At 50.5% G+C, this 139,875-nt stretch overlaps 9 protein-coding genes across 12 annotated transcripts in view; 3 read left to right on the top strand and 6 right to left on the bottom strand.

Moving 5' to 3' along the window:
• slc22a7a (solute carrier family 22 member 7a) overlaps window positions 1–2,339 on the bottom strand; it is an 11,023-nt gene extending 8,684 nt beyond the window's left edge. The window contains exons 1-3 of the mRNA XM_042333727.1: window positions 1,874–2,339; window positions 1,194–1,297; window positions 162–316 (exon numbers count right to left, since the gene is read on the bottom strand). Of these exons, the coding sequence (XP_042189661.1) occupies window positions 162–316; window positions 1,194–1,297; window positions 1,874–2,245 (631 nt within the window). The 5' untranslated portion in view covers window positions 2,246–2,339. The remainder of the gene's footprint in view (window positions 1–161; window positions 317–1,193; window positions 1,298–1,873) is intronic.
• Window positions 2,340–7,746: 5,407 nt separating this feature from the next.
• On the bottom strand, window positions 7,747–48,949 carry ttbk1b (tau tubulin kinase 1b). Its single transcript, XM_007892316.2, has 15 exons — window positions 48,747–48,949; window positions 42,669–42,826; window positions 41,125–41,272; window positions 36,784–36,857; window positions 36,503–36,643; window positions 33,705–33,809; window positions 30,022–30,087; window positions 28,853–28,945; window positions 28,342–28,467; window positions 28,048–28,199; window positions 27,533–27,752; window positions 26,725–26,873; window positions 24,094–24,643; window positions 12,063–13,567; window positions 7,747–10,579 (listed from the first exon to the last, which is right to left on the bottom strand). The coding sequence occupies exons 2-15, from the start codon at window positions 42,774–42,776 to the stop codon at window positions 10,219–10,221; spliced, it is 3,798 nt and encodes a 1,265-aa protein (XP_007890507.2). The 5' UTR covers window positions 42,777–42,826; window positions 48,747–48,949; the 3' UTR covers window positions 7,747–10,218.
• Window positions 48,950–55,873: 6,924 nt separating this feature from the next.
• Window positions 55,874–71,374, bottom strand: LOC103177926 (calpain-1 catalytic subunit). Of its 2 annotated transcripts, XM_042332861.1 has the most exons (22): window positions 71,324–71,374; window positions 67,336–67,583; window positions 65,826–65,895; window positions 63,110–63,228; window positions 62,377–62,510; window positions 61,893–62,061; window positions 61,586–61,669; window positions 61,289–61,374; window positions 61,084–61,155; window positions 60,797–60,957; window positions 60,287–60,456; window positions 60,159–60,170; window positions 59,584–59,795; window positions 59,364–59,403; window positions 59,168–59,233; window positions 58,984–59,041; window positions 58,698–58,762; window positions 58,443–58,511; window positions 58,271–58,349; window positions 57,935–58,048; window positions 57,024–57,079; window positions 55,874–56,489 (listed from the first exon to the last, which is right to left on the bottom strand). In XM_042332861.1, the coding sequence occupies exons 2-22, from the start codon at window positions 67,573–67,575 to the stop codon at window positions 56,463–56,465; spliced, it is 2,103 nt and encodes a 700-aa protein (XP_042188795.1). In that variant the 5' UTR covers window positions 67,576–67,583; window positions 71,324–71,374; the 3' UTR covers window positions 55,874–56,462. The 2 variants fall into 2 exon arrangements, with proteins under 2 accessions (XP_042188795.1, XP_042188793.1); XM_042332859.1 differs by having other exon boundaries at window positions 58,271–58,511.
• A 4,823-nt stretch (window positions 71,375–76,197) lies between these two features.
• Window positions 76,198–94,855, top strand: LOC103177931 (calpain-2 catalytic subunit). The gene is made up of 21 exons (XM_007892326.2): window positions 76,198–76,510; window positions 77,531–77,600; window positions 78,832–78,950; window positions 84,664–84,797; window positions 86,396–86,564; window positions 86,893–86,976; window positions 87,908–87,993; window positions 88,115–88,189; window positions 89,531–89,691; window positions 89,898–90,064; window positions 90,356–90,367; window positions 91,281–91,492; window positions 91,792–91,834; window positions 91,990–92,055; window positions 92,442–92,499; window positions 92,930–92,994; window positions 93,123–93,191; window positions 93,477–93,555; window positions 93,822–93,941; window positions 94,271–94,329; window positions 94,471–94,855. The coding sequence occupies exons 1-21, from the start codon at window positions 76,274–76,276 to the stop codon at window positions 94,492–94,494; spliced, it is 2,109 nt and encodes a 702-aa protein (XP_007890517.1). The 5' UTR covers window positions 76,198–76,273; the 3' UTR covers window positions 94,495–94,855.
• Window positions 94,856–95,004: 149 nt separating this feature from the next.
• On the bottom strand, window positions 95,005–99,823 carry rnf8 (ring finger protein 8, E3 ubiquitin protein ligase). The gene is made up of 7 exons (XM_007892324.2): window positions 99,457–99,823; window positions 98,944–99,072; window positions 97,294–98,415; window positions 96,771–96,854; window positions 96,225–96,326; window positions 95,743–95,947; window positions 95,005–95,633 (listed from the first exon to the last, which is right to left on the bottom strand). The coding sequence occupies exons 1-7, from the start codon at window positions 99,607–99,609 to the stop codon at window positions 95,608–95,610; spliced, it is 1,821 nt and encodes a 606-aa protein (XP_007890515.1). The 5' UTR covers window positions 99,610–99,823; the 3' UTR covers window positions 95,005–95,607.
• A 1,956-nt stretch (window positions 99,824–101,779) lies between these two features.
• Window positions 101,780–104,054, top strand: LOC103177928 (alpha-1,6-mannosyl-glycoprotein 2-beta-N-acetylglucosaminyltransferase-like). Of its 2 annotated transcripts, none has more exons than XM_007892322.2 (2): window positions 101,780–102,116; window positions 102,313–104,054. In XM_007892322.2, exon 2 carries the CDS (start codon window positions 102,436–102,438, stop codon window positions 103,696–103,698), a length of 1,263 nt encoding a protein of 420 aa, XP_007890513.2. In that variant the 5' UTR covers window positions 101,780–102,116; window positions 102,313–102,435; the 3' UTR covers window positions 103,699–104,054. The 2 variants fall into 2 exon arrangements, with proteins under 2 accessions (XP_007890513.2, XP_007890514.2); XM_007892323.2 differs by having other exon boundaries at window positions 101,780–102,096.
• A 2,815-nt stretch (window positions 104,055–106,869) lies between these two features.
• cmtr1 (cap methyltransferase 1) lies at window positions 106,870–127,230 on the top strand. 2 transcript variants are annotated; one of them, XM_007892319.2, is made up of 23 exons: window positions 106,870–107,132; window positions 109,005–109,189; window positions 110,361–110,558; window positions 110,904–110,996; window positions 111,104–111,175; window positions 111,841–111,935; window positions 112,277–112,349; window positions 112,889–113,087; window positions 114,279–114,397; window positions 115,467–115,563; window positions 116,136–116,268; window positions 119,052–119,231; window positions 119,513–119,569; window positions 119,787–119,844; window positions 120,648–120,716; window positions 121,640–121,771; window positions 122,619–122,744; window positions 123,266–123,357; window positions 123,627–123,695; window positions 123,792–123,839; window positions 124,026–124,138; window positions 125,275–125,383; window positions 126,389–127,230. In XM_007892319.2, the coding sequence occupies exons 1-23, from the start codon at window positions 106,988–106,990 to the stop codon at window positions 126,522–126,524; spliced, it is 2,598 nt and encodes an 865-aa protein (XP_007890510.1). In that variant the 5' UTR covers window positions 106,870–106,987; the 3' UTR covers window positions 126,525–127,230. The 2 variants fall into 2 exon arrangements, with proteins under 2 accessions (XP_007890510.1, XP_007890511.1); XM_007892320.2 differs by having other exon boundaries at window positions 109,008–109,189.
• Window positions 127,231–127,639: 409 nt separating this feature from the next.
• ccdc167 (coiled-coil domain containing 167) lies at window positions 127,640–130,722 on the bottom strand. The gene is made up of 4 exons (XM_007892328.2): window positions 130,608–130,722; window positions 128,536–128,630; window positions 128,350–128,402; window positions 127,640–128,269 (listed from the first exon to the last, which is right to left on the bottom strand). The coding sequence occupies exons 1-4, from the start codon at window positions 130,644–130,646 to the stop codon at window positions 128,166–128,168; spliced, it is 291 nt and encodes a 96-aa protein (XP_007890519.2). The 5' UTR covers window positions 130,647–130,722; the 3' UTR covers window positions 127,640–128,165.
• A 2,853-nt stretch (window positions 130,723–133,575) lies between these two features.
• LOC103177933 (MAM domain-containing glycosylphosphatidylinositol anchor protein 1) overlaps window positions 133,576–139,875 on the bottom strand; it is a 22,152-nt gene continuing 15,852 nt past the window's right edge. The window contains exons 14-17 of the mRNA XM_042333149.1: window positions 139,370–139,534; window positions 139,114–139,244; window positions 137,898–138,000; window positions 133,576–134,632 (exon numbers count right to left, since the gene is read on the bottom strand). Coding sequence (XP_042189083.1) covers window positions 134,589–134,632; window positions 137,898–138,000; window positions 139,114–139,244; window positions 139,370–139,534 — 443 coding nt within the window. The 3' untranslated portion in view covers window positions 133,576–134,588. The remainder of the gene's footprint in view (window positions 134,633–137,897; window positions 138,001–139,113; window positions 139,245–139,369; window positions 139,535–139,875) is intronic.

Here is a 139,875-nt window from a genome sequence, read left to right on the forward strand (position 1 = left end):
GTAAGGACGTGGAGGGCTTTGACAGTGAGGACCAGGACCTTAAGCTTACCCCCCTCACCCGCGCACTCCCCCTCCCCCATTCAACGAGCATGCTCTTACACAGGGTGAAGGAGCCGATGGATATCTCACACACACACACACACACATTGAACCACCCTTACACAGGGTGATGGAGATGATGGCGATGCCAGTTAAGGCCACTCCGCAGAGACTCCTCATCACTGCAAACATGAGGAAGGAGGTGGAGAACGCGGTGACCATGCCGAGCACTGATGACGACACCAGAGACACCACCAGCATCGGCAGCCGGCCAAACCTGCCACAGACACATACAGTCCAGCAATCACTGGGGAGACAGGCAGAGACACGCACAGAGAGACAGAGAGCTACACACAGAAAAGCAGACACCATCCAGCATTCACTGGGGAGACAACCAAAGGGAGATTGAGGGAGAGAGATGGAGAGATGGAGACTGCAATTCACCGAGAGAGAAACAGCAGAAAACAAGCACTGTCAGGTAGAAACACCAAAAGAAAGAGAGACTTACATACATAATCACACATAAACACACACAAGGACAGGGAGAGAAAGAGAAAGGGAGAAAGAGACAGAGACAGAGACAGGGAAAGAGAAACAGTGAGAGGGTAAACCATGGTTATAGGGTGATTATGGGGTAGGTACGAGCTAGTTATGGGGTGGTTATAATAATAAGGATCTTTGCATTGGACACAGAGCCTTAACAATTCGTTGAGACGTCTCAATGCGCTTCCCGAACATACTATAAAGTGGATTGACTATATTTTGTGGGTGAAACGTGGCCAAATGATTTTTTTGAACCCCTGGAAATGTGATCCGCCAATCGACTAACAATCAGCTTCCTACTTACTGCTAAGTAAACAGACGTGTGGAGCAAGGAAAGTTGCCCAAGATTTCACTCTGCCCAGAAATCAAACCCAGGTCCTTTCGCTTGCGAGTCGAGTACTCTAACCACTAAGCTACAGGACTCCTCCAATCTACCCCCAATATTACTCCCTATCCCCAAGGGATCCGCCAATCAACTAACAACTGAGTTCCTATTTACTGCTAGGTACAGGGGTGTGGAGTAAGGAAACTTGCCTAAGGTTTCGCCCTGCCTGGGAAATCGGTTTATGGAGTGGTTACAGGGTGGTTTATGGAGTGGTTTATGGGGTTACTTGTCTGATAAGTAGCCAAAGATGATGGATCCGAACATGACTCCAACGTAGAATAAAGCAGAGCTCGCCTGGTTCAGACTCCTCCACTCGCACACCAGATCCCACTGATACAGAGAGAGAGGTGTGAGTGACCCCAAACTGAAACCCCCCTCACACTGACCCCCACTCACACTGACTCACACTCACACTGACCCCCACTCACACTGACCCCCACTCACACTGACCCCCACTCACACTGGCCCCAGCCCCACTCACACTGACCCCCAGTCACTCCCTCACTGACTCCCCTCACACTGACCCCACAGACACAATTACATCTACACTGACACCCCCCGACACACAATGAGAGCCCAACAAAAACAAAATAACATTTACTTCCACAGCAAAAGGACATACCAAGGCGATGGGCAGTTAACGGTTTGCACCTAAGCAACTTTCCCATGCACACGCCTGTCAGGCTGAACAGGCAAATGGGGCCTCGGTTTAACATCTCATCCAAAAGATGGCAGCTCTGACAATGCAGCAAGCGCCGCCCTAGTGCTGCACTGGAGCGCCAACCAAGATTGAGTTTCACTAAGTCCCAAATGTGACACCTGAACCTTCTGGCTCGGAGGTGAGAGGGTGAGCAACTGAGTCAGGCTGGCGCTCCCTATCTATGATTGTGTTCAAACGTTACTAACCTCAGTCACTATGGTGGACGTGAATTGACTGTAGTCATACTCCCAGCCTCTGGGGCAGGGGACGTCTGCAGAACTGTTAGCCTGGAAGGTGCTGTTGCTGAGGAGGTGGAGTTGGGGTTGAATATAGATGCGGCAGGAGCTGCGAGCCCCCTCGCTGTCCTGTGGGATGTGCTGCAATAGCCTGTCTCTCTGGCTCAGATTCTGATGCCCGGGATCCGGTAGCTGGCAGTGGTGGGCAGGTACCGCAGCCAGGAAGTTGTGGAGCAGAAAGTGCATGGGGAGGATCAGGCGGGGGAAACACAGAAGCAACAACATCAGCAGCTGGAAGCGTCCGAAGCCCCCCACTTCCTCGAACAGATCCTCAAACCGCATGTTGCTCCCACACTGCTACCATGGACTCTGGTAGCAGAAAGTGGGAGCAGAAAGTCTGGGAGAGTCTGGGAGCAGAGAGTCTGGGAGTAGAGAGTCTGGGAGAGGAGAGTCTGGGCGCAGAGAGTCTGGGAGCAGAGAGTCTGGGAGAGGAGAGTCTGGGAGAGGACAGTCTGGGAGAGGAGAGTCCGGGAGCGGAGAGACCAGGAAAAGAGAGTTTGGGAGCAGAGAGCCTAGGAGTGTGGAGTGAGAGAGGAGAGACCGGGCGTGGAGACCACTCTACAGTGAAGTTTTCCGAAGCAGATGGAGTCTGGGCAAATAATCCAGGAGCAACGTCTGTGAATAAAGGATCTAAGAGCCGAGAATCATGCAGCAGAGAGTCTGGAAGCAAAGACCAGGAACAGAGAATGGAGAAGTGCAGGGTTTTTGTTTGCAACGCTGAAGTCAGCTGGAGTCATATGAGTGAGCTTTAACTTAAAACAAGTAGCTCATTCTGTGAAGGAGTTTTCCATTAACTCCACAAATCTCTGGTCATCCTTAATCTCAATTATTTTTACAGCACATTAGAGATTGGGCGTGTCTGCATTGACTCTCTCTGGTACACACAGCACACTGCACACACAACACTGTACACACGCACACAGCACAGTGCACACAACTTGCATTTATATAGTGCCTCACACGCAGTGCAGGGGCCCAGAGAAGAGTTCAATTCTTGGGCTGAGCGAAAGCTTAGGCAAGTTTCCTCACTCCACGTGCCTGTTTACCATGACTTGTGGAGTCCTGTAGCTCAGTGGTTAGAGCACTCGCCTCACAAGCGAGAGACCTGGGTTTGATTCCCGACAGGGCGAAACCCTGGGCAAGTTTCCTTACTACACACGCCTGATAATAATCCCTCAGGAAAAAAACAATAATAATTTGGTCACTTCAACCTACGACTGTTTGTGGGACACTGCTGTGTGCAATTGGCTGCCACGAATGTACAGTCAATTCACTTTACAGTATATTCTGTGAAGCGCTTTTGAGACATCTAGAAGACGTATAAAGCGCTATATCAAATGCAAGGATTATTATTATTACCTAGCAATAAGTAGGATTCCTACTTACTAGTTGATTGGCAGATTGTTCTAAGTGGGTAATAATCCTTTCTAAAAAAGAATTTGGTCACTCAATTCACGACTACTTGTGGGATACCGCTGTCCATAGAATCATACAGCACAGAAAGAGGCCATTCAGCCCATCATGTCTTCGCCGGCTCCTAAAAGAGCAATCCAACTCAATCCCACTGGCCCTCTTTCTCTCCTGCAATCCCGTCCTCCCCAAATACCCATCTACTTCTCTCTTAAAAGTTGTTTCAGGTAATGCATTCCAGATCCAAATAACTTCCTGGGTGAAATAATTTTTCCTGATCTCCCCTCTGTTTCTTTTAACAACTGTCTTAAATCGGTGTCCTTGGGTTACTGACCCACATGCCAGTGGAAACAGCTTTACCTGGTTCAACCTATCAAATTCTTTCATGATCTTGAAAACCTCTATTAAATCCCCGCTAGGGAGAATAATCCTAGTTTCGCTAACCTCTCCTCATAACTAAGGTCCTTCATTTCTGTACCATCCTGGTACCAGGAATGAAGGACCCTTTGCACCCTCTACAATGCCCTAACATCTTTCCTAAAGTGCGGTGCCCAGAACTCAACGCAATACTCCAACTGAAGTCTAACCAGCATTTTATAAATATTCAACATAACCTCCTGACTTTTGAATTTTATGTCCCTATTTATAAAACCTAGTACCCCGTATGTTTTTTTAACAGCTTTATCTACCTGTTCTGCTACCTTCAGAGATTTGCTTATGTGGACCCCCAGGTCTCTCTGTTCATTTGCCCCCTTTAAAATTGCACCATCAGCTTATGCTGCCTCTCCTCATTCTTCCTACCAAAATGCAACATTTCACATTTCTCCACATTAAACCTCATCTGTCACATTTCTGCCCATTTTACCAATCTGTCTAAGTTCTCTTAGAGTCTGTGCTATCCTCTTCACCATTAACTACTTTTCCTAGCTTAGTATTGTTTGCAAATTTGGAAATTGTGCTCCCTATATCCAAGTCCAGATCATTAATATAAATCAGAAAGAGCAGTGGTCCCAATACCGACCCCTGAGGAACACCACCACACACCTCCCTCCAGTCAGAAAAGCAACCATTTACAACTACTCTCTGCTTTTTGTCTCCTCTCAACCACTCTCTGCAGTTCTGGATCCATATTGCGACAGTGCCTTTAATACCATGGGCTTCGATTTTGTTTATAAGTCTCTTATGTGGCACTTTGTCAAATGCCTTTTGAAAATCTAGATAAGCTATGTCTACTGCACTACCTTCATCCATCCTCTCAGTCATTTCATCAAAAAATTCTATTAGGTTTGTCAGACACCATCTGCCTTTAACAAATCCGTGTTGACTGTCTTTTATTAAAGCATATTTTTCTGAGTGAGAATTTATATTGTCCCGGATTATAATCTCCAGAAGCTTCCCTACTACTGATGTTAGGCTGATTGGTCTGCAGTTCTCAGGTTTATCCTTCTGCCCCTTTTTGTACAGGGGAGTAATATTTGCAACCTTCCAATCCTCTGGCACCACTCCAGTGTCCAAAGAGGATTGAAAAATTGTGGCCAGAGCTTCCCCTATTTCCACCTTTGCTTCCCTCAGTAACCTAGGATGCATCCCATCCGGACCAGGTGAGCACTGACAGCCTTTTTAGTATCTCCTCTCTCTTGATTTTTATCATATCCAATTTCTGTTCACACGCCTGCAATATTGTGGCATTGTCTTCTTTTGTGAAGACAGTTGCAAAGTAGTTATTTAGTACATCAGCCTCTGCCTCAGCAAGAAGATTTCCATTTGGGTCCCTAATTGGACCCACCCTACCTTTGACTAACCTTTTACTCTTGATATGCTTATAAAATACCTTAGGATTCCCTTTTACGTTTCCTGCTAATCTTCTCTCGTACAATCTCTTCGCCCCTCTTATTTCCCTTTTCACTTCTCCTCTGTACTTCCTATATTCTATTTGATTGTTCTCTGTCAGCTTCACGTCACGTGGTGTAGACTCCGCGCATGCTTTCTGGGGTGTACACTCTCTCTCCCTCTCTCACCATACACACACATGCATCCTGGCCAGGTGGCAAACCTACGCTACACACACAAAGTGCACAAGGAACATCACTGCACATACAGGCACATAATGCTATACACACATTGTGTTGTTTACACACACACACACACACACAGGGAGTTGCGGATTGTTTTCCAGGAGTTAGGAATAGTTTTCCAGGAGTTGAGGGTTGTTTCCGGGAGTTTGGGATAAAGTTTTGTGGTAAAACCTGGAAAATGTGGGGGAAATAATTCTTCTTTTATTACACCAGTAATTCCAGTAAAACCTTGGACTTTAACTTTCTCTTCTTTTTCCTCTATCACTAACCATAACTTTAGAGTGATGGATAATCCCTCGTTGGTTAACATTTGCAGCGATAATCAAGAATGATTACAAGCAGGAATGTTTGAATTCGAAAGCTGATGCTCTTGATTGTTGTTTGGGGTTGGGAACTGCACTCCATTATCAGGAGGCAAGAATATATTATTTGACCAGCTGGATGCCTAACGTTTGCTTAAGTCTATCCACACTTTGAGAGTTTCACTTTGTTATTCAATGGGATTTTAAAAAATCAACCCAGAACAATACTTTCAGATGCAACATGACAGTAGAACAAGAGGATACAGATTTAGAGTTGTGAAGGGCAATTTCAGAACAGTCACTGGGGCGTTTTTCTTTACTCAGGAAATAATCAATGACTGGAACAGTTTTGAACAGTAAAGGTGGCTGACGCCAGGACACTGGGACCTTTCCTGAATTCTCCATTGAATTTTACTTCCGAATCCAGAGGAAAAGTGAGACTCAGAAACATAAACTGAGGCTGACACTATTGCAATATCCAGTGCATCCACTGAAAAGATTTTAAAAATACTCAATACATGTTAGTTCCCCATCTCCTTCAGTTTGAGCAGGGACCGGGCTGTACTGGCAATATGGGAAATTTGTGAGTGACCCCGGACTTTACTGTGAAGTGCAACGATCATGTATTTGTGGGTGAAGGCAGCAGTCAATTTGTGCACAACAGTGTTCCACAAACTGAATTTTACCAATTATCTTTCCGTTTGGAGTCGTTCCCTTCTGTGCAGTCACTTGTACTGAGGACAGTTGGAGGCTGTTCAGCCTTTTGAGCCTGTTCACCATTAGATCATGAATGATCTGTACCTCAACTAATCCTTTCAATTCCAATTTCCCACTTTCTCCCCATTACTCCTTAATATCCTGACCTACCAAAAATCTATCAACCTCACTCATAAAGGTGTGGATGGATCCAGCATCTCCGGCCTTTTGGGGGAGAGAATTCCAGATTTCTACCACCCTTTGAGTGAAAAATATGTGGTATCTCATGGTATTCAGTGTGAAGGTGGCCCAATTCTGTCATCACATATACACCTTCTGCATAAGCAGGAAACTTAACTAAGCCGATGGCTGAGACAACAGCAACTTGCATTTATATAGCTCCCTTCACATAGCGTCTCAGAATTCTTAAAATTGGCGGAGCATGCTGCCGAGCCGGGGGGTGGGAGGAGGTGCCTGTAAGCACAGTCGAAGTGTCAGGGAGTCAAAGGATTTGTAGATGAGTGTGAGGATCTTGAAGTCGATCTATTTTGTGATAGATGGTGTTGTTGATCCTGTTGTGAAATGTTTTGCACCGCAAAAGTCTGGAACTCAGTAATGTTACATCACACACATTTCAAACAGATTAAAAAAAGACAGCGAGGGTATTCGAGAAGATGGATCCAGTCTCTGCATTTCACTGCAGGGGGGCGAAGGCTGACCCCTCCCAGATTCCTCCCAAACCTCATGGCTCACGTAGTGCCATCTCTGAGACTAGACAGGAGGACTGGGTCCCAGGTCTGCTTGGGGATCTGGTGCTAGAAGAGAGACATACAACTTGCCAGACATTCTTGCTCCCAATGTGTAAATTATGTGTAAATAATAATAATCCTTATATTTGATATAGCACTTTATCACGTTGTTGAGACATCTCAAAGCGCTTCAGAGAATATATTGTAAAATTAATTGACTGTATATTTTGTGGGCGAAACGCAGCAGTCAATTGCGCAGAGCAGTGTCCCACAAACAATCATGGATTGTGTTTGTTCTGGAGGGATTATGTCCGTAAAACAATGCACCAATCGACTAACAACCGGGTTACTACTTACTGCTAGGTAGAGGGTGTGAGTAAGGGAACTTGCCTCAAGTTTCGCCCTGCCCAAGAATTTAACCCGGTTCCTCTCATTTGAGAGGTGAGTGCACTAACCACTACACTACGGGAATTCACAATGTCGTGTACGTGGGTGGGCGTAAGAAGAGGGTTACTGAGTATACTCAATACAAACAGACAACAGACAACGAATTCTGTTCAGACAATCTATTAAATAGTGTGCGTGTGTATGTATATGTATGTGTCAGTGTTTTACAAAGAGGTCAGCGCTGGATTAAGACTTGATCCCAAGATCAAGGAGACAGAATGGCTGATGATTCCATCCTTGCTTGCAATAGTAAAAGGATGCATGCCGCTCGCCTCGGCACTACTGTCGCCATGCAGTTCTGCAGTTATAACGTTGTACGCTGCTGTACATTCTACTTGCGGTGTAAACATAGAATAGCTGCTTTGTAAAGTCTGAGAGATTCAGATACATTGGATTATAAGATGCCCACCCCATGTCCCAATGGAAGGAACTCCCCCCCCCTTCCCAGGCATCAGACCGTAGAAAGCTTAATGAGTGGGACACATCTCGAAGCTCCCAAGTGTACAAATCACCATCTGTGGCACAGTCATCAGTCAGAGCAGTTAGACCCTCCCCCTGTGCATGGTTGCCCTGGTGCCACTTCCTGACCTGGTGCCAGTCCTGCTCAGGTGCCATACAATAATGGGCGGAAGAGGGGGGGGGGCTGGGTTAGCCAGGCTAGTGGAGCGAACCCGATTACATCTGGATGACCCTGATTCTGGGCTGGGGTGAGGGTGAAGATGGATAGATGCTCACTCTACTGTAGCTAATGAGTGCTGTTTCCTGAGTGCGCATGGAGCAGGAGAGAGAGTAGGTGGTGGACAGGAGATAGTTGTTTGTTGCAATGGGGTTTGAGGTGTGTCTGACAGGTAGGCTCACACCTATCTGTGCAGTAATTTTCCTGATATTCCCTGGATCCCTCTATCCCTCTCACTGCGACAGCCCCCGAGTTTCCCCTCCGCCAGTGGTGCAATTTCATGCGTATAAACATACACTTACCCAGGAATGTCAGGGTGTGTCAGTGTCACACTCACCCATCATTGTGACTACACACTTCAGTTACACACTCACCAATATTGAGGGCAAGTGTGTCACAGATACTCTTTAACCAGCATTGTGAGAAAATATGTCACTGTTGCACATTAACAGCATTGTGAGCATTGGGAGTGAGACCAGATGGTTTACTCTGTAGCCACGTCAGTTACGCACTCATCTGGCATTGTGAGCGATGGTGTCACACTTACACACTCACCCAACATTGTGAGTGATAGTGTCAGTTACACACTCACCTGGAGTTGTGAGTAATCATGTCAGTTATTCATTCACTGTCATTGTGAGCAAGCATATTTAATGAGTTACATAGTAAACTGCCTGGTTGCACTCCCTGTGCCAGCAAACCTCTGAATAGATCAAATGCTCCAGTTGTTTTGATGGTTCAGGAGCCAACTAAAACAGAGACAAAGACCAGAGCCCACCCAGCACCATGGCAACTACTTCACTGGGAAGGTGGGCTTCAATTGTGCGGCTACAATTGGCTTATGGAGGTGGAAATCAGTCGCGTGAGCATAGAGCAGGTCTGGGTGGTCTCAGTGATTGGTGGTCTCAGTGACTATGGACTGTCAGTCTCTGCTCCTGCTCTGACCTGTTTCTCCCTGGCCTGACCTCTCTGCTCCTGCGCTGATCTGCCTACTCCTGGTGTAACCTCTCTACTCCAGCTCTGACTTGTCTACTCCTGGCCTGACCTCTCTGCTCCTGGTGTAACCTCAGTGCTCCTAGTCTGACCTCTCTGCTCCCACTCTGACCTCTAAACCTGGTGTAACCTCTCTACTCCTCCTCTGACCTCTCTGCTTCTGGTGTAACCTCTCTGCTCCTGTAACTGTAGAGGGTGTCAGAGCGAAGCTTGACGTCTCTCCACCCCCCTCCGCCAACACACACATAACCAAAACAGTATGCTGGAGAGGGACTAGGAGCAGGAACCCTGGCTAGTTTTCCCCTCCCTAACGCTGTAATGGCCAGGCCAATATAGCCTCCCATTGTAGTCCAGGCTGAGACTAGCACACTGCACCAATGAGGCTGACCCACGGCAAAACTGAGTTAGCAAAAATACCTTCACACACAGTGTAGTGGCAATGTGAAATTATCTGCCACAAACGAGTGGGTACAGAGTCGGTCAGTTCTTTTGGAAGGGAATGAGATAGATTTTAAAAGGGAATATGATAGAAGCTTGAAGAGGAGTATTACAGAGTGTACGTGTTGTATGTTAGGGGGAGGGCGAATGAGCAAGAGAGTGGTAGTGGGTTGGGTGGCTCGTGTGGAGACAGACACCAGCAAGGCTGGAAGGGCGGGTTTCTTTGCTGTAACTTGCTGTGAAAGTTGAACATAGCCGGGTGTCAGCACATGGTTTGCTGGGGCTATGATGGGGAGGTGGGTGCTGGTTGGAGCCGGTGTTACGGGTGCGGGGGAGGGGCACTGGTGCTGAGTGAGATGCTGGTTTCTACGCTGGCTGAACACGGAGACACTCTGCTTCCTGTTGGGTGTCCTGGGCCAGCTCATGCTGTGCACGAGACTGCAGCCACCGCTGGCCGGCAGCGAGGGGATTATGTGTGGCCTGATGGGGGCTGATCGTTCTTCCCCGGGCCAGGGGCGAGAGGCCTCCTCCTGGTCCCCGAGGTCCGGCAGGCGAGCTCTCCGGCCACAGAGTCCTGGGGAGCCGGGGCTGGGAGACTAGGCTGGCGGCCGGCACCTTGCTGGCTCGGGAGAAAGCCTGATCGGCGATGCCGGGACGGTGAGGGGCTGTCAGTCCGGGAGACGGGTTTGATCCTCGGAGATGCGCTCAGGCTGCGAGGAGCCGCCCGGGGGCTCAGGGTCCGGAGGCCACCCCGGGCCAGAGCGGGACTCCAGGGGGCTTGCTTATAGCTGGGAATACGGGCAGCCCCGGGACCATTACACAGCGGCAGCCTGGAGCGAGAGAGAGAGAGAGAGAGAGAGAGAGAGGTCACATATAGCACTTGTTAACATTGTACAGAGAGAGAGAGAGGGAGCAGAGGTCACAGACAGTACTCGTTCATGTAAAGCACCGGGTCATGTATAGAGCAGACACAGCACAGGGTTACACACAGCACAGGGTTACACACAGCAGACAAAGCTGCTGTGTCCTCATGTCTTGTGCCCCCATCCCAATCAGGGATCGAGCTGACAGCCACTGTCGGTTTAATGTCTCATCCAAAGGACGGCATCTCCGACAATACAGTGCTTTCAAACCCACAATTGCACTGGAGCCTCAGCCTTGACTGAGAATTCAAATTGCTATCAGGGACTTGGACCCACAACTTTCTGATTCGAAGGTGAAAGTATGACTTACTGAGCTAGGCTGGTGAAAAAAGCACCAGCCACCAGGGCTAAGAGGTCTGATTCTGTGGATCAACTTTCTGTTCTTCTCTGGCACATTTGATGAACTTGTTCACTCTGTCCATCTGACACGTCACTTATTATTATTATCACTTCATTATTTTTGTGTTCTGTGTTTTCTGCACTGTAGTAAGGGATCGGACAAAGCAGGGCCTGTCCCTCAGCATATGTGCTGCATGTGATGGCAAAGGTATTTCAGTAATTATGTACCAGCTGCAGTGGGTCTCTCTCCAGTGGGTCTCTATGAACTGTAATCGGATCTAATATGCTTTTCATAGCTCTCAAATTGCATTGGCAGTGAATACAAATACTGTTTAGACAGCTCTCTCTCCCTCGCTTTCCCAGGCTGAGCAGCAATCATTCCCGGTCACACAGCCAGCAGGAGGCTGGGTGAATGAGGCTATTGTGTGGAGAGTCATGTGTCTGGTGCAAAGTGGAAAGCATTGGGTTTCAATCATTGGCTCACGTGGGGCCATGATATCAGATTAGGAGCAGGGCTACAGCAAAAAATAATCTGACCACTGTCCTTTCCTGATCCGTCAGGCTGGCTCAGTACAGCCACCTGTGCAGTCAGGGCAGAGATGGACAGAATAGAGAGAGCTTTACTCTGTGTCTAACCTTTGCTATCACTGACCTGGGAATGTCAATGGACAGTGAAGAGGAAGCTTTACTCTGTATCTAACCTGTGCTGTCGCTGACCTAAGAGCGCTTGATAGTGTAGCTTTATTCTATGTCCAACCTTTGCAGTCATTGACCTGGGAATGTGGACGAACAGGTTTGAGGTAGCTTTACTCTAACCCGTGCTGTCGCTGACAGGGAACGTGGATGGGCAGTGTAGAGGGAACTTAACCCTTGTTGTCGCTGACCTGGGAGTGGTGGACAGACGGTGAAGAGCAAGCTTTACTCTGTATCTAATCTGGTACACAGAAACATTGGCACTGGCACCACACACACACTGACACACAGCTCTCTTTGCTGCTGTGCGGTTGACGCTCTCTGTGGGTTGAGTGATCTGATGGGTTGAGTCACTGACCTGTGTATAGACGCCGGCTTTCTGTCTGTCATGCTTGGAGTAGGGCCTGGAGTTGAGCTCCCAGGAACAAGGCTGGGCTGCTCCACCTTCCCTGCAGTAACGGGTCTGGGAATCCTGCTCTTCCCGCTCCGGGCTCTTGGCGACTCCAGATCCTGCTCCTTCCGTACCCTTCTATAGATGGACGCCTCGGAGCCCGTGTCCTCCTCGGAACCTGTGGCTGACAGGCTCTCGGACACCCGTCTCTCGTCACCGGAGGATGCGGAGGAGGAGGTGAGGGAGGGGAGGCGGAGACGCTGGCTCTGTCTCCTCTCCATGGCTAGTCGAGCCAGGGCGGGATGCCTAGTCCTCTTACACACACGGCGTTCTCGGAGCGAGAGAGACGGCGAGTGTTCCGATCCAGTCTCCTCCGGGATCCGGCTCTTCAACCGGGAAGCTGGGGGCGACTCCCTGTCTGGTTCCTCGGGTGGTTCCTGAGCCGGGTGGGGGGCAGCCTCCTCCCCGCGGTCTTCAAGCTCTCCATTGCCAATCTCGTGAGAGGGCCGGCGTTCGAGCCCCGAGGTGGAGGCGCTGGGCTGGGTGGTGGTGAGTGCAGCCGTCTCGGGCTCGGCTTCCTCGGTGGAGGTGAAGCTACTGTTTTCCTTGGGGAGGAGATCACCAGCCGGAGCCTGGGCCTCGGAATCGGCCTCGGGCTGAGGACAGGGGAGGAGCTGCTCCTGGTGGAAGAACTCGTAGCTGTCATGTTGCAGGAGCTGCCCGCTGGAGGACATGACGTTCAGGTGGGACTTCTCCGCAATGTGGATGAAGGTCCGTTCGATCTTGGTGAATGGTGAAGAGGCTGCGGCGGCGACAGTTGTGGCACACGGTGGGGGTTTGAGCTCTGACTTCAGCACCGAGGACAGTGTCCCAGGCTCAGACACGTCCAGCTGGCTGCCTAGTGGCTGTGGTCTCTCGCTCTGGGGGGTCAGGGCAGCCAAGGTGCCCAGGTCGGGGTCGGGGGCCAGATCATTGGCCAGCGGGGACTTCCTGATGTCGCCGGGCGAAAACAGCACCAGGGTCTTGGAGCCCTCCTCTAGCTCCACGTCCCCGTCAGCCGCCGGCTGTCCCTGGTCCTCCCGCTGGTCATCGGCGAGGAGAGTGGAAGGAGCGGCCTCCTGGCTCAGCTCGATGCTCCTCTGGCTCAGGTTGCTGCTGGAATCGCTCTGCCCATTCTCTTCCTCCTTGGCCTCGTTCTCGTTCTCTTCATCCCCCTCCTCCTCCTCCTCCTCCTGCTCCTCCTCGCTATCTTCTACTTTTGAAGCCAGAGGAAGCTCCGGTAAAGAGAAGGTGGCAGTTATAACCACGCTGGCAAAGTCCACCCTGGGGGCCCGAGATTGGGCTTCCGATCCCCTGGCCTCTATCTCCCTTCCCGCTGCACTACCAGCCCCTCGTCCCCGGCTGTAGTACGGCAGCTCCCCGACCACCACCGCTGGGATCAGTGGCAGCTCCTCCGGTTTGGATGGTGCCACCTGAAAGGAAACAACAATAAATGTAGTGTAGCGTTATGGAGCACTCACCTTGTAAGCCGGGTCCGATTCCCATGCAGGACAAAACCTTAGGCAAGTTTCCTTACTCCACATGCCTCTGTTTACCTAGCAGTAAGTAGGAACCTGGTTGTTAGTAGATTGGCAGGTCGCTTTCTGAGGGTAATAATCCCTTAAAAAAAAAAAATTTTTTTTGGTCATTCAATCCACAAATTTTTGTGGGATACTGCTGTGCACAATTGGCTGCCGTGTTTCGCCCATAAATATACAGTCAATTCAGTTTACAGTATATTCTGTGAAGAGCTTTGAAACTTCTCAACAATGTGATAAAGCGCTATATCAAGTTATATTTATACAGCACCTTTCACTTTGTAAAACTGGACGATCAATTTGCACACAGCACTGTCCTACAAACAGGCAGACTGGACTTCGGTTTAACGTCTCACCTGAAGGATGGTATCTCTAACAATGCAACTCTTCCGCCAGCATTGTATTGCAGTGTGTGACTAGACTGCGAGCTCAAACTACCTGATGGTGGGCTTGAACGTACAACCTTCTGACTCGGGAGGCGAGCATGCTACCGACTGAGCCTAGCTGTCAGGACTATTTGGTGATAACCCTTTATTGGTTTCATTTTAACTGCAAAAGAAACATCTGATGTTTTACATTAAATAACATTGTAACTCAACTACACGAACATTCTACTTCACATAATTTACAGAGTGAAGCTCCCTCTATGCTTCCCATCCAGCACTCCCAGGTCAGAGATAGCACCGGTTAGATATAAAGTTCCCTCTGCACCGTCCATTTGCCCAGGTCAGTGGCAGTACGAGTTAAGATATTATCCTATAAAAGATTAAAGATTACCTGAAAAATAATCTAATAAATGATAGCCAGTCCGCTTCCACAACTAATAGATCAATGGAAAGTGCACTAGCTCTGTTTCTCTCTCTGCAGGGACACACAATGCTTATCGAATTCCGGAAAGTATTAGGCGCAGGTTGGCAAGAGGCACAATTTAGGGACCCCAGAGTATCCGTTGGGGTACTGCTGGAGTCTGGGGGCTCACAAAGCAGGCCAATGCTCATTGAGCAAAGGAAGTGGCTGGAGTAGTTGAAGGAGGTTGCAGAGGTAGGCTGGGGCGAGACAATGGAGGGATTTAAAGGTTGGGTAGAGGCCTTGAACTCGATCCGCTGGGGGACGTGGAGTGAGTGGAGCCAAGCGAGGATAGTGGTTATAGGAACCTCATGCAGGAAAAGCCACGGGCTACAGTTCTGGATTGTCTGCAGCTTGTGTATGGAAGTGCTGGGTGTTTTGGTGAGCAGAGAGCTGGTGTAGTCCAGGCTGGACGTGATAAAGGTATGAATGAGGGTCTCGGCTGTCCAAGGGAAAGGTAGTAGCAGATGTGGGCAAAGTTTCAGAGGTGAGGCAACGTTGAGCGGGTCAGTGAGGTTTGAAAGACGGTTGGCAGTCGAACAAGACACTGAGGTTCTGCTCTGGCCCCAGGAGGTGGAGTGTGCATCCACACAGGTTGATGCTGTCAGCGCCTGAGGTTAGAAGGTGCTGACAGGAGCCAAACAGGAGAGCCTGCCTTGTCAACATTCAACTGAAGAAAGTTAGAATTCATCCAGGAATTGATGTCTGACAGGCAATCAATCAGAACAGCAGTGGTCCTGGAATTGAAGGTGGAAGCAGAAAGATAGAATGGGTGTTATCCACGTACATGTGGAAGTGCACAATGAGAACACATAGATAATGAAAAGGAGAGGACCAATGATGGGACCTTGAAGGATACTGCGCATGACTGTGAAGGGGCAGGAGGAGAAGCCATTTGAAGAGACAAAATGGAAATGGTGAAATAGCTAAGAGTGAATATTGGAGTAATAATAATAATCCCTACAATTGATACAGTGCCTTTCACAGCCAGAGGGTGAACCAAAGCACTTCCCAGGAGATACTGTAAAGTACAATGACTGTGTTTAGTGGATGGATGCAGCAGCCCAATTTGCACATGGTGATTTCCCACAAACTGCCATTAAGTGAGTGACCAATTTTATTTGGAGGATTGTTGACCAGGATACCAAGTGAAACTCCCTTCTCTAATGTCATGGGATCTTCAACATTCACCTGAACAGGCAGACGGGATATCAGTTTAACATCTCATCCGAAAGATGGTACCTCTGACAATTTAGCATACCCCCAGCCCTACATTGGAATATCAGCTTAGACTAAGTGAGTCCCAATGTGGGGTTTGACTCACAATCTTCTGATTCAGAGGTGAGAGTGCTAGCAACTGAGCCATTGTGGTGTAGAATATAAGAGAAATGTGGAATTTTAACCTCCTGGAAACTGAAGATTGAAGGAAAGAGACAGATACACGGAAATAATTTTGGAATCAAGTTGCCCTCTGTGACAGTCTCGATAGCCTAGTTACTGTTCCTTGAGGGAATTGAATGGGCAGCAGGATGGGGGATGATTGACTCCAGCATAAAACTCATAATAAACTTGAAGAGGAAGGTTGTGGGTTCTGCAAATAAAAGGGGTGAGGAGCTTTCTTCATCCCAACCTCTCACATGGCTGATTTCAACATTCTATCCCAAACATGTCACTTGAGCCAGCGCAGTCCCAAGGAGACTTTTCTTACCTTTCCCTCCCTCGGGATGAGTCTTCAATTGGACATTTGACACATAACAGGCGCAGGTTTGAACCCACACTAGGTGGATGACAGGTATCAGGAATTCCCTGCGATCTTCCTGATGAGACCATTGCCACCACAGCCCTGCCCACAACTCAGACACACATCCCTTCACATTGAACAACTGTTCCACCAATTAAGGAGGTGCAGAGTTTGATCAGCAGCTGCTTACCTCTCTGCGTACCAATCAAGTTGGATTACAAACCCTGGATACATGAACATTTGTTCACAAACCCGGACACTAGGCAACACCTTCCAGCAGCTGTCGTCCTAGGCCTCCTGGTTTCTTCATCTGCTACCTGACAGACATCTGTCTCAGCGTGATGGGAGGACCTTTACAGAACTGCTTAGAACCTGCCAGCCACCTTGATGGTCTCGAGATCGAAGTCCTATGTTGTGTACCAGGCTTGCTCAACACCAGCTGCTTAATCCAACTGGAGCCACACGAGAGAGCCCCAGTACTTCCACTGAAAAGTACTGCAGCATTCCAGCACACCTGTAACTTACACAGTGTCTGAACATAATTTTTCCTTAGGTTGAACGTCTCAAAGCGCCTCACATATATAATCGAAAGAACTGAGCAGGGAAATTCAACGAGAATTGCCAAAATCCCAGTCAAAGTTAAGAGGATTTTGAAGAGAGGGATGGAGCTAAGGAGCAAGGATTTTGGAAGAGTTAATAATTCTTGCATTCAATATCGCAAGTGAGGGTTGGGTAGTGGATATTGGGGAGCCTGGTAAGGGTGGGGTTGTGGGTACTGGGAGGCTGGTAAGGTGTGCTCAGCTCACTGACCAGTGTCCGAGAGCCCTCTGCTGATGGGTGCACATCCTTGACTGTCCAATACTTTGGAGTGTCCTCCTGCTCTGAAAGGCGCTATACAAATGTAATTTGTTGCTGAGATCAGTGAATCATATTTTCTGCTTGCAAGACATGAATTTCCGGCCGCCACGCACTCAGTGTCAAAGCGGAATTTAACATGTTATTGGACAGGTTCCGAGTGATCTCGCTCTCTCCATAAGCTGATCTCTCCCCAGAGATTCACTCCTCGTCTCTGCGAGCAAATCTCACCCCAGACGTCACTCACCCCGGCTCGTGAGCACATCTCTCAGCAGAGATCACTCACTTTTTTCTCCCATAAGCAGCTTTCAACCCAGAGATCACTCACTGTCACCATTAGCAGATCTCTCCTCAGAGATCTCTCATGTTCTCTCTCCCTCTTCTGAGTATGGATCTCTTTGAGGTTGGATTGGGAGGTGGTGCCCTGATCACACTCAAACCTTCCATTCGCTCACCCAAAGACTTCACCTCACAACCTGTCCAAAAACATGGAAACTGTAAAAGTGAATTTGTGCCTTTGAATCTCGGCCAGTGGCCCAGTGCTACTGGAATAGGACATGCACACGCAAACATATTCCCTCCCTCCCTCGCCAAGGGCTCAAGCTCTGGGATACGCCAGAACAAGGACTCACAGCTTTGTAGCACTTTTTAATTTTGATCCCAGATATAGAATTTAAAGGAACATATCGCGTGAGCAAAGAAGGGTAAATAGACAATTGGTGAAACGACGGGAGTAGAGCTGGGGGGGGGGGGGGAAGAGAGGAAAGAGAAGAGATATGGACCTTTTAATCCAATGGGCGAGAATGAGAAAACAGGGCAGGAAATAACTAAATAAATTAGTGAATAAATCACAAACAGTAGGAAAAGAAAACCAAAGCCAAGTTCAGAATGTCCCGTCTGAAAAGCTTTAATAGTATTTGGGGAATATACAAGCTTTCTGTCAGATTGTCTACATTTACATACAAAGGAAAAAAGGCACAAATTCAATTTTACAGCTTTTTTTAAATGGCGTCCGCTGTCTGGTAAACAAGCGTAGCGGTATTTACAGCACATGCACCTTGCGTTTGTACAGTGAATTATAATACAGCAGCTAAGGCAGAGATACAGGTCAGAGGTCAGTGGCATGCTCCGCGTCGGTCACTTAGTAACTGTACATGGACCTGTGCATGTGTGAACGGTGCCTTCACGGCATTGCATTGAGAATGTGGCTAACTGGACAGACATCGATCGCTCTGTGTATAAATCCCCCCCTCCCTCCCCCCCCAGGCAGCCATGGAAGCCCCTCCCCTACAATCCCTAGGCAATGGGCTCTCAGGCCCTTATTGCAGTGCGCAACATAATACCTATAACAGCTAACAACTACATCCTATTCCAATAATTGACAGGTCCAGAAACAGAGGGAGGGTGAGGGTTTGGTAATGGGGAGGGAGTAGATAGGTGGTGCATGGACTCCAGATTGGAGATGGTGGGTGGGGGGGGGCTGAGGTTGTGTTGCCTCTGGTTGGAACCCAACCATCATGGGAAAAGTAACTCCTAAATTCAGTAATAACGTGTTCTCATTAATAAACAGACCCAGTTACCAGCCATATCTAACCCACCTACACTTCTTTGAATTTTACAGACCTGAATCACACACCTTGGATTCTGACCTGGCTCACGTCCCTCTCATTCAGACCCAGATCACTTGCCCCCATCATTCAGACCTGGATTCTCAACAATAACTTGCATTTACATATTACTGTTCACATAAGTTAACATGTCAGAGGGCTTTACAAGGACTGGGTTGGATGCTGAGCAAAGGAGGGAGCAGGGGGAGGTAGCCATAGGCGTGTTCAAAGAGGTAGGTCTTGAGGCAGGATCTAGAGTAGGGGTAAAATGGAGGGATAGACTGAGAGAGATCCAGGGGTTAGGGGTGTAGGAATTGAAGGACTGGAGAGTGTTGGTGAAGTTAAGCCTGGATGTGAAAAAAGCGTGGATGAGGGTTCCAACAGCTTAAAGGGAGAGGTAGTGGCAGCCGCAGGCAATGTTTTTGGGGGGGGGGGGGGGGGGAAGCTGAGAGGGTCAGAACCCAGATGTGGGATTTATAGGACAGTTGGGAGTCAAACAAGACACTGAGGTTCTGCACTGGCCCCATGAGGTGGAGTGTGCATCTGTGCAGATTGATGCTGTAAGCACCTGAAGCGAGAAGGTACTGATGGAAGCCAAGCAGGAGAGCCTCTGTATTGTCAACATTCAGAGTTTATCCAAGTTCTGGATGAGCTATGAGAGGCAACTGGTCAGAACAGCAGTCGACCTTGAGTCAAGGGTGGAGACAGATAGAATGGGCGTCATCTGCATACATGTGGAAGCTTAACATCATGTCTGCAGAAGATGTCACCAAGTCAGAAGGTATAGATAGTGAAAAAGTGAGGATGGCGGATGGAGACCCGAAGAATAAAATACGTGACATTGTAGGGGCAGGAGGTCAAAGGGTTCACTGTGATAGGTTGGTGTGAAACCAGGAAATGACCAACCATGAGGTTGAAGTTCAGAGGAGGTGGAAAAGGATAGAGTGGTTGACAGGATCAAAAGTGGCAGAGAGATTAAGGAGAACAAGGAGGCAGAGAGCATTGCTCACAGATGGAGAGAATGTCATTGGTAACTTTGACCAGGGCAGTCTGTGGGCAGCAAGGAAATTGGATTGGAGAGGTTCATACAGGGAGTGCCAGGAAAGGAAAGAGTAAAGCAATGACTTACTTCAGTACCTTCGACAGGAAAGGCAGGGTGGAGATGGGACAGTATTTAGGGAACAAAGGTGGGTTGAGGGCGGTTTTTTTTGATACAGGGGATGATAACAGTAGTTTTGAAGGAGGTGAGAACTGTACCAGTGGGCTGGTAGACATTGATGTCCATTAGCAGTAAGCCAAGGTGGAACTAGCAGGTCAGAGAGGGATTTGAGGGAGCATGTGGTGGATATGACGCAGGAGATGGGGGAAGAGAGAGATGCAGAAGAGACAGGATCGAAGGTGTTGGGGGAGTGGGGGTGGGCTAGAGAGCGGATCCTCTCGATTTCTCAACCTGAGGAAGTCCATCTTTCCTTACATTTGGAATTGGAGATAATGGGCAGGCATCAGGCGGGTGAAGCACGTGATTGGTGGCGGAAAAAAGGAGCCTGGGGTTGTCCTTGGCCTCCAGGATGATAATGGAGTAGAATAACGATTTGGCTGAAGTGAGGGTCAAGATAGTTTTTTGTGTGATCTAACCAAATCGCAGGTGATTTAACATAGCAGAGGTGGTTATTGTACCTTGGGGTCTTGTGGAAATAGGAAACGGAAGGTGATGGCAAACAGGCGTGGCAAACATATTAAAGAAGGAGTTGTGAAAGAGATTGACCAAAGAGGTAAGGACATTGTGAAGCTGAGTGAGCCTTGGTCTAGAGAGAGAGAGAATGTGATTGGTGACTTCGACGAGGGCTATCTTAGTGTCGTGGGCAGAGCGGAAAGTAGACTGAAAGGGCTCGAGCAGGGAGTGGAAGGAAAGATGGGAGCAGAGCTGAGAGGTATCAACACATTCCAGGATTTTGGATAGGTAAGTACCACACCTCAATGAGTCCTTACATTACTCAGTGTCCAGTCCCAACAGGACTCTGGAAAAGTGGGTCTCCCCCCAGGCACGCGCAAAGAGGTAGCACTACACCCCCACCACCCCCACCCCAAAACTGTGACCCCTCTGCACAGTGCGGACCATGGGGAGTGAGACTCCCTTTGGTGGTGGTATGGCCCCATTTCCATTCCCCTTCATTCCATTCCCTTCTGAGCAATTATTTTGTGAGGACAAGTTAATGTCTGAATTCATGCCCTCAGTAGATTCCTCAGTCTGAGGCTGCATTTGCACTCAGGACCTGGCGGTGAAGGGGCAGCTGAAAGGCTAATCTGATCCATGCACAGCCCAGAGAGAGAGACTGACACACACGTATACACACACACAGGTATGTTGTGAATCGATACACAGGTATAGATGGGTTTGGGAATAAGGACAGAATAGTAGGTTTGAGAGTGGCTCAAACTTGGGGACAAGGGTCAAAATAAAATAATTGAGTGAGTGGGATTAGGAGTGAGGGTAGAGTGATGGATTGAGGTTGAACGGGCAGGAATGGGAGCAAGGTTTTGGGAGCGAGCTTTTGGGAGTAAGGATGGAGCCATGGGATTGAGGATGGAAAAAACGAGATTGGGAGTGGGGGCAGAGTCTCTGCTGCTACGACTACAGTAATGTGGCAAACTGCTCCAGGATGAAATAACTCTTGCTCCATTTTAAAATAGCTAGTGCACTTCTTATATACTCTAGAATATGTACATTGCATAAACACCCCACCTCCCGGACATCTCCTAGTTTCCCTCACAGAAACATGCAGTGATGATGAGAAAGGATAGGGTGAGTCCAAATCGTTCACATTGCCTCGGGACTGAGATATTTCAGATACAGCGTGCCTGTCGCTGCACGAACAGCTCGACACACAAAGCTGAGGCTAGGCTCTAAATCCTACTCTTAAGTCTGTAAGACTAGTTTGTCTTAAAATGCGAGTCAGCGCAGAATTGTGATAAATTCCTAAATTCAGACTTAATTTGGAAGTCGGGGCTTTTTAAGAACTGCTAGAAATGGCTTTCAAACGGAGACTGAATTCAAAGTAGATCTTGCAGTCTCTTGTGCACGGAGCCACATGACTTATTGCCTGCGTGAAGATGGTTAAAGCATTCAATGTCCCCCCCACTATCCCGCACCGGGAGGGTCAGGTCTTGGATACAAAGCGAGACCAGACCTGCTGGAGCTGTGTCCGGGAGATGCGGAGGACAGATGGCACGAGTCTGTGGTTGCCCGTCACCAGGGGCATGTGCCTCCGTGAGGGTGCACGAGCGGGACTGCTCTCTGCCGAGCGGCTTCGCTGTAACAAAGTGTTGCCAGGGTGCGGGTATTGCTCGGTCTCCAGAGAGGATGAGGAAAAGACAGACGACGCCAAGCGGCGGAGAGGACTGTACCTCGGGAGCGAGTGCAGGGGCACCCGGTGCTCCTCGTCCAACTGAAAGAGACCAATATATGTGGGAACGGGCCAGAGACTGTGAGCGCATCCTGCACACCAATAGTGAGACTGCAAGCACCCCCACCCACCTCCAGCACATCCACAAGACGTTTCAACAAAGCCCTACCCTCTTCTTCCACAATACTTGCCTATTAAAACACTAGGCTGTTTCTTATCCGAGTCCAGGTTTCTAGCCTCTAACATCTGTCCTGATAGTCTGTTCCTGCTGTCAATTTCCCCTCTGTGGAAAGGAATATTTACTGGTGACTGCCCTAAACTTTGCCCTTCGAACCCCTTGTCATCTGTCTTGGTGTATCTGAAGTATTGTTCTGGCTTTACTTTCATTGTTGCTCTCTTCTACATTGCCTCCAATACCTGGGCAACTCTGCAATTTGGGGGCAAATGAAACTGAACACAGCGCTGCGGGTATGGTCTGACCAGAGCTGACTTATCAATGTTTGCCTTGATAATTGCTGTCTTACATTGTTTCAACAATGTGAGCAGCAAGTCAACTAAAACTTCTTGCTCTCCTTCAACTTGAATTTACTGACACAATTTGCCCCCACTATCTAACAGGTTTGCCTTTACTATGGACTGTCTGTTCAGAGTTAGCGCTTTCTTATTGTACAGTCTCTGCCTGTGTTAAACATCACGAGGGTTCACTTCTTCTGCATATTTCTATATCGTATGTATGCACCTGTTCCTGATGCAATCTCACCCCGCCCACCACCACCTCTCATTCTCTCCCGACTGTGTGACGGTGTGTGTCTCTCCCTTTCTCTGTGTGACGGAGTGTGTCTCTCCCTCTCTTTCTCTGTGTGACTGTGGGTGTCTCTCCCTCTCTCTGTGTGATAGTGTGCATCTCTCCCCTCTCTCTCTCTCTCTCCCTGTGTGTGATGGTGTGTGTCTCTCCCTCTCTCTCGCTCTATGACAGTGTGTGTCTCTCTCTCTCTCTGTGTGACGGTGTGTGTCTCTCCCTCTGTCTGTGTGTGACGGTGTGCGTCTTTCCCTCTCTTTCTCTGTGTGACGGTGTGTGTCTTTCCCTCTCTTTCTCTGTGTGACAGTGTGTGTCTTTCCCTCTCTTTCTCTGTGTGACGGTGTGTGTCTTTCCCTCTCTTTCTCTGTGTGACGGTGTGTGTCTTTCCCTCTCTTTCTCTGTGTGACGGTGTGTGTCTTTCCCTCTCTTTCTCTGTGTGACGGTGTGTGTCTTTCCCTCTCTCTCTCTGTGTGACGGAGTGCGTCTTTCCCTCTCTTTCTCTGTGTGACGGTGTGTGTCTTTCCCTCTTTCTCTGTGTGACGGTGTGTGTCTTTCCCTCTCTTTCTCTGTGTGATGGTGGGTGTCTCTCCCCCTCTCTCTGTATGATGGTGTGCGTCTCTCCCTCTCTCTCTGCTTGATGTTGTGTGTCTCTCCCTCTCTCTCTCTGTGTGAGTCTCTCCTCGCTCTGTGCAGCTGTGTGTGCAACTCATAAGAAATGATAGCCGAAAAAAGACCAAGGTCCATCTAGTTCGGCTTCCACCTTCCTGGTGGTCGCACGCACATATGTCCCAAGCTACCTATGTACTATTTCCCATAATGTTATTCCCTAAAGGAAAACCATGTTTGAAAGAATCAACACTTTCTGCTTCAACCATCTCCATAGGGAGCATGTTTCACAGGTTCATTATTCGCTCACTGAAATAGTGTTTGCGTAGAATCATTCTGAATTTACACCACTTTCGTCCTCTCTTTTTCTGACTCTCCCCCTCCCTTAGATGTCTCTTCTGCTCCCTCATTCCCTCTCTCCAAGTGTCTCTCTCTCCCTCTCTGCATCTCCTCTTCTCTCTCTCTCCCCATTATGCTCTTGCTCTCTGGGGCTCTCCCTTCCTCTCTCTCACCCTCTATCACTGCTGGTGTCATGTTGTGTGTAGTCTTTTGCTGTTACTTACCGGTCTGTGCGGGCCTGTGGGATCTGACTCCCGTCTCCTGCTGCGGGGTGCGGGCTGTGACAGCTGGGAGTGAGAGTGGCCGGGGCTGGTAGGTTGAAGCTCCCTCCTGCTCTCCGACACGGACGGACATCGTCCCAGAACATCCTCCTCCTCCTCGGCTGCCTGCAGCACCCTGGTCCAGCCTTCGTGAGTCTTGGGCCTGACAGCCGCCTCAGCCCCCAGCCTGCTGCTGTCCCTACGGCCCGCCTCCTCCTCTAGGGGCCGCAGCTCCTCGGGCTCCTCGTCGGTGGTCCCAGATGTGCTGGCTTCAGCCCCGGGGTGAAAGTCCTTGAGCTCCGTCTCCTTGTCGATAATGACCCATTCCTTGCTGTCAAAGTCCTCCTCCTCGGCCAGCGGCACCGATCGGAAAGCCGCGCTCAGAGCCTCATGCTCCACCGAGGCCTCCATGGGCCGCTCTCCCTGCCTCTGCCCCGTCTGGACAGACAGCATCTGTGCCTGCTGTGAAGAGCAGGCCTGTCTGGACGGGGATCCCATATAGTCCATCCGCGATCTGCAAGAAAAAAAACAAAAGATCATATACCATTAACTGGGTATAATAAATAATAATACTTGCATTTGATATAGTGCCTTATCCCGTCATTGAAATGTCTCAAAGCGCTTCACAGAATATACTGTAAAGTGAAGTGACTGGATATTTTATGGACGAAACTCGGCAGCCAATTGCACACAGCAGCGTCCCATAAATAGTCGTGGATCGAGTGACTTTATTATTATTTTTCTTCTTCTTACTTTGCTAGTCAGTTCTTGAGCCACACTTTTTGGGGACAGGGATTCTTCCCACTCAGCTCTTGTTAATCCTGCAAGCCAAAGCCCTAACGGGTACAGTGGTCCTAGCTGGGAAGCTTGTCAGACAGTAATCTCAATGGCGGGTTTGTATGTCAGCTAGGCTGAGTTGGTAGCACTTTTGCCTCTGAGTCAGAAGATTGTGTGTTTAAGTCCCATGTCAGGACATGGAACTCATATAGTCTATATGCTGACAGTACTGAGGTGTGCTGCATTGCCTAAGGTGCCGTCCTTCAGATGAGATGCTAAACCAAGGTACCTTCTGCCTGTTCAGGTTAAAGATCCTATGGCACTATTTGAAAAGAGAAAGAGTTTCTCCCATTGTCCTGGTTCAAAATCTTGGTCATACACTTCACGGCTTCTTGTGGGACATTGGGACATTGCTGTTCGCAAACTGACAGTCTGTTCTCTCAAAAGTGCAGTCAACATGAGAGGTGCTATATTAAGTGCATTATTATTAAGCTATGTAGTTTTAGTTGAACACCAGCAGTTCCCAATCACACTCTGGTCTTTTGTCAACTCGCACTTAATACTTTCCAAAATTAGGTAAGCAAGGTGTGTCCCTCCTGGAAGAGAGTGCGTATTCCATTCCAGACCCTCAGTGTGTTGATGCTGACTGGGGACAAGGATTCTTCCCACTCAGTTAATTCTGCATGAAGGGATCTATATAAATGCAAATTCTTGTTGGTGTTGAATTTCCACGCGTAGGTGGCATACAGGCAACTCTGTCTGGTTTGGATACTCAAGAGCATGGTGATGAGTTTCTGCGTGTACCAAACACCCAGCTGACCAAAAGAAAATCATGTGGGAATGTCTGAACATGCTTTACAGGAATTAGGCATGTGTAGTGACAGTTTGTTTTTGTAGACATGCTGCAGGCATTCTACATATTGCAAGATCCTACAAAATGGCTAGGAGATGAAAGACTAATTTTATCCAGGGATTGATGGCCAGGACACCGGGAGAGAAACTCCCTTCTCTTCGAGTTGTACTATGGAATCGTTAACATTCACTATGGTTTTAAGCTACTAAATTACATTTGCATAGCGCCTATCACTTCAAGATGTCCAAAGGCCCTAGAAAGTCAGGGATTTGGACCCAAGATGGTGGTTAGGATCCAGAGGGGTGAAAGGCGGGGAGGGGAGGATAGGAGTGCGACCGAAGGCACGGTCGAAGAGGAGTGGGGGCAGAGAGGCTGAAGGCCAGTCCGCCAATGGTGCGGCGGGCAAGACGGGGACATGAACCAGGCCAGAGTCCACGGAGTGGAGAGCTTGGTAGGGGGTTAAGAGGTTATAGAGGTAGGGAGGAGCATGGCCATGGAGGGCTTTGAAGGTGAGGATCAAGGTCTTGAACTGTATCCTCTTGAGTGATGGGGAGCCAGGCGATGCATAGGATAGAACCTGGTGCGGGAAAGGACACGGGTTGCAGAGTTCCAGATGATCTGCAGCCTGTGGAGGTATGAATTGGTGAGGCCGACAAGCAGAGTTTGAGTAGTCGAGCCTGGATGTTATGAATGCATGGATGTGGGTGCCGGAACAAAGCAGGTCATAGCAACGCAGCGCTCCTCCCAGCACTGAGATACGGCTTCAGTATAGAATATAAAATCAAAGTCCCATGTGGAGCCTAAGCCTTCTGACCCAGAGAAGAGATTGCATCCAAACGAATCAGGTTGAGGTTGAGAAATGCAAGAGGGAGAGAGCAGGCCATTGCTTACTTGTGCAACACAGCGATTACTCTGACAACCTACACGTCAAGGATTTAACTCTCTCGGCTGCCGCAAACGCTCACCGTTTCTCCTGGCCCTCGGCCTGGACATCTGCTGTCGACAGCCTGTCTGACTCGGGGCTGGTGACCCGACGGAACCTGAGTGATGGCTGGCGATCTCGTCCCGGTGAGCTTGGACACCCCCCCCGACTGGGCTCCTCCTCCAGCACACACTGTGTGTTCAAACACCGAGATCAGTCCGTGCTGCTTACCCACTCCCCACCCAACCAGTAATACCCCGCAAACCCTCCACCCAGACCCCACCCCGCTCAGCCCGCCCCAGACCCCAACCCGCTCAGCCCCCCCCCTAGACCCCACCCCATTCAGCCACACCCAGACCCGACCCCGCTCAGCCCCCACCCCAGACCCCACCCCCCAGACCCCACCCAGCTCAGCCCCACCCCAGACCCCACCCAGCACCCCCAGACCCCACCCCGCTCAGCACCCCCCAGACCCCACCCGCTCAGCACCCCCCAGACCCCACCCCGCTCAGGCCTCCCCAGATCTCACCCCACTCAGTGCCCCCCCAGATCCCACCCCACTCAGGGCTCCCCCAGATTCCACCCCGCTCAGCTACACCCCACCCTGCTCAGCCCCCCAGATCCCACTCCGCTCAGCCACACCCAGACCCACCCCGCTCAGCCCCCCAGACCCCACCCCACTCTGCCACACCCCACTCCGCTCACCCCCACCCATTCCAACCAAGCCCACCGCATCCTGCTTACCCCACCCAGATCCCACCCCGCTACCCCCCCAACCGACCCCCCACTAACAACCACTCCCCCAATAACTCTTGCTCAGCCTCTTCCCCGCTGCTCTCTGCTGCACTGACCTTGCTGATGCTGATGCGCAATTTGTTCCGGTTGATGTCCGTCTCATCCCAGGCATCAGTCTCCAGGGTGAAGCCAGTGGGGGGGGCTCCCGGAGTGTCCAGTCCCCGGCCCAGCAGCAGGGGCGGCGCGTTCTCCTGGTCACTCAGGTGCTCGTCCTGCAGCACATCATCCGTGTTTTCCCGGAGCTGCTCCCCTGGCACTGGCGTCACGTTAATCACCCTGCAACACAGCCGACAGTGAGGGAACACCAGGAGTGGAGCGCAGCCAAGAGCGAGCACCAAGGTGGGCGGAAAGCGAGAACCAGGCGTGCCAAAGTGGGCAGACAGTGGATCGGGCTGACAGTGGGGCACAAGCGAACTCCGGAGCAGGCTGGCCGTGGGCAGGTGGATGTTTGAGTGCATCCTGACAGGCAAGCGAGGAGTCATGAGAAGGGGAGCGTGAGAACGAGGAGCAAGCCCGTCACCAGGGTTGGGGAGGAGGGCTGCAATGAGTGGGATCAGACATGTGCACTCACCCGAACATGGCTGCGGTCTGCTTGGTGTGGAGCTGTGGGGTGCAGGTGCTTGTGGACAGCAAGATGTCGGTTCCGCCTTTCTCCCAGTCAAAGGGTTCATTCTCAGTGACTGCTCGCTCCTTCATGCTGTTCTCGAAGATGGACATTATTAGCTGCAAGGAGCAAAGGATAGACATCAGCCCTGCTACAGGGGGAAGACATGCACCCAACCCTGACCGGGGAGGGAAAAATAGGTTGGGGGATGCAGGCAGATCTGAGGGGGAGGAATCAGCATTGAACTGGGCAACTGCATACCTGATAGTCAGGTTTTGTGAAATAATCTAATGTGGAGACGTGGTCCAGGAATATGTGGAACTCGGATGGCATGTGTTTCAACAGCATCCGGTGATCGTACTTCTCCTTAATCAAACCCACTTGCTCCTAAGAGACAGCAAGACAGAGACAAAGGATGAGAGACAGCGTGAGAGAGGGGCACAGAGAGGAGTAGAGCGGGGGAGGGGGCGGGCAGAGAGGGGGGCGGGCAGAGAGGGGTTGGGCGGGCAGAGAGGGGGGTGGGCGGGCAGAGAGGGGGGTGGGCGGGCAGAGAGGGGGGTGGGCGGGCAGAGAGGGGGGAGGGCGGGCAGAGAGGAGGGGGCGGGCAGAGAGGAGGGGGCGGGCAGAGAGGAGGGGGCGGGCAGAGAAACAGACAAGAGAGAGAGCGAGTGAGGGGCCTACGCTCTCACTCACCTGCACCCTCGCTTACCGATACCTACACACTCGCTCACTGACAGCCACATGCACTCACATCATTCACACACGGACAGACCTTGTCTTTAATTTTTCTCCAAGGAAGTTGACCAACTGCAAACTCCACTAACATATAGAACAGCGACCACAGGTCATCGTGCCGGCCCATCTCCTGCAATCACACACATAATAATAATCCTTGCATTTGATGTAGCACATTATCACGTCTTCGAGAAGTCTCAAAGCGCTTCACAGAATACGTATATAATATATATCTGTATATTTTGTGGGCGAAATGGGGCAGACAATTGCACACATCTGTGTCCCACAAACAGTCATGGATTGAGTGACCAAATTATTATTATTTTTTAAGGAATTATTACCCCCAGAAAAGCGATCCGCCAATCGACTAACAACTGGAATCCTACTTACAATAACAACAACAAAATTACATTTATAGAGCGCCTTTTACGTTGGGAGGACGTCCCAAAGCGCTGAACAGTCAGGTGTCGGGGCCCGAGCATGGGGGAGGGGTAGTGTAGGGTGAGGGAAGGCGAAGAGGGGTGAGGGAAGGCGAAGAGGTGGGAGGGAGACTAAAGGCACGATCGAAGAGAAGGGTCTTGAGACCGACCTTGAAGGAGGCGAGGGAGGAAGTGAGGCGAAGGGACCGTGGAATGGAGTTCCAGAGTGTGGGGACAGAGAGGCTGAAAGCCCGGCCACCGATGGTAGGGTTGGTCGGGCGGGAGACATGGAGCAGGCTGGAGCCCGCTGAACAGAGGAAGGGGGCAGGATGGTAGGGAGTCAGCAGGTCAGAGGTAGATGGGGACAAGGCCATGGATGGCCTTGAAAGTGAGAACGAGGATCTTGAACTCAATCCTCTGGGGAATGGGAAGCCAGTGGAGTCAGGCGAGGGTGGGAGTGATGGGGTCGTGGAGCCTGGTGTGTGAGAGTACATGAGCTGTAGAGTTTTGGATGATCTACAGCTTGTGAAGGGAAGAGTTGGTAAACAGAGGTGTGGGGAGTAAGAAAACTTGCCCAACATTTCGTCCTGCTGGGAATCGAACCCAGGTCTCTCGCTCGCAAGGTGAGTGCTCTAACCACTGAGCTTCAGGACTCCATATAGCAGTACCAGCTGCAATCTTCAATGCTATGTTCACACCCAGAACCTGATGAGTTCCAGCTACTATGTAGACAATGGCCCCACCACCCCCATCCCAAGCACGAATGACAGAGTCAGCGGGTGCTTACCCGGTTTTTGTGTGCATTGACAGATGCATATCGAACAGTCCCTCGAAAACCAGCAACTGCCCGAGGCTGGAATACAGAACAGAACACATTACAGACCGACCAGAGGAAAGGCTACGGGAGGGAGGGAGGATAAGGGCTACAGGGAGAGAAGGATATTATAGGAGGGGAAGGAGGGAAGGGAGGGCCTCATCCATCACCATCATTGCAGGTTCTTCTCTGGAGGCTGAGACACAAACTCAGTGCAGACTCTCTCCTGTACACACACAGCTCCCAACACAGAGAGGAAATGAGAGGTCTAGCCAGGGATCTTCCCACATGTCCTCTCCATCACCCTCCCCCCACCCCCAACTGACTGTCCCACTTTTAACCTAAGGGCACAGAGGCCAATTGTATCTCCAGCTGAGATCATTTTGCTCTGAAGTCTGTGGAAGGTGAAGTGGGCAGACCAGCAAACAGGGGGGCAGAGGACAAGCAGCACTGTGGCAAAAGCAAATCTGGAGGTGGTAAAAACAGAGTCAAGGATTTGGGCTGTGTTGGGGGTGAAGTAGAGGTGATGTAAAAGAGGCAGTTAAAAGTGGAATTGGTCAGAGCCCACATGAAAGGTTTAGAAGGAGATGAAGGTCAAACAAAATGCTGAGTTTCCTGAGTAGGAGTGAGCAACTGGAGAGGCTGAAACAGCCACTGCCTGAGGTGAGGAGATGCTGATAGGATCCAAGCAGGATAGCCTCAGTTTTGTTAACATTGAAGAAAATTAAGGCTCATACAAGACTTGATGTCTGACATGCATCTATCAGAACAGTGGTCCTGGAGTCGATGGTAGATGCAGAAAGGTAGAGCAACACACAAATAGAAGTGGACCCCATCAGTGAATGATGCCACTGTGGAGCATGTAGATGAAGAAAAGGAGGACTCAAGAGTGAGCCCAGAGGTACACCACACATTCCCATGCGGAAGCAAAAGAAACCACAATGACATTGTGAGGATGCTTGGACATGTACAAGTTAAAATAACAAAGTGCAGAGTCACCAAGATGCACCAGGGAAGAGAGACAGTAGAGGAGAATAGAGTAGTTAGTGTGTTGAAAGTAGTGTAGAGATTGAAGAGGAGAATAAGGCACAGGTAGCCCTGGTCATAGACAGAGAGGATGTTGTTTGTGACTTTGACCAGGGCTGTCTTGGTTCTTGAGTGGGTGGGGTGGAAGAGAGATTAGAGAAACTCATACAGAAACTCATGGGAGAAAAAAGAACAGAGCTGGGAAGCAATGTGTTCCAGCACTTTGGATAGGAATTTTTGTTTTGTCAGCCAGGTGCTTGACATGCCAGGAAAACCAATGCCAGACTAAAGCTTGTCTAAACCAGACTGAGAATTCGATGCATGCCATACACTACACATGGGTGTTCCAATGTCTGGAATGGGACGTGCACTCTCTCCATAGAGGGATGAAGAACCCTGCTTACCTAATTTTGACAGCATTAGGCACAGGTTGGCAAGAGCCAAAGCTTAGGAACCTCAGAGTGTGTTTGGCGTACTGCTTAACCAGCTAAAACCCGCTATTGAGATCACTGTTTTGCAAGCTTCCTGCTGCTTGTCCAGCTAGGTAGGGTTTTGGCTTGCAGGAGCCGAGTGGGAAGAAACCTTGCCCCAATGACTGGTCCGGCCATCCAAGTCCTGCCAATGAGCCAGGCTGGCTGGTTATCAGCAGTGTCCTAGAATACCCACCTGCCTCAGGAACTGGTCTACTGAAACCACAACAGAGGACTGGCATTCCTTTGCCAAGGATGTCACCTTGGAGCCCCCTCGGCTCCAAGGACATCCTGCTTACCTCCCTTTCTGCCCCCCCCAGGAAGATAGTTGCTGATTTGTCAACCAACAAGGATAGGTTTGAGCCCTCTTGGTGACAAGTTCCAAGAACTCTCTGCGAACTTCCGGATGAGCAGCACAGCTCAGCATGAAACACATGAGAGCTTTGCTACTTACTATCTTCCTGCCCCAGCTCGGACACACATACCCACCCATTTGAGTTACACTAGATGGAGGTGTGGATCTCTGCAAACCAATCAAAGTGGATTCCAAGCCCTGGCTATACGAAAATGTGTTCACAAACCCAAACTCCAGGTAACATCTTCCAGCGGCTGATGTCCCAAGCCTCAGTTTCCTCATCAGCTATCTGATGGACATATACCTTCAACATGGATGGGGGGGGAGAAACCTTTACAGGACTACTTGTGATGTGCCAGCCACCGTGATGTTCTTAAGGTCCAAGCCCAGGCTTACTCAGCACCAGCTGCTTAATTCAGGCTCTCATGTGAGGGGCTTTGGCAATTAGACATACCCTCTGTGAAGTTGACTGTCTCCAGGGTGCAACAGGGAAGTGTAGACCTGAGAGCTCCATTATTGCAACCACTTCCCCTGTCCATCATAAACCCACCTTACTGATTGGTCAGGGCTTCACAAATTGATTCGAGGAAACTCCTTTGCAGAAAGCTTAATCTGCAATGGAACAATGAAGAGAGGGGGGACAGTGGCTAGAGAAAAAGCTGGTTGGGTAAGCAAAAGAAAATGAATGTAGGAGAGAAGAGATAAGGCAGCCAAGTACGCCCACAAAGCGCAGAAGCTTAATGGGCCTGGAAGAATGGGGAGTGAGGGGGATAAAGAGCAGGGAGGTCTGAGATGGAGATGCTAGAGTAGGAGTAGATTACGTGGCTCATGTGGAGAATACAGCATAGACTAGATGGGTTGAACAGTCTGTTTCGGTGCTCTAACATTCTGTGATTCTATGGGCAAACCCACTAATACCCAGGGACCTGATATCTGCAATCCCTCTGCTAGGAGATTCCCGGCTAGTCCCACACTGAGATGAAGGAGCTGGAGAGCTGGGTGGAGACACACTCACAATGTTCCGCTTAGCTCTGCGCAGTGCTGGCAACATGCAGGAGATGGAAAACCAAGGGGCCAGGCCCGGGCTGGGCTGTGCCGTGAGCAGAACAAGGAGCAACAACTCAAAAGAAACTGCAAAACAAAAAGGAAAAAACAGAAATACAAAATGGCTAAATCATAGAGAAAACTGTCCAACACAAAGCTTCCACCATACATCGAGGGCAGCAGCAGAATGAGCAGATTGCCAGCTCGCACACACCTGGGGAGCCCAACCTCGGATTTAACCAACCACATTACATACACTCTCACCCCGCTCTATTCATTCCCACGGTACACACTCCCCCTAGAGAAAGACTGTCCCGGTCACCCACTCCACAATGGTCGCCTTAACTGCAGCCCTGGCCTAAGGAGTCCCTTCCCCTGTCTACAGCCCAGAAAGTCCCCATTTCTCCTCCCCACACACACACCGCTCCCCAGCCGAGTCCCTCGCCCCAGAAAGTTTTCCCATTCCCCCATAGCCCAGCGACCCCAGAAAGTCCCACCACCCCCAGCCCAGAAAGTCCCCACCACCCCCAGCCCAGAAAGTCCCCACCACCCCCAGCCCAAAGAGTTCCCCTTCCTGCCCCAGGCCTCATTTCTCCTCCCCCTCTCCCTCGAGACTCCCCTCCCCGAGTCCCCTCTCCCCCATTCGAGTCCCCTCTCCTGCTGTCCTCGAGTCTCCCCTCCCACCCAACCACTGCTCAAAGGAGTCCCTCCCCTCCCCAGAGCTTGCCGCTCTCTGGGGGAAAGGGGGAAAAAGGACTCACAGGCCTGACGTCTCCGCTGGTGTTGGTGTATTGCCGTGCCAGTCCAAAGTCTAGCATGTAGCACTTGCGGTAGGTGGAAGGAAGACGTCCCATTGCAAAGTTGGACTGTGGAGACAGAGAAAGTGAGGACAGGACATGTGCTGCTCTTCTCCTTTACCTACACATTCCAACTTGGTTTCCCTTTGATCCCTTTGAGAGACGTTAAACACCTGTTCAGGTGGATGTTAAAGATCCCACGACACTATTTGAAAAGAGAAGGGAGTTTCTCTCGATGTCCTGGCCAACAATATCCCCAAACACCCTCCCAAAGTTTGTGTGACTTTACTGTGTGCAAATTGGCTATCGAGTTTGCATACAAAACACAGTCACGACACTTTACAGTAAATCTTGTGAAATGCTTTGAGATATTTCGATGATTTGATCAGGCGCTATGTCAAATGCAAAGATTGTTATTATTGATAGTATTATTAGGAACATTGTCAATAGGTTTAGTGACCTGTCTACCAAACCCCATAATCTCGCACCTGTTCTGATGCCTCAAGTTTATCGACCACATATTCCACACCTCTCCCTTAATCTCCCTTCCTTATGTTCCCCCACCACCATCCTCCTCTTTCGTTCTCCACCATCAACAGGAGACTCAACTCTATATGATAAATAATATTGATCCCAGCCCTGTTGACTGGAGTCACTAAGCTCCCAACCACAAACCTCCCTATGTACCAATAGCTATTAGCTGAGCCAGTTTAACACATTGTAAAACAAAACTACATTTGTAAAGCGCCTTTCACGCTGGGAGGACGTCCCAAGTTGCTGAACAGTCAGGGATTAGGACCATAGCGTGTGGGGGGTGGGAGATTGGGTTCAGGGAGGGTGGAGGGCAGCGAGGCTAGCAAAAGGCACAGTCGAAAAAGAGGGTCTTGAGGCGTGCCTTCAAGGAGGCAAGGGAGGGAGTGAGGCGAAGGGAACGTGGGATGGAGTTCAAGAGGGTGGGGGCAGAGAGGCTGAAGGCCTGACAAGTGTGGGGCAGGCCTAGCAGGGGTCATGGAGCAGGCTGGAGCCTGTTGAGCGGAGGACATGGACAGGTTGATAAGGGGTTAGCAGGTCGGAGAGGTAGGAGGGATCAAGGCCATGGAGGGTCTTGAAAGTCTCTGAGGGATGGGGAAGCAGTGGAGCCGGGCGAAGGTGGGTGTGATCGGGTCATGGAGCCTGGTGCAGGAGAAGACACAAACTGCAGAATTCTGGATGATCTGCAGTTTGTGGAGGGAAGAGGTGGTAAGACCGACAAGCAGGGCTTTGGCATAATCGACCCTGGATGTAATGAAGGCATGAATGAGGGTTTCGGCAACCTGAGGGGTGAAGCAGTGGCGGAGTTGGGGGAAGTCAGGGCGGGCTATGGCATGGATGTGGGGGAGAAAAGACAGTTGTGGATTGGCAAGACACCTAGATTCCTGACTGGCTTGGTGAGGTGGAGTGTGCATCCGTGAATGCTAATGCTGCCAGTGCCTGAGGCTTGCAGGAGAGCCAATCAGGAGAACCTCGGGTTTGCTGATGTTCAACTATAGAAAGTTAGCTCTTATCCATTACTCTCAGGACATCAGTGTTCCTGGGGTCGAGGGTAAAGGCAGAGAGGTAGAGTTGGGTGTCATCCGAGTACATGTGGAAGTTGACCCCATGTCTGCAGATGATGACACCAAGAGGGAGCACGTTACAGGTTGAAGAGGTGAGGACTGAGGACAGAGCCCTGAGGTACACCGCATGAGATGGTGCGGGGACTGGAGGAGAAGCCATTTATGGAGACAAAGTGGAGCCAGTGTGAGAGATTGCTCAGAATTAATGTCTTTCTAAATTCCAGGGACCAACATCCGGTGCCTGACGCCATCCACAGGCTCTGTAGATCTGTACTTCAGACAGAAATCCAAGAGCTGTGTTTAGCACGGACTCCCCCTCCTCAATCTACTGCGACCCATCTCAGGACTGACTCATGGTTGGCTCAAATGTTTCCCACAAGCTAGCTTTCCTGCTGCTTGTCCAATTAGGAACACCTTACCCGTCAGGGCTTTGGCTTGCAGGGTTACCAGGAGCTAAGCAGAGGATTCCCTACCCCCAGTGGCCCTTCCAAATCCTGTAATGAGCCAAGCTGGGCTGCGCTGTCAACAGCAGTGCCCTGGAATATGGAGGACCTGCCTCACTCAAGAACCTGATTAGAGACTGCCACAGAGAGCTGACTCAATTCCGACATTCCATTGCCAGGCATGTCACCTCAGCTCCAGGGAGACACCGTTTACCTCCCTACCCTATCCCCCCACCCCATAAGGAGGATTTTCCCATGGTTGGCCTGAGGCCAGTCTGTAATGTGAGGGTTTAGCCCAAGCCCCATCTCTTAAGACAGAAGATACATCTGCTCTTCTCGAATGGACCCACTTGAATGAGCTCTGAAAACGATACGTTAGAAGTTCTCAGTTCTTAATTGTTCTCCCGAGATGAAAGGCACTATATGTGTATAATCTATATTGTATCTTGTATATTGTTGGTCATTTGTCGGATCGCTTTTGAGGGCAATAATCCCTCCCCCCCAAAAAAAATTGTTTTTAAAATGTGGTCACTCAATCCACGACCCTGCTGTGCACCCTTGCCTGCCACTTTCACCCACAAATAATAGTCAATTCTCTTTACAATATATACGGTGAAGCGCTTTGGAGACATCGCAATGACGTGATAAGGCGCTGTATCAAATGCAAGGATTATTATTATTAATGCCATACAATTCTTTTCAAATGCTTTTCCGGGACACGTACCGGTTTGATGTCGCGGTGTAAAAAGCCGACAGAGTGTATGGCTTCGATGGACTCGAGGATCTGCTGACCGAGCCGCAGGGTGGTGCTCATGGTGAAGGTTCCCCGGGGCTGGCTCCGGCGAAGGTCCGCCAGGTTTCTACCCTGAGAGCGAGCAGAGGGGAGAGAGAGAGCAGTCAGTGTGCTCACATACATACAGATCGGAATGTGAATTCTATCCTCCCCCAATCCCCACCCCTCCCTCCACCACCAATACAAGCTCAGATTCAAGTTTCACTCCTCACCTGCAGTTGCATCACCACGTAGTTAAACTTTTCATTCCTCCCACAACCAATGAACCTACAGACATGGTCCTTCCCTACAGCGAGACACAAACAGGGGAAAAAACACGTGAGCGAGTAAGAACGACGTTAAGAGTGAGCGAGAACATGCGCGAGCGTGTATGAGACAGTGAAAGATAAAAAGCAAGAATGTGTGCGTCTGAGAGAGAATATGTCAGAGAGAGGGAATATGAAGAGAGAGAAGTAGAGAGCCAGCAGAGTGAGGAGGTAACTGAGTGAGGTGGAACAGAGTGAAAATTCTGTTAAGGAATTTGGTGAGAGTTGGAATTCGCGCAGAGGGGAAGGAGGTGCAGGTGAGAAAGCGTATTTTGTTTTTTTTCCCCCTCATATACCGTATATAACAATGGAATACTTTGTGCTTTGCAGAAGTGGCGAAATGTTTGCCTTCCAGGCCCAGGTTTTGAAGGGATTCATTTGCATTAACTGTAAGCTGATACATTCACTCAAGGCTGAAGTGGTCAGCCTTAGTGAGCGACTGGCCACGCACCAAAGTATTAGGGAGGGAGAAATCTTTATAAATGACGTACTAGAGCAGACCTTGCTAGGGGCACAGTAGGAGAGGAGTTCCTGGTAGCTAGAGGAGGGGATTGGATCTCTGTTAGAAAAGCAGCCAGAAGTCATGGTCGGTAATGGAGCATCCCTGGTACTCTCCAACAGTTTCTCTCCTCTGGAGAGATGATATAGAAACCCAAGAGATGGCTGAGACAGACAATGTAGTGCTGTGATCTGAGGCAATCCAGCAGCCTGCCAGGGAAGGAGGGAAGAAGAGAAAGAGTAGCAGACAAGTTGTGATATTAGGGGATTCGACTATTCGGTTCACAGATTGCATTCTGTGCAAACTAAACCCAGAAAATAGAATGGTAAGTTACCTACTGGGTGCACGGGTTGAGGATCTGACGCCCTGGATTGACCAAATGTTCTACAGGGAGCAGGTGAGGAACCAATTGTCGTTGTTCATGTAGGAAGAAATAACATAGATAGAAGTAGACCAGAGGTCCTTCGTGCTAAATTTAGAGCATTAGTAAGGAAGCTAAAGGGAAAGACTTCAAGTGTAGCATTTTCCAAAATACTACTCAGACCAAGTGCTAGTGAGGAAAGACGGAGGGTAATTAGCAGATCAACGAGTGGCTAAGGCATTGGTGCAGGGAATCAGGAGGGGTGGAGGTGTTGGCAGGTTAGATAGTTTAGTTACGGGGTGTTTAAACTAGGCACATGGGTGATTATGGTAGGTTAAGAGAGCACCCGATCCTATTAAGGAAAACCTTAAGGGGTACTAGTATAATGGGTCTAACTCCAAAATTTGGTGAAAATGAATCAAAAAATGCTTATGAAGTAAATGGGAAAGACAAAAAACAATGGAGCTGTACTTGCATTAGTGCAAGAAGTCTTGACAAACATGATGCATGATCTGGAAGGGGTGATAGATTGGACTTCATTAGCATAACAGAGACATGGTGGAATGAATCCAATCAATGGGATAAGCATCTGGAAGGTTATAAACTGTTCAGGTGGGACCCTATCGGGAGAAGAGGAGGTGGTGTGGCGCTATATATAAGTTCCATTATTGAGACACAAGTGAGAAAGGATATAAAAAAGGAAAGAATCACTTTGGGTAGAATTAAATGATGGTAACAGAGGTAAGACATTACTGGGGGTCTGCTATAGACCCCCATGCCAGGGTGAAAGCCTTGATCTGGAACTGTGGGATGAAATAAGGAAAGCCACTAGTAAGGGACCAACCACAATAGTTGGAGATTTTAAACTTATCCAAAATTGATTGGGATAATAATGTGACTGCATTGTGATCGCTATTGCTTAATGCTTCTCCCTCTACTGTAAGATAGGGAAGGGGTTTCTAGAGTTAAAGGAATACTGTTTTATGACTCAGTTTATAAAAGAGTCAACAAGGAGAGATAACATCTTGAATTTGATAATGAGCAACAGGGATGACCAAATCTCCAACACAAAGGTGGGAGAAGCATTAAGCAACGGCGATCACAATGCAGTCACATTTGACATCACAAGAATTGGTGAGGTTATAAAAACCCAACAAAACTGCCAAATTTATGGAAGACTGACTTGGTGCGCTTGAGAAGTCAGTCGGAGTGGGCCTGGCAGACTTAAATATGCGAATGGGAGTGGAGGACCTATGGAGTTCCTTCAAGAAGGTGATTATGAAGGCAATGGAAAAATGTGTACCCATACAAAGCAAAGGTACCAAGCTTAAAGGCACTTCTGCCTGGTTGGACGGGGCTACAAAGCAAATCATAAAGAGAGAAAAAAANGGCATTTAAGACCATGAAGGAAAATAGTACAGAATTAAGTTGGATTCAATACCAGAAGGCATACCAGGACTGCAAAAAGGCATCAGAATGGCAAAGAAAAGCTTTGAATTGAACATGGCAAGAGATGTGAAGAATAAATAACAAAATATTTTAGTTACTTCAAGAGTAAAAGAAAAACAAGCAATGGAATAGGGACATTGAAGGTGGGTTCAGGAGAGAACATGACAAATAATGCTGCACAGGCTGCAAGAGTGTTAAATAAGATTTTTGCCTCAGTCTTTACCAAGGAAGAGACGGGTAACCTATCTAATCTGGAAAGAGAACTCAAGGATATCGCAGAGAAAAGTTGAGACACTATTCGTACCACTACCAGCGTGGTTGCCAAATAGCTATGTAAACTTAAGGTAAAAACATCTTTGGGGCCAGGTAACGTGGATCCAAGAATCCTTAAGAAACTCAGGGAGGAAACTGCAGAAACGCTGGCACAAATGTCTCAAACATTACTGAATACTGGAGAGGTGCCAGGGGACTGGAGAAAGGCAGATGTTACTCCTATTTTTAAGAAAGGTAACAAAAGTGACCCAGGAAACTACAGACCAGTAAGTTTGATGTCCATTATGGGTAAAATTATGGAGAACTCCTTTTAAGGAAAAAATCATGGAGCATTTGGATCGAAATAAAATCATAAATGATAGCCAATATAGGTTCATGAAGGGGAGGTCTTGCCAATCTAATTTGCTGTGACAAGGGAGCTTGATAATGCTAAGGCTATGGATGTTGTCTATCTGGATTTCAGTAACACCTTTGATACAGTTCCTCTTGAGAGGCTGGTGCTAAAAGTAAAGAAAGTGGGAATCAGTGGAGGTATATTATAATGGATATGGAACTGATTGACCGTAAGAACCAAGAGGGTTGTGTTACAGGGAATGTCATCATACTGGGAAAATGTTACCAGTGGAGTTCCACAAGGGTCTGTTTTGGGACCTCTTTTGTTTAATATTTTTATAAATGATCTGGAGCTAGAAGTCGCAAGCACAGTGGCTAAGCTTGCAGATGACATCAAGCTAATGAAGGTGGTAGATTGCGAAGGTGGACAAGATAGGTTACAGGAGGATCTGAACATATTTGAGAATTGGGCAGATCAGTGACAGATGAAATTCAATGTGGAGAAATGTAAAGTACTTCATATGGTGACAAAAATTCTTGGAAGGGACTATTATTTGAATGGAAAGAAAATAATATGTATGGAAAATGTAAAGGACCTGAGGGTCCTGATTGACAATAAATTGAAGCTCTCACAACAATGCTCTGTGGCAGATGTTGGGATGTATCAAAAGATCAATAACAAGCCAAAATAGTGGGGTAATCCTGCCACTGTATAAATCATTGGTGAGATCATACTTAAGAGTACTGTGTACATTTTTGGTCGCTGCAGTAGAAAAAGGATATTGGAGAAATCGAGAAGATTGAGAGGCAACATGATTGCTGTCGTTAAGATTCTAAAGGGGCAAGACAGTATAGATCATGAACAGGCTGTTTCAACTTGTCCAGAATAGTAAAACCAGAGGACAAGGCCTGAGATTGAAGGGGAGAAAAATCAGAACAAATCTAATCAAATACTATTTCAGTGAGCAAATAGTGAACCTGTGGAACAGGCTACCAAGAGAAACGGTTGAACCAGTGATGATTCTTTCAAACACACATTAGATAGTTTTCTTTTAGGAAATAAAATTATGGGATACAGTACATAAGTAGTTCGGGACATATGTGCATGTGATCATCAGGAAGGTGGAAAGCAAACTAGATGGACCGACCTTGGTCTTTTTTCGTCCAGCATTTATGATGTTCTTATGAATGTCTGTGTGAGAGAAAGAGAGCACGAGCGCAAACATGTGCGTCTGTGAGAGAGTAAGTATAAACATATGCGTCTGCATGTGTATGAGAGAGAGAGAGACAGACAGAGAATGTGTGTCTTCGAGTGAGAAATGGGAATGGTTACCTTGCAGCTTCTTGAGCACAGCCACTTCCATTTTGAGCACCTGCTTTGGCTGCTGAGCCGATTCTACCTTCAGTGCCACATTATCCCGAATCAGCAGGTCCGTAGCCTCATAGATCTCACCAAACCCACCTCCACCGATCTTCTTCAGCTGCAAACAGAGTGGGACAACTGCTCACAGCCATGGAGAGAGAGAGCCCGATGGAGAGAGTTAGAGCCCAACGCAGAGTGAGAGCGTGAAAGAGAGAATGTGGTTTGGCAGTAAATGGATCAGGTGGGTTTATGTAGGGAGTGCTGGGAGCAGAAGGAGTGAAGCTAGGAGGCAACAACTTGTTCCATCAAGTTGGAGAGGAAGGGTAGGTCGGAGATGGAGAACATAAAGGTTGAGTGACGGTTTGAGGAAGGATATGTTAGTCGGTTTTGAAAGAGAGAGGGTGCTGCATCAGTGGAGCGATCAGGAGAGATTGATGACATCCGTCATTGTGCTTTGGGGTACTGCTGAATCTAACCATCTAAAACCGCATAGCTTGCATTGATATCGCTGTCTGGCAAGCTTTCCTGCTGCTTGACCAGTTTGCACCACCCTATCTGTTAGGAATTGTCTTGCAGGGTTGACAGGAGGTGAGTGGGAAAAATCCCTGCCTCTAGTGACTGGTCTTCCCTTCCAAGTCCTGCCGATGAGCCAACCTGGCTGTGTTGTCATCAGCTTATGCACAGCAAGACACCATAAACAGCCATTAAGTGAAAGACCACATTTTCTGGAGGATTGCTGGCCAGGACACTAGGAGAAACTCCCTTCTCTTTTCCAATTGTGTCACAGGATCTTTAACGTCCCACTGAACAGGCAGATGGACCTCGGTTTAATGTCTCATCTCTTCAACACTCCACTGATGTAACAGTCTGCCTGTGAGCTGAAAGTCCCAACGTGGGGCTTGAACCCACAACCTTCCAACCCAGAGGAGAGAGTGGGAAAACTAAGCCAGGCTGTCACTTGAATATTGTACAGAGTCCTAGTCATTTGGAGTATTGTTCTCAGTTTTATCATCGTCACAGGATATACTGACCTTGGAGGGCATCCAGTGATGAATTACTGGATTAATATCTGGAATTAAGGGGTTCTGCTACAATAGCCTGAGTAGACTTGGGTTCTATTCTTTCAAGCTAAGGAGATTAAGAAGCAATCTGACTGAGGTTTTTAAAATACTAATACTTTTCATTTGAAGTAGTGCCTTATCAAGTCATGCCAGAGTGCTTCACAAGATATACTGTAAAGTGCAGTAACCCTGTACTTTGTGACAGAACACAGCAGCCAATAGGCACACAGCAATGGCCCACACACAGCCATGGAGTAAATGACCAATTTTATTTGGGGGCTTGTTGGCCAGAACGCTGGGAAAGACTCCCTTCTCTTTTTGAATAGTGCCAATCCTGCTTATCCCTCATGGCACACCTCACCCTATCAATATCCCTCTGTCCCATGTGGCATACCCACCTCACCCCCAGGCAGCTCAGCCATCCCACGTGACATGCTCATCCTGTTCACTCACCACTTTCCAGCGGTCTTTAACCGTAAAGGCGACAGGGAGGATGTCGACCTGCTCCCCTCCCCCACTCATGTTTGCCTCGTCCCGCGTGGCTGCCACTAGGCACTGCATCGGCTGGAGCGCGAGCACTCACTCACCACGGAGTTAGTGAGTCCATGTATCTGCGGGAGAAGGAGAGGGCAAGTCTGTGAGTGACAATTCACAGCATCAGAGAAAATCCACAAGGGTGAGCAAATAGGTGGAGGAGATAGCTAGTGGTACACAAGAGGAGTCTGGGGTTGTATTTGTCCTTCAGGGTAACCATGGAGTATGAAGAGGTTTTGACCTCAGAGAAGGCGAGACATAATAACCCTTGCACTTGATATAGCGCCTTATCATGTAGTTGAGACATCTCAAAGAGTTTCACAGGATATGCTGTAATCAGACTGGTCCAACTGCCGGCTTACAGGACGATTTTATTCACGTGTTCCCCCCACTTCAATTCATGTGGCCCACCCTCTCCGTCCATAAACGTTATGTTATGTTTCTGGAAGGGAAACACAAAAATATTGCTTATGTAGCCCGCAGACATTTCTCAAATAGGGCATCTGGCCTCAGCAGCCAAAAGGTTCGACCACCATGCTGTAAAATGTAGTGACTATGTATTTTGTGGGTGAAATCAGCATCAAGGTAGCACAGCAATGTCCCACAAACAGCCATGGAGTGATTGACCAATTTTATTTGGGGGGATTGTTGGCCAAGGCACTGGGAGAAGCTTCCTTTTCTTTCCAATTAATGCCATCTTTAACATTCACCTGGACAAGCAAATGACACCTTGGCTTTAACATCTCATCCAAAGGACGGTATCTCCAAAAATACACCACCACAGTGCTGATTTGGTGTGTCAACTGAGACTATGTGAGTTCAAGTCTCAACCTGGAATTTGAACCCACAACCTCTGAGCCAAGCTAACACAACTCCCACCCCCATCAATCTCCTCGATTAGATTCCAGCTTGCAACTTACTCATGGGATCTGTTATCCTAGATATACACCCCTCAATTAGAATCCAGACAGTAGCTCACGCCTACGACCTGTTATTCTATATATGTACCCCCCAATCAATAAAGTGCTCGCAAGCAATCTCGATTGACCAGCCAGCTTCCCGGGCACAGCTCGTAGGCACCATGAAGTCAGTGAATCCCCAGACATTCTGACCAATGACTGCATTATGACCTAACAACGACAAAAATTATATTTGTATAGCGCCTTTCCTGTCGGGAGGACCTGTGACCATCTATAACAGAGAACGTATCTTGTACGCATCCCAATCATCATGTTAGGATGGGGGGGCAGATTTTGTACCCTCCCTGCCGAACTCCTTAATTAGATTCTAGCCTGTTAACTCACTTCTAGAATCCTCTATTCTATAAATAACCCCACCCCCTTAACCCCCTGAAATATTACAGGTTTTAACATACCCTAGGAATCCATTCTTCTATATGTACTCCGCCTCAAAGTCTCACTTGGATTCCAGCCTGGAGCTCTATGTACAGACCAGAGTGGGCAAAGTGAGGCAGATGCAGTTTAGTGTACAGAAATTAAACGTAGTGTATTTTGGGAGGAAGAACAAAAACTTGTACAGTAAAATGTTAACTAATTTTAATGAAACTACAAATGCACAGGTCATACATTAATACCAGGGATGAGAGGTGATAACTTGTATGGAGAGACAAATCACATAAGAGTTAGCACACGTTATGTGGAGAGACGTGTTACATTGAGAATTAGAACAACTTTTGCCGGAGAGAGGTTAAGCAGAGAAGGTTACGCAGAGGTTACAGAGGAATCTAAGAGGATTTCAAAATTGGAAATGGCTTTCACAGAGTAACAAGAGAGGCTATTTCCACTGATCAGCAAATTAATAACAAGAGGGAATTAAATGAAGATTATCACCAAAGAAACAGATTAGAAGAAATGTTTTTACATAGAGGGATCTCCTTAAGAGTGAAACTTTTCAAGGAAAATAATTACTGAAGCATAGAAGATAATCTTAAGAGGGATTGAATAAATACTTGAGGAAAAGTATTAAAAACAACAGGAAGCATTTATATAGCGCCCTTCACCCAGAGCCCTTGACAGTGGCGGAGCACAACACAGAGCCTCTGGGAGGTGCCCGTAGGCACAGTCAAAGAAGAAGGTCTTCGGGTGCGGATCTGAAGGTACCGTATAAGGAAAAGCAGGGGAATGGGACTATATTACATATATTATATGTATTGTATTATACTACATCTAAACTACCCAAACATCTGGATTAGATTATAGTCTAACCTATTTCCAGGGTCCATTATTCTACAATATAAACTACCTGAACCCCTAAATTAGGTTCCAGTCTGTACCTCACGGTGGTGTGTTATTTTACATATAATGCCCCTATCCCCTTGATTATTTTTCACCCTGTAGCTCACTCCCAGAATCAGTTATTCTATATTATAACCACACACACCCACCACCCCCCCGCCACACACACAAAAAAAACACCTAGATTAGATTCCAGCCTGAAGCTCACTCCTGGGATCAGTTATATAGAAATGTATATAGAAATGCCCCAAAATGATAGATTTTACATTCCAGCCTGTACAACAACTTGCTGCATCCCATAGCGCTTGACTGTTAGCTCGCTCTCAGGACATCTAACTAACTAACTTAGGCCTGCTGTGCATCACCCGCCCCTTTCCATCATCAGGAGCCAAGCCTGCTCCGAATCTATCAAATTCCCTTCCTTCTCTGTCTTGTTCCCCCTCTGTCTTTAAATTCCACCTTCAATCCTACCTCTTCGACATCCCCACTTTGCCTAGGTCCCATCCCAGCATGCTGAAGTACTCCGAGACATTATTCTATGTGACGGGCGCTATGTACATGCAGGTTAGTGTTATTGTTAATATTTGCATTTGATATAGTGCCTTATCACGTCTTCGAGACATCTTAAAGAATTTCACAGAATATACTGTAGTGAACTGACTATATTTTGTGGGCAAAATGCAGCAGACAATTTTTTTTTAAAAAAATCAAGGATTATTACCCCCAGAAAAGCAATCCGCCAATCGAATGTTCCTACTTACTGTTAGGCAAACAGAGGCTTGTGAAGTAAGGAAACTTGCCTAACGTTTCGCCCTGGGTGGGAATCAAACCCAGGTCCTCGCGCTTGCGAGGTGAGGGCTCTTAACCACTAAGCTTCAGGACTCCACATCAAGAGGAGTCCTGTAGCTCCAGTATGAGAGTTAGCATCAGTACAAAGACAATGGGAAAACACGACTGACTCCAGTGGGTGAGGTGGCACTTACAGAAACACATCGGGCCGAATGGCCTCTTTCTGTACTGTAAACATTCTATTCTGTGAACCATCTGAACCTCCTGATTAGATTCCAGCCTTTAATTCATTCCCAAGACACATTATTCTATATTTAAAACCCTTCATCCCTAACCTGCGACTCAGAGTGTATTCCAGATATAAACTATCTGAACCCCTGGATTGAATTGTATCCTACAACTCACTCCCAGGCTCACTTCGTTCAGCCGCTCCCTTCATTCAGTGAACAATGACCTGCTTTGTGTCTCCCACATATCAGCCGGAGGGCTTTCAACCATTCTGCCCCCACTCACTGAATTCCATCACAGAGTCCCTCCAACCTGCTCCTTCTCCTCTTTCGAGGCACATCTCAAAATGTTCCTCTTTGACTGTGCTTTTGATCAATCATCTTTCCTCTCCCCATCTTTTCTGGCTCCCACCCTCAGCTTGGATGCCCAGTCAGCAGTGTTAAATCCTGATGTGAAAAGTGCTATATAAATGTATATTGTATTATACTACATCTAAACTACCCAAACATCTGGATTACATTATAGTTTATAACACACTTCCAGGGTGCATGATTCTATATATAAACTACCTGAACCCTAAATTAGATTCCAGTCTGTACCTCACGGTGTGTTATTTTACATATAATGCCCCTATCCCCTTGATTATTTTTCACCCTGTAGCTCACACCCAGAATCAGTTATTCTATATTATAACCCCCCCATTAAATGCACACACAAAAAAAACCTAGATTAGATTCCAGCCTGAAGCTCACTCCTGGGATCAGATATTCTATGTACAAACACCCCAAAACGATAGATTTTAGATTCCAGTCTGTACAACAACTTTCTGCATCTCACAGCGCTTGACAGCGGCAGAGGCTGTAGCTCACTCTCAGGATCAGTTATTCTATATTTAAATTCCCCAATCCCCTCGACTAGATTTCAGTCTGTAATTCACTCCTGCAATCAATTATTTCATTATAACTGACAATTCATTCCCCTATGAGGTGCATTATTCCATATATAACCCCCTGAACCCCTGGATTAGATTCCCATCGGTAACTCACTCCCAGGGTGTATTATTCTATATACAAAAAACATTCCCGTGGATTAGATTCCCATTGGTAACTCATTCCCAGAATTCCAAGCTCCAATTTAATAATCGGCTTCCACCAATGCTTCCTCTCTTCCGGCTGTTCTTCTCAATCTCTGGCCCTTCTCTCAAATTCTCTAAACTAGTTCTAGCCTCAGTTCTCTCTCCCTCACATCTGGTCCCTCACCAAGACCGCCTTCATTCAGCTCCACCCCCATCTCACACCCAATGCCACTGAAAAACATTTATTCACACCTTTGTCACATCCTGTTTTGATTATTCCAGTCCTCTCCTCACTGCTCTCCCTCGCTCTAGCATTCACAAGCGCTCTGAGACTCTACCCTGTATGGAGGGTGCTATATAAGTGCAAGTTATTGTTGTTGTACAGACTGGAATCCAAAATCTATCATTTTGGGGCGTTTGTATATAGCATAACTGATCCTAAGAGTGAGCGTCACGCTGGAATCTTATGTAGGTTTTTTTGTGTGTGTGTGGTGGGGGGAGGGTTATATATATACAATAACTGATCCTGGGAGCGAGCTACACGGTGAAACACTAATCCCAAACTCTCTTGACACCTGCATCCTCACCTGCACCAAACTCTGTGCGCCCATCACCCAGGTTCTCACCAGTGTCCACTGGCTCCCAGCAGAACAATTTCAAGGTCCTTACCTACAAATCCTTCCACTCCTGGTAACCCCTTTCCTCTCCAATCTCTTCCTGCCCTATTCCTTTGCCCACCCTTCCACTCAGCTAACTCGGCCTTACTGCAATTCATACCCCACTAATCTCTGAAACTCTCTCCCACTACCAGGCCGTTTCATCCCCGCCACCACTCCATCTCACCCCCTTTGTTACCTTAAATACTACCTTTTCGAACATGCCTATGCCTACCCCCCTCTTCCCCTCTCTCTCTCCCCTGCTCTCCATCCCCATCTCTGAAGCATTTCAAGACATTATCCTATGCAAACGGTACTATATAAATGCAAGTTGCTGTTGTTGATATTGCATTATTCTACACATAAACTACCCAAACCCCTCATCCTACAATTTGCAGAAACATGAAAGGCAGAAGCTTGTCCTTCAAGCTTCCACGGCTTGCCCAACACGCTCCGCTCCTCACGTTATAGAATCAGCCACCCAGCCACGCTGATCCAGCATTCCAGCGGACCCGGTTCGCACAAGGATGGAGAGGCACCGGTTGGAGCTTTGGGAGGAGTCTGAACACAGCCTGGAACTGCAGTATGATCATCTCCCAGCGAGTGCAGATACAAACATAGGCTAAGCATGCATGGAACTGTGTGTGAGGGGTCAAACACTGCAACTTTCAACCTATGGATCCCACAATGTATCTTATCCTCAAACCCCATCAGTGCAGCATCCATCCTCCAGTGCAGCCTGACTCCACCAATGCAGCGCCCATCGTCTAGTTCAAGCTGACCCCAACAATGCAGTGTCTATACCCCTGGTGCAGGCTGACCCCCAACAATGCAGTAACCATACCGAGTGCAGTCCAATGCAGTTCCTCTAATGCAGAATCCAGACCCGACCAATAAAGCAGCCCCAGTGCAGTGCCCCTCCCCCAGACCTTGCCCCAGTGCAGGTGTCCACATCCCAGGCAGCAGCCATTCACTCACTCACTCACTCACTCACCACAGGAGCTGGGATCCAGCCTGGGCTGCTGGTGTCAATGGCCGGGCTGCTGAGGGCAGAAACCCCTCCCCAGGCCCGAGGGGGGGGAGGGGAGGGGGGAGAGAGAAGCTATGGCCCGCGTTGCGGGGCACCTCTCCCTCTTGTCCCTCGCCCACCAGCCGATCGCCGTTTCTCCGCAGTGCAGAGCGCTGCAGCGCCGCACCGCCACCACCAGGGGGCGCCCCACCGCCGCTGCCGCCCGCCCGCCCGGAACCAGCGCAGTCGCGCCCGACCATTGGCTGAGCTCCCGAGTCCCGACCTCGCCATAGAGGTCCATTGGCCGGCGGCGCCGTCACTCCACCTTAACCAGGGCCCCGCAGGGCCCGCTGGGAGTTGTAGTCTGAGCCCCATAACCCGGGCCGCGAGGTAATCGGCAGCAACAACTACAACTCCCGCCACACACCGCGCAGCTCAGCACTGTGGCCCGAGCTGTGCTCACGCCACCAAACCCGGGCTCCCGCTCACACCAACACTCCCGGCCTCCCCATCTCTCACGAGTTGTCGCCCACTCCCCTCCCGGATACCGGCTCCTACCGGTGCCGGGGATTCCTTTCGCCGCTGCATAACGGGCCGCCATGGCAGCTTCTGGTCCCTCAGCAACGGGAACACTTCCCACATCACCCGGCGGGCACACTTCCCATGAAGCACTGGGGGCAGATTGGACACTTCCCATGAAGCACTGGGAAAAACAATGCTGGGGGTGGTCCCGCCCCTCCACCGCGATCGCGCGCGTCACACCGCGTGCGGCACATACATCGCGTAGTGAATATTGATGAGCGATTCACCCACATCCCCACCTCCACCTCCACCTCCACCCTCACCCTCACCCCCACCCTCACCCCCACCCCCACCCTCACCCCCACCCCCACCCTCACCCCCACCCTCACCCCCACCCTCACCCCACCCTCACCCTCACCCCCACCCACATCCCCACCTCCACCTCCACCCTCACCCCCACCCTCACCCCCACCCTCACCCCCACCCCCACCCTCACCCCCACCCCCACCCTCACCCTCACCCCACCCTCACCCCCACCCTCACCCCCACCCTCACCCTCACCCCCACCCACATCCCCACCTCCACCTCCACCCTCACCCCACCCTCACCCCCACCCCCACCCCACCCTCACCCTCACCCCCACCCCCACCCTCACCCCATCCGCACCCTCACCCCCACCCTCACCCTCACCCTCACCCCCACTCTCACCCTCACCCCCACCCTCACCCCCACCCTCACCCCCACCCTCACCCCCACCCCCACCCTCACCCTCACCCCCACCCCCACCCTCACCCTCACCCTCACCCTCACCCCCACCCCCACCCTCACCCCCACCCCCACCCTCACCCCCACCCCACCCTCACCCCCACCCTCACCCTCACCCCCACCCTCACCCCCACCCTCACCCCCACCCTCACCCTCACCCTCACCCTCACCCTCACCCCCACCCTCACCCTCACCCTCACCCCCACCCTCACCCCCACCCTCACCCCCACCCTCACCCTCACCCTCACCCTCACCCCCACCCTCACCCCCACCCTCACCCTCACCCCCACCCTCACCCTCACCCTCACACCCACCCTCACCCCCACCTCCATCCCCACCCTCACCCCCACCTCCACCCTCACCTCCACCCTCACCCCCACCCCCACCCTCACCCCCACCCTCACCCCAACCCCACCCTCACCCCCACTCTCACCCCCACCCTCACCCCCACGCTCACCTCCACCCCCACCCCCACCCTCACCCTCACCCCCACCCTCACCCCCACCCTCACCTCCACCCCCACCCTCACCCCAACCCACACGTCCACCTCCACCCTCACCCCCACCGTCAACTCCACCCTCACCCCTACCTCCATCCCCACCTCCACCCTCACCCCCACCCCCACCCTCACCCCACCCTCACCCCCACCCTCACCCCCACTCTCACCCCCACCCTCACACCCACCCTCACCCCCACCCCCACCCCCACCCTCACCCCCACCCTCACCCCACCCTCACCCTCACCCCATCACCCCCACCCTCACCCACCCCCACCCCCACCCTCACCCCCACCTGTCTGTCACCCTCACCCTCACCTGTCTGTCACCCTCACCCCCACCTGTCTGTCACCCTCACCTGTCTGTCACCCTCACCTGTCTGTCACCCTCACCCTCACCTGTCTGTCACCCTCACCCTCACCTGTCTGTCACCCTCACCTGTCTGTCACCCTCATCCCGACCTGTCTGTCACCCTCACCTGTCTGTCACCCTCACCCTCACCTGTCTGTCACCCCCACCTGTCTGTCACCCTCACCTGTCTGTCACCCTCACCCTCACCTGTCTGTCACCCCCACCCTCACCTCCACCCCCACCCTCACCCCAACCCACACGTCCACCTCCACCCTCACCCCACCGTCAACTCCACCCTCACCCCTACCTCCATCCCCACCTCCACCCTCACCCCCACCCCCACCCTCACCCCCACCCTCACCCCACCCTCACCCCCACTCTCACCCCCACCCTCACCCCCACCCTCACCTCCACCCCCACCCCCACCCTCACCCTCACCCCCACCCTCACCCCCACCCTCACCCCCACCCCCACCCTCACCCTCACCCCCACCCTCACCCCCACCCTCACCCTCACCCCCACCCCCACCCTCACCTCCACCCCCAACCCCACCCTCACCCCCACCTGTCTGTCACCCTCACCCTCACCTGTCTGTCACCCTCACCCCCACCTGTCTCTCACCCTCACCCTCACCTGTCTGTCACCCTCACCCCCACCTGTCTGTCACCCTCACCCTCACCTGTCTGTCATCCTCACCATCACCTGTCTGTCACCCTCACCTGTCTGTCACCCTCACCTGTCTGTCACCCTCACCTGTCTGTCACCCTCACCTGTCTGTCACGCTCACCTCCACCTGTCTGTCACCCTCACCCCCACCTGTCTGTCACCCTCACCTGTCTGTCACCCTCACCTGTCTGTCACCCTCACCTGTCTGTCACCCTCACCCTCACCTGTCTGCCACCCTCACCCTCACCTGTCTCTCACCCTCACCCTCACCTGTCTGTCACCATCACCTGTCTGTCACCCTCACCCCCACCTGTCTGTCACCCTCACCCCCACCTGTCTGTCATCCTCACCCTCACCTGTCTGTCACCCTCACCCTCACCTGTCTGTCACCCTCACCTGTCTGTCACCCTCACCTGTCTGTCACCCTCACCCTCACCTGTCTGTCACCCTCACCCTCACCTGTCTGTCACCCTCACCTGTCTGTCACCCTCATCCCGACCTGTCTGTCACCCTCACCTGTCTGTCACCCTCACCCTCACCTGTCTGTCACCCCCACCTGTCTGTCACCCTCACCTGTCTGTCACCCTCACCCTCACCTGTCTGTCACCCTCACCTCACCTGTCTGTCACCCTCACCTGTCTGTCACCCTCACCTGTCTGTCACCCTCACCTGTCTGTCACCCTCACCCCCACCTGTCTGTCACCCTCACCTATCTGTCACCCTCACCTTCACCTGTCTGTCACCCTCACCCCCACCTGTCTGTCACCCTCACCTATCTGTCACCCTCACCTTCACCTGTCTGTCACCCTCACCCTCACCTGTCTGTCACCCTCACCTTCACCTGTCTGTCACCCTCACCTGTCTGCCACCCTCACCTGTCTGTCACCCTCACCCTCACCTGTCTGTCACCCTCACCCTCACCTGTCTGTCACCCTCACCTGTCTGTCACCCTCACCTGTCTGTCAATCTCACCTGTCTGTCACCCTCACCCCGACCTGTCTGTCACCCTCACCCCCACCTGTCTGTCACCCTCACCTGTCTGTCACCCTCACCCTCACCTGTCTGTCACCCCACCCGTCTGTCACCCTCACCTGTCTGTCACCCTCACCCTCACCTGTCTGTCACCCTCACCTGTCTGTCACCCTCACCTGTCTGTCACCCTCACCCCCACCTGTCTGTCACCCTCACCCTCACCTGTCTGTCACCCTCACCTGTCTGTCACCCTCACCTCTCTGTCACCCTCACCTGTCTGTCACCCTCACCTGTCTGTCACCTCACCCTCACCTGTCTCTCACCCTCACCCTCACCTGTCTGTCACCCTCACCTGTCTGTCACCCTCACCCTCACCTGTCTCTCACCCTCACCCTCACCTGTCTGTCACCCTCACCTTCACCTGTCTGTCACCCTCACCTGTCTGTCACCCTCACCTGTCTGTCACCCTCACCCTCACCTGTCTGTCACCCTCACCCTCACCTGTCTGTCACCCTCACCTGTCTGTCACCCTCACCTGTCTGTCAACCTCACCTGTCTGTCACCCTCACCCCGACCTGTCTGTCACCCTCACCCCCACCTGTCTGTCACCCTCACCTGTCTGTCCCCCTCACCCTCACCTGTCTGTCACCCCCACCCGTCTGTCACCCTCACCTGTCTGTCACCCTCACCCTCACCTGTCTGTCACCCTCACCTGTCTGTCACCCTCACCTGTCTGTCACCCTCACCCCCACCTGTCTGTCACCCTCACCCTTCACCTGTCTGTCACCCTCACCTGTCTGTCACCCTCACCTCTCTGTCACCCTCACCTGTCTGTCACCCTCACCTGTCTGTCACCCTCACCCTCACCTGTCTCTCACCCTCACCCTCACCTGTCTGTCACCCTCACCTGTCTGTCACCCTCACCTGTCTGTCACCCTCACCCCCACCTGTCTGTCACCCTCACCCCCACCTGTCTCTCACCCTCACCCTCACCTGTCTGTCACCCCCACCTGTCTGTCACCCTCACCCCCACCTGTCTGTCACCCTCACCCGCACCTGTCTGTCATCCTCACCCCCACCTGTCTCTCACCCTCACCCTCACCTGTCTGTCACCCTCACCATGTCTGTCACCCTCACCCTCACCTGTCTGTCACTCTCACCCCCACCTGTCTGTCACCCTCACCTATCTGTCACCCTCACCTTCACCTGTCTGTCACCCTCACCCCCACCTGTCTGTCACCCTCACCTGTCTGTCACCCTCACCTGTCTGTCACCCTCACCTCTCTGTCACCCTCACCTGTCTGTCACCCTCACCTGTCTGTCACCCTCACCCTCACCTGTCTGTCACCCTCACCTGTCTGTCACCCTCACCTGTCTGTCACCCTCACCCCCACCTGTCTGCCACCCTCACCCGCACCTGTCTCTCACCCTCACCCTCACCTGTCTGTCACCCCCACCTGTTTGTCACCCTCACCCCCACCTGTCTGTCACCCTCACCCGCACCTGTCTGTCATCCTCACCCCCACCTGTCTCTCACCCTCACCCTCACCTGTCTGTCACCCTCACCATGTCTGTCACCCTCACCCTCACCTGTCTGTCACTCTCACCCCCACCTGTCTGTCACCCTCACCTATCTGTCACCCTCACCTTCACCTGTCTGTCACCCTCACCCTCACCTGTCTGTCACCCTCACCTTCACCTGTCTGTCACCCTCACCCTGTCTGTCACCCTCACCCTGTCTGTCACCCTGACACTCACCTGTCTGTCACCCTCACCTGTCTGTCACCCTCACCCCCACCTGTCTGACACCCTCACCCTGTCTGTCACCCCCACCCTCACCCTGTCTGTCACCCTTACTCTGGCTGTCACCCTCTCCCTCACCTGTTTGTCACTCTCACTCTGCCTGGCCTCTTTAGATGTCCACCTGGCTCAGATGGTAGCCCTCTCAGCTCTTGAGTTTTAGACTACTCACATAGCCTGACACCGCTGTCGCCTCATTTTGGCCTCTAACTCCCTTAACCTCACCAGCCTCTCCCTCAAATAATTGGTGGTCAGTTTGATCCTCATCTTTACTCTCTTCCTCAGATCCGGCCTCAACAACAACAACATTTCATTTATCCCTCCCTTCCCTCCCCTCACCCTGACCATTTCCCCCCTGCTCGGGTCATGACCCAACTATGCAGCGCCTTGGGACGTCCTCCTGACGTGAAAGGCGCTTTATAAATGGAATCTTGTTGTTGTTGTATGTACATCTCGTCAGCCATACCCACCGCTCTAAAACTCTTCGAGTCATTAATCAATATGAAGAGCATTCTATATATGCAAGTTGTTACTGGAGGAGCACTGGAGATGCCATCCTTTGGATGAGACATTAAACCGAGATCCCATCTGCCTGTTCAGGTATACATTAAAGATCCCATGATACTATTCGAAAAGAGAAGGGTGCTTCTGGCCAACAATCCCCTAAATAAAACTGGTCGCTTACTCTAAAAGCTGTTTGTGGGACACTCTGTGTGCACACTGGCTGTCACATATCGCCCACACAATAAACAGTCAATCCAATTTACAGTGTTACTTGTGAAGCATTTGAGACGCCTCAATGTGATAAAAGTTCTGTATCAAATGCAGAAGAAGAAGTTTCCTGGCCAACAATCCCCAAATAAAATGGGTCATTTGCTTCTTGGCTGTTTGTGGGACATTGTGCTGCATAAATTGGCTGCCGAATTCGCGTACAAACAACAACAACTTGGATTTATATAGCGCCCTCCACACTGGACGGTGTCTCAGAGCGCTTCACAGTAACGGACGGATCCTGGGACCGAGCCAGGGGGAGGGGGAGTAAGGTAACCAAAGGCGCGGTCAAAAAGAAAGGTTTTCAGCAGAGACCTGAAAGTGGGAAGGGAGGGAGCGAGACGAAGAGGGTGAGGAAGGCAGTTCCAGAGCCTCGGGGCATAGTGGCTGAAGGCACTGCCGCCGAGGGTGGAGCGGAGGACTCGGGGGACGAGGAGGCCAGACCCGGAGGAATGAAGGCAACGGGTGCTGTGCTGAGGAGAGAGGTCAGAGAGGTAGGGGGGTGCAGAGGAGTGCAGGAACTTGAATATGAAGGTGAGGATCTTGAAATCGAAAACTCAGTCACTACACTTTACAGTAACTCCTGTGAATTACTTTGAGATGCCCCCCCATGTGAAAGATGTGATATCAAATATAAAGATTTTTATTATTAATAATGCTGCCACCATTTTGTACTGTTTTGCTGTTCCTGCCCCCACCAACCCACCTTCACTGCTTCCGACAATGATCGAGACAGACAGAGGCTGAACGTTTAATTCTCAGGAGGATGCATTGTTTATAAAGTTTATTGCATCTTATGCCAGCGAAGCCATTCATCGTACATGCTAAAAACAGGCTGTGGTCATCATGGTTACTATTGGAGCAGGAGAGAGGTCAAAATGAAGGGGGGTTAAGTCCAAAATAGTAGGGGGAAGAGATGAAAAATAGGGGAAAAGATCAATTATGGGGTGGGGGGGTGGTGAGGTCATATACAGGAGAGAGAAGAGAGGCCATATACACAAGAGGCCATATACAGGAGGAGTGGCTAGAGGGCATTTACAGGAGGAGTGAGAGTCCCATTCCTGTGGTTAGAGGCCATATACAATGGGGGAGAGGCTACATACAGGAGGAAGAGGCCATATACAGGAGGGAAAGGCCGTATACAGGTGGGGGAGGCCGTATACCGGAGGGGGAGGCCGTATACCGGAGGGGGAGGCTGTATACCGGAGGGGAAAGCTTGTATACAGGAGAGAGAGATTGTATACAGGAGGAAGGTAGTGGTTGGATATCAAGGGGGAGCGGCTGTATAGAGTACAGAGTGAGGATCACACTGGAGTCAGAGGCACTTGCTCGCTGTGTCTGGTTGTTGAAGCTGTTTTCTAGCTGGACATGGTCAGCGTAAGCCACTGTGAAGAGAGAGGAGCCACGAATTAGATTTACAGCGACCAAGAGAGACACAGGTCTGGCCTGAGTGCATTGGGGTACTGCTGGAGTTTAAGCTATAGACCGTATAGTTTGCCACCAAAAGCACTGTCTTGCACGTTTTTCACTGTTTGTCCACCATACACATTAGAGCTTTGGCTTACAGAGCTAACAGGAGCTGAGTGGGAGAATGGCCTACCCTCACTGACTGGTCTGTCTCTCCGAGTACGACCAGTGAGCCAGGCTGGGCTGTGACCAGTAGTGCCCTGGAGTACTATGCACCCAACTGGCTGAGGAACAGGATGAAAGAGTGTTGACTATAGAGGGTTGACCAGATCCCGATATCCTTTGGGGGAGGGGAGCTTATACTAAGTAACATAGCCCAGTAGGGAGGGGGGAACGATTAAAAAAGGGGCTGTTCTCTGTGTGTTCCGAATACTGGGGCTGAAGCCTGGGATGTTCCTGCTGTGTGTGGCTCAGCCGGGCATTGTATAAACCTGGAATTCACTGTAGCTCACCTCCATGATGTTCATCTCTATTGTGCCATCCTCCTTCTCCAGAGCTTTGAAGGATCCTGTAAGTAGAGAGAGACTTAGTGTAGGTCTGTGCTCTGCTCACATACGGAGTAGCTCATTCTGTACAAGCAATACGTTTCTGCCAGCTCCAATTCCACTTCCACAACTTTTATAACAATAATCCTTGCATTTGATATAGCGCCTTATCATGTCATTAAGTCGTCTCAAAGCGTTTCACAGAATATACTGTAAAGTGAATTAACTGTTTATTTTTGGGCAAAACTCAGCAGCCAAGTGGCACAGCAGTGTCCCACAAATAATCGTACATTGAGTGACCAAATTATTTTGGAGGAGGAGGGATTATTACCCCCAGAAAGCTGTCCGCCAGTTGACTAACAACTGGGTTCCTCCTTACTGCCCTCCTACAAGGTGTGTGGAATAAGGAAACTTGCCTAAGGTTTCACACCACCAGGAAATCAAACCCAGGCCCTCTCTCTTCTCCCAATCATTGAATCTCTTACCTCTCTCGTTCTCCCTCTGATTCTCTAACCCTCTCTCATGAACAACTGACTTCCTGAGGCCGTCCGCTCCATAGTGTAGAGGGTGCAGGACACAACAGGGTGGGGCAGGACAGATTGGGGCTAGGCAGGGTAGGGCAGGAGCAAGGGCAGGTTAGGTGCGGGGGCAGGGGGTGGCTGTACAGGGTAAGGCAGGGCAAAGTGAGGCAGGGCAGGATAGGGCGGAACAGGGTTGGGCGGGGCATGGCGTGGCAGGACAAGGTGGGGCATGACAGGGTGGGGCATGACAGGGTGGGGCAGGACAAGGTGGGGCATGACAGGGTGGGGCATGACAAGGTGGGGCTGGGTAGTGGCAGGGATGGGTTAGGTGCAGGGGCATGCAGGGTGCTGACTCACTGAACATGACCTCCAGTTTGACTAGGGCACCAATGAAGTTGTCAAAGTCGATGGTATCATTGTCCGCGTAGCGCCCGACGATGGACTGGAGGATCCGATTGTTCAGCTTAAATCCTGAGAGCAAGAGAGGGAGAGAGTGTGTGTGAGTGAGAGAGAGAGAGAGAGCAAGAACAAGAGTACGAGAGAGAGGCGCGAGCGAGAGAGGGAGAGAGGCGATTACACAAAGAACACCCCCTCCCCACAAACACACACACAGATATCCCCCCTCTCTCATGTACAGACACACACAGATAAACCCTTCCCCCTTCACACAACACACACACTATTTCCAGTTACCTGAAGCTTCCAGGGCAAGTCTCATTTCGTAAGTGCTCATTGTTCCAGACTTGTCCAGGTCAAACTGTCGGAAGATGCCCTGCAAGAGACACAGCATTAACACATCATTAACATGGTACTGGCACGGCACTAACACGGCACTAACACACCACCTCCTGCACTCGCCACATACCAGCCATTTGCGAATCTTGTTCCAAAGGACCTGAAACTCCAGGATTCCGAGCCGAGCACTGCCATCCTTCTGTATGACCAGCTCAGGACAACAACAGATACATCAGGCGCTGACCCCCACCTTGCGCCCCCGCCTCCCCACCATCCGCAGGCCCTCACACAACCCCCCACCCCCACTCCCCGCAGGCCGTCACCAAGGGTGGAGGCACCAAGGGAGGGGGGGCCGTGCGGCAAGCGTTGTGCATAAAAAGGATACGTCCATCAAATTAACCATTGTTCGGCACGAGTCCAGACAGAAGCCGTCAGTCTTCAGATCGTGATCTGTATCAACAGTCAGAGCGATAACTAACCGCCACCCCCCACACGACAGACATTCCCAACACTGACCCCCTCACACTGACCTCTTCACATTGACCCCCTCTCACACTGACTCCCACTTCACTCTGACCTCCCCTCACATTGAACCCCCACTCAGAAATTTCACCACATACATTCCCGCCCCACCACCACCACCCACGCACGCACGCACACGTGTCACTTACGTCGGGACAGAACCCGGTTTAGGATTGTCTTCAGTTCAAAGACACTGATCTCCATGTCCTGTAGAGAGGAGACAGGCCGTGAGGTCAGGGTTAGTGGTGCGGGGAGGAAGGGTGGGGAAGTGTGAAAGGGGAGAGGGAGCAGGGTATACGGGAGTGGGGGGAGAGGGAGCAAGTTCCATCTTACCTCTCCAGCCAGTTGGCGAAACATGTTTTTGAAATTCTCGTCCACATCATCTTCCGACATCTCTGGCTGCAAAAGAGAGTGGTTAGAGAGAGAGATTAATAAGAGAGAGAGGTTAGAGAGAGAGAGAGAGAGAGACACACAGAATTGGGGGGGGGCGTTGGGGGGCAGCGTGAAGGGGGAAGGACCCGACACTTACCTCATCTTCCAGATCTGCTGTGATCTCATCATCCAGCTCCCTGCGGCAGAGAGAAGATTAGTGTCACTGCCCACCTGACTCCCCCTCCTTACCTCCCCATTCACTACCCTCCCCCATCACCCTCGCTCCCTCCTCTCCTCTCCCTCCTCACCCTTTGCCCCTCCCCACTTCCGCCCCTCCCCTCCTTCCTCCCCCTCCTCCCCTCTCATGGCTCACATACTCAGACTCAGCTTGTTTCTCAGTGAAGACCCTCAGGACGAAGTCAGCTTCCTGCCGGGGCTCGAAGGTAGAGGGGACGATGATGTACTCTCCAGGGGGCAGCCTGATACGGGAGCTGACCTCACGCAAGTTGATGAAGGTCTCGGAGCGAGCACAGGACCCGTGGGTCAAGAAGAAATCCTTCTTCAGGTGCACGTTCTGACAGCCGTGATACTGGGAGAGCGAAAGGGGTCAGCACAGAGTACAGAGCACACAGAACAGAAAGCACACAGCACAGAGCACACAGCAATGTCCGAGCACACAGCACAGAACACAGTCCAGAGCACACAGCCCAGTGCACAGCACAAAGCACACTACTTCACTCTGAACCTAACGTGCTGTATTTGTGCTAGACAGACAGTGTAGTGGGAGCTTTACTCTGTCTCTAACCCTGCTGTCACTGACCTGGGAATGTCGACTGACAGTGTGGAGGGAGCTTTACTCTGTAACTAACTTGTATCTAACTGTGAAGCTTGTTCACTGTGTCTGTTGGCGCTGGTTGCCTCAGTACCAGATCTGGCTCTCGATGTTACTTACCTCCTCTGGGACCTAGGGAGAGAAAACAAGAGTTTTAAATGACAGTTTGCATCCTTTGTCCCTCTCCTCCACGCCCCTCCCTCCCGGGTCCCACCTCCTGTGACCCTCCTCCCCACTATCACCCTCACCTCGTAGATGGCGAAGCCGATGGTGTGCATGTCCTGCCCCTGGCGCCGAAAACGACGACGGTCTTTCTGCATCAGCGCGCACAGGAAGCTGCAGGCCAACTCCTCATCTTCCGGGTCATCATCCTCCTCCGACAGAGTGATCTTAAACTGTGGGTTAATCCAGAACGTGGCTGTGGGGAAGAGGAAGTACTGCAGATTTAATCTAGAATGTGGCTGTGAACGTGAGAGAGAGGTGCCAGAGATTTAATCTAGAGCATTGCTGTGAGGGTTACTAGAGATTTCATCTAGAATGTGGCTGAGGGAAGGAGTGTGACACAGGAGATTAATCTGGAAAAAGACTGGCGGGATAGTGTTGTTGGAGGTTAATCTAGAATGTGACCGAGGATGTTAGATTGTGCATTATGGAGATTAAGATAGAACTTGAGTGTGGAGACAGAGGTTGTCATTGGAGTTTAATCTCGAACACAGAGAGTTCCACGGTGCGTGTGTTGGATGCTGCGCTGCTCTCACCCGGGTTGTTGCGGCAGCCGCCAGCGGTGCTGCCCCGTCTCCAACACCCGTCATACACAGCCGTGTGCCACTTCCTGACCTCCTCCATCTGCAGCGCGTCCGGAGACAGGTTACAGATCTCCAGCCTCGAGAACTGCCGCAGGAACTCAGAGAAATCCATCCTGTACCACACAAGACGGGATCAAAACCGGGGAGTTAGTCAGTGTATAAGCCAGGACAGTAACCACAGTGTATCGCCAGTGCCCACACCCCCCCACACGCAACAGTCTCCGGGCTCTGTTACCTACCAGAACTCTCCGTCCTCCTTGTTCACCATTCCATCCCTCTCATCGTCGCCAATGTGATCCCATTCTGAGGAGCTGGGGGGAGAGCAGAGATCAGAGGACAGCAAACCCTCCACTCCAACCCCTCTTTCTCTCCCCCATGCACACACTGATTCCCTCCGTCTGTCCTATTCACACATGACACACCCTCCTCCCTATATACACAGACCCGTCACTCCACGATCCTGTCCACTCCACTTGTCCCCATGGGTTCCGGATTCGGATCAGTCTGACCTGGCGCCCGCGGTAATCCACCTGAGGGTCAGAGACGCACCGAGGGTCAGAGACGCACCGAGGGTCAGAGACGCACCGAGGGTCAGAGACGCACCGAGGGTCAGAGACGCACCGAGGGTCAGAGACGCACCGAGGGTCAGAGACGCACCGAGGGTCGCACGCACAGAGGGTCGCACGCACGGAGGGTCACTGGGGAGGGGTGGGGGCCATGCTGAGGAGAACAGCCACAGACCTCTTTCACCCCGGTGACTGAGTAAGCGTGACCTTTCACCAACTTCTTAAAGGTCACGGCTTCTTGGTCGTGGGCGCTAGTGATCTGGGAGAGAGAAGCAGAGAGTCATTGTCACACTCGCACGCACAACACATCTGGCCCTACCCTCTCTCCCGCACTCGCCAACCTCTTGCTTGTCTGGCCCCACCCTCCCACCAACCAGTCCCACCCTCTCATGCACCCCCCTAGTCGCTCGCCCGGCCCTCCCATGTGACCGGCACACGCCCCACCCTCCCGTGTACCCGGCCCAACCCTCCCACACACTCACATCAATGGAGCAGCCGAGCAGTGAGCCTCGCTCCACGGCTTTCCTGATGACGGAGTACAGGTCTCGTGGCGCTTTGTTCAGTTGATACATCTCAGCCACTCCGCCAGTGAAATCCTCAAACCCTTCCGTGGTGCTGCCGCCCGACAGCGCCTCGTACGAGCCGTTCAGCCTAATGAGAGTCTCGTTACTGCATGGCATTGAGGCAGCATCTCCCTCCCCAGAGAATAATATTCCATTATCCCACCCCAACTACGATCCACCCCTATCTCACCCCAACCACATCCCATCCCCAGCATCCCAGAGAATAATACATCTCACCCCATCACTCCAACCCTCAACTATCTCTCCTAGTACCCCACCCACCTTATCATCCCGCGCCACCTCTACAGGCAATGTATCCAAAGAGGGAGAGGGGGAAGAGGATCAGTGAGGGAGGGAGATGCGATAGGGAGGGGGGAGGACAAGGTGGGTGAAGGTGACATACTTGGCATAAGCTTTCTCCACCAGTGCGCTCCAGAACTCGTTGTTTTCGGCCGAGTGGACGAACACCAGTTCTCCATCCTTGGTGGGCAGCTGGTCGTCAATCACCACATCCACCCACTCCCCGTACTGCCAGAACTAAGAGAAACCAGAGGAGACAGTCATAATGTCCGTCCATCAGTCAGGCACACTGTCACACGGTGTTACTGTGGGTCAGGGGCGGAAGGAGAGACCATTAGAGGAGATGAGGTGGAGGCAGTGGGTCAGGTAGGACTGGAACCAAAAGACTGCAGAGCCACGGAAGTGGATGAGGGAGAAGAGGTGATGAAGGAGAATGCAATGGTGGACAGTGTTGAAAATAGTGGAGAGGTCAAGAAGATCAAGGGGGCAGAGGGAGCCCTGGTCACACTCAGAGAGATGGTATCATTGGTGACTTTGATGAGGGCTGTCTCAGTGCTGTGAGCAGGATGGAAACAGGACTGGAAGGGCTGGAGCAAGGAGTTGAGGGCCTGGAGCAGGCAGGGGGCAGGAGCAGGGAGTGGAAGGGCTGAAGCAGTGAGGGGAAGGGCTGGAGCAGGGAGTGGAGGGAAAGGTGAGAGTGGAGTTCAATGGCAGCAGTGTGCTCCAGGACAGTAGATAGGATGGGCAGGTGGAGATGGGACAGGGTGGGGAGTTTGATCGGCGGGGAGGGGGGTTGGGAGGGAGTACTGGGTGGTCGCTCTCTGACTTTGTTGTACCTGGAAATGGAATATTCCAGCATATTCCTCCTGGAAGCTCTGTCCATGTGGCACGACCCGGTGCAGCACCTCATTGTTCAGGGTCAGAGACGCGATGGCAGCCAGGAGCCAGCAGTCACCTGAGGCCAGAAGGTGCGGGGACAAGCAGTCAATAACCTGGAACAGCACACGGGCACCAACGGCCCCAGCTCTGGCCCGTGTCCCAGCCTCCCCCACCCCAACCCCCCACCCCAACCCCCAGCCCCACCAACGCCCCAGTCCCACCACCCCCCCAACCCACACACACCCTAGTCCCACCACATCCCAGCCCACAGCCCCCCAGCCCACACACCCCCAGGCCCAGCCTGTATTCTAGCCCACCCCAACAGCCCACGCTGCCCCAACTCCACCATTCCCCCACCCCCAAGCACACCCCACCCCAGCCTCATCACCACCAGCCTACACACACACTACCCCCACCCACCCCCAGCCCCAACACCTCCCAGCTCCCCAATGCCCCTCCAGCCTCAGCACACGCCCCAGCCCCAGCACATCCCCAGCCCACAAACCCCCTAGCACCCACATCCCGTGTGGTAATGTGGAAGGAAAAAGAGGATTTACGTCGGGGTGGGGGAGGGGGTGGGGTAGACAATACAGGACAGAGTGAGGGAAATGGAATGGTTGACATTCTCGCATAGTCACTGATCACCAGATAACTTTTACTGCAAGACGGAAACATCTGTGCAGGAAGGGAGGGCAATTCCGTCTCTCATTGTCCTGGAAACCTCCAGATACACTCTTTGTGATGAAAGACTGTATTTGACAGCAGGAGCCACAGCTTTCGAGAGACAGGACAAGTGAGAGCTCCTCCATTCGTCCTCTCTGTTCAGCTAACTCAAGTTCACCGTATGTCCCCCGCCCTCTCTGCACCACCATGGGTGGCCGAAACTTCAGTTCCTATCCTACTCCCCCATAACATCTGGACCTCTCTCCCTCCACAACTCAATCTCAGCCCCCCCACCGTTTTCTGGCTAAGTCCTGCCTCAAATCCTGCCTCTTCAAACTTGCCAGCAGTACATCTGCACAAACGGCTTCTCCTCCCCCTCTCAGCCAGTCACCTGCGGGGTACCCCAAGGATCTATCCTTGATGCCCTCCTCTTCCTAATCTATATGCTCCCTCTTCGGGATGTCATCCGCAGACATGGATTACACATCCACATGTACGCGGATGACACCCGACTCTATTTTTCCACCTCACTTTGCGACCCCCAGTCCCCTGATGTTCTGTCAGCCTGCCTGTCAGACATCAGGAGCTGGATGAGCGCGAATTTCCTTCAGCTAAATGTTGACAAGACGGAAGCCATACTCTTTGGCTCTCGTCAACGTCTTCAATCGCACGATTCTCACCTCCTCCACCTACCCAACCTGCCCCTAAAGCTCTCCAAACCCGTACGCAACCTAGGCGTCAGGTTCGACCCCCAATTATCCTTCTTCCCCACATCCGGTCCCTCACCAGTACCGCTTTCTTCCACCTCCGACGCATCACCCATCTCCGCCAATATCGCACCCCAAACTCCTTTCCTCACTCCCTCCGCCTCGCCCCCTCACTTCCTGCTTTCAGGTCTCGCCTAAAGACCTTTCTTTTCGACCGCGCCTTTGGTCACCTTCCTCCCCCTCCCCCGGGCTCGGCCCCGGGATCCGTTACTGTGAAGCGCTCCGAGACGCCGTCCGGCGTGGAGGGCGCTGTATAAATCCAAGTTGTTGTTTTTGTTGTCGTTGAGTGTGCCATCCCCACATCCGCGCTCGTGAGATCAGTGTGAGTGTACAAGATTCACATCGGCGAGTGCAGCTTTAAGAAGCTTGGAGCTCGGCAAAGTGAATGCTGTTAGTCAGCAGGCAGGAATGTGGGAAAGCATCCAAGGGTGAGCCTGCAGCGAGCCTGCTAAAAACTACTATACAGACTGAGGCCCTGAGCATTCACTCACACACCCAGAAACACACACACACACACCTCCTGACACACACACACACACATACACAGACACACACTCACGCAGAGACGAGCACGAACACGAACACAGACACATGCATTCAGACACGCACCACACTCACACAGGGACACGCACACACACAAGCACAAGCATAGAAATAAACACACATACACACACACACACACACGTGTATGCGCACACACAGACACATGCAGAGACAGACACATGCAGAGACACACACTCGGGAGACACACACGCATACCCAGACATACACAATCCCAGTCACCCCCGCACCCCAGACACACACACACAGAAGGAGAAAGAGAAGAGATGGAAGCTAAATTGGGGCCTTTTCCACTGGATCCGAGGGGAATGGATGTGTGTAAAGTGGTAACGGGGAGGAGAGTAAATGAGGAAGAGCAGTCACTCCAAAAGGGCTCCAAGACTCTACTCCATGTGAAGGGAGCTTATAAATGCAAGTTGTTGTTGTTTAATCGTTGCTTATAGCTCATTCCTCTAAAACTGGGGATCATCCTCATTGCTCTCCACTGTACTGCCTTTTAGGGTCTGGGTTTACCCCAACGAGAGCTGTACACAGTACTCCAGGTCTGACCAAAGCTGTATACAGTACACTAGGTGTGGTCTGATCATAGCTGACGGGGGAAGGGTGGGCGGTAAGAAGCTTGGAGTCTTATTTCTGCACATTATACAGCCCCACTGGGGGGGAAGAGGGGGACTGCACTCACCCAAAGCTCCCTGGCACACATCAGTCCTGCTTGCTCCATCGGTGATGAATTGTGGATCAGCAACAAGTTCCTGGACAGAACAGAGCATCAAATCACTGCACCCCAAAATTCAAATCAAATCACTCTCTCCCCACACCCCCCGCCAAAATTCAAATCACACCCTCCCAAAATTCACATCAAATCACTGTCCCTGAAATTCATTTCAATTCATTGCCCCCTTAAATTCAAATCACTGCATCAAAATCAGATTACTATCTCAGATTCAAATTACTGCCACTCTGAAATCAAATCAAAGTCTCAAAATCAAATCACTGACTCCCAAAATTAAAACAATCCCTCCAGAATCAAACCACCAACCCACCCTGAAATCAAAGGGTGATTTTGATCCAAATCAAGGCACTGCCACAATCAGATCAGTTCCCATCAAATCACTCCAACTTCAAATTTGCCCCCCATTACAACAACCACCACAAAATTACATTTGTATAGCGCCTTTCACGTCGGGAGGACGTCCCAAGGCGCTGGACAGTCAGAGTTCAGACCCAAGTCGGGATCGGGGAGGGTGGAGGGCAGGGGAGGATGCAGGGTGATTGAAAGCACGGTCGAAAAGGAAGGTCTTGAGATGGGTCTTGAAGGAGGCAAGGGAGGGGGCGAGGCGGAGGGACTGCGGGATGGAGTTCCAGAGGGTGGGGGCAGAGTGGCAGAAGCCCCGACTGCCAATGGTGGGATAAGCGGGCTGGGGAACATGAAGCAGGCTGAAGCCTGCTGAGCGGAGGGAGCGAGCAGGATAGAGGGTTTAGGAGGTCATAGAGATAGGGTGGAGCAAGACCGTGGAGGGCTTTGAAGGTGAGGACCAGGATTTTGAATTGTATTCTCTGTGTGATGGGAAGCCAGTGGAGTCAGGCGAGGATGGGGGTGATAGGGTCACGGAGCCTGGTGCAGGAGAGGACACGGGCTTCAGAGTTCTGGATGACCTGCAGCCTCGGGAGGGAGGAGTTGGGGGGGGGGGTGTCAACAAGCAAGGAGTTTGCATAGTCAAATGTCGATGTAATGAAAGCGTGTATGAGGGTTTCAGCGGCCTGCGGTGTGAGACAGTGGTGGAGTCGGCCAATGGGGAAGGCAGAGCAGTCATGGCACAGATGTGGGGTAGAGAGGATAGTTGAGGGTCAAACAAGACCCCAAGGTTTCGGACTGGATTAGTGAGGTGGAGTTTGCAACCCTGGATGGTGATGCTGTCAGCGCCTGAGGTGTGAAGGCGTTGACGGGAGCCAATCAGGAGAGCCTCGGTCTTGTTGAAGAAAGGACTTGATGTCTGACGGTTATTCTGTCAGGACAGCACTGGAGTCGAGGGTGGAGGCAGAGAGGTAGAGTTGGGTGTCATCCGCAAACATGTAGAAGTTGACCTCATGTCTGCGAATGGTGTCACCAAGAGGGAGCATATAGATACTGAAGAGGAATCATTCCCCCCTCAAATCATCCCACAATGAAACCCCCTCCTCCCCATGCTTACAGTGGGTCTCTGCCAGACGATGCCTCTGGTTTTGGAGGTGTACGGGCCAAGCTCCTTGAAGCCGATGGATGAGGCAATCGCGGGGAACTGGGGGTCTTCGAAGAGGCAGCAGTTCTCCAGACACTCCCCACGCAGCACCCCGTAATCCTGGTTCAGAAAACGCAGCGCTCTCTCATTCGATCCCATCCCTTCACGTTTCTGACGGTCTTTCTGTATCCGAGCGGAGACTCCTGTCAGCATCCTTTGCTCTGCACGGAGAAAAAGCAGGGGTCAGAGAACAGAGGAATCGGGAATGGGGCAGCAATCAGTTCCCACTTCACTGAGAGCACAGCATGTAATCCTCATCCTGCTGAACAAACAGCTACAGAGGCTGACAAAATGCTGTGCAAGCAACGAGAGAGCTGAGCTTTATATAAATGATGCAGCACCCACAACATCAAAACATCGTCAAGAGCTTCACAAGATACTGTATTATCTATAATAATAATAAAATCCTTGCATTTGATCTAGAGTCTAATCGCATCTTTATGATGTCTCAAAGCACTTCGCAGAACACTTCGCAGTGAATTGTCCGTATATTTTGTGGATGGAACGCAGTAGCCAATTGCGCACAGCAGTGTCCCACAAACAGTCGTGGATTGAAGTGACCAATTTTTTTTTAAGGAATTATTATCCCGGAAAAGCAATCCGCCAATTAACTAACGACCAGGTTCCTGAGGCATGTGGAGTAAGGAAACTTGCTCAACATTTCGCCCTGCCGGGAATCAAACCCAGGTCTCTCGCTTGCAAGGCGAGTCTCTAACCACTGGAGTGAATGGAGAATGGAGAATGGAGTGACTGTGTGTTTTGCAGGCAAACGGGACTGCCAATTTGCACACAGCAATGTTACACAAATAGCGGTGATGTGACTGTGGCCATGACACCAGGAGAAACTCTCTTTTCAAATAACTCCATGAGATCTTTAGCATCCACCTGAACAGGCAGATGGGGGCTCGGTTTAACAGATAATCCGAAGGACATCCCCCGATGATGTAGTGCTGCCCCAGCACTGCACTGGAGTGTCAGAGTAGACTGTGAGTCCAAATGCCCCGATATTAACGAGAGAAAGTGCAAGTGAGTACCATTAGGTGCCAGACTGGCTCCTAATGGTCCTAATGCTACGTGGCTGGTAGTTGGTACTACAATACAATACAAAATTACATTTGTATAGCGCCTGTCCATCGGGAGGACATCCCAAGGCTCTTCGACCATGCCTTCGGTCACTTCCTAACCCCACCCTCCCTGCCCTCCAACTCCCTGATCCCAACTTCCAGATCATGTCCAAATCCTTGACTGTCTGACATGAAAGGCGCTATACAAATCCCACCATGCTGCGTTTGTGTGGGAGTGGAGGGAGTGCTTTCCTGACCAATATTCCTCCCACATCTCAAACTACCCACTTCCAGACTGACTGACTGAATCGCCATTGGTGCTGTGTGTGTGAGTCCCACATTATTATACAGATCAGCTGCTGTGTGAGCCACAGCCTTGTTTACTGCTGAATCACTGTCAGCTGACTTTGAGACAAGATTACTCAATGCAAGGAGCTTCTGGATCAAAAGTCGTGATTATCCAGTTTCCATCTTGGTTAATTAGAGTGTGTATGTGTGTATTAGGGGGAAGGGCAGCGGCTGGGCTGGCACCCAAGGGGTTAATCAGACACTAGCCTCTCTTTTGGCGTTCAAAGTGAAACCTAATAACGTGGCCTCAGGGTACAGATTCCCCTTGGATCAGGGCTACAGGAGCCTGCCAGCCCCAAACACAGCCAGGGTGGCACATTTTCTCACCAGCAGTTTATGATAATAATAATCCTTGCATTTGATATTGTGCCTTATCATGTTGTTAAGACATCTCAAAGCAGTTCAAACGCTTTATCAGCAACAACAGCGACAACAAATTGCATCCATATAGCGCCTTTCACGTCTGGAGAATGTTTAACATCCCACTGCTCAGTATGTGGAATAATTTGCCCACGCACCACATCATGTGTGCGAACTCCGGTACACAATTAATCCATAGGGGCAGGCTGGCACTGAGTGAGAAGCGAGCCTGTCTCCCAGGCTCTTTCTCATGACCCTGCACAAAAAAGAACCCTGAACGTTCAATCTTTTGCAGTTGCTGTCCCTCCCATCACCCACCCACCCACCCCGCCTCAGGCGAGTCTCAGCCAGGCCAGCATTCGGTGTGCAAATGGCCTCAGTAGCCTTCTGACCACTGGAGCATAGAGGGGAACAAAAACAACAAATTACAATTGTATTGCGCCTTTCACGTCAGGAGGATTTAGCACCGAGCTGGGGGTTGGGATCAGGAGGGGTGGCGGGCAGGGAGGGTAGAGGTAGGAGGGTGACCGAAGGCACAGTCAAACAGGAAAGTCTTGAGATGGGCGAGGGATTGAGGCGAAGGGATTGTGGGATGGAGTTCCAAAGGGTGGGGACAGAAAGACTGAAGGCCCTATCGCCGATGGTGAAGCGTGCCAGAGCCCGCAGAGCAGAGGGAGAGGGCAGACCAGAATGGGGTTAACAGGTCACAGAGGTAGGAGGGAGCAAGGCCGTGGAGGGCTTTGAAAGCGAGGTACGGGGTCTCAGAATATTCACCGAGAGCACAAGGTTCTGGAAGCGTAACCGGGGCAAGACAACACCTTAGGAAAACGCTGAAAAAACATACAGAATGGGAAAAGCCAAACTGTTATTCGACTGGGCTTGTGAGAGAGGCTCGGGATGAGGGTGTGGTTCTGGCTAAAGAACAAGCCATGCAGCAAACAAGAACTGGCACAGAGATTGAGGCTCCAGGGCAGAGACCCGGCCACAAACTGATCCTCGACTCCCACATCTTGTCAGGGCTGGCCTGGGAGGGTGGGCACCCTAGGGGGTTCACAGGCTGGCACTGCGGGGGTGGGGTTGGGGCTGAGGGTAAAGGCATTCCTGAAGCTGGAGACGCAGTGAAATTAGTGGAATTTCAGGCCCTGAGGGAGGGGAGATCACCATTTTTTTTTAAAAAATCACATATTCAGGTTAGAGCTTGAAGAGAGACTGTGGAAGAGAGTGAGAGAGAAAAGCATGGAAAAGAGAGCGAAAGAAACCGACAGAGAGGAAGTCAAAGAGGGCATGAGGCAGAGAGAGACAAAAATGGACTTGGCTAAAATAGCTCAGTAAAAATGGGGTGGGGAAGATTAGGTCAAATCTCTCCAGAGAGGTACAAACAGCTAAGAGATATACACAGAGTGGTGCAGTACAGAGGGATGCACAGACACACAGAGATATAGTACAGTAGAGGGACACACACAGAGAGGTACAGTATAGTACAGAGGGATATACACACACACACACAGAGGTACAGTGTAGTACAGAGGGATACACACACACACACAGAGAGGTACAGTGTAGTACAGAGGGATATACACACACACAGAGAGGTACAGTGTAGTACAGAGGGATACACACAGAGGTACAGTGTAGTACAGAGGGATACACACACACACAGAGAGGTACAATGTAGTACAGAGGGATACACACACACACAGAGAGGTACAGTGTAGTACAGAGGGATACACACACACACAGAGAGGTACAATGTAGTACAGAGGGATACACACACACACAGAGGTACAGTATTGCACAGAGGGATACACACACAGAGAGGTACAGTACAGAGGGACAGAGACAGCCAAAGAGAGGCACAGGAGAGAGGGAGAGAGACAGCCACAGAGCTACAGTGGTTATATATAACAAATCCTGGACTCAGGGAGGACAGAGCTGATAACGGTCGCGAGTCTCACCCTCTCTTAGTCCAATCTGTGTCTCTGACTGTCACTCACTGTCTCCCGTTCCTCTGTGTGTGTGTGTGTGTGTGTGTGTGTATCTGTGTCTCAGTCTCTGTGTGGGTGAGTGAGTGAGTGGGTGATGTTCGGGCTGTGTGTGGCGATCTCTCTGTGTGTCTCTCTCTTACTAACCTCAGGGCCAATGTTGGAGCCGCTCCCTCCCTCCCTGTGAGTGAGTGAGTGAGTGAGTGTGTGCCCAGAGAGCCCCGCCCGCTGCACCACAGCTTAAAGCTGCACAGTGTGCAGAGAGTCCCAACGTGTGTCCACACACACACACACATATATACATATATATATATATATGTGTGTAGTGCGTATCGTGTTTGTGTCTGTGCAAAGTGCACATATCTGCAATGCTTGAAGAAAGCGCAAAATTCTGCAGATGCTGGAAATCCGAAACGCGAAAAGCGCTCTCTCAAACGCAAGGATTATTATTGCGTATCGAAAGCAGAAGTGGCTGGGAACGCTCCGCAGACCGGGCAGCACCGATGGAGCAAGTGCGTCAACTTTCGGGGGGGGGGGGGCCACGACCCTTTTTGCCAAGAACCCTGCATTCTGACGAAGGGCCGTGGACCCGAAACGTTGACTCACTTTGCTTTCTCCACAGATGCTGCCCGACCCGCGGAGCGTTCCCAGCCACTTCTGCTTTTGTTTATAATGCATTGTGTTTTTGCACGTGTGTCGTTTGTCTATGTAGTGAATGTATGTGTTGCACACAGTGTGAGTGTATTGTCTGTGTGTGAACAGTGTGTATGTACTGTGTATACATTTATTGTGTGTATGTACATGGAAATGTGTGCGTGTGCTGAATAGTGGGTGTACATTGAGCTGGGGCTGCGCTGGGAAGCACTGGGCTGGAGTCATGTTAAGCTGGAGTTGGTGAGTTGGAGTTAGTATGAGCTGGGGTTGTGCTGGGAGGAGCTGGTAATGTGCTGGCGCTGTGCTGGGAGGAGCTGGACTGTGCTGGGAGAAGGTGGGCTGTACTGAGAAGAGCTGGGCGGAGCTGGGCTGAGAGCAGGGGGGGGCTGTGGGGAGCTGGACTGTATTGGAAGGAGCTGGGCTGTGCTGGGAGGAGCTGGGCTGTATTGGGAGGAATTGGGATATACTGGGAGGAGCTTTGGTGTGCTGAGAAGATCTAGGCTATGCTGGCAGGAGCTGGGTTGGGGCTGTACTCGGAGGAGCTGTGCTGGGGGGAGCTTGGCTGTGCTGGGTTGGGAGGGGCAGTGGTGGGCTGAGCTGTGCTGGGAGGAGGTGGGCTGTGCTGGGAGGAGCTGTCTTGTGCTGGGAGGAGCTGGGCTGGGAGGAGTTGTGCTGGGTTGGGAAAGGCTATGCTGGACGAGGAGAAGCTGGATGTATTCGGAGGAGCTGGGCTGTGCTGGGAGGATCTACGCTGTTCTGGCAGGGGCTGTACTCGGAGGAGCTGAGAGGAGCTGGGCATGGGCTCTACTTGGAGGAGCTGGGCTGTACTGGGAAGAACTCGACTGTGCTTGGAGGAGCTGGGATGGGCTGTTCTGGGAGGAGCTGGCCTGTGCTGGGAGGATCTGGCCTGTGCTGGGAGGAGCTAGGCTGGGGCTATGCTGAGAGAAGCTGGTTGTGCTGCGAGTTGCTGGGCTGTGCTGGGTGAAGCTGTGAGTTGCTGGCCTGGGCTGTGCTGGGCGAGCTGTGGTGGGGCTGTATTGGGAGGAACTGGCCTGTGCTGGGCGGGGCTGGGCTCTGCTGGGAAGAACTGGGCTGCGCTGGAAGGAGCTGGGCTGCGCTGGGAGGAGTTGGGCTTTTGCTGGCAGGAGTTGGGCTGGGAGGAGTTGGAATGGGCTGGGAGGAGTTGGGATAGGCTCGGAGAAGCCAGGGCTGTGTTGGGAGGAGCTAGGGTTGTGCAGAAAAGAGTCGGGATGGGCTGGGAGAAGTTGGGATGGGCTGGGAGAATCTGGGGCTGTGTTGGGAGAGCTAGGGTTGTGCAGAGAAAAGCTGGGCTGGAAGAGCTGGACTGTGCTGGGAGGAGGTGGGCTGTGCTGGGTAGAGCTCGGGCTGTGCTGGGAGGGGCTGAGCTCTGTTAGGAGGAGCTTGGCTGTGCTGGACTGGGAGGAGCTGGATGTATTTGGAGGAGTTAGGCTATGCTGGGAGGAGCTCCACCCTCATACACCGCCTCTCCGTTTTACTCAATCTACGTGGACCTGCCCTTGCCTGGTTCGATTCCTATCTCTCTCACCGTCTCCACTTTGTTGCCTCTAATGGTTTCTCCTCCAGCCCCCACACTGTCACGTCTCGTGTCCCCCAGGGCTCTGTCCTTGGCCCTCTCCTCTTTAATATCTACATGCTCCCCCTTGGTGACATCATCCGCAGACATGGGGTCAACTTCCAAATGTATGCGGATGACACCCAACTGTGGAGTCCTGTAGCTCAGTGGTTAGAGCACTCGCTTTGCAAGCGAGAGACCTGAGTTCAATTCCAGGCAGAGGGCGAAACCTTGAGCAAGTTTCCTTACTCCACACAGAGCCTAATAATAAATCCCTCCAAAACCCAAAACAATAATAAATTGGTCATTTTCAATCTATGACTGTTTGTGGGACATTGCTGTGCGCAATTGGCTGCCGCGTTCGCCCACAAATATACAGTCAATTCACTTTACAGTGTGTTCTGTGAAGTGCTTTGGGACGTCCTCCCGATGTGAAAAGCGCTATATCAAATGCAAGAATTATTATTGTTATTATTATAACTATCTTTCTGACTCCATCCTCAACTCCAGGACCACTGCTGTCCTGACAGACTGCTGTCAGATATCAAGTCCTGGATGAGGGCAAATTTCCGACAGTTGAATGTGTACAAGACTGAGGCCCTCCTGAATGGCTCACACCAGCGCCTCAATACCTCAGCCTCTGGCAGCATCAACCTCCATGGTTGCACACTACAACTCACCAAACCAGTCAGGAACCCAGGTGTCTTGTTCGACCCTCAACTGTCTTCTCCCTCACATCCAAGCCATGACCCACTCTGCCTTCCCTCACCTCCGTAACATCGCCCGACTCCGCCACTACCTCACCCCTCAGGCCACTGGAACTCTTGTTCGTGCCTTCATCACCTCCAGGATTGACTATGCAAACGCTCTGCTTGTCGTCCTTCCCAACTCCTCCCTCCACAGGCTTCAGATAATCCAGAACTCTGCAGCCCGTGTCCTCTCCCGCACCAAACTCTGTGACCCCATCTCCCCCATTCTCACGCAACTCCACTGGATCCCTACCCTTCAGAGGATCCAGTTCAAGATCCTGGTCCACACCTACAAAGCCCTCCATGGCCTCGCCCCACCCTACCTCTGCGAACTCCTAACCCCCTACCAACCCGCCCATTCCCTCCACTCATCCGGCCCTGGTCTGCTCCACGTCACCCGACCCACCCGCCCCACCATTGGCAGGAGAGACTTCAGCCACTCTGCCCCCAACCTCTGAAATTCCATCCCCCAATCACTCCGCCTCACCCCCTCCTTAGTCTCCTTCATGTCCCGCCTCAAGACCCTCCTCTTCGATGATACCATCGGCCACCCCCTCACCCTCAAACCCCAGCTCAGGTCTGAAATGCTGTACTCTGTCCAGCGCCTTGGGACGTCCTCCCGACCTGAAAGGTGCTATACAAATGTAATCTTGTTGTTGTGGGCTGTGCTGGAAGGAGATGAGCTGTGCTGGGAGGAGGTGAGTCTGTGCTGGGAGGAGCTGGTTTGTGCTGGGAGGAGCTGTGCTCGGTTGGGAAAGGCTGTGCTGGACTGGGAGGAGCTGGATGTATTCGGAGGAGCTTGGCTGTGCTGGGAGGATCTATGCTGTTCTGGCGTGGGCTGGAGCTGTACTCGGAGGAGCTGGGCAGGGACTGTACTTGGAGGAGCTGGGCTATGCTGGGAAGAACTGGACTGTGCTTGGAGGAGCTTGGATGGACTGTTCTGGGAGGAGCTGGCCTGTGCTGGGAGGAGCTGTGGTGGGCTGTGCTGAGTGGAGCTGGCCTGTGCTGGGAGGAGCTGTGGTGGGCTGTGCTGGCAGGAGCTGGACTGTGCTGGGAGGAGCTGTGCTGAGTGGGGCTGTGCTGGGAGGAGCTGTGCTGAGTGGGGCTGTGCTGGGAGGAGCTGGAGCTGTGCTGGGAGGAGCTGTGTTGTGAGGGGGTGGGCAATGCTGAGTGGAGCTGTGTTGTGAGGGGGTGGGCTGTGCTGGAAGGAGCTGGGACTGTCCTGGAAGGAGCTGTGTTGTGAGGGGTTGGGCTGTGTGAGAGGAGCTGGGGCTGTGCTGGGAGGAGCTGTGTTGTGAGGGGATGGGCTGTGCTGGGAGGAGCTGGGGCTGTGCTGAGTGAAGTTGTGCTGAGTGGGGCTGTGCTGGGTGGAGCTGTGCTGGGAGGAGCTGGACTGTGCTGGGAGGAACTGTGCTGGGAGGGGTTGGGCTGTGCTGAGTGGAGCTGGGCTGGGAGGGAGAGGGCTGTGCTGTGAGGGCTTTGCTGGGAGGGGGAGGGGCTGTGCTGGGGAGGGGGAGTGGCTGAGCTGGGAGGGGGAGGGGCTGTGCTGGGGAGGGGGAGGGGCCGTGCTGGAGGGGGAGGGGCCGTGCTGGGGAGGGGGAGGGGCTGTGCTGGGAGGGGGAGGGGCTGTGCTGGGAGGGGGAGGGCTGTGCTGGGAGGGGGAGGGGCTGTGCTGGGGAGGGGCTGTGCTGGGAGGGGGAGGGGCTGTGCTGGGAGGGGAGGGGCTGTGCTGGGAGGTGCTGGGAGGGGAGGGGCTGTGCTGGGGAAGGGGAGGGGCTGTGCTGGGAGGGGAGGGGCTGTGCTAGGAGGGGGAGGGGCTGTGCTGGGAGGGGGAGGGCTGTGCTGGGAGGGGGAGGGGCTGTGCTGGGAGGGGAGGGCTGTGCTGGGGAGGGGGAGGGGCTGTGCTGGGGAGGGGGAGGGCTGTGCTGGGAGGGGGAGGGGCTGTGCTGGGGAGGGGGGGCTGTGCTGGGGAGGGGAGGGGCTGTGCTGGGAGGGGGAGGGGCTGTGCTGGGAGGGGGAGGGGCTGTGCTGGGAGGGGGAGGGGCTGTGCTGGGGTTCAGTGGAGCTGGAGTTGGTGAGTTGCAGTCGGTGTGAGGTGGGATGAGCGGAATGGCACTGGCGATCCAGCGCTCTCGGCAGCGGGACGCGGGGTTGGGCTCTCGGGGCAATGCGCGGCGGTTCCTGGGGCAGAGCTACGAGGAGCTGCGGGACCGCTGTCTGCAGACGGGGGTCCTCTTCCAGGACCACAGCTTCCCCGCCGCCCCGGACAGTCTGGGCTACCAGGAGCTGGGCGGCCACTCACACAAAACCCGGGGGGTGGAGTGGCAGCGCCCGCCGGTGAGACACTTCTTTTTTTTGCATTGAGATGACTCCGACTCCACAGCTCAGCGTCTCCCCACCACCACTCCACCCCACCACCACTCCCCCACTCCCCCACCCCACTCCCCCACTCCCCCACCACCACCCACTCCCCACTCCCCCACCACCACTTCCCCACTCCCCCCACCACCACTCCCCCATCCCCCACTCCCCACCACCACTCCCCCACTCCCCACCACCACTCCCCCACTCCCCCACCACCACTCCCCACTCCCACCACCACCCATCCCCCACTCCCCACCCCACCACTCCCCCACTCCCCCACCACCACTCCCCCACTCCCCCACCACCACACACTCCCCCCACTCCCCACCACCACTCCCCACTCCCACCTCCCCACCACCACTCCCCACCCCCACTCCACCACCACCACTACTCCCCCACTCCCCCACCACCACTCCCCCACTCCCCCACCACCACTCCTCAGCCCCCAGTCCCCCACCACCACTCCCCCACCACCACCACTCCTCACCCCCAGTCCCCCACCACCACTCCCCACCACCACTCCTCAGCCCCCACTCCCCCACCACCACTCCCCACCACACTCTCAGCCCCCACTCCCACCACCACTCCTCAGCCCCACTCCCCCACCACCACTCCCCCACCACCACCACTCCTCAGCCCCCACTCCCCCACCACCACTCCCCACTCCCCCACCACCACTCCTCAGCCCCCACTCCTGCCCGGAATATCTCTCTCTCTCTCTCCCCCACACACCCAGGGCTGGGCAGCTGCTGTCTGTGGTCTCTGACCCTCACGCTCTGTGGTCTCTGACCCTCACGCTCTGTGGTCTCTGACCCTCACTCTCTGTGGTCTCTGACCCTCACTCTCTGTGGTCTCTGACCCTCACTCTCTGTGGTCTCTGACCCTCACTCTCTGTGGTCTCTGACCCTCACTCTCTGTGGTCTCTGACCCTCACTCTCTGCGCCTCTGACCCTCACTCTCTGTGCCTTTGACCCTCACTCTCTGTGTTTGCAGGATCTGTGCTCAAGACCCCGGTTTATTATTGAAGGAGCCACCAAGACTGACATTTGCCAGGGCTCCTTGGGTGAGTGACAGCCCAGTCTGGGGTCTGAGAGAGGCACCAGCTGTGTGTGTGAGTGAGAGAGAGTGTATGAGTGAGAGAGAGTATGAGTGAGAGAGAGTGTATGAGTGAGAGAGAGTGTATGAGTGAGAGAGAGTATGAGTGAGAGAGAGTATGAGTGAGAGAGAGTGTATGAGTGAGTGTGAGAGAGTGAGTTTTTTTATGTGTGTATGTCAGTGTGTGTGTGTTTGAGAGACAGTGAGTGTGTATGAAAGAGTGAGTGTGTGAGAGATTCAGAAAGAGTAAGTGAGGGACAGAGTGTGTGAGAGAGGGCGGGTGAGAGTGAAAAATAGTGTGAGAGACAGACAGAGTGTAAGAGAGTCAGATACAGTGAGGGACAGAGAGTAAGTTTGAGAAAGACTGTGAGGGAGAGAAAGTGTGGTTGGCAAACAGTAGAGCTTGCCTGGCAAGGACAGGTAGTGATGGGGGTGTAGAGTTTAGAGTAGGTGAGTACGTGGGTAGTGGAGTGTGCGAGAAAGAGTGTGTGAGTGAGTCACTGTTAAGACTATAAGACGTAGCAGCAGGAGTAGGCCATTTGGCCCCTCGAGCTTGCCCCCGCCATTTAATAAGATCATGGCTGATCTTCTAACCTAATTCCATTTACCCGCCCTATCCCCATATCCTTTAGATATATATCAACCTCAGTCTTGAATAAAGCTCTCTGAAACGCCACTCTGCGTGAAGGGTGCAGTTATTGTTATTGTGTGTGGCCACTATCGGTAGAGGAGACACTAAACTGGTTAGGTGAGTGTGTTCGCCCTACTGTCAGTCTGCTCCTGTGAAAGACTGCGAGCACACACACACACATTTTCAGCTTGTTTCACTCTGTGACTGCGTGGTAACAGCACAAACCTGTGGAGATCTGTGGAGTGAAAGTTGAGCGACTCCTCCCTCGCTCTCTCCTTTTCAGTGCTTCGCTGTGAGAGCTTTACAAGGCGGACAAGTTGGGGCTGACTCACTGTTAATTTGTTGGCTTTACTTTGCTCACTGAGGACACCGCCCTAGCTGCAGGCTGTTCTTTCTACTCACAGCCTGCTCTGGCTGAGACCAGAACAACATTTAAATTGGATAAGTATATCAGAGAGAGGGAATGAAAAGGGCACATGGAAAGGGATTACAGTGGAGAGCAAGCACCAGGACGCAATGGGCTGAATGGTGTAAAGGTACTGTGGTGTGACTGTGTGTTTTGGTGTAGGGGATTGCTGGCTCCTGGCTGCCATCGCGTCCCTGACTTTGAACAAGGAAGTGTTGGACAGAGTGGTTCCCGATGGACAGAGCTTTGATTCGGGCTACGCTGGAATCTTCCATTTCCAGGTAATGGCAGAACTCTGAACCGCAATTAAGTATTTTTTTTTGATCAGCCAGGTGTCTGACACACACGGAAACCCATCACCATGATCACCCGGTGTTTGAACACGCAGAAACCCATCACCCTGCTTAAGAATATCCAAACCAGACAGATTTCCACATATTTATGCCACTTACATATCGAAATGGATGCACACTCTCTCCCTGAAGGGACGCAACCTGCTTCCCTGATCCCGGAGAATGTTAGGCTCAGGTTGGCAAGAGCCAAGGCTTGGGGACCCCAGAGTCTGCTGGAGTCCCCAAAGCTAAAATTGCATAGTGTGCTATTGAGAGCACTGTCTGACAAGTTTCCCACTGCTTGTCCAGCTAGGACCACCCTACCTATTAGTGGGAAGAATCCTTTTCTTCAGTGACCAGTTTGCCCCTTCCAAAGTCCTGCCATAAGCCAGGCTAGTCTTGTCATCAGTAGTGCCTTGGAGTGCTGCAGACCCATCTGGCCCAGGAACTGGTTTGGAGATTGTCACAGAGATTTGATTCTAATGTTCTATTGCCAAGCACCACCTTGGAGCCAGTTCAACTTCAAGGACTCCCCGCACCAACCAAAGGATAGTCACTTGTTGACTAGTTGCTTATAGCTGATTTCCCTCTGCAGTGCAGCCACTGTGACCTTGATGGTAGCCAGCTGAGATCAGCAAATTGGCACAGAGTGTACCTCGTTCCCTCATTGTCTGCCTGGCTCGGTTGGTTTCACACTCGCCTTTAAATAATAATCCTAGCATTTGATATAGTGCTTCTCTTGTCACTGAGAGTCCCAAATTGGTTGTGTGTTTTGTGAGCGAAAATGTGGCAGCCAATTGCAAATAGCAGTGTCCCACAAACAACTGTGGATTGAGTGACCAATTTTTTGGGGGATGAATGGATTATTACCCCAAGAAATTGATCCGCCTATCAACTAACAACCGGGTTCCTACATATTGCATGATAAAAAGGCATGTAGAATAAAAAATCTTGCCTGAAGTTTCACTACGCCCAGGAAACAAACCAAATTCCTCTTGCTTGCAAGGCAAGCTCACTAACCACTATGCTCCGTTGAGGGTTGTGGATGCCACATCCGGTCTTGAGCTCACAGCCAGGCTGACATTGAGTAGGTTGCGAGGTGGGGATGGGTGAGGTGAATGCTGCATTGTCAGAGGTGTCAACCTTCAGATGGGACTTTAAACTCTGCATCATACTGTTCAGAGGAACGTTAAAAGATTTCGCAATCCTAATGGAAAAGAAAATACATTTTTCTACGGAAAAAGCTGTGGAATGGTCAAGGTGGTTTCTGCTGTTCTAGTGTGTGTCAACAGTGCACATCAACAGATTCGACCGCTCCCCAAACATGCTCTCTGGGCTTACTCACACAGTGTTCCAAGCTAACGCAGCCTCTTGTCAGTAAAAGCAAACTAGAGTGGTTTTACAAGTGTCAGGCGATGTAAAGAATAACTAGCACAGATTGTACTCTGAGTCCCCGATAAGTGTTGCAACTTAGTGTGCAGTACTAGTGCATGTGGAGCAGAGTTGTTGAGGAAATGGCCCAAGTTGAGATGAGATTGTCGTCCCCACTCAGAGAGTGCCTGCGGTGTCAGCCCTGCCAGTAAGTCTGTTGGCTGTGATCCAAGTCTTTGATGATGTGCCAGAGTTTGCAAGACTCGAATGTGGCATTCATTGTACTCTGGAATGCCCACTACACACCAGCCCCAGCCTACTTTGCGCTCTGCTGTGCCAGTCATTAGTTTTTACGATGTTTTGCAGTGAACAAGTTCCTGTTTTGAGGAGTTATTCAAAGATTGTGGTCTCAGTGATATGAATCAAACAACCTGGCTTCAGGGTAGTAATTCTTAATGCACGACAACCATACGAACAGGAGTAGGCCATTCAGCTCCTCGAGCCTGTTTCAATATTCTATTAGATCAACAACAACAAAATTACATTTGTATAGCGCCCTTCATGTCGAGTTCCAGAGTGTGGGGACGGAATGGCAGAAGGTCCGCCCGCCAATGGTGGGGTGAGCGAGACGGGGGATGTGAAGCAGGCTGGAACCCGCTGAACGGAGGCAGTGGGCAGGATGGTAGGGGGTTAGGAGGTCACAGAGGTAGGGGGGAACAAGACCATGGAGGGCTTTAAAGGTGAGGACCAGGATCTTGAACTGTATCATCTGTGTGATGGGGATCCAGTGGAGTCGGGCGAGGATGGAGGTGATAGTGTCATGGAGCCTGGTGCGGGAGGATACTGGCTGCAGAGTTCCAGATGATCCATAGCCTATGGAGGGAGAAGTTGGGGAGGCTGACAAGCAAGGAGTTTGCATAGTCAAGCCTCGATGTAATGAAAGCATGCATGAGGGTTTTAGCGGCCTGCAGTGTGAGACAGTGGCGGAGCCAGGCGATGTTGCGGAGGTGGGGTAAGGCAGAGCGGGCCATGGCACAGGTGTAGGGTAGAAAGGACAGTTGAGGGTCAAACAAAATGCCAAGGTTCTGGACTGGCTTAGTGAGGTGGAGTGTGCAACCATGGATGGTGATGCTGTCAGCGACTGAGCTGTGGAGGCGCTGACGGGATCCAATCAGGAGAACCTCGGTCTTGTTGATGTTCAACTGAAGAAAGTTAGCTGTCATCCAGGACTTGATGTCTGACAGACATTCTGTTAGCACAGCAGTGGTCCTGGAGTCAAGAGTGGAGGCAGAGAGATACAGTTGGGTGTCATCTGCATACATGTGGAAGTTGACCCCATGTCTGCGGATGATGTCATCAAGAGGGAGCATATAGATACTGAAGAGGAGGGCACCAAGGATAGAGTCCTGAGGAATGCCGCATGAGACAGGGTGGGGGCTAGAGGAGAACAACAAGATTACATTTGTATAGTGCCTTTCACGTCAGGAGGACGTCCCAAGGCGCTGGACAGAGTACAGCATTTCAGACCTAAGCTGGGGTTGGGTGGGGGGGTAGGAGGGTGGCCAATGGCATGGTCGAAGAGGAGGATCTTGAACCGGGACTTGAAGGAGGCTAAGGAGGGGGTGAGGCGGAGTGATTGCGGGATGGAACTCCAGAGGTTGGGGGCAAAGTGGCTGAAGGCTCTCCCGCCAATGGTGGGGCGGGTGGGTTGGGGGACGTGGAGCAGGCCAGAGCCGGCTGAGCGGAGGGAATGGGCGGGTTGGTAGGGGGTTAGGAGGTCGCAGAGATAGGGTGGGAAACCATTTGTGGAGATGAAGTGGAGGCAGTGTGAGAGGTACGATCTGAACCAGTCAAGTACAGAGCTGTGAAAGTTGAGGTGAGAGAAGAGTCAGTGGATAAGGATAGAGTGGTCAACGATGTCTAAGGTAGCAGAGAGGTCAAGGAGTATGGGGAGGCAGAGGGAGCCCTGGTCACAGATGGACAGCATGTCATTTGTCACTTTGACCAGGGCTGTTTCTGTGCTGTGGACGGTACGGAAACCCAATTGGTGGGGTTTCAGAAGGGAGTGGCCAGAGAGGAAGGAGCAAAGCTGGGAAGCAACGTCTTGTTAATGGAGTTTGGAGATGGGGCGGTAGTTTGAGAGTAGGGAGGGTTTTTTAAGGACAGGAGTGATGATGCCTTTTTTAGTGGTGCGGGAATAGTACCAGTGGACAGGGAGAGATTTATGATGTCTGCGAGTAGAGGGGCAAGGAGGTGGAGCTGGGAGGTAAGGAGTGGGGTAGGGATGGGGTCGAGGGAGCAGGTAGTTGGTTTCATGCCGGTTATAATGGTAGTGAGAGACAGGTTCGAAGGTGTGGAGGGAGGGAGGGATGGGAGAGGGAGATGGGGAGGGTGTAGTAGATGGAAGGGCAGAGGCAGCTGAGTGGATCCCCTCAATTTTGGATTGGAGGAAGTTCAGCATCGCCTTGCAGGTGGCATTGGAGTTGAGGATGGGCGAGGTGTGAGAGGGTGGGCAGAGGAACCGGTTGGTGATGGAGAAGAGGAATCTAGGGTTGTCTTTGGCCTCCAAGACTGTGTTGGAGTAGAATGACGATTTAGCAGAGGCGAGGGCGGAGTGGTTGGATTTGGTAAGATCCAGCCAGATATGCCAATGGACCGTTAAGTTGGATTTCAGCCAGGTGAGTTCAGCGGCATGCAACTGTGCCTTAAGGGAGCGGAGGTGGCTGTGTACCATGGTGACTTACGTGAATAGGAGACGGTTCGTGAAGAGAGGGGAGCAAGGGAATCGAGAGTGGAGGAAATGGATCTGTGGAGAAGAGTGACTGAGGAGGATAGGCCATTGCGGAAGGAAGCCCAGAGGGGAAGGAGTTCAGATGACTCCAAGGCAGCCGAGAGGGAGGGGAGGGAGATTTGTTTTCCAGCTGATCATGGCTGATCTGTACCTCAACTCCAATTATCGACCATTGCTCCATAATTCTTGAAACCCTTACCTAACAAAAATGTATCCACCTCCGTCTTGAAAATTTGAATGGATCCAGCATCTACAGCCTTTTGGAGGAGAGGGTTCCAGATTTCCACTACCATTTACGTATATATTTTAAAAAAAAGCTTCCTGATTTCACTCCTAAATGGCGTAGCTCTAATGTTAAGATTGTGCCTCCTTGTTCTGGATTCCCCCACCCGAGGAAATAATTTTTCTGTAGCTACCTTATCAAATCCCTTCATCATTTTAAACGCCTCAATCAGATCACCTCTCAAACTTCTAAACTCAAGGAAATATAAGCCAAGTTTATACAACCTGTCCTCATAATTTAACTCTTTAAGCTCTGGTACCATTCTGGTGAACGACAAACCCATTCCCAGGTTTGAATGAAAAAAACCTCACTGAGCCTCGCAGCACCCACATTAGCAAATATTTCTTGAATTGAATATTATAATAATAATAGTAATAATAATCCTTGCATTTGATATAGCGCTTTATAATGTCATTAAGACGTCTCAAAGCACTTCACAGAATATATTGTAAAGTGAAATTGACTGTATATTTTGTGAGCGAAAATGCGACCACTAATTGCGCACAGCAGTGTCCCACAAACCGTCGTGGATTGAGCGACCAAATTGATAATTATTTATTTTTTAAGGGATTATTACCCCCAGAAAGCGACCCACCAATCAACTAACAACCAGGTTCTTACTTGCTGTCAGGGGCAGAGAATCAACCCACACAGATCTTGTCTGAAGCACTGATTGTCCAGCTCCTTGGGACATCCTCCCGACATGAAAGGCGCTATACAAATGTAATTTGGTGGTTGTTGTTAACCCTGCTAGTCAAAGCCCTAATAGGTAAGGTGGTCCTAGCTGGACAAGCAGAGGGTGAGCTTGCCAGACAGTGATATCAATGGCAAGGGTACTGCAGTACCCCAACGCACACTCTGGAGTCCCCAAGCATTGGCTCTCGCCTACGTGTGCCTAACACTTTACGGAATTAAGTAAACAGGATGCATCCCTCCGTTCCAACAATCTATCTCTGGAATTTCCATGTGTAGGTGGGATGCATGAAATTCTCAGTTTGGTTTGGATACTCTTAAGCACGGTGATGGGTTCCTGCATGTGTCAGACACCTGGCTGACCTCCCCCCAAAAATCGCTTCTCAGGTTCATTCTGGTCTCTCCTGGTCCTGGGAATAGGTGGTGCAACGTGACTGATGGTGTGATGGACGATAAGTTGATGGGTCGGATGATGGTGTCTCTGATTGACTAACTGACTGATTGTCTCCTCTGGTCTCTCCTAGTTCTGGCAGTATGGGGAGTGGGTGGATGTGGTGATCGATGACCAGCTGCCCACCAAGGATGGAGAGCTAATGTTTGTCCACTCGGACGAGCAGAATGAGTTCTGGAGCGCGCTGCTGGAGAAAGCTTACGCCAAGTAGGTCACTTCATCACTGATGTCTCTTGCTCAATATCAGCAGCACCTTCATAAAAATAATAATGATCGTTGCATTTGTTACAATGCCCTTCATGTCGGGAACAAGTCCCAAAGCGCTTCACAGGATTTACTGTGGGGAGGAGTGACTGCAGAAACTCCCTTCTCTTTTGGAATAGTGTCATGGAATCTTTAACGTACTCCTGAGCAGGCAGTCGGGGCCTCAGTTTAACGTCATCTCATTGAAGGACGATGCAACACCCCCCCAGCACACCATTGGAGTGTCATCTTAGGTTATGTGAGTTCAAGCCCTGACGTGAGCCTTGGACCTACAACCTTCTGACTCAGAGAAGAGTGCTATCACAGCGCAAGGCTGAGACTTCATCAGCACTCGCCATCCTTTACACAGAACCCCCTGCCCCAATTTACATTTATATAGAGTCTTGCATGTCAGGAGGATGTCTCAAAGCACTTTACGCTGCTCACTGGTTACTTCACACTCGAGCTGGGACTTGGGAGCCAGGGGTGTGTGGGAAGGGAAAAGATGACTGACGGGTACAATCAAAGAGGTAGATCTTGAATGAGGGGAGGGAGGGAGTCAGAAAGACTAAGGGTGGAGTTTCAGAGAGTGGAGCTGAACGCCATCTGAGTGAAAGGTGTAACCAGTCAGTAGAGTTGGAGGGCGTTGAAGAAGTAGGATCGAGCGAGATTGGAGGCATTTAAAGGTGAGAACAAGGATCTGCTTTATCTCGATCCGCTGGGGGAATGGGGAGTCAGAGAAGCCTAGCAAGGGTGGGGTAATAGGCTTGTGAAGGCTGGTGTGGGAGAGGACATGGGCGAGCAGGGTATTAGCGTAGTGAAGCCTGTTCATGATGTGAGGTTTCGGTGGCTTGAGGGAAATCAGTAATTACTAATTACACTTGTAACCATTTCTCGATGCTTCCACCCAGTATTGTTGTGGAATCCCGTAACGTAGTAATTTGCACCCTCACCACAAGTGAGAGGACTCAGATTTCATTCCCGGGCAAGGTGAAACCTTAGGCAAGTTTCCTTGATCCAAATGCCTTTGTTCACCTAACATATAATAATCCCTCAAAAACAGTTTGGTCAGTGAATCCATGACTATTTGTGGAACGTTGCTGGGTGCAATTGGCTGCCATATTTCACGCACAAAATTCACTTTTCAATATATTCTGTGAAATACTTTGAGACATCTCAACTATGTGATGAGGCGCTATATCAAATGCAAACACCAGCTTAGCCCCCAGTGTGTCTTTATAGACTTCTCTATCAGGATTCACATTTCCTGCTTGTTCCCACATATACTATATTCCAAAACGCTATCAACAATGATATACCAATCAGTGAATTCACGATCGATCGCTGCAATGACAATCTCAAAGACAGATGCTGCAATTGCAATCCCAGTCAATTGCTGAAATCCCTTTCACTGAAATAACGTGACCGTGCTGCTTTTTACAAAGAATGTACAGCACGGAAAAGGACCGCTCGGCCCAACCAGTTTGTGCCAGGACTGCTTGTGCTTTGCGTGTAGCATGCTGCGTTGTGTGTAGCGTGACCTGTGTATTTTTGTTACACAGGCTGAATGGATCGTATGAGGCTCTATCGGGTGGATCGACGACCGAGGGGTTTGAGGACTTCACGGGGGGCGTGTCAGAGTGGTACGAGCTGAACAAGGCCCCTGCGGACCTTTTTCACATCATCGAGAAGGCGCTGAAGAGGGGCTCACTGCTCGGCTGCTCCATCAATGTGAGTAGCAACCTCAGAGCACAGAGACCCTGGGGGTGGCACGGCGACCCTGGGGGCACACAGCGACCGGTGGGGGGTGGGAAGGTCACACAACCATCCAGTGCCTTGGACACCTTCTGAGTGCACAACTAAGCCCAGCCCCTAGTTCTGGCACGCAAACCTTCACTCGCAGACATTACTATACACCCTGCACATGGTGGCACACGTTACCGTACTCTGCACATGGTGACACACACACGTTACTGCTGTGTACTCGGCACATGGTCTCACACACACACACACACACACACACACACACACAACCATGGTCATGTTGCTCTGCTCTCAGATCACGAGTGCATCAGAGACCGAGGCGATCACCCCCGAGAAGCTGGTGAAAGGTCACGCCTATTCCATCACTGGAGCACAGGAGGTGGGTACTCGCTTGCTGATACACTGCCCCACACGGCGGGGGGGGGCAAACGGAGGGTAATACGTTGGGGGGAGGAGCTTTGGAAGCTGGGTCAGCCAACAGAGTGAGTGAGAGGCATGCAGAGATCTGCAGAGGATCAGTACAGATGAGGTGTGATCAGAGAGCACAAGGAGGGAGAGAGAATGAGGGGGAAGAGTGAGGGAAAAGAGAGAGTGGCGAGGAGAGAAGGGGAGAGCGCCAGCGAGATGGAGGAGGGCGCCAGCCAGGCAAGGGGGGAGGGCGCCAGCCAGGCGGGGGGGGAGGGCGCCAGCCAGGAGGGGGGGGAGGGCGCCAGCCAGGAGGGGGGGGAGGGCGCCAGCCAGGCGGGGGGGGGAGGGCGCCAGCCAGGCGGGGGGGGGAGGGCGCCAGCCAGGCGGGGGGGGGAGGGCGCCAGCCAGGCGGGGGGGGAGGGCGCCAGCCAGGCGGGGGGGGGAGGGCGCCAGCCAGGCGGGGGGGGAGGGCGCCAGCCAGGCGGGGGGGGAGGGCGCCAGCCAGGCGGGGGGGGAGGGCGCCAGCCAGGCGGGGGGGAGGGCGCCAGCCAGGCGGGGGGGAGGGCGCCAGCCAGGCGGGGGGGCAGGGCGCCAGCCAGGCGGGGGGGGCAGGGCGCCAGCCAGGCGGGGGGGCAGGGCGCCAGCCAGGCGGGGGGGGCAGGGCGCCAGCCAGGCGGGGGGGCAGGGCGCCAGCCAGGCGGGGGGGCAGGGCGCCAGCCAGGCGGGGGGGGCAGGGCGCCAGCCAGGCGGTGGGGGAGGGCGCCAGCCAGAGATGGTGGGGGGGGGAGGGCGCCAGCCAGAGATGGTGGGGGGGGGGAGAAGCGGAGAAGGGGGTGGAGGGGTATTAGAAGGTGGGAAGGCGGCAGAGGCAGTCCTGTGCTGATGGGATGCCCTTGTCTCAGGTTCGGTTCCGCGGGTCCCAGGTGCAGTTGATCCGGATCAGGAACCCCTGGGGGCAGGTGGAGTGGACGGGAGCCTGGAGTGACAGGTGAGTGAGTTACTACCGGAAGAGAGCGGACCGGGGTAGGTAAGGGAGGGGGCTTGAGGGGGGGTGTCTGTCTAGCAGGGGAGGGATCACAGTGCTAACGTGTAGTTTATATGTGAACCAGCTCCTCGCATTGGAACTCAGTGTCACCACAGGATGCAGCCGATCTTCGGAATCGCGCCGAGGATGGAGAATTCTGGTAAATAATAATCCTTGCATTTCATATAGAGCCTTATCACATCGTTGAGACATCTCAAAACGCTTCACGGGATATACTGTGAAGTGAATTGACTGTATATTTTGTGGGCAAAACATTGACAATGAACAATCCTAGATAACAATCCTAGATAACATTTGTTAAATAATATTCATAAATAACATTAATAAAATAATAATCCATGCATTTGAAATAGAACTTTTTACGTCTTCTAGATATCTCAAAGTGCTTCACAGAATATACTGTAAAGTGTTACATTTGTGGGTGAAACACAACAGCTACAAATAGTCGTGGATTGAAGTGACCAATTTGTTATCGTATTTTTTTCTTGAGAGTTTATTATCAGGCGTGTGGGGTAAGGAAACTTGCCCAAGGTTTTGCCCTGTCAGGAATCGAACACAGGTCTCTCGCTTGTGAGGCGAGTGCTCTAAACGCTGAGCTACAGGACTCCATTAATAAGCGAATATTGGTGGTAGTGAGAGAGGGAGAGAGTGGAAGGATGGCAAGTGCAGTTCAACAAAGCCAAGCTTGAGTGTCTTCTTTCCCTTCCTGCTTCTTGTTTCTTTCGTTCCCCTGAATTCCTGTCTCTGCTGGAGATCGCAAATCTGGGAGCTCAGTGGGGAAGTTCTAGAGGCAGAGATGAGCAAAGGGGCTTGGATATAATAATGATAATCCTTGCATTTGATATAGAGCCTTATCACGTCGTTGAGACATCTCAAAGAGCTTCAGATTATATTGTAAAGTGGATTGACTGTATTTTATGGACGAAATGCAGCAGACAATTGCGATAGCAATATCCCACAAACAGTCATGGATTGAGTGACCAAATTCTTATGTTTACTAGGTTCCTACTTACTGCTAGGTAAACAGAGATGTGTGGAATAAGGAAACTTGCCTAAGGTTTCGCCCTGCCTGGGAATCGAACCCGGGTCCTCTCGCTTGCGAGGCGAGCGCGCTAACCACTACGCTACACGACTAGTCCCAAGGCCCGTGGATGTGTGAGTGAAACATCTCAATGAAAGCGTGTACCCAGGTGCAGAGAGCAAATGGAAAGCTGGGATTCATTGTGAGAATAGAGAACCAGTGAAGTAGTGGGTGAGGTCATACAGTAATCTGGTGAGGCCACACGTACACTGCCTACATGTGTATTTTGGCTCTGTAGAGAGTGCCGCATGTGTTCACGAGGATATCAGGGTATTAGGGAGGGAAAGGTTCATTATTGTGAAAGGCTGATCTTCCGTTCTTACCCTCCCTGGACCACTCTCCTGCCCGGCAGTGCTGGACAATACATAACTCATGTTTTATTGGCTGATTGTCTCTCAGGATGTCGTTCTCGGACTTTAAGAGGCACTATTCTCGGGTTGAGATCTGTAACCTGACGCCTGACACCCTCACCTCCGACAAGATCCTCAAATGGAACTGTGCCTTGTTCAGTGAGAGCTGGAGACGTGGCTCCACAGCTGGAGGCTGCCGGAACTTCCCAGGTACAGGACAACCACTGCCTGTCCAGGCTCCCCCCTTCCCCCCCGAGACCATGGTCTCGCCCCCTCGTCCTCCCTCCCGAGACCACAGCTGCCCCTCCACCGAGACGCACCCCCCCCCCACCTGCCCGAGACAGCAGCTGTCCCCCCGCCCGAGACCGCGGTGAGCACCCTCATATAATCAATCGTTCTCTCTGCCCCTCCAACAGCCACCTTCTGGATGAACCCCCAGTTTAAGATGGTGCTGGAGGAAATCGACGATGATGGACGAGGGGAGGACGGCTGCAGCGTCCTGGTGGCTCTGATCCAGAAAAACCGAAGGAACCTGAGGAAGATGGGCGAGGACATGCACACTGTGGGCTTCGCCATCTATGAGGCACGTCACTGTCCAGCCAGGGTTCAGAGCATGACGCAGACCAGTAGTAATAGTAGTTACGCTGCAGTTGAGTGTGGTGTGGTTAGGTTCTACTTAAGTTGTAGTTGAATAATGGTGTGGTTGAGTTACAGTGTAGTTAGTTTCCAGTTGAGTTACAGTGTAGTTAGGTTCCAGTTGAGTTACCTTCATTAACCTGCGGGAGATCAAAGTCATAGATGGTAATTGGGGTATGGTGTAGTTACAGTATGGATCACTGTATGGATACACTAACTATTATTCTTTTCTCTGCAGGTCCCTGATGAGGTATGTTGGTTGCCATCTGACTCCTGTCTACGATCACTGGTCTGAGATTTAACCCTTATTTTTACTAGGTTCCTACTTACTGCTAGGTAAACAGAGATGTGTGGAATAAGGAAACTTGCCTAAGGTTTCGCCCTGCCTGTTTGACTGTTGGAGGAATGAAGGGGTTAGGTCGAGGGCCAAGCACTTCCTTACCCGATGTCACCAGTTGGGTGATATTTCACCTTTGTAGTATAGTCGTTCCTCATCCCAGGTCCCATATCCATGCCAGTCAGCCTCCTGACCTCTCTCCCTACTCCGCTACCGCTGCTTTTGTTCGGCTTGCTCTGCCCTCCTGCTTGACCCTCGTCCCTTCTACTCCATCATCGGCAGCCGCACTTTCAGACACTACCCTCCAAAACTTTGGAACTCTCCCCCAAACCCTCCACCTTGCCCCCTCCTATCCCTCTTTTAGATCATGACTGAAGACCTTCCTCTTCAACTATGGTTACTGTCACTTCCTTTCCCTCCCCTGTGTCGGCGCTGGGCTCCATCATTGCTAAACGCACCGAGATGCTGTCCTGTTTGAAAGGGCGCTATATAAATGCAAGTCATCATTGCTGTTGTTCCTGTGTATCATTTCACACTCACAGGGGTGAGACGTGAGGTGCCAATTATGCCATAGCAGAAATGGTCTGTTTGAGCGTGGATTACATCATCTGGCCGACGTTGGGCTGGTGATGTCGGCGGGGGCTGTGGGCTGGTGGTGCCAGGGGGTGCTGTGGGCTGGTGATGCCGGCGGGGGCTGTGGGCTGGTGATGCCGGCGGGGGCTGTGGGCTGGTGGTGCACCTCCTGTCTTGTTCTCAGGGCTCAGAGTGCTATGATTGTCGCCTTCTGTACTCGGTGACCATCCCATGTCCCTTCCTGTCCTGACAGTACAAAGGGGTCACAAACGTGCACCTGGAGAAAAGCTACTTCATAACACATGGATCAAAAGCACGATCCGAGACCTTCATTAACCTACGGGAGGTCTCAGCCCGGTTCTGCCTGCCCCCCGGAGAGTACCTGGTTGTCCCCTCCACTTTCGAACCCAACCAAAATGGGGACTTTGCTCTGCGCGTCTACACAGAGAAACGGGCTGACACTCAGTAAGTAAATGGGGGAGAAATTGGTGTGTTGGAAGGATTCTGGGTGCGTTGGGGCGGCGGGGGGTGTCTAGGAGATAATCACTAAGAATGTGATGGGGTTGGAGGGGCTGGGCGACATGTTTTGGGGTGTCCCAGGTGCCGGGGCTGTTCCCAGACTCTCGCATACACTCACTGTGGGACATTAAGGCTCTCACATACACTTACTGTGGGACATGAAGCTCTCGGATACACTCACTGTGGGACAGCGAGGCTCTCTCTGATTAATATCGTGTCTGAGGTCAAAAATTCTCTGTTCCCAGCACAATGGACATTGACCAGGTGTATGCAACCTTCGATGATGAGGTACTGTGTATGTCTACGTGTGCGTGTCTCTGTCTGTGCGTGTATCTCTCGCTCTGTGTGTGACTGTCTGTGTGTGTGTCTGTCTGTGTGCCTTTGTGTGTGTGTGTCTGTCTGTCTCAGAGTCTTTGTTTCTCAGACGTCTCCCCTTGTTTCAGGTTGATGTTCAGGAGTCCGATGTGAGCAGCAACTTCAGGAGTATGTTTGAAAAACTCGCTGGAGAGGTCAGCTCCCTTGAAGCGTCAACCTCCCCCCATCACTCTCAGCCTCTTGCACTCAATCTTCCACTCACCCTCATCCCCTCACACTCAACCTACCCCATTCACTCTCCTCCCAATTCGCCCTCCGTTTCGCCCATTTACCCTCGTCCTTCCCTCCATTGCCCTCCCTCATTGCCCTCACCCCCCCTCGTCTTCACTCCTCTGTGTTCATGCCCTTTGACTGTAATGTGGGGGCGCAGGTTCAGAGGATGATGATAAGCCAATAGTGGTGGTTTTGGTTGTCAGAGCCGGAGACACTGATGGGGCCAAGAACTGCTTTCCATCTCGTCCATATTTAATTTTAAGAAATTTTGTCTCATCCAACTAATGTTTGCTTCTCATCTGCTTAGGACAAGGAAATCTCGGTATTCGAGCTCCAGAAAATACTGAACAAAATCATGTCCAAACGTGAGTATCCGTGGCAAAGGCCATCCCAGACATCAGTCCACCATTCACATTCATCTTTAATCATCAATAATCTCCCATTACCATTCTTTGTCAATGGGTCACAATCCTGAAACTCTATTTAACACATCATCAGTCTGGTTCGGTCAGAGGAACTCTTGCCTTTGAGTCAGAAGATTGTGGGTTGAAACTGCATCTCAGGGACTTTGAGATCAGTCCACACTGACAGTATTAGTGCAGTGCTAGGGATGTCCTGCATTATCAGAGGTGCCATCCTTTGGACAAGACGTTAAAATTGTGTGGCACTACTTGGAAAGAAAAAGGAGTTTCTCTCTGTGTCTGGCCAACAATCTCTCCCCCCACCCCAAAAAAAAAAATTGGTCATTGACTTCATGGCTGTTGGTGGGATACTGCTAACCCCTCCTCTCCACAGGCACTGACATCAAGACGGATGGATTCGGGCTGGAGTCGTGCCGCAACATGGTGCATCTGGTGGACGTATCTTTCTGTGTGCTGGGTGGGGGGGGGGGGTGGCCTAGGCGTGTGTGGGTACGCGCGTATATGCCCAGGGCATGGCTGGGGGAGCTGTTGGCACAGATTGATTTTCTTTAAGTACTTTGAAACAGAAAGACGGGAACGGAAAGATGGGATTGGTGGAATTCCAGAAACTGTGGAACAAGGTGCAGAAGTTCCTGGTGAGATCACGTCGCTCTGAGTTCATCTCATCGCCCTGGCTTCTCACCACCGCTTGGTGTGTCTGCATGCGTGGGGAGGGAGAGAAAAGAGAGTGGGCAGAGAGAAAGAGAAGTGGTGGGGGACGGAGGGGACAGAGAGACAGAGGGCGGATAGAGAGAAATGAGGGAGAGAAAGGGAGGGAGTGGGATATGGGTGAGAATGGGGAGATATGGAGGGGAGAGAGTGCGGGAGGTTGGAGGTGGGATGCAGAGGGCAGAGAACTGATGCTGGTTTTTATATTACAGAAAATCTATAAAAATAATGACCTGGATCAGTCGGGAACAATGAACTCGAGTGAAATGAGAGTGGCTGTGGAGGAGGCTGGTGAGTCAGAGCCCAGTGATTCTCATACAGAAACACCAACACATTCACACAAATGCTAATATAATAATAATCCTTGCATTTGATACAGCGCCTTACCAGGTCTCCGAGACGTCTCAAAGCGCTTCACAGAATATACTGTAAAATTAATTGACTATATTTTGTGGGCAAAATATGCTCACGCAGCCCAAAGTGTCATCCTCACGCTCCTCTGTCATCCTCACATTCATCCCACAGATTCACACACACCCTCACTCTTTTCTCTCCAGGTTTTCACCTGAATAATAAACTCTGTCAGATCATCGTTTCTCGTTACTATGACAGTGACGACCTCACCCTGGACTTTGATAACTTTGTTTCCTGTCTTGTCCGCCTGGAGCTGGTGTTCAGTAAGTGACCCATTTCCACCTGTTGTAGACTCAGGACTCCCAATTCCACTCAGCACAGAGTGGAGATTCCAAATCCCACTCGCCATAGGATGGGGATTCTGTGGGATGGGGATTCCCAATCAGATTTGGCACAGATTTGGCATTCTCAATCCCATCCAATGCAGTGAGCAGAATTCTGTGGGGGTGGGGAAGGGAGGGGGTTGGGGCTACTTATCAAAGACGCAGTCGGTCGAAGGACTCAGCTGGTTGGTAGGGGGGGTGCCTACATAGTCAGTTGGAGGGCAGAGAGCAGCGTCAGGCTCTGACTGCTTTAACTTTTTTTTTTGTAGAGTTGTTCAATTCTCTCCCCAAGGATGAGGAAGGATTCGCTCAACTCAGCATCCTGCAGGTGAGACATCAAGCTGCCTGCACCCCAGTCTCTCTCTGTCCCTATCTCCACACGTGTTTCGCTCCCCATTCCCACGTCTACCTCGCTGTTTGTCTATCCTTTTGCCCATGTTTGTCACTAAACCTAGGCATCTCTCCACAGTGGCTCACAATGGTATTGTGCTGAATTGTCTCATGGACCAGGTCTCTTCAGTAAGATACTGGAGATAGGAACACAGCTGAGTACTGGAGCCTCTGCTTATTGCTGTCTTGTTCCCATCTCTGACCCCAATCAAGTACTGCTGGGGCTCTTTTGGTGGGGGCGATGCTCTGTGCCTTACTGATCATTGGGGTTGATCTCAGCGGGGGGTGGTGGTGGTGGTTCCTTTCATTACTGATTGATTACTGGCTCAATCTTTGTGTGTGTGGGGCGGGGGTGGCAGGGCTCCATGTCTTATTCCTCTCTTAGTTCTGTAATGTGGATTCCGTGCTGCCATTGGTGGTATTTTTACATGATGCAAATTAAACCATTTTGGTGATGAAGCTTTTCCCATTGTGTGTGTGTAACATGATTAAGGATTACTTACCGGAGAGTGCATCTAAACTGTGCTGGATTGACAATGTATGTCCTTTACTCTGTATGTAAACCAACTGCTGCTTTGACCAGAAGCTTGGAGAGGAAGTGAAGCTGCACATATTTTATATATTACACTCATTTAATATTTTACACACATTTCCCATCCAAGTTGGAACTGACCCCAAATATAATGGGAACATCCCATGGTGGTACTGCAGCCAGATAGAATAGGCACAACAAACAGAAGGATAAACTCACGTAGAAAAATCCTGCAACAAAATGATGAACATCAAGGGGGAGGATGGCCCCTGGAATGTTAGAGAGGATTTATCTCCTCTCTGGGGAGAGGGAACTGGAGGCTCCCGGGATCAAGCTCCATGTAACCTGAGCCTCTGTTACCACCATGACACTTGCTGTCTGGCGTGGGTACAGCTGGTACCCTGATGTGGGATTCAGGCATTCTGCTATTTACACATTACCTGCTCTCCTGCAGAGGGTGAGAGAGAAGGTAGGGAGAAATAGAGAGGAAAGTAAAGGGGGGTGGGAGAGAGAACAGGGGAAGTTTTGTTAGTAGACTGCAGGAGTCAGAGCGCACACGCTGGGCAGTCAGAGATGATGGGATCGTCCTCAGTGTCTCCAGTCACTGGGCTTGGAGACCTCGTGGTCAGCTGCTGATGGAATGAATGGATGGAGGCCAAGTTGTCAAAGCTGCTGCTGTTGCTGTCACTCCACGTCCAGGACCTGCAGAGCTGAGCAAGGAGGAAAGTCAGACAGGGGACTCTGGCCAGGCCATGCAGTGATAGATATTGCTGCGTGGTATGGGCTAGTTTTGTGGCCCCGCGCTGTTGTGTCACTCACCTCTGCGTTGTTTTATGAGTGCTGCCCGGCGAGCTCTGACTTCCTCACTCAGCGTCTCCACCATTCGGTCGATGCAGCTGTCCAGCACCACGGAGCGTGTCTGCGAACAGATTGGCTGCCGGCACATCGGACATTCCTGCTTCCGTTTCCGCCACTCCTCGATACAGTGGCTACAGAAGCTGTGTGAGCAGTTGAGTGTCACCGCCTGTGCGAAGACACTCCTGTGAGAACGGAAGACGCGCACACAGAAGAAGAGACACACACAGCACGAGAGAGAGAGAGACAGGCACCCACAAATAGTGCAGGAGAGACACACAGACAGAGAGCCGCACACAGACAAAGAGACACATGAGAGCCATGCGCACACACACACACAAGAAAGATTTGAACCACAAAGTGAGTGAGAGGATCACTCGTAAACACAAAGCAAGAGAGATATATACACACACACACAGCTGGAGAAATGCACACACAGCCTTTACCTGGATGAAGTGCTCGGAGCAGATGATACACTGCAGTTCATTTTCCAGCACGTCTGTGATCTCAGCGATGGCTTCCCGTCTCTGTGCTTGCTCCTTCTCACTCTGGAACACCAGAATCCAATGTCAGCCTTGTGCCCCCTACACACACACTGGCCAGCTTCCCCCCCATTGCCAGCAGCCTCCTCATACCCCCCACTGCCAGCCCCCTCCACATATCCCCACAATGCCAGCCCACTCCACATACCCCTCCCACTGCCAGCCCCCTACACATACCCCCACCACCCATACGCCCCCCACCACCCATACACCCCCCACCACATTGCCTCTCCCCCACATTGTCTCTCCACACCCAAACCCTGTTCCACCTATAGCGACACCCAGTAACCCCCACACCCACCCTGCCACATCCACACTGCCTCCCCCCACACCTGCACCGCCCACCCCCACAACAGCATTGCCCGACCACACCTGCACTACTCCCCTACCCAGACCGGAATCACCTTCCCCCGCTCCCTGTGCTGGATACTGATCATCTGATGATGTTACCTTGCTCTCCTCCAGCTCCCGGTCCTTTGATTTAATGATCTCCTCCAGCTCCCTGCGCTGTTGCTGTAGAGCTGCTTCCAGTTCCTGATGTTGTCCCAACAAAAATAGTATCAATACCCCTTCACACAGCATGTGCCAGCCTCCCCACCCCATGGAGTGTGCCAGCCTCCCCACCGCACGGTGTGCCAGGCTCCTCACCACACACTGTGCCCATCTCCTCACCACACAGAGTGCCTATCTCCTCACTACACAGTGTGCCCATCTCCTCACCACACAGAGTGTGCCAGAACCCGCCCTTACACCCGTGAGGGAAAAAGGAAGAGTCAAATATATTTCAGGAGGGGAGGAAAAACTCAGAACTGTGGAGAGGAAGTAGCACAGATTCATTGGTTGTGAGCAGCTGTGAGGTTGGGGATTGGAAAGAACTGGAACAGGCTATGTTCATTGGAGTAGAAGTGAAGAGTGGACATCCAGTTAATAGCAATAATGAGACTATACACACACACGCGCCACACAACCTCACCTCCAGCTCTCGCTTCTCTGAGCCGGACCTCTCTCGCTGCTCCAATCTGTGCCTCCTTCTCTGTCTCTGCTCCAAGTTTGGCTTCTCTCTCTCTCGCTGCTCCATGCTGGGCCTCTCTCCCTCTTGCTGCTCAGCACTGGGCCTCTCTCTCTCTCGCTGCTCCGCACTGGGCCTACCCCTCTCTCGCTGCTCCAGGCAGGGCCTCTCTCTCTTGTGCTGCTCCAGGCAGGTCCTCTCTCTCTTGTGCTGCTCCAGGCAGGGCCTCTCTCTCTCTCGCTGCTCAGCACTGGGCCTACCACTCTCTCGCTGCTCCGGGCAGGGTCTCTCTCTCTCTCGTTGCTCCGTGCTGGGCCCCTCTCCCTCTTGCTGCTCATTACTGGGCCTCTCTCTATCTTGTTGCCCCGTGCTGGGCCTACTCCTCTCTCGTTGCTCCGGGCAGGGCCTCCCTCTTGCTCGCTGCTCCGCAATGAGACTCTCTCTCTCTCGCTGCTCCGCAATAGGCCTACCCCTCTCTTGCTGCTCCGTACTGGATCTCCCCCTCTCTTGCTGCTCCGCAATGGGCATTCCTCCCACTCGCTGCCTGTGTTCCATCTTGCGCTCTCTATAGCATTGTCCCCATGGCTCTGTTGCCATGCTGTCCTGGCTTGAAACTCTCTGGTGAGTTGGTGGCAGTGCAGCCTCTACACTGGTCCCTGGCATCTCGCCAGCTGCCATTGGTTGGGTCAGTTCACATCTGGACTCTGAGCTCTGGTCCCATTTTTCACACCTGGAGTCTGTGCTGCAGGACGATTTTTCCTTACATCTGGAGTTCGAGCATCCGCTCTGCTCCTCGTTCCTGGAATCTGAGCTCCAGTCTTCCTCACAGGACACTCGTGGCACTTTCCATTTTGGATGGGGTACCTCCTCCCGACTGTGCTTGCGTTTGGTCCGGCTGCAGTGGCTGCTGCGGTTGGAGTCCTCGCTCTCCACTGGCGCCTGCCTGTCTTGTATTAACTGGTACTCATACTCAGCTCGCTCCCTGCCTTCCAGAGGAACACCCAACTGCAACCGGTCCCCCTCCTGCACCACGTGCGGCACCAGAGGCTCAATCAGCACACCATTGATCCGCACTCCGTTCACGCTCTGCAAGATAATAATAATCTGGCATTTGATACAGCCCCTGCAATATCCAAAGGTCTCAAAGGGCTTTGCATGGAATTGCTGTCAAGTTTAGTGATAGTGTAGTCACAAACAAATATAACAACCATTAAATTAATGACCTATTTATCGGGGGGGGGGGGGATTGTTAGCCAGGACATCAAGAGAAACTCCCTTCTCGAATAGCGCTATAGATCTTTAACATCCACCTGAACAGGTAGATGGGGCCTCGGATTAACGTCTCATCTGAACGACAGCGCCTCCCCACCAATGCAGCACAACGTCAGCACTGGAGGGTCAGTCTGGACTTTGATCTTAAAAGTCATGATGTCGCGTGGAGAGAGCTGAACCCGGTATCCAGCCCAATGCTACAGATGTCCTGGGCGTACAGAATAGAAACCCGAGGAAGGTAGACACAGAGTGGGAGTAACTTATACTCACTGTTTGGCAAAGGCCAAGACAAGTTCTGAGGACGGGGCTGAGGTCCTTACCCCCCCCCCCCCCCTCCCTTACCTTGTTATCGGTCACTGTCCACTGCCCATTTGACGCCAGGCGGAGTGTGCAGTGGTTCCTGGAAATCATCAACGGACAGGTCTTCGCAAACAAACGGTAGGTGACATTCAGCCCTCTGCCAAGTGTTACCTGAACACAAAACGTTAAGTCGCAGTAACAATAATAATAAAGCTTTGCATCTGACACACACCCTTATCGAGTCGTTGAGACGTCACAGAGCGCCGCGTTGGGGTTTCAGTTTAGACGACGGTGCAGTTTCGAGTCTGACGTCTGGGGCTCAGACCCACAATCTTCTGCACTCGGGGGGTGGGGGGAGGGAGGGGGGGAAGGGGAGGGGGGGGGAGGGGGGGGGAGAAGGCCGCTCCCACTGCGCCAACTTCACCTCCAGTGTGTGGGCTTCACTTCCCACAGCGGGAGAGAGAGAGACCTGGAAAGGCAAGTGCCCGGACAGACAGACAGACAGACTGACTCAGGCTCCCTCACTGTGTCCATGTCCCCCCCCTATGTGTGTACCTCTTCCCTCGGGCTCAGTAAGAGTCGCTCCGTGTTTCCCGGTTCCACTCGCTGTAAAAACCAAACGCTCTCCGGCCCCCCGTCACCTCCCGGGCGCCTCTCCGCCGCCATCCCCGAGCCCTCCAGCCTGACCACCGAGCCCCGAATCACCATCCACCCCAGTCCTCCAGGCTAAGCGTCGAGCCCCGAATCATCCACCCCAGACCTCCAGTCTTAGCGTCGAGCCCCGAATCACCATCCACCCCAGTCCTCCAGGCTAAGCGTCGAGCCCCGAAACATCCACCCCAGACTTCCAGTCTTAGCGTCGAGCTCCGAAACATCCACCCGAGCCTGAGCACCAGCCCGAAATCAACAAGTCCAGCCCTGTGTCACACACCGAATCATCCACCCCAGCCTGAGGGTATCAAACAACAACAATCCTTGCAGTTGCGTTGTGAGGCGTCTCAAAGCGCTTCGCAGGATTGACTGTATTTTGCGGGTGAAACACGGCGCACTATAGTGTCCCACAAGCAGTCGTGGTTTTGAGTAGCCAAAATATTTTTTGAAGGGATCATTACCCCAGAAAGCAATCTGCCAAACGACTAGCAACCGGGTTCCTATTTAAGCCTGGCAAACAGGTGTGAAGGGTAAGGAGACTTGCGTAAGGTTTCGTCCTTGCCAGGGAATTGAATGACCAAATAATGGCTGTGGGTGGGTAAGTGTGGTCTACTCGGCTGAAATGGCCCCAAGGTGATAGGCTTGACAACAGGATGCCAAATCAAAATCAAGTCCGGCACCCACTGTGACAGTCTTTACTCCAGTTCCTCATTTAGGCGGATCTGCAGCATTCTGGGGCACAGACCAGCCAAACTGGTTCATCACCAGGACTTAGTTTTAGTTTGCTTTTCACCCACAGGTGTATCACAGCTTCAGTCTTCTCATTTGACCTCCACATACACACACCAAACACCGGCAGACTTTGGAAAGCAATCATAAGCTGTACTCTGGTTGATATCTCTCCCTAATTCGAGGATACTGAGGCCATTTGTAGCCCAAGATGGGATCAGTAACTCGAGGGTGGAGTCTGGGACCAATCGCAGGACTAGGGAGCGCCACTCACTGAACAATTGGAGCTGTAACCAATTGTAAAGTCGCCTGAAGAATGGCCCATTGGGACAGAACAATGACATTGACAGTACTGAAAACCATTTGTACACATTATATCTGTGCTGCTCTGTCCCGTTTACCTGTCTTTTCCCTTACACCCCTGCAAAATGATCTTTTAGATACCTTGATGTCAGCCTGGCTCAGTCAGCAGCACTCTCAACAGAACCAGAAGATTATGGCTCAAGCCTCACGTTGGGACTTTGAACTCACATAGTAAAGGCTGACACCCCAGTGCAGTGCTGGGGCTGTGTTGCATTGCCGGAGGTGGTGTTCTTCAGATGAGACATTAAGACAGAGGTTCTATCTACCTGTTCAGGTGGATTTAAAAGATCCCATTGTACTATTAGAAAAGAGAATGATTTCCCATCATCCTGGCCAATAATCCCCCAAATAAAATTGGTCATTCACTTTATAGCTGTTTGTGGGCATTGCCTTTTGTGGGTTTGTCAATCTGCTTAAACCCCACTCCTTTACCTGCCCTTTGCTCAGCTGACTCCAGCTCCCCATGTCCTTTATCCCTTTCACTACATCATCAGCGGCTGTGCTTTCCGCCTCTAAGCCCCCAAAACTCTGAAACTCTCTGGATCAAATCCTCTGCCTCGCCCTCACGCCTGAAGACCTTCCTCTTCATCCACGCTTATGGTCACCTCCCTCTTGTCCTTGGCTCGGTGTCAAGCTCTACCACTGTCAAGCACTCCCGAGATAATAATCCTTGCATTTGACAAGCGTTGCATTTGATATCATCGCTGAGCCGGAACTAAGAGTTCCACATACGTGCGTCACATACATGCGAAAACTTCCCATGTGTCTGGAAGGAAACGTACTGCTTGTCCGGCTCGGACCGCCTTACCCATTAGGGCTTTATGGTGCAAGGCTATCAGAAGCTGAGTGGGAAAATACCCAGTGACTGGACATTAACACGAGGCTGACGCTTGACACAGTAACAGTTTGGGCAACGTCAGGTGAAGCCTGACTGAGCCCACAGGGCAACAGCCACACACCATCCTCCCTGCCCTGAGCCCGGCTCTGGGGCGAGCGATCAGCCACTCGCGCTCTCGGGATGGACTGGTTGGGTCTGCGGCTGGAGCTGAACCCTATTGGCGGGCGGTGGTCCCCACGTGATTCAGGCCCCGCAGCCAATCGGCTGAGAGCAGGAAAGTTTCGGAGGGTTTTTTTTTCTCCCCTGAAGTTTGTCGGGGGATCCGATCTCGAGTGCCGGGAACCTGCCGTTCCCCCCCCCCCGGAGCTCGCGGGAGCTCACCGCGACTCACCGGCTCGCGGTTCCCCGCTTCATTTTTACCGTTGGTTTCGGGCGACAAATTTTGGAGAAAAAAAAGTGCAACTTCCTGGTCCGGGTTTAGGGCACTGACAGCTGTCAATTCCGGGAGAAACCAGACCCAAGATTCCGGGACCCTACCCCTGGACAAACAAACCCACCTCCCGGGTGCTCCAGGGTGGGATGCGGATGGTGGGCTTGGGCAGGACTTTGAATCAGTTGAGTTGGGATTAAAACGGTATTTGCACAGGAGAATTTCCAGCAGAATTTTTTAATAATAATAATAATAATAATAATAATAATCCTTGCATTTGATGTAACGTCTTATCACCTCGTCGCGACGTCTCAAAGTGCTTCACAGGATTATACTGTAAATTGTTTTTGACTGTGCATTTACAACGGAGTTTGTTTGTTTATGCTATATATTTACACAGAATTGTAGCAGATTTACACCGAGATTGTGATAGATTGACACCGTGATTGCGGAAAGAATTACACGCAGGGATTTTAGCAGATTTCCACAAAGATTACGTCCAGAGTCGAGGTGTGATCTGAAAATGAAGTTCCGGGTTTATAAACGGAAGATCCTAATCTTGGCATTGGTTGTTTGTCTGCTTTTGTTGCTGATTTGGAATCGGTTGCATTGGGATACGAGGGAAGTTAACACTCGTTTCGATGCAGCTTTGATGGTAGAAGAGAAAGAAAGTGGGACTCCCAAATCCTCTCAGGAGCTCGAGTCTTTACCCTACAACAACCCCTTGGAGCTGAGAAATGCCGTCTATCAAAATAACTTGCAATTAACAGTGCTAAACAGGGAGAAGTTCCACCAGCAGCCAGAGTTGGTGCTGGTGGTGCAAGTCCAAGGTGGGACGTCTAACCTCCGGATTCTGATCGAGTCGCTGCAGCAGAGCCCGGACATAGACCGAGTGCTGCTCATCTTCAGCCTGGAGCAGCTATCCCACGATATTACTCACCTCATCCAGAGGGTCGACTTCTGCCAGGTGCTCCAGATCTTCTTCCCCTACAGCCTGCAGCTATATCCTTTGGAATTCCCTGGTCAGGACCCACAGGACTGCCCCAGAGATATTTCCAAAGAGGAGGCGCTCAAGAGAAGGTGCAAAAATGCAGATTATCCTGACTCTTTTGGACACTACCGGGAAGCGCAGTTTACCCAGTCCAAGCACCACTGGGCGTGGAAGCTGCACTTCGTATGGGACCATGTCCTGGTCAACACCAACTATACTGGACCAGTCTTCTTCATAGAGGAAAACAACTTCCTGCTCCCAGACTTCTACCATCTTTCCAAGTTAATGACTGACCTACAGAAACAGAAATATCCCGATTGTCACATACTGAGCCTGGGCAGCCATGAGCCAGCTGAGCTGGACTCAGATGTAGCCAGGAAAGTGGACATCATGGGCTGGACAGCCACCAAACATAAAATGGGTATTGGCCTAAGCAGAGAGGTGTACAACAGTATCATGCAGTGCCTGAGTGCATTCTGCACCTATGATGACTACAACTGGGACTGGACAGTGCAGCACATCTCTGCCCAGTGTCTGTCTCGGCCGCTCAAGGTAATGGTGCCCAGGTTAGCTCGCATCTACAATATTATGGACTGTGGTGCCAAAGAGTGTGACCTGGGTACCAAGGAAAAGAACATGCGGAGAGTACTGGAGTCTGCCCGCAGGAGCTTGTTCCCCACTTCTCTAAGCATTGGGCTCAGCCAAATCGCTGTCCCTCAGAGGCCTCACACTAAAAACGGGGGCTGGGGTGATGTGCGGGACCACAGCCTGTGTCAGAGCTATTCCAAGCTGTAGACAGCGCAGGAGAAAACAATTCGAGGAAAGAGCCTGAGCAATAGCCATGGCTTTCCCTCTTCTAATGTGTTAAAGTTGTTTGAGGGGTGGTGTTTTAATGTGGTGCCAAAGAATGGGGTTTAAGGGGAGTACTACAATATTTGCTATGATGCCATGTGGTAGTGTTTACTTTCCATATTCAGTGAGTGGAAGCAGTAGTCAATGATCAGGTTGGGTGAGTTGGTGGCGGGGTTGAGGGTCACTGCCTAGGTTGGGTGGGTCCGTACCTGGGTTGGGGTCTGAGCCTGGGTTGGGTGGGTCAATGGCGGGTTTGCGTGGGTTGGCGGCTGAGTTGAGGGTTGGTAGCCAGGTTGGGGTCGGTGCCCAGGTTGGGTGGGTTGGTGGTGGGCTTGATGGGCGGGGCGGGATTGGGTGGGTCGGTGGTGGGGTTGGGGTCCGTGTCCGGGTTGGGTGAGTCGGTGGTGTGGTTGAAGATCGGTGCCTGGTTTGGGTGGGTCAGTGCCCGGGTTTTAATAACAACATAAGAACATAAGAAATGCTAGACAAAAAAAGACCCAAGGTCCATCTAGTTTGCCTTCCACCTTCCATATATGCACATATGTCCCAAACTACCTATGTACTATATCCCATAATGTTATTTCTTAAAAGAAAACTGTGTTTGAAAGATTGAGTTGGGTGGGTCGGTGCCCGGGTTGGGTGGGTCGGTGCCCGAGTTAGGTGAGTCAGTGTCCAGGTTGGATGGGTTGGTGGCTGGGTTGGGTGGTTCGCTGGTGGGGTTGGGTGGGTCAATGCCCGGGTTTGGTGGGTCAGTGGCGGGTTTCAGTGGATAGGTAACCGGGTTGGGTTGGTCAATGGCGGGGTTGGGTGGATTAGTGGGAGGGTTGGGTGGGTCAGGGGATGACAGGCAAGGCCATTACACTTGTGGGGTAGACAATTATTTACTGGTGTGCTCAGATGAGGGGAGACGATAATTTAACATAATGTATTGAGGAAATAAAGCCGAAATATCTGACGGTATCTTGCCAAATTTGTACTCAGAGAATTTAAATCAGATGTAATCTCTTTCATTGATAATAAAGCAAACGTTTATATGTTTTCCAAATATCTTTGTGATGTGCAGGGGTGATTATTGAGGTGGAAGCGATGTAACTGCACCAGTGGTTATAACACTCTCAATTACTTACCATCAGTGACATTTGGTGCTGTTAGCAAAAAGCCAATGGTGGGTTAATGATAACTCGAGCGCTGTCAGCAGAACTTGGGTTCTTCACTTATCCTGTGACTGAGGAAGATGGAGATGATTCCTAGTTCCCACCGGTCAATATCTGGATACTGGCACCTCAGATCATTGTCCACTCGCCTACAGAATACGGTCACTGCTCTTTACAGTAAATCCTGTGAAGCACTTTGAGACATTGTTCCAACATAAAAGGTACTGTATCAAATGCAAAGATTATTATTATTATTTGATGTTGCGTGACTATTATGGTGGTTGTCATTAGGAAGTGACAGCTAGTGACAGTTGGTGCTGGTTAGTGACAGTCAGCAGTGATGGGTTCTAGTTAGTGACAGTTGGTAGTGGTTAGTAATAGTGATCAGTGATAGTCAGCAGTGGTGTATGATGGTTAGTGACAGTCAGCAGTGATGGGTTCTAGTTAGTGACAGTTGGTAGTGGTTAGTGATAGTGATTAGTGACAGTCAGCAGTGGTGTATGATGGTGAGTGACAGGCAGAAGTGGTGTATGATGATTAGTGACAGTCGGCAGTGGTGTATGATTAGTGACAGTCGGCAGTGGTGGGTGATGGTTAGTGACAGTCGGCAGTGGTGGGTGATGGTTAGTGACAGTCGGCAGTGGTGGGTGATGGTTAGTGACAGTCGGCAGTGGTGGGTGATGGTTAGTGACAGTCGGCAGTGGTGGGTGATGGTTAGTGACAGTCGGCAGTGGTGGGTGATGGTTAGTGACAGTCGGCAGTGGTGGGTGATGGTTAGTGACAGTCGGCAGTGGTGGGTGATGGTTAGTGACAGTCGGCAGTGGTGGGTGATGGTTAGTGACAGTCGGCAGTGGTGGGTGATGGTTAGTGACAGTCGGCAGTGGTGGGTGATGGTTAGTGACAGTCGGCAGTGGTGGGTGATGGTTAGTGACAGTCGGCAGTGGTGGGTGATGGTTAGTGACAGTCGGCAGTGGTGGGTGATGGTTAGTGACAGTCGGCAGTGGTGGGTGATGGTTAGTGACAGTCGGCAGTGGTGGGTGATGGTTAGTGACAGTCGGCAGTGGTGGGTGATGGTTAGTGACAGTCGGCAGTGGTGGATGAGTTAGTGACAGTCGGCAGTGGTGGGTGATGGTTAATAACAGTTTGGGTGATGGTTAATGCCAGTTAATGATGGTGATTAGGGACCATTGGCGGTGTAGGTGAGCGACAGTTGCAGTGGAGGTGAGTGAGTTGGAGGAGGTTAGTTACTGCTGTACAAATGCAAATTGTTGTGGTTGTAACTGACGGTTGTGGACGGTTAGTGACGGTTGTTGACGGTGCTCGTTGTTGGTGACAGTCAGTCACTGGTGACTGACGGTTGTGGACGGTGCTCGGTGACAGTCACTGATGGTGACTGACGGTTGTTGACGGTTGGTGACGGTTGGTGACGGTTAGTGACGGTTGGTGACGGTTGTTGACGGCTGTTGACGGTTGGTGACGGTTGGTGACGGTTAGTGACGGTTGGGTTGACGGTTGTTGACGGTTAGTGACGGTTGTTGACGGTTAGTGACGGTTGTTGACGGTTAGTGACGGTTGTTGACGGTTAGTGACGGTTGTTGACGGTTAGTGACGGTTGGTGACGGTTGTTGACGGTTAGTGACGGTTGGTGACGGTTGGTGACGGTTAGTGACGGTTGTTGACGGTGTGACGGTTAGTGACGGTTGTTGACGGTTAGTGACGGTTGTTGACGGTTAGTGACGGTTAGTGACGGTTGGTGACGGTTGTTGACGGCTGTTGACGGTTGGTGACGGTTGTTGACGGTTAGTGACGGTTGTTGACGGTTAGTGACGGTTGTTGACGGTTAGTGACGGTTGTTGACGGTTAGTGACGGTTAGTGACGGTTGGTGACGGTTGTTGACGGCTGTTGACGGTTAGTGACGGTTGTTGACGGTTGGTGACGGTTGTTGACGGTTGGTGACGGTTGTTGACGGCGACTGACGGTTGATGACGCATGCGCACTGGCAGCGGGGCCTGGGCCTGGGCTGGTTTGCGGCCTCGCTCCCTCACGAGCCCCTGTGAGCCCGGCACCAGCCACAAAGATGAAGCGCAGGGCCCCGGAGGCGAAGTTGGAGCGGCCGGAAAGCAAACTGCAGCGCATAGAGGAACTGGGCCTCAACCTGAGCTCAACATCGGACGAGGAGGCGCTGAGCGGCGGCGGAGGAGAGAGGAGCCGAGGTCGGGCAGGTGAGAGAGGCCGAGGGTGGGGCGGCTGAGGGCAGCGAGAGAGCGGGAGGCCCGGTAACAGCCCAGAGCCTGTAATACACTGTGCTCGGTAACAGCCTGTAATACACTGTACCCAGTAACAGCCTGTAATACACTGTGCTCGGTAACAGCCTGTAATACACTGTGCTCGGTAACAGCCTGTAATACACTGTGCTCGGTAACAGCCTGTAATACACTGTGCTCGGTAACAGCCTGTAATACACTGTACCCGGTAACAGCCTGTAATACAGTGTACCAGGTAACAGCCTGTAATACACTGTGCTCGGTAACAGCCTGTAATACACTGTGCTCGGTAACAGCCTGTAATACACTGTACCCAGTAACAGCCTGTAATACACTGTGCTCGGTAACAGCCTGTAATACACTGTACCAGGTAACAGCCTGTAATACACCGTACCCAGTAACAGCCTGTAATACACTGTACCAGGTAACAGCCTGTAATACACCGTACCCAGTAACAGCCTGTAATACAGTGTACCCGGTAACAGCCTGTAATACACCGTACCCAGTAACAGCCTGTAATACACCGTACCAGGTAACAGCCTGTAATACACTGTACCCAGTAACAGCCTGTAATACACCGTACCAGGTAACAGCCTGTAATACACCGTACCCAGTAACAGCCTGTAATACACTGTACCAGGTAACAGCCTGTAATACACCGTACCCAGTAACAGCCTGTAATACAGTGTACCCGGTAACAGCCTGTAATACACTGTACCCAGTAACAACTCAGAGTCTGTATTACAGTGTACCCAGTAACAGCCTGTAATACACTGTACGCAGTAACAGCCCATAGCTTGTAATACACTGTACCCAGTAACAACCCAGAGTATGTGATACGGTAATGTAGTGGTTAGCGCGTGAGCCTAACAAGCGAGAGAACCCGGATTTGATTCCCAGACAGGATGAAACCTTAGGCAAGTTTCTGTACTCCACCCACCTCTGTTTACCTCGCAGTAAGTTAGTCAATTGGCGGAATGCTTTTCCCAGGATTATAATCACTTCTAAAACTAGTACTAACAATTTTGATCACTTAATCCAGGACTGTGTGTGAGACACTGCTGTGCACAATTGGCTGCTGCATTTCACCAAAATGTACAATCAATTTACTTTACAGTATGTTCTATGAAGCACTTCAAGACCCTGTCACCCCCGCTATACACTGTACCCCCTTATAACCCGGAGTCTGTAGTACACTGCTTGTCCCTTGTGCCCTCCGTTCCATCATCAGCGGTCACGTTTTTTACCAATACGTCCTGAAACTGTGGAACACTCTCCCTCAATCCCCCATCTTGCCCATTCCTTCCCCCATATTCCAGTCACACCTGAAGACTTTGCTTCAACTGGTATCCAGTAACAGTCCAAAGCCTATAATACACCGTACACAGTAACAGCCTGTAATACACTGTAACCGGCAACAGTCTGTAATATCCTGTGACCAGTAAGTATACACCTAGAGCCTGTAATATCCTGTGATCGTAAGAACAGAGACCTTGTCATATCTCTGGTTGAATTGCAGGGCCTGCGATATTCCGGGTAAGAATCTGAAGTCTATTATCCACGATGACAGCCTGAGAGATACATGTTAAACTGGACCAGTGGTTTCAATGTGGGGCGGGCAGTGAGAATTCAAGAACTGCAGGTGGCTTGCCCCTGTGGAGGGGGTGACTGCAGACAGCTTTTCCTGGGTGGGGGTGAGGATCAGAGGATGAGGTTAGGGGTAATGTAATGTTTCAGCGCCTTGGGACGTCCTCCCAACGTGACAGGCACTATACAAGTGTAATTTTTGTTGTTTGTTGTTGTTAATATGTGTTCCCTCTCTATGTTTAGCAGAATTCACCAGCAGTGATGATGAGGATAGTGACAGTGAGGGGGGCAGACCCTCATTTGGTGGCCCCACTGGTTTTTCGGACTTTGGTCTTCGTTCGCTACATGATGGTTCTGCAGAAGACCTGCAGGAAGAAGGGCTGTCCAGCAAGTTCTCCATGTACAACAGCTTCTCCCAAAAATTGATGGTATTATGAGCCAATCAATGTTCAAGATTCTGCTGCGGAGCTTATCTTATTTTACCTTGCACCTCGGAAGGGGAAAGGGGGTGGAGAGTAGGAAGGGGTTCACCCAGCACGGTTGTTAGGCAATATTGGTGGATCTCTTTCCAGAGGTAATAATCCCTCCAAAAAATCCACGACTGTTTGTGAGACACTGCTGTTTGCATTTGGCTGCTGTGATTCACTCACAGTGTATACAGTCAATCCATTTTACTCTGTGTATTCTGTGAAGAGTTTGAGAAGTCTCAATGATGTGATAAGGTGTGATATCAAATGTATGGATTATTATTAATATTAAAAATAGTCAGACTTTTAATTAAAATTCCTGGACAATTTATTTACATGTATTTCCATTACATTATTTACCAAAAAGGTTAACTTATTTAACAAAAATAGTCACGTAGGTAAAAAAAAAATCAATAAAATTGCCTTTCATGTCGGGATGATGTCCCAAGGGGCTGGACAGTCAGGGATTTGGGCCTGAGCAGGGGAGGGTTGGGATCAGGGTGGGTGGAGGGTAGGAGGGTGGCTGAAAGCACAGTTGAAGAAAACAATGCCTTTAATACTGTTAGGGATTTAAACAATGTGTCAACATAAGTGTGTGTGCTGGAGTTTGTCAACATCAATATAGACGATAAGTTTTTTTTAGCATTAATGTGTAAAGAAAGGATCGGGACTTCACCTTTTTATTGATATAAGCAGGATGTCAGCATAAACGGGTTCGAGATAAGTGGGTAGTACTCTATAATAATACTCACATTTGATAGAGTGCTTTATCGTGTCGTTGATATGTCTAAGTAAGTTTTACTATTACTGCTGTTTTCCCAGAATTGTTCCACAAACAGCTATGAAGTGATTGATTATATTTTCATCTAGGGAATTGTTGACTAAGACACTGTGAGAAACTCCCTTCTCTTTTCGAATAATGTCGTGGTATCTTTTACATTCATCTGAACAGATAGATAGGACGTATTTTAATGTCTCATTAGAATGTCTCCTTCTAATGAGACATTAAAATACGTCCTATCTATCATCAATGCAAGTCCCCCCCCCCCATCCCCAGCACTGCATCGGAGGGTGGGCTTAGACTATAAATTCAATAGTTGAGTCACTAGGCTTGTCATGTTTCTGTTTTTAGATGAAGATGGGTTACCGTGAAGGTGCAGGTCTGGGTAAGTTTGAACAGGGCCGGAAGGACATTGTAGAAGCCTCAACACAGCGAGGCCGTCGAGGCTTGGGGCTGAAGCTGAAGGTGTTTGACCGAGAGCTGAATGTGCAGTGGCAGGATGATGGGCAGAAGTCTGACAATCTCAGTGTGGCTTCCTCCAGTTTTCTGGTGAGTCCTTGTGCACATGAAGGGGAGGAGTGTGTTTATACGTGGGTTTGGTATGCCCCTTCACATGTGAATAGGTGACGGCTGACTCCATGCAATGTGGTTTTGTTTATTGACTGACTGGTTGATGGGACAAATGGTTTACTGGTTAGTTGGTTGGTCTGATGGTCGATTTTTCCACTTTCTGATTGGTCAGGCTGGCTGTTCGTTTGGTCTACTGGTTAGTTGGCTGGCTACTTGGTTGGTTGGCTGGCTACTTGGTTGGATGGCTGGCTGACTGACTGGCTGGTTTGAGTATTTTTCAGACACTTGCGGCCCTTGTGTGACATGTTCTGCCTTGGTTTGCAGCCCAGTGTATACGAGCAAGTGGATTGGTTTCCTGAGTGCTCTGTGCCAGTGCCGGATCTAGTGGAGCTGCGGGATTGGATGGTGATCGGAAAGGTACAATGACTGGGAAAGTAGGGGGCTAGGAGAAGTTAGGCTTTGCTCTTGTATTATGTTGAGAAAAGCCTAGCAAAATATCTAACTCTGGTTATGTCACTCAATAGCGCAAAGAGGAGATCGAGGATGAGACAGAGTTCTGTGCTGGAGAGTTGCTGAAGAATATGCTACGGTGTAAGGTTGGTATGTGACTGGAGATTTCTTCAGACAGGGAGAGGTGGGTGGAAAGGGCTTACAGAACATTCTCAGCCCCTCTCCATTCCAGAATCATCTGCCTGATACGTGTAGTGTTGGGTGTGTCAGAGGACTGTAGAGCTGAGATTTGGTAGTTTGGGCTCATCACATTAGCGAGTGAGATAATTACCAATGGGAGAGGAACATGGATATGCCACTGCCTGAATTTTGGATACTCTTTCAATGTTCTGATTTTAACTACCGTGGAGTCATAGGGGGCAGAGTTCTAATTATCCGGAAGTAAATTCATTTATCTATTATGCATGTTTTACTTAGTATGAAGTTATTTGAAGTTGAGGTACAGATCAGCCATAATTTTATAGAATGCTGGAACAGGCTCGAGGGGCTGAATGGCATACTCCTGTTCCTATGTTGGTTTATTTGTATTATATTTAGTGTGTGTGTATATATATTACATATCTATGGATAAAAGTATGTGGGGGAAAGAGCTATAACTACCTTGAAGGGGGAGAGGTGGGGGAGATGTAACTATACTAGATTGGCTGAGCAGTGGAGATATGTTATGACAGGAGCTGTGTCTGGGGTTGTTGTACTGTGTTGTGGGTGCAGTAAAACCCCCGCATATTCTGCATCTTGTCTGTGATTTCAGACTGTGTTTGACGAGCTGGAAGGAGAGGAAATGCGTCGGGCCCGAACCAGGTCCAACCCCTATGAGACCATCCGTGGTGTGTTTTTCCTTAACAGGTATTAATGCTAGCTCAGAAATAATTTTGGCTGCCTACCTCCCTGCCTCCTTCCCTTCCTGGGTTTGGGACCATATGTGTGTCATTGAACCGTCTTAAAATTCTTCATATAGTTTACTATAGAGTGTACTGTACTTACTGACTGTAATTCGTAGGCAAACTAAATACTGTTTATATTCTGTGAGCGTGTGTGTCTGTGTGTCGTGGGTATGCGATTTTGGGTGTGGGGGTTGTCTTTATGAGTGTGCATTTGTATGAGGCTCAATCGCATGTGTGTGTGTGTGTGTGTGTGGAAAGCGTTAGTTCACCCAGCTCTGTAACTTACCTTTTCTTTCTCTCCAGAGCTGCCATGAAGATGGCAAACATTGACCATGTATTTGATTATATGTTCACAAATCCAAAAGACTCAAACGGGGTGAGTGTTTCTCCAGCAACCCTGCAATTGTGCTTGTATCAACCAGCCTTTACCAAGTCCCACAATTAAGGGGCTCCAGAGTCTTACTCGGATTATTGACCAGGATACTGGGAGAAACTGCCTTTTCTTTTCGAGTAGCAAGTCATCATCAATTTGAGATCCACTTAAGAATAAAAGTAAGAGGTTAGGAGAATCTTTTTGCACAGACGGTTGTTAGGACATGTGATCCCAAAGCAAATCTGCTGGTTGAAGCAAAATCTATAATAGCTTTTAAAAAGGAATTAAAGATTCGAAAAGGAAAAATCATAATAGGGTGTGAGGGAAAGGGCAGGGGAGAGGACTAAACAGATTAATCTTTCAAAGACACGACCTAGATGCGATGACCTCCTGTGTATAATATTATGATTCTGACTGTGTGTAATTCAGTTAACCTTGAACCTGCCTGTCTCACCATATCTGCACATGAACTGTGTGCCACAGTGTCGCTCGCTTATTCGCTCTCTTGGTACCCGAATGTTTTGTGATTGTCTGTTCCCTAGAAACCGCTTGTTCGGGATAAGGACGCAGAGTTGCTATATTTTGCTGATGTGTGCGCGGGTCCTGGAGGATTCTCTGAATATGTGCTGTGGCGGAGGAGGTGGAACGCCAAGGGCTTTGGCATGACACTGAAGGGACCCTGCGACTTTAAGCTGGAGGATTTCTTTGCCGCATCCAGTGAGATGTTTGAACCCTACTATGGTAAGTGGTGATGGCAGCAAGTCAAGGTTGGCCACAGAGCACACAACTGTGTGAGAAACAGCCCTGGTTCCAACCACCTGTCTCTGTTTTCATAGTTTTCAAACCCATCCTTCAATTATTTTCCCCAGCCCATTTCAATGGGCTTAGCTCCCCTGATATCTTTTACTTGATTCTATATGGTCTTATCCTTTGCCTAATGTACATCCTCTCTGTTTTCCCTGCAAGCTTTGTGAACCCTTTTCTAAATTTTACCTTTAAGTTACTGTTTTGGAGTATGTTTCTTTGATTTGCCCCTGCCGGACCTCCCTCCACAAGCTGCAGGTCATTCAGAACTCTGCAGCTCGTGTACTGTCCCGCACCAGGCTTTGCGACCACATCACTCCCACCCTCGCTCGCCTCCACTGGTTCCCCATCCCCCAGAGGATCAAATTCAAGATCCTCATCCTCATCTACAAGGCCATTCACAGCATTGCTCCCTCCTACCTCTCCGACCTACTATACCTCTACATACCTGCCCGTACCCTCCGTTCCTCTGGCACCGGTCTGCTTCACATCCCCCGCCCTAACCGCCCTACCATCGGTGGCCGGGCTTTCAGCCTCAGCTCCTAGGCTCTGGAACTCCATGCCCCAGTGCCTTCGCCGCCTCCTCCCTTTCCTCCTTCAAGGCCGGTCTCAAGACCTTTCTCTTCAACCGTGCCTACACCTCCCCTCTTGACTCTCTACCCCCTCCTCGCTCCCTCCCTTCCCTCCCCTCAGCCTGACCATTTCCCCCCTGCTCGGGTCCCGACCCAACTGTCCAGCGCCTTGGGACGTTCTCCCGACGTGAAAGGCGCTCTATAAATGCAATCTTGTTGTTGTTGTGGACTTAGGCTTAGAATAATCAAATGTTACAGTCTAGAGACAGACCATTTGGCCCATGATGGTTTTCTCCACATAAGCCAATCTAATTCTTCTTTCCTGTTTGCTACCCATACCCTTCTCAGCTTGTTATGCATGCTTTGAGTAATGTTTTTGAAAGTTGCGTATATCTCTTTGGCTTATTTATCCCTGAGTAGTTTGAAGGAACAAGGAAGGTCCCACTTATTGAATTCTTGGAGTAAAATGCTTTTAATAATATAACCAATCCTAGTGGTTTTACTCTATACTGCAATCTTCCCACTCTTGTGTGATTTGTATGTGGTTGTTTACCAGGTGAAGGAGGAGTGGATGGGGATGGTGACATCACACGGCCAGAGAATATCAGTGAATTTCGGCGTTTCGTGCTGGAGAATACTGAGCGAAAAGGTGTGCACTTCATAATGGCAGACGGGGTAGGTGTGTGAGCGACCAAGCCAGTCTTGCTTTCTGTTAATGATGTCAGGTGAGAGGGCAAGCTCTCTCCTGCAGAAACATAGCAGAGTTTGTGAAAGAGAGGGAGAGCAAGCAGGCTCCTGTAGAAACACAGTACAAAGAGAGAGAGAGAGCACTCCTGTTATGGCAGGAGTGCTCCCCCTCTCTCTCTCGCTTGAGAGAGAGAGGGTGAGTGCTCCTGCCGTGACACAGAGCAAGCTAGAACGATTGCTCTTGACAGAGAGAGCATGCAAACTGCTGTGACCTAGACAGAGAGCCTGCCCTGACCAAGAGAAAGAGAGGCTGCTCTGATAGAGACCAGAAACCATTGTGGATACTCAAGAGTATCCAAACCAGACTGAGTTCCATGGATGCCACTTACAAATGAAATATTCCCTGTGTTTGGAATGGATTGTGCACTCTCTCCCTACAATAATGTACCCTGCTTATGTAATTCGGACAGTGTTAGGCGCAGTTCGGCAACATCCAGGGCTTGGGGACACCATAGTGTGCATTGGGATACCGCTAGAGTTTAACCAGCATTGAAAGCACTGTCTGGCAAGCTTCTCACTTGTTGTCCAGCTAGGACCACAGTACCTGTTAGGGCTTTGCTATGCAGGAGCAAATTGGGAAAAATTCCTGCCCCAGTGACCAGTGTCCTGTCAACAAGCCAAGCTGGCTGGCTTCTTAGCAAGCAGCCCTGGAGTACTGCAGACTTGTCTGGTTCAGGAAACAGAGTATGCGTTAGGATAAATATAGAATTTAACCAGCGAAAACTATGTAGCTTGCTGTCTGGCATGGTTCCGCTGTTTGGAACTGAGTGGGAAGAATCCCTGCTCCCAGTAGTACAGGCCAATTCCTACCAATGAGCTAGGCAAGATCCTGCTGCAATAGAGCCGACAACTGCTGAGTACAATCCTGTAGTAATGCTGCAGAAATGCTGAGAGACAGCTCATGTTCCACATTTCTCGCTGTATTTATCCCGTGTGTGACCTGCTGACATCTCGCTTTCATCCTCTTTCACTCTTTCTCTCCTTCCCTTTTGTCTAGGGTTTTTCTGTGGAAGGACGGGAGAACCTACAGGAGATTCTTTGCAAGCAACTACTACTGTGTCAGTTTCTGGTGGCACTGAGTATCCTCAGGACAGGTAATAAACCCAGGATTTACTTGCTCAGCTTTTGGTTTACAGCCAGACTGCTGTCACCAATTAACCCCGGTTGTTGCAGTAACTGCTTTTGAGTCCATTTGGAGTAACAACTTGCATTTTTATAGCACCTTCATGTGAGGTAGCATCTCCGAACACTTGACACCGAGCCAGGAGGAAGACAAAATAGAACTAAATGGGTTTAAAAGATCATATGTGATCTAATAATATTGTACAGGCTTGATGGTGATGTTCCCGGGTTCCTATGTCCCGCTGTGTAATAAAATAAATTTATGTTTATAAATAGTGCACCCCTGGTGGATGTCACAAAGTGGTTAACAGCACTGGCTTGGCATCCACGCTGGAGTTTGGTAGCCGAAGGGGGTAGGGAGGGGGAAAATGACCAAAAGCACGTCAAAGAGATTTTGAGACTGATCTTAAATTAAAGAACCCAAGACAAATGGAAAGGGGGTGTGGCCGAAGTTGAGTTGTAATGTATTAAGCCTTCACTATCTGCTGCAGGCTACCTTGGGTCTGTGGTCAGGGATGTAAAACCTTTTCTTTTTCTGCCACAGGCGGTAATTTTCTGTGTAAAACCTTTGACCTGTTCACGCCATTCAGCGTGGGGCTAATTTACCTGCTGTACACCAGCTTTGAGAGAGTCTCGCTGTTCAAACCAGTAACCAGCCGTCCAGCCAACTCCGAACGGTGAGTAGCAAGCGTCTCATTCTCCCCACTGCACAATGGATATGTATGTTTGCCTGCAGCCGAGCATAAACTGCAGATTGTTACTCGAAGAGTTATGGGGGATATAAGAAGAAATGTTTTCAAGCAGAGGTTTATTAGATTATTTAAAAATTATTTAGATATGTATTTGAAAAAGGATATAAACTCATACTATAATGTGAAAGGAAAGAGCAGAATACATAAATGACTGACACAGACAGAAACCCATCACTGTGTTAAAGAGTAAGTAAATCACATAGAGCTCTAAATATGTGTGCCACTTAAACTTAAACATAGAAATTTCCCAGATTCTGGAGAGTATTAGTATTGCTTACCTAATTCTGGAGTATTAGGCTCAGATTGGTTAGAGCTTAGGCTTGGGGACCCCAGAGAGTGAATGGACCCTAGAGTCTAACCAGCTAATACCACATAACTGAGAACATTGTCCAGCTAAGACCACTCTATCTGTTAAAGCTTTGGCTTCCAAGGCTAATCCTTGCCCCCAGTGACTGATGTGTCAGCTTGGCTCTGGTAGCCTCTGAATTAGTAGGTTGTGGATTCAAGTCCCACCTTGGGGCTAAGCTGACACTCCAATATATATGTCCACCTTCCTGGCAGTTGCATGCACATATATCCCAAACCACCTATGTACTACATCCATAATGTTATTTCCTAAAAGAAAACTATCTGTGTTTGAAGGAATCAACATTTCCTGCTTCAACTGTCTCCAGAGAGAACCTGTTCCACAGGTTTACTATTTGCTCACTGAAATATTTTTTCCATATTCTTTTAGTTCAGAATTTACTCCCCTTCAATTGCAGGCCGTATCCTTTGGTTTTATTATTCTGGACTAGTTGAAACAGCCTGTCATGAGCTACACTGTCTAGCCCGTTTAGAATCTTAAAGACAGGAATCATATCGCCTCTCAGTTCTCTCTTTACCAGCATGAATATGCCCAATTTACTTAGTCGCTCCTCATAGTTTGGTCCCTCAATCATTCTGGTTGCCCTCCTCTGAATCCTCTCAATTTCTCCCATATATACAGCGGCAAGATGACCCCATTATTTTAACTTGCTATTGATCTTTTGATACATCTCAACGTCTGGTTTGTTTTACTCACTGCCACAGAGCATTTTTGCTGTCAAGCAGAACCCCCTGGTCCTTTTTATTTTCCATACATATCATTTTCCTTCCATTAAAATAATAGTCCCTGCCTGGATTTTTTTGTCCCCAAGTGAAGTAACTACATTTTTCCACAATTAATTTCATCTGCCACCGACTGGTCTGCCCAATTCCCAAGTGTGTTCAAATCCTCCTGTAACCTATCATGATCAGCTTTGCAATCTACCACCTTCATTAGCTTGGTATCATCTGCAAACTTAGCCACAGTGCTTTTGACTCCTAATTCCAGATCATTTATAAAAATATTAAATAAAAGAAATTCCAAAACAGACCCGTGTGGAACTCCACTAGTAACATTTTCCCAGTCTGATGACATTCCCTGTACCACAACCTTCTGGGTTTCTCTGGTCAATCAGTTGCGTATCCATTGTAACATCATTCCACTGATTCCCACTTTATTTACTTTCAGTACCAGCCTCTCAAGAGGAACTGTATCAAAGTCCTTACTGAAATCCAGATATACAACATCCATAGCCTTCCCCTTATCAAGCTCCCTTGACACACCGTTAAAGAAAAACAGTAAATTGGATTGGCAAGACCACCGCTTCATGAATCCATATTGGCTATAATTTATGATTTTATTTTAGTCCAGGTGCACCATGATTTTATCCTTAATAAGAGTCTTCAAAATTTTACTCACACTGGACGTTAAACTTGCTGGTCTGTAGTTTCCTGAGTCACTTTTGTTTGCTTTCTTGAAAATAGGAGTAACATCTGCCTTTCTCGAGTCCCCCGTCACGTCTCTGACATTCAGCGATTTTTGAAAGATTTGTGCCAGCATTTCTCGACTTTCTCCCTTAGTTCCTCAAGAATCCTCGGATACAATTTATCCGGCCACTGAAATTTATTTACCTTAAATTTCACAGCTGTTTGGAAACCATGCTGGTAGTGATCTGAATAGTGTCGCAACTTTCCTCTGCGACATCCTTGTGTTGTCTTTCCGGATCAGATAGGTTACCCATCTTCTCCTTAGCCTGTGCAACATTATTTGCCATGTCCTCTCCCGAACCCACCTTCAAGATGCTGGCCAACAATCCCCCCAAATAAAATTGTTCACTCGCTTCATGGCTGTTTGTGGAATATTGCTGTGCCCAACTGGCTGCCACATTTCATCCACAAAATATAGTTAAAAAACACTAAAGTAAATCCTGTGAAGCGTTTTGAGGCGTCTTGTCGACGTGTTAAGCTGTATCAAATGCAAGGATTATTATTATTATGATCTGCCCCTCCAAGTCCTTCCGATGAGCCAGACTAGCTGGTCTGTCATCAGTGGTGCCCAGGTGTACTACAGACCCATCTGGCACAGGAACCAGACCACTGAGATTGCCACAGTGGGTTGATTCAATTCCAATAGTAGGTAAGAGTAGATAAGGTTAACTTCACCGGACCATTAGCACCAGCATCAAATGCAAGAATAATAGATATGAAGTCTAAAATGTGTGGTTGCAGTCAGGCTATCCATTGGAGCTGTGACTTATTTAGTGGGTGGGATCACTGTTTTGTGAAGCCCATACATTTCTGATCCTCTGTGCCACGCTGCTCCATGTTTGAGTGCACATTGGAACGTGCTGCTCTCTCTGCAGGTATGTGGTGTGTCGGGGGTTGAAACCAGGGATCGATGCCGTTCGGGACTATCTCTTTACTGTGAACCAAAAACTAAACCAACTGAAGGACACAGACCAGGATGTGAACATGGTCGTTCCGCTGCACGTACTAAAGGGCAACATCGACTTTTACACAAACATCGTCAAATCTAACGAGAGGTGTGCCCCCATGCAGCGCAAGCACAAACTCATGCCTCCCTCCCTCCTTCCCCTCTCCCATCACTCCTGCCCCCAGCTGGCCCTCCCCACCCCAGCATGCGTTTGCAGCCCCCTCCCCCCCACCACAGTCACACACCACGCAGACAGCTGGCCCCCTGTCCCACGCACAGTAGATGTCTGGCCCTCATGCTGCACTGCGTCTGGCCGCTATTCTAGGCAGCGAGCGCTGGGCATTTCAAGTTTAGAAATTTTGTGTGTGACATTTCTCCTTTCTCCTCCAGTCTTGTAGCAATGCAAATCAAAGGTTTGGCAAAAATCCATGCCTTCATTCGAGATCCGTAAGTATGCCCACTTTCCATTGCTGTTGGCGGTGGGGGGGGCGGTAGGATTTTCCTATTTATTATAATTATGGTTGCATAACCTAAGAGTCGTGTACAGCATCATATAACACACTAACAGCACACTAATTAGTTAAGAAGCACTGATCAGGTTATCACTCCCAATTTCTGACCGCTGTTTTGTTAATGTTGTTGTGTTATTTAATTTCACACACAGGAACCTGAACGAGACACGACAGGCAGATATCCGCAGAGACTGCCTCGCACTGTGGACAGTGAGTACCAGCGGGTTGTTGTGGGGATTGTGGAACTGTTGAGCATTGGGACTGACCTGATGGACAGTGATAATTGTTTGTACGTTACTATGTTCCACTCTTTATCTAACAGAATTCAAAAAATAATTTGCACACTCGATCCACGACTTTTTTTGGACACCCCTGTGTGCAAAGGACTGCCATATTTCACCCACAAAATATACAATTCACTTTACAGTATATTCAGTGAAGCTCTTTGAGATGTCTCGAAGATGTGACAAGGCGCTGTATCAAATGCAAGGATTGTTATTATTATATTATAGAATTCCAAGATAGTCTTTGTTTCCAGGGTGTCAGTCCTTCCTATGTGTGTAATATTTTCCAGCTCTATTAACCAGCCGCAGCCTAATCTCTGACTTGGGTTTACTGCTTATTGCCCATTCATTCTGCTCTACCAACAATAACCAATTACATTTGTATAGCACCTTTCACATCCATCAGAGAGGCTGAGTTGTTCTTTCTGGGACCTGATTAACGTGACTGATTTTATCCAGAGTTTTCAGTACTGTACTAGGGAAGTAGGTTTGTAGCCTACAACTGGAGAATTAGTCATTCCTATTTCTACAAATAGGGCATGACCAATTAACTTTGAGGCTTGTTGGTCAGAACGTGGGAAGAAACTTTTTTTTTTTGCTTTGTGTCCTCCTGTTGTTCAGCATTGTGAGATTTTCTTTTGAAGTGCTGTACAACTGCTTGTTGTAGCACTGCATTACTCTTCAGCCTGGCGTTCTCTCTAATTTCTGCCATTTGTTCTAACATCACAGATTCCAGATAAGGCTCGAGTCACCCCAAGCACATCTGATCCCAAGAGGAAATTCTATGAGCTTATCCAGGTGAGTGAAATGTGAAAAACAACACAATGATATGGTTGTCTGTGGATAACTGCAGAGGTGAGTTGTAGATTTGTTATCAGTGAGCAGAGTGTTATTGAACCACAGCCATGATCTCAGATCACTCACTCATGTCAACACAGCTCACTTGGTAGCAATCTTGCCTCTAGGCCAAAAGATTATTAACTTCCATTTGAACTCGTGGTTCAGGTTGACACTCCAGCGCGTTACTGAAGGTGGGGGGAATGCTGCATTGGTGGAGGTGCCATCCTTAGAGTGAGCTTTTAAACTGAGTACCTGTTTGCCTTTCAAGTGATCATTAAATATACAGTAAACCCTTGGCTATCCAGATCCCCACTATCCAGAGTTCTGAATTAGCCAACAAGATCAGAAAAAAAATTGTAATTCCTCCCACTAAAAATTGATTCTGCACGCTAAAAGTCCTGCCCGCGTTTTCAAACTCCTGCCAGTCCATGTGATGCCCACAGCTTTACCCTCAATGGTTTAGCCCCGGGCCTCAATGGAGCTGCACTGAGTCAGTGGTGAGTACAACTTTGTTTTGTTTTGTTTTGGGGAAGGTCTAATTTATTTAGAATTCTTTTTAAATATTTGGGAGCATTTATTTTTACTTATTTTATTTATTTTAAATGTCAAATGTAACGATTAGCAGCTGGTCGGATAATCTGGCTTGCCCGACCAAATCCCCCCCCCACCACCAGTAGTCTGGTTAGCCGGGGTTTAGGGTATTGGAAAAGAGAAAGGAGTTTCCCACCATGTTGTGACTACAATCCTCCAGTTAGTTGGTCATTCTCTTTTTATGGAACCTTCGCAGTGTGTCATTTGACTCACAATTCCTACAAATATAATCACTACACTTAATAGTGAATCACTTTGGGACACTTTAAAATGCAACTTCTACTTTCTAGGGTTCAGACCCCGAAACCTTCAGCTACAAACCTACGTTGCTCGTACCGAAAACGCTGGACAAAATCAGTCACGTGCTGGACTATAGGTGCATGGTGGCCGGAGGGGAGCAGTTCTTTCTGCTGGGGTTAGGGGTGAGTATGTGAGACACAGCCTTTGTGTATTAATATAGCATTCGAGGACGAATGCTAATGTATGGATCAGCATGTGAGATACAACCTTAGTGTATTAATTCTACATTACTCAGGAACTAATGCTAGTGGTTACTTAGGCAAACCGTTATATGTTAATATTACTGGACTCAGTGACTGATGTTGCGATTAGTCAACATTAATATTTCAGATTCGATGGCACTCTCATCTCGGGTGAATCAGAAGTTTGTAGTTTCAAGCCCCACATCGGAACTTTGAACTCGCTGTCCAGGCTGACACTCCAGTGCGGTGCTGCATTGTCATAGGTGCTGTCCAGATGAAATGTTAGACCGAGGTCTCATCTGCCTGTTCAGGTGGACATTACAGATCCCACTCCAGCACAGAGCAACCCTCCCTCCCACTCTAGGCTCTGTTCGAAAAGAGAAGCTTGTTTCTCCGTTCTGCTGGCCAGCAATTCAGATAAACATAGCTGTTTGTGGGATGTGTGCAAATTGACTGCCACGTTCATTTAAAAAATAGTCAGTCACTACACTTTACAATAAATTCTGTGAAGTGTTTTGGAAGGTCCTCCAAAAGTGAAAAGAGCTGTAAATGTAAGGATTATTGCCATTCTGTGAATGATGTTGGAATTAGAGTAAGTTTTCGTGTTACTCTGATCAGGCTTTCTATAGCTCCCGGTACTCAGGGGTATCACATGTACCTTCCTCATACTTATTCCTCTGGAGGTATTAGTACTGCATTTGTGACCCTCATTGTGACAGTGGTGCGGGGCGGGTAACCAGTCTGCTCTGTGGTTCAGTGTTAAATCTGTTTTTGTTTTTATGATCAGAAGTCTCAGATCTATATATGGGATGGAAGTGTGTCGATGCGATGGAAAAAACTTGAGAACTTTAAGACTGAGTTACCTAGAGAAACACTACTCTTTGTGGAGATCATACAGGAGCTGAAAGGAGAGGTGAGAGTGACTACTCTTAGTGTAAACCATACATACAGCTCCAGTCATCTATGCTGCAGCGTTGGGCACGGTCTGTGCTCTGTGCTGGAAGGCGGGGAATGGGTGCTCTGTGCTGGAAGGCGGGGAGTGGGCGCTCTGTGCTGGAGGGCGGGGAGTGGGTGCTCTTTGCTATAGGGCGGGGAGTGGGTGCTCTGTGCTGTAGGGCGGGGAGTGGGTGCTCTGTGCTGGATGGGCAAGGAGGGGGTGCTCTGTGCTGGACGGGCAAGGAGGGGGTGCTCTGTGCTGGAGGGGCAGGAATTGGGTGCTCTGTACTGGACGGGCAAGGAGGGGGTGCTCTGCGCTGGACGGGCAAGAAGGGGGTGCTGTGTGCTGGACTGGCAGGGCGGAGGAGGTGCTGTGTGCTGGACGGGCAGGGCGTAGGGGGTGCTGTGCGCTGGAGGGAGGGGGTGCTGTGCGTTGGAGGGAGGGGGTGCTGTGCGCTGGAGGGAGGGGCAAATCTGATATTTCCCTTATGGTTTTAGGGAAAAGCTCAGCGCCGGATCAGCTCTATTCATATCCTTGACGCACTGATTCTGAATGGGACAGACATCCGGGTTCAGCATTTTAACCAGCGGTAGGTGCAGCCAGGAAACTGGCATTGAGGATTATGGTACTGCCTCAGGGGGGCCTTTAGATAGTAGGACCGACTCATTCAGCCAACACCTCCCAGCAGTGCAGAGGTACTCCAGTAGAACCCACAATCTTAAGACTCTGAGACGAGAGTGCTACTAACTGATGCAGGCTGACACCCACACAGCACCATAGGATAGCCAGCATTGCCACCAGTGTATCTAGAGTAGTCATTGTGGTGGAATAATCACTTATGTGTCTCTTTGTGCCCAGGATCCAGATGGTGGAGAAGTTTGTGAAAGCCGTCTCGAAGCCTAGCCGCTCTGACATGAACCCCATCAGGTAAGTCCTCTGAGGGCAGACTGCCAACCCATTCATGCTGCCTGTGTTTCTTGCTATTTGACTGCTGTGTGCTGATGTGACCGTTTGTCTTTGCAGGGTCAAAGAGGTGTACCGGCTGGAGGAAATGGAGCGAATCTTTGTCAGGTAAGAATGCTTTGCCAAATGACCAATGTGCGAGCTGGTTTTTGGGTGGGTGTGGGGAGCTAGTTTTTGGGGGAGCCTATGGGGGGAAGCTGGTTTGGGGAAGTGAGGGAGCGAGTTTGGGGCTGTTTGCAGGCGGTCAGGGCATATACAAGTGTTACTTTATTGGATCTGAATTTTTCACCCCAGGTTAGAAATGAAGATTACTAAGGGATCAGGTGGAATGCCTCGTCTGTCGTACACAGGCCGCGATGACCGTCACTTCCTACCCACAGGACTCCACATTGTAAAAACTGTGAATGGTAGGAGCATTTTCGAATTCTGTTGCAATGTGGGGAGGTCATCAGCCGCCTGCCTGAGTTAGAAGGGAGGCAAAAGATTGAATTATGAAGAGAAACTTCAGAAGTTAGGGCTACATTCTTTTTCAAACATACCCCTTTGACCACGCTTTCGGTTATCTTTCCTTTTCCACTTCACTCGGCTCCCACTCCCGGCTTGGGTGTCCGTCCAGCACTGTGAAGCACTTTGAGATGTCCTCCCAAAGTGAAAGCAGCTATATAAACAGTATGTTGTGATGTATTCATTCATTTGAGCTGAGTTGTTTAAGAGTGACTTTAGTAGCTTTGACAAGGTAATAATAATAACAGAAATCACTGGGAACACTTCTTATAATAATAATATTTGCATTTGATATACGGCTTTATCATGTCTTCGAGACGTCTCAAAGCGCTTCACAGAATATACTGTAAAGTGAATTGACTATATTTTGTGGATGAAACGTGGCAGCCAATTGGCACAGCAGTGTCCTATTAACAGTCGTGGATTTAGTGACCAAATTATTATTTATTTTTTGAAGGGTTTATTACCCCCACAAAAGCGATTCGCCAATCAACTAATGACTGGGTTACTACTTACTGCGAGGTAAATCAACGCGTGTGGAGTAAGCAAACTTGCCTAACGTTTCGCACTGCCGGGAATCGAATCTAGGTCTTCTCGCTTGGAGGCGAGTGCTCTAACCACCAAGCTACAGGACTCCACAGTCCTGCGGATTAAATAACAACAACTTGCATTTATATAGTGCCCCTCACGCAGGGTAGCATCCCAGAGCGAGTAAGAGTTTACCACTGGTCAGTGAGCAAGTACCAAATATAAGAATTACAAAAAAGGTTTAAAAACAAGGTTAGAAAAATATCATTCCACAGAGGGTGGTGGGAATCCATAATTGAGGTAAACAGGTCAGTCATTTTAAAAGGAAATTCAGTATGCTAGCGGAGGAATGTTATGGAGTCTGGAGTTTCAGAAAGAGAGACGGATTATATTTGATAGCTCAGGTGGAGAAAAACAACAGTGCTGACTTGATGGGCCAAATGGCCTTTCTCTCTGCTGTAGCATTCAGTGATTGGTTTGGCTCTCAAGTGTGTATTGCCTCCCTCCACAGATCCCTGGACAATGGCGTACAGCAAGACATCAAAACGCAAATACTTCTACAACATAAAAACAAAAGAGTCAACTTACGAGCTTCCCCCGGACTCCATCACACCGTTCCAGTGAGTAGCCTCACGAGTCACTCCATTCATATTCAGAATCTTGCACCCAAGGGACACGAGCTGACATCAATCGCCACCTCTTTCACCTCACTCTACCCAGTTCATGAGTCTCATTTTATCCACCGGGGGAAAGGAAAAGGTGAAAGGCCAAGGGGATCCATTGAAAGCCCAATCCAGAGCCTTTTGTGGTTAACTAACTGAGCTGATACTGTCTGTGCCAGAAGTGCTGGCTATCCACGCCACCAGCCCTCGGTGTACAGATGTCAGCTTGGCTCAGATGCTAGCATTCTCACCTCTGGGTCGATCTCTCACTTCTGATTGTGGATGGAAGCCCCATGTGGGGATTCTTGCTCAACAACAACAATAAGATTACATTTGTATAGATTGATTAGGTGTGCTGAGTGGCCTGTTTCCATGCCTATCACTCTATATAATTATGTCATTTCCAAAGATGTGACTGCTCACAGTTGGGCTGACACTTCACTGCAGTGGTGAGGGAGCATACGTGGTGGGAGGTCTGTCCTTCAAGTGAGATTTTAAAAGTAAGCTCACGTCTGCCTTTACAGGTGGTTGCTAAAGCACCTGTGACACAGGAATTTCCCTCAGTGTCCTGGCCGGCATTGCTACTGATAAGGTAGTTACTCATTTCATGCCTGTGGACTCTGGTCCACATACAAATAGGCTACTGGTGTGCACCCTACTAGACAGCACCACACTTAACATCAACGAGACAAATGGGAAGGGATCTCATATATTATTAAAGGATGGATAAATTGGATGGGCTGTTTCCACTTGTTGCATAATCCACAAGCACAGGGCATAAATATGATAGTAGTTGATCAGGTGTGCTGAGTAGCCTGTTTCCATGCCTATCACTCTACATAATTATGTCATTTCCAATGATGTGATTGCAGACGCTTTTAAGTTATGGGTGCTGTAGAAAATGTAAGGATCATTAGAATTGAAGTGAAGACTCAGTTTTCCTGTGTCTTTTTTTCTGAACAGTGTCTGCCACTTTGAACGACTCTTGTGGGCCTGGGAAGAAGGGGTTCGTGTCCACGACTCTCAGACCCGATGTGATTCAGAGAAGCTTTCCAAAGAGAATGTACTGTCCTTCATTCGGCTCCATTACCAACCATAGCCCTCTGTGAGCTGTGCCCGGAGCACATCAGCTGTAATCCATTTCAGCATTGTGCCGCTCAGATCATGGATCCTGCTGTGTGTGACTGAGGGCTTGGCCAGGCCTGCCGGCTGGGGGTGCCCATCAGTCATTTGGTGTTGGCAGAAAGACTCTTTCTCTGATCTCATTTACTGAACATCAGCCTGACCGCTCGAGCCCCTGCACAGCACCGAACGTCCATTAGTGCAGCCTGTGGTGGACTGCGCGGCCGGATCGCGCTCCAAATGTCAGGCTCTCGAGGCTTTAGGTGCTTCTGTGAATGTTGCATCCCCTCCTCCTCTTCAAAGGCTTCACGTGAATCTCCCAGAACCTCTGCAAGTAGTCAGACTGTGCAAGAGTTTGATATGGCGGATGGCCGTGGCAGCACAAGCAGTGGCGGGAGAGTGCCATATACCAACTGGAACACACACCCTTCCTCGGGAGGACAGTTTATTTTAGTTTTATTGCCTTTATGTTGGGAGGATGCTGTTTTCTCACTACAGTTCAGGGTTCAGAGTCCTATTTATGATGTAAGACCTATTTTCTGCAGATAAATAATGTACCTATATCTGTTTCAGTTTTGTAAACACGAACAGCACAAAATAAATGTAAGTTTATGTAAATATTTAGTGTTGTGTAATCTCAGCACAGAATAAATGCGGATAACATTTTCCGTAACTTACCATTCCTCTGCTGTGTGTGTAAAGTTTCTATGGGTGTGGGTTGTGGAAGTGAGCAAGAGCCATTATGACAGCTCACCTGGGAGTGCTGTACAAGCAGTGCAGAAGGAACTTTACTCTGTAGCTATCCTGAAACTGCCAGCAGCCAACCTGCAGGTAGGGAGTGTTAGAATTGACTTCCCACCATCTAGGTTGTGGAGCTTCCAGATAAGAAGGGCAACAGAATGAGGGGTGCTTGAAGCGACAGAAGAGTTCTACTCTGTACGTGACCTTCACTGTACCTGACCTGGGAATGCTTGAGGGGACAGTACAGAACTTTACTCTGTGCGTGAGTTTTGCTGTACCATGATAATTTTGAGATATTACAGAGCTCAACTCTGTACCAAAAGCTGTTTGTTCGCAAGAGATTCTCAACAGTTAGTTATTTAAATTCAGTTGATTTTATTTACATATTTGCTGATGTCCTTCAAAAAAAAACAGAATTTTCTGCTGAATGTCTTTTTATTGAGGGTTTGAATTTGCATGCAGTGATTGCCAACATATGATATTTGATTTTCTCAACAGTGATCCATGTCGCCAGATCTCCTGTTGGCCCAAATCTGGATGGCATTGGGCTCAAATCCCATATTGAGACTTTGAACTCGCAGTCTTCCTGATGATCCAGTGCAAGTCTGGGTGTGTACTGCATTGTAAAGGGTGTTGTCCTTCAGGTGAGATGTCATCCTTCAAATTAGATGTAAAATCCAAGTCCCATCTGTGCTTGTTCAGATTAAGATTCCAACAGCACTCTAGACAAATTGGTCATTCACTTCATATTTGCGTGTGGGATCTTTTTGGTGCAAATTTGCTTACAAATATACAGTCACTACATTAGCAGGTTCATTTCCTGCGAATCACTTTGACTGATGGGAATGCTGGTCTGTGAGGCTATTATAGTAAATGGCTACAGTCCCCAGCAGAGGTAGAGCAGCAAGAAGAGGCTGAGCAGAGCTAGGGACAGCACCATGTTCCTCCCATTTTCCTTCCTCAGAGACCACAGCTCATGTTCTGTGGGCAAAAAAAGCAAGAGGTTGGTAACCACACAGCTGCTGAAGTGCATCTGGCAGTGAGGGGTAAATCATTCATACCATATCTGGAGACTCTCTCCTTCAACATGGTCTTCTCATCTTGCAGGGACTGTCTACAAATGAATGAGAAAGAGTGAGCAGCAGATTCCAGGAGAGAAACATCCACTGTGAATATGTTGCCTCTGTGTGCACCAACACCTCCTAACTCCACACCAGCAAACTCTTTCCCCCGCCTCCCGAGCCCACCTGCTCTCCATGGACAGCTCCTCCCTGTGCAGCTGCCAGTCTATTGTCTCCAAGTTCTCTTTGCATACAGCCAGACGTTCCTCCAGTGCATCAATCTGTAGAAGTCAGAACATGGGAATATGAGCAAAGAGCTGTAGCAATCTGCCCACTGACAGGCTGGAGTGCTGCACAGGTACTTCAGGTGTGCTGTATTTGTATCTAGTATGTGCCACATGTGTACGTTATGTGTTCAGCTCATGTCTCTGTGCATGCTATGCATGTAGTAGCAATTCATCACTTTACTTGCATACAGTTGAGTGTTGGGAACCAGGATATGGCAGGGAATATTTGGAGAATCACTGCCGGGCAGGAGATATATGATAATAATCCTTGAGTTTGGTTTAAAAAAAACACAAAATATTGCAGATGCTGGAAATCTGAAAACAAAAACAGAAGTTGCTGGGAATACTCAGCAGGTCAGACAGCATCTATGGAGAAAGGAAAGGGAGTCAACGTTTCAGGTCCACAACTCTTCGTCAGAAATGGGGCATGTTAGGAGGGAGAGGCTTTGGGGGGGCTGAGGGCTCTGGTTGGTGGCTGGAGGGAGGGTTGGGGCTATGGGGGGTCTGGGGTTAAGGGGGGTCTGGGGTTATGGGGGGATCTGGGGGTTTGGGGCTATGGAAGGGTTGGGCTTATGGAGGGATCTGGGGGTATGGAAGGGTTGGGGTTATGGGGGGATCTGGGGCTTTGGGGCTATAGAAGGGTTGGGGCTATGGGGGGTTGGGGGCTGGAGGAGGGAATTGGGGCTATAGGTGTTGGGGCTGGAGGGGGATTTGGGGCTATAGGTGTTGGGGTTATGGGGGGGTAAGGGCTATAGGTGTTAGGGCTGAAGGGGGATTTGGGGCTATAGGGGTTGGAGCTATGGGGGTGTTAGGGCTATAGATGTTGGGGCTGGAGGGGGATTCGGGGCTATGGGGGGGGGGGGTTAGGGCTATAGGTGTTGGGGCTGGAGGGGGATTTGGGACTATAGGTGTTGGGGCTATGGCGGCTCTGTGCCCCAATGTGTGGGTTGGGTCTATGGCGGCTCTGAGCCCCAATGTGTGGGTTGGGTCTATGGGGGTTCTGAGACCCAATGGGCGGGTTGAGGTTCTGAACCCCAATTAGGGGGTTGGGGCTCTGAGCCACGATTGGGGCTATGGGGAGTTGGGGCTTTAGGCGTTGGGGATGGAGGGGGTGTTTGGAGTTATGGGGGGCTTGGGGCTGGAGGGGGGGTTGGGGTAAGGGGGGTCTAGGGTTATGGGGGGGTCTGGGGGTTTGGGGCTATGGAAGGGTTGGGGTTATGGAGGGATCTGGGGGTATGGAAGGGTTGGGGGCTATAGAAGGGTTGGGGCTATGGGGTTTGGGGGCTGGAGGAGGGGGTTGGGGCTACGGGGGTTTGGGGGCTGGAGGAGGGGGTTGGGCTATGGGGGTTTGGGGGCTGGAGGAGGGAATTGGGGCTATGGGGGTTTGGAGGCTGGAGGAGGGAATTGGGGCTATGGGGTTTGGGGGCTGGAGGAGGGAATTGGGGCTATGGGGGTTGGGGCTGTGGGTGTTGGGGCTATGGGGGGGTGGGGCTGTGGGGGTTGGGGCTGTGGGGGTGGTTGGGCTATGGGGTTGGGGCTGTGGGGCTATGGGTGTTGGGGCTGTGGGGGGTATAGGTGTTGGGGCTGTGGGGTGGGGTTGGGGCTGTGGGGGGTATAGGTGTTGGGGCTGTGGGGGGTATAGGTGTTGGGGCTGTGGGGGGTATAGGTGTTGGGGCTGTGGGGGGTATAGGTGTTGGGGCTGTGGGGGTGGGGTTGGGCTGTGGGGGGTATAGGTGTTGGGGCTATGGGGCTGTGGGGGGTATAGGTGTTGGGGCTGTGGGGCTGTGGGGTGTTGGGGCTATGGGGTTGGGGTGGGTGGGGCTTTGGGGCTATGGGGTTGGGGCTGTGGGGCTGTGGGGCTGTGGGTGTTGGGGCTGTGGGGCTGTGGGGGTGTGGGGCTGTGGGGGGTATAGGTGTTGGGCTATGGGGTTGGGGTGGGTGGAGCGCTGGGGGTTGGGGTTCGGGGCTTACCGCTGACGTCACTGTACCACGTGGCTGTTTCTTCCCCATCGCTGGCTGCCGGTGTCCCGAGACCTGCGCAGGCGTCGATCTGCTGTGTCTGTCTGCGCAAGCGCAACTATTGGCCGTATTGTGTCGGTGCAGCGAGAATGACACAGTGCGCTTGCGCGGCTCCCTGTCAATCATCGAGACATAGAGTCGTACAGAGAGTGACAGTCCCCGGAGAGTGACAGTCCCCGGAGTGTGACAGTCCCCGGAGAGTGACAGTCCCCGGAGGGTGACAGTCCCCGGAGAGTGACAGTCCCCGGAGAGTGACAGTCCCCGGAGTGTGACAGTCCCCGGAGTGTGACAGTCCCCGGAGAGTGACAGTCCCCGGAGTGTGACAGTCCCCGGAGAGTGACTGTCCCCGGAGAGTGACTGTCCCCGGAGAGTGACTGTCCCCGGAGGGTGACTGTCCCCAGACGGTGACTGTCCCCGGAGGGTGATTGTCCCCAGACGGTGACTGTCCCCAGACGGTGACAGTGCCAGTGATACACAGTGACACAAGCAGATTGACACATTGAGAGTGACACAGAGTGATAGTCCACAGAGAATGAAACACAGAGAACGATAGTCCACGGATAGAATGACAGAAAGAGTGAGTCCACAGTAATAGAGTCCAGTCCACAGAGAGAGTCCACAGAGAGTGACACAAAGTGTCACAGAGCAAAACAGTGTCACAGAGAATGACTTGAGTTACATGAGGGGCAGCAAAGGAGTGGCGACTTGATACCTTCACCTGCGTGGAGTGTGTTGAGGAGTCCCACATTTTGGAGGCTCTGTGCCTTATTTTTTTTGTCATTGTGTTTTGTGTTGTTATGGGGTTACAGCAGCCAGCAGAGGGAGACAGACCCGGACACCCAGTGTCAGGGGCAAGTAATAATAATAATAATAATCCTTGCATTTGATATAGCGCTTTTCACGTCGGGAGGACGTCCCAAAGCGCTTCACAGAACACACTGTAAAGTGAATTGACTGTATATTTGTGGGCGAACGCGGCAGCCAATTGCGCACAGCACTGTCCCAAGTAGCCAGCAGATGGAGTCAGAGGGCTGTTGAGGCGCCATGTGAAGATATTCGTAATACTGTAATTGTAATCCAGTTTACCTTTAGCTCCCTGCATGTCAAGAAGATATGTCAATGCACTCTGAACAGCTTCCTGGGCACCCGAGCTGTGTGTGTGGGGTGGGGGTGCGCGGGAGCAAAAAATTGTGTTTGGGGGTGAGGGGAGGGGACCAAAAGCAATGTCGAAGAGTTAAGCCCCTTCTGCTTGACCAATTTGGGGTTGCTGCCCATTCCCTGTACTCTCCACACCACATTTTGTATCCTACATCTCTCACCTCTGCAACTCCCTCCCTCTGCCTCTCCATCTTATCCCCACCTCCTAATAAGTCTCATGGTAAAACTTGCCTCTTCAATGCGCCTAGAGCCACCTGTCTTTTCCCTCCTGCTCACCTCGTCCCCCTTGCTTGGGATCCAACCCTGCCCTTGAAAACTGCTCCGAGTTGTTAGCCTTACGCTACATGAAAGGTTCTATTTCCATGCATATTGCTGAGTTTATAGTCTGGCTAACAATCCTCCTGTAGATTAATTTCTCATTCACCTCACGGCTGTTTGTGAGCCTGTGCTCTTTTTAAATTGCAACAAAACCAGTCACTACATTTGACAGCAATTACTGTGCAGCGCTTCGAGACATTCCATTGGGAGCAGGCACTGTTAAAAATGCCAGTTCTTCAGCTACTGTGTGCTGCCTGGACCGTCTGATTGATATTTGGTCTCTCCCTGATTGCTGCTCATGTCCCAGTTAATGAGCTCACTCTCACTCTCTTGCTCGTGCTGCAAGCAGCAGCGGCTCTTTTACCCAATTGATTTGAAGGATTAATCTGTTTCCTCATCAGTCTGTTTGATTTGCACTCAGAGCGGCCGAGACGAAGCTCTCCATTTAATTGCTAACATTAGTCTTCGGTTTGATTTGGTTTCTGAGCCTCGACAGTGGAGGTGGAGCTGTCTGAGACTGTGGGAAGCACTTGTGCCTCATCTCCATAATAGGCCTCCTGTCTGTTGTCAGACTCATTTATCCCTATTTTCTGAAAGATTCCAGCGCACAAACTGTCAACCGCTGAACTGGAGCATTAACCCTTGCTGGTTCATTCAGCACTTTGCTGCCTCAAACAAAATAAAATATAGCCCACATATCGGTGTACAAATTATATTTGTGCAAAACCTGTGCATAAATGACAACCGGCTCAGTTGGTAGCCTCTAGGTCAGAAGGTTGTGGGTTCAAGCCTTGCATCGGGGACACAATTGAGGCTTGATGCTCCAGCGCTGTGATGAATGTGTGCTGCATTATCAGAGCTGTCTTACTTTGGACGTCTAAAGATGTCCAAACCAAGGTCCTGACTGCCTGTCCAGGTGAATGTTAAAGATCCTATGACCCGATTTGGGAAGAGAAGGAAGTTTCTCCTGGGGTCCTTGCCAACAATCCCCCAGTTAAATTGCCAATTGTAATTTAATTAAAAAAGTGGAAGCAGAAAGTGTTGTTTTCAAGAAGAAATTAGATATTATTTTCTAGCAGAAATCTATCTCGGGATACAATATATAGTTTAGGACATGATCTGTCAAGTGACTGCCAGGATGATGGAAAGCGAAGTGGATGGACCTTGGTTTTCTTTCACCTAGCAAATTCTTACATTCTTAATTGGGTGTTTGTGGGACATTGCTGCGTAATTTGTAATTGAACACAGAAGCCAAATACACAATCACTACACTGCATAGGAAAAGCTTGTGAATCGTGTTCAATATAATGTGCTACATCAAATGCAAGGATTATTGTTATTCGTGTCTGTTTTACTGATTAAGCACAGAGGGAAAAGGATACAGGGAAAAGGATGCCTCACTGCCTGGTGGTGCAGGAGGTAGAGACAGACACATCTGACTATATTTCTGGATAATTTTTAATAAAAGATACTTGGTTTAATAACAGAGAGAGTTTAAAAGCTCCTGACCCTGTCTAGCGATTGTGCTTTAGTTTGTATTACAATACAACAAATAACAATGTCTCTGGGGGACTCCAGGCTCTGACTGAACTGGTTTCATTCATTCTGTAATCAGACTCGGAGTCCAGAGAGAAGCACAGCCCGAGCACAGCCATTCTGTCACACTCGTACGTCACATACCCAGGAGTGTTGGACACACAGTGTTTCTTTCTCTCACACACACACACAATCTCTTGTCTCTGACTCACACAAAGTCTCTCTGTCGTTCACTCCCACACATTGTCTCATTCAGCGATTCTCACACTCACAAGCCAACCGTCTCTCACACCGCATATATATGTTCACACACACACACAAACACACTTTTCATGTTTTTCATGTTCGTGTGCAGACACATGAACAGTCTTTCATATATATTCTCTCACACACACGGTCTCACACACTTACTAATGCATATATATTCTCCCACATAAGCACACATTCTGTCTCATTCACACACTTACCCTCCTTCACTCACTCTCTTCCACTCACCTATTCTTTCAAACAGTCACTAACTCATTCCCTCGCTTTCATTCACTCACTCGACCACTGACCAACCCACCCACTCATTCTCTCTCTCAAATGTTGGCTGCTACAAATGTGCTTTGGGGTGGGCTGTGCAGGACATGTTGCCGCCCAGATTGGAGTACATGTAAGTAGATAGGCGAGGATGGATATATGGAGCTCATGCAGGAGTGGAGGGGCTGGGAGCAGGGAGATTTGGAAGGGAGACTCAGGTACAAAGCTTACACCATGGACCACTTGTGCTTTTTAGTTCTGTAACTTTCAGAGTAAATAACGCAGCCGATACAAACGGCTCCAGTCCAATTTCTTCTGAGTAAAAGTTGCCTTTCGCTGCGGCAAAGGGTTCCCACACCGCAGCGTTCTCAGTCTTTGGTAACTCGAGACACTTCGGTGTCATATGGATTTAGGACCAAGGATGAAGGGTTTGGTTTGTGTGTCTGAAGAAAAGGAAAATGAGCAAGAGAGAGTCGACCAGACCAGTGACTCGAAAGAGCAGCATCATCTGAGCAACAACAGAGCGACCAGAAGCAGGAGGCAGCGGCTGAGGGAACTGGAGCCCAGAGCAGCATTGCGGCTTTGCAGGAAAACATCTGGAAAATAAACAGTGATTGTATACAACCCCGAACACAAGGAACTGCCACATATACCATATACAGTTTGTGGGACACTTCTGTGAGCAACTGGTTGCAGAGTTTCACCCACAAAATGTGTAGTCAATCCACTTTACAGTACATTCTGTGAAGTGCTTTGAGATGTCTCAATGATGTGAGAAGGCAATGTATCAAATGCAAGAATTATTATTATATACCAGAAGCTGCCTTATATAGATTTGATAGAAGGAACAGTGGAGAAGCAGGCCATTCAATCCATCCAGTCCGGCTGGTGTTGATATTGCACACCTGTGTCATTCTAGATTTTATTCCTAGTCCATTTCCCAGCGATTCCCTCATATCCCTGAACTTTATTTTCTCTTAACAACAACAAGATTACATTTATATAGAGCCTTTCACGTCGGGAAGACTTCCCAAGGCACTGAATCACGTGCCCAGTCTTTTTTTTAAAAGCATACATGGTTGTTGTTCCAACAACTGACTGCGGCAGAGAATTCCATGCTCCCACCACTCTCTCTGGAAAAACTTCCTCCTAATCTCCATTCTGAACCTCCCAGTTCTAATTCTAAAACTATGCCCTCTAGTTCTAGATCCCCAATTCCCGAAAATAATCTTTCCCTGCCCACCTTATCTCAGCCTCCCGTCATCTTATATACCTCTATAATATCCCCTGCTCAGCTTTCTGAGTCCCAAAGAAAAGTAGCCTTTCTCTATAACACATTTCCTCATTCCATACAATGTTCTGGTGAATCTGCTTTGCACTGCCTCCAGTGCTTTTACATCTTTTCCATAATGAGGAGCCCAAAACTGCAAATAGTATTCCAACGGTGCCCTGACCGTTTTGTACAGTTTCAACATGACCTCCTTATACTTATACTCTTTTTCCCCAATTATAAATCCCATGGTCTCATTGGCCTTTTTAATGGCCTTATCCACCTAGGTCACTGTGTTCAATGACCTGTGAATCTGACCTCCTATGTTCTTTTGCTTTTAAGATGTGCACCCTTCAAGTTATAGGTTCTTCTTATGTGAATTACCTCACACTTGTTTTCATCTGCCACTTCTCTGCTCATTCAGCTATCCTATCAATATCTACCTGTATTTTATTTTGATCCTCCTCAGTATTTACTATTCCCCCTACCTTTATCATCTACAAGCTTTTGAGATTTATCACTGGGTCCAAATTATTTATATACAGGTTAAAAGTAGTGAACAGATCATTGAGGAATACCACTCACCACATCTATCCAACTTGAACAACCGTCCTGTTTTGTTTGACCGAGCCATCGGTCACCTTCCTATCCTTACCCTCCCTACCCTCCAACCCTCCTGATCCCAACCCCAGCTCTTGTGCAAAATCCTTGACTGTCCAGCACCTTGGGACATCCTCCCAACATGAAAGGCGCTATACAAATGTAATTTGTTGTTGTTATCTCCTTCCTTGAAGATGGGTATGACATTAGCCACTCTCTAATCTTCTGGTGTGTAATTTCCCTCCTTTGACCTATGAAATATAATCTCTAGGGGCTTCAACAATTTCTTTCCTAATGTTGTTCAGGACCCTCGTGTGTATTCCATCAGGTCCTGGTACTTTGTCTGCCTTGAGTTTACTCATTTTTTTTTAAACTACCTCTCTACTTATATTCAGCTTCCCCCACCCCCATCATATCATCAGCAGCTATTTCTGGTTTGCCCCAATCTCAATATTTCTCTCCTTGTAGCAAAGCACTCATTTAAAATCTCTGCCAATTCCCCTCTCTCCTCAATGAAGTTTCCTCCTTCCCTCTTAGCAGAGCTACTCCTATCTTAACTATCCTCTTTTTACTAATACACCAGAAGCCTCCCCCCCTCCCACATACCACCAACCTTCCTTACACATTTCCACCTTGTTAGCAGACATCGTAAATCTCTCCTTGTCCATTGCTACAGTCCCCAGCCCCTTCAAAACCACTGCCTTCATCCTCCGCCTTGAAAACCCTCCCTCGCCCCTTACACATTCTCAAATTACCAACCCATTTAGTTTCTCCAATCCCTGCCCACAGTACCGAAGCTGTCCTGGTCAAAGTCACCAACAATATCCTCACTATCTGTGAGCAGGGCTCTCCCTGCCTCCTTGTTCTTCTTGATAATAATAATACTTGCATTTGATACAGCGCCTTATTATATTGTTGAGACGTAACAAAGCGCTTCACAGAATATATTGCAAAGTGAATTGACTATATTTTGTGGGCAAAACACAGCAGCCAATTGCACACAGCAGTGTCCCAAAAATTCAGTGACCAAATTACTGTTATTTTTTAAGCCCGGAAAAGTGATCCACCAAATCGACTAATAACCAGGTTCTTACTTACTGCAAGGTAAACAGAGGCGTGTGGAGTAAGGAAACTTGCCTAAGGTTTTGTCTTAAGGTAGCTGGGTGTGGCTCTTGGTGTATTGATCTCTCCCCTACCTTGCCCACCCCACAATCGGCGGTCAGGCCTACAGCCTCTCTGCCCCCGTCCTTTGGAACTCCATCTCACACTTCCTTCGCCTCGCTCCCTCTCCTGCCTCCTTCAGGGCATGTCTCAAGACCCTCCTCTTCGACCACACTTTCAGCCACACTCCTACCCTCCCTGATCCCAACCCCCGCCCACCCTCCCGCTCGGGACCAAATTCCTGATTGTCCTGGGCCTTGGGTCGTCCTCCCGATGTGAAAGGCACTATACAAATGTAATTTGGTATTGTATCATCCAAAGGCAAACATGTGGAACTTCTACATGTATGCAGATGACACTCAACTCTATCTCTCTCTGTCTCTACCCTTGATTCCAGGACAACTGCTGTTCTGACCGATTGCCTGTTGGACATCAAATTCTAGATGAACTCTAACTTTCTCCATTTCTTAAACGTAGACAGGGCAGAGGCTCCCCTGCATGGATCCCTTCAGTGTCTTCCCCTCACCCGATGACAGCATCACCCTGCACACTCCACCTCGATGATGCAAACCCCCATGTACCAGGAGCCAACGCTCACCCCCATATATCAGGAGCCCCTCCTCCAGGAGTCACTGCCCCCCCCACTCCCGCTCACACATCAAGAAAGAGTATCTTACCATCTTTTTGTGCCCACTTTGTGCAGGCTGATTGACTGATGCTGACATCGTCCAGTCCAATGTCTCCTAAATAACCACGCCCTCGGACGGCCTCAAATATTATCTGTCAGTGACGGAATAAAGTTACATACTTACCTCCCCCAAACACATACACACACACACACACCCATCCCCCCTCCCCCTTCCCATCCTCCCCTCCCCATCGTTACACACTGTCCCCCACCCCGTCTTCACACACTGCTCACCCCTCCCCGTCCTCACACACTACTCCCCCTCACACACCGCTCCTCCTCCCTGTCCTCACACACCACCTCTCCTCCCCGTCCTCACACACCACCCCTCCTCCCCGTCTTCACACACCACCCCTCTTCCCCCACTCCCCGTCCTCACACACCACCCCTCTTCCCCCACTCCCCGTCCTCACACACCACCCCTCCTCCCCGTCCTCACACACCACCCCTCCTCTCCGTCCTCACACACCACCCCTCCTCCCCCACTCCCCGTCCTCACACCATCCCCCTTCCCCGTCCTCACACACCACCCCTCCTCCTCGTCCTCACACACCACCCATTCTCTCCATCCTCACACACCACCCCTCCTCCCCCACTCCCTGTCCTCACACCATCCCCCTTCCCCGTCCTCACACACCGCCCCTCCTCCCCGTCCTCCCACATCCTCACACGCCACCGATTCCTGTCTTCACACACCACCAGCCCCCCGTCCTCACAGATCACTCTCCAACCTCACACACCACCACCCCACTTCCCATTGACACACACCGCTCCCCTTCCCATCCACATAAACCAAACCCCCCCTCCCATCCACACACACCACCACCCCCACTTTCCATCCACAAACACCGCTTCCTTTCCCAACTACACACACACGAACCCCCCAATCCACACACACCAACCCCCTTCCCCATCCAAACACACACAACCCCAATTCACGCACACCCCCATCCACACACACCCTCCCCATCTATAAACACAGCCCCCCACCCTCCATCCCTTCCCATTCCCCCCCACACCCCTCCCCACCACACACAAAGCCACCCTCCCTCCCTCTCCATCCTCACACATACACACCCACACACCGCACCCCCCTGCCCACATACCCCTGCTCATCACACAGCCCCTCCGCATCGCCGCCATCCAACCACCCACTGCACACACCCCTTCCCATCCATACCCCCCTCCACCATCACCCTGTTTACCTGGAAGGGTCCGACAGGGTTGATTGTCACGTTTGCTTGTTTCCATTGGTTGCCCTGGTTCCCGCTGAGTGTCCACACCTGCACCTCCACTGTGTTACTCTGTAGAGCTCGAACCCAAACATTGAGAGTCCCTGGAACATGAGAAAAGTCAGCAATGGAGCCACCCCTCCATCCCCACCCATATACCCAGAGAATCATCTCCATCACCACCCATGTACCCAGAGCCCCGCCTGAGAGAAGTGTCTCTGGCACTCACCGATATGTTTGCCATACATGTGGTAGTAGAACCTGACACAGTGCAGCACGCTCACACTCTGACCCCCAAACCTGCGCTTTGCAGTCACATTGTACAATGGGCTGATGAGCCGAGCCTTGTCTCCAGCCGAACGAGGGCTGGATGTCTCTACGTACATGAAGTAGCCTGCAGATGAGAGAGATATGAGCCAGAGACCTCCTCCCCCAAGCCAAGCCAGACCCCTCCTCACCAGCCAAACATCCCCACCAAAGCCAGACACCCCCAAAAGCCAGACACCACCGCCCGCCCCCTCTCCCCCCACCCCAGCCCCTAGAACCAGCTCCCACTCCACTCCCAGACCTTCCTTGCCCTCAATCCATCTCTCTTGTGTTCAGGCTTGAATTCACTTCCTCCCTCTCTCTGTCTTCCTTGCTCCACCATCCTCGTTCCTTATCTCATTCAATCTCATTCCTTCTCTCCCTCCCTTGCTCCGGTTCTGTCAGCTCCCTCCCTCCGCTCTGCCTCCT

This window comes from Callorhinchus milii, unplaced genomic scaffold (assembly GCF_018977255.1).
Source record: "Callorhinchus milii isolate IMCB2004 unplaced genomic scaffold, IMCB_Cmil_1.0 Scaffold3, whole genome shotgun sequence".
NCBI classification, from domain to species: Eukaryota; Metazoa; Chordata; class Chondrichthyes; order Chimaeriformes; family Callorhinchidae; genus Callorhinchus; species Callorhinchus milii.

Excerpts from the sequence above, each read along its gene's own strand:
- ttbk1b (XM_007892316.2), bottom strand. The coding sequence starts at position 42,776 with ATGCAGTGCCTAGTGGCAGCCACGCGGGACGAGGCAAACATGAGTGGG. Across the intron at positions 28,468-28,852 it reads GGAGAAAAATTAAAGACAAG|GAGCAAGTGGGTTTGATTAA; the intron begins GTCTGTCCGTGT and ends GCTGTCTCTTAG. Across the intron at positions 24,644-26,724 it reads GCCGAGGGCCAGGAGAAACG|ATCGCGGATGGACTATATGG; the intron begins GTGAGCGTTTGC and ends TTTTTCTTGCAG.
- LOC103177926 (XM_042332859.1), bottom strand. The coding sequence starts at position 67,575 with ATGCTGACAGGAGTCTCCGCTCGGATACAGAAAGACCGTCAGAAACGT. Across the intron at positions 59,404-59,583 it reads GAGAAACAAGCTGAGTCTGA|GGAGCTGGATGATGAGATCA; the intron begins GTATGTGAGCCA and ends TCTCTGCCGCAG. Across the intron at positions 58,512-58,697 it reads CAATGGTTAATTTGATGGAC|AAGGATGGCAGTGCTCGGCT; the intron begins GTATCCTTTTTA and ends CTGGTCATACAG.
- LOC103177931 (XM_007892326.2), top strand. The coding sequence starts at position 76,274 with ATGAGCGGAATGGCACTGGCGATCCAGCGCTCTCGGCAGCGGGACGCG. Across the intron at positions 86,565-86,892 it reads TGCTCGGCTGCTCCATCAAT|ATCACGAGTGCATCAGAGAC; the intron begins GTGAGTAGCAAC and ends CTCTGCTCTCAG. Across the intron at positions 89,692-89,897 it reads AGGCTGCCGGAACTTCCCAG|CCACCTTCTGGATGAACCCC; the intron begins GTACAGGACAAC and ends CCCCTCCAACAG.
- rnf8 (XM_007892324.2), bottom strand. The coding sequence starts at position 99,609 with ATGGTGATTCGGGGCTCGGTGGTCAGGCTGGAGGGCTCGGGGATGGCG. Across the intron at positions 96,855-97,293 it reads CAGAGAAGCGAGAGCTGGAG|GAACTGGAAGCAGCTCTACA; the intron begins GTGAGGTTGTGT and ends GGACAACATCAG. Across the intron at positions 95,948-96,224 it reads GCTCCGAGCACTTCATCCAG|GCGGTGACACTCAACTGCTC; the intron begins GTAAAGGCTGTG and ends GTCTTCGCACAG.
- LOC103177928 (XM_007892322.2), top strand. The coding sequence starts at position 102,436 with ATGAAGTTCCGGGTTTATAAACGGAAGATCCTAATCTTGGCATTGGTT.
- cmtr1 (XM_007892319.2), top strand. The coding sequence starts at position 106,988 with ATGAAGCGCAGGGCCCCGGAGGCGAAGTTGGAGCGGCCGGAAAGCAAA. Across the intron at positions 113,088-114,278 it reads GATGTTTGAACCCTACTATG|GTGAAGGAGGAGTGGATGGG; the intron begins GTAAGTGGTGAT and ends GTTGTTTACCAG. Across the intron at positions 120,717-121,639 it reads AATTCTATGAGCTTATCCAG|GGTTCAGACCCCGAAACCTT; the intron begins GTGAGTGAAATG and ends TCTACTTTCTAG.
- ccdc167 (XM_007892328.2), bottom strand. The coding sequence starts at position 130,646 with ATGGGGAAGAAACAGCCACGTGGTACAGTGACGTCAGCG. Across the intron at positions 128,403-128,535 it reads GAGCTGTCCATGGAGAGCAG|ACAGTCCCTGCAAGATGAGA; the intron begins GTGGGCTCGGGA and ends ATTCATTTGTAG. Across the intron at positions 128,270-128,349 it reads GGAGAGAGTCTCCAGATATG|AACATGAGCTGTGGTCTCTG; the intron begins GTATGAATGATT and ends TTTTGCCCACAG.